The sequence below is a fragment of the Coptis chinensis genome, chromosome 1 (genome assembly GCF_015680905.1).
Source record: "Coptis chinensis isolate HL-2020 chromosome 1, ASM1568090v1, whole genome shotgun sequence".
NCBI classification, from domain to species: Eukaryota; Viridiplantae; Streptophyta; class Magnoliopsida; order Ranunculales; family Ranunculaceae; genus Coptis; species Coptis chinensis.
The window spans coordinates 11,277,566-11,387,800 of NC_141456.1; the positions used below are offsets into that span (position 1 = coordinate 11,277,566).

At 37.3% G+C, this 110,235-nt stretch overlaps 8 protein-coding genes, 1 long non-coding RNA gene and 1 pseudogene across 32 annotated transcripts; 4 read left to right on the forward strand and 6 right to left on the reverse strand.

The window, feature by feature from the left end:
• Window positions 1-1,567: 1,567 nt before the first annotated feature.
• LOC147522109 (cinnamoyl-CoA reductase 1-like) lies at window positions 1,568-2,967 on the reverse strand (annotated as a pseudogene).
• A 7,081-nt stretch (window positions 2,968-10,048) lies between these two features.
• On the reverse strand, window positions 10,049-15,873 carry LOC147522110 (uncharacterized). 20 transcript variants are annotated; one of them, XR_015212298.1, is made up of 9 exons: window positions 15,034-15,873; window positions 14,846-14,900; window positions 14,667-14,728; window positions 14,498-14,557; window positions 14,375-14,425; window positions 14,096-14,295; window positions 13,175-13,280; window positions 10,739-11,776; window positions 10,049-10,600 (listed from the first exon to the last, which is right to left on the reverse strand). XR_015212298.1 is itself a non-coding variant. In XM_086591157.1 (9 exons), exons 7-9 carry the CDS (start codon window positions 13,252-13,254, stop codon window positions 11,601-11,603), a joined length of 312 nt encoding a protein of 103 aa, XP_086447283.1. In that variant the 5' UTR covers window positions 13,255-13,280; window positions 14,035-14,298; window positions 14,375-14,425; window positions 14,498-14,557; window positions 14,667-14,728; window positions 14,846-14,900; window positions 15,034-15,873; the 3' UTR covers window positions 11,353-11,600. The 20 variants fall into 20 exon arrangements, 19 of the variants coding, with proteins under 19 accessions (XP_086447283.1, XP_086447268.1, XP_086447290.1 ...); XM_086591157.1 differs by lacking the exon at window positions 10,049-10,600 and adding an exon at window positions 12,708-12,763 and having other exon boundaries at window positions 11,353-11,776; window positions 14,035-14,298; XM_086591142.1 differs by lacking the exon at window positions 10,049-10,600 and adding an exon at window positions 12,708-12,763 and having other exon boundaries at window positions 11,353-11,776; window positions 14,035-14,298; window positions 14,667-14,731.
• A 6-nt stretch (window positions 15,874-15,879) lies between these two features.
• On the reverse strand, window positions 15,880-17,269 carry LOC147522111 (uncharacterized). Of its 2 annotated transcripts, none has more exons than XR_015212299.1 (4): window positions 17,065-17,269; window positions 16,749-16,845; window positions 16,191-16,284; window positions 15,880-16,073 (listed from the first exon to the last, which is right to left on the reverse strand). It is a non-coding gene; the product is annotated as an uncharacterized LOC147522111 (long non-coding RNA). The 2 variants fall into 2 exon arrangements; XR_015212300.1 differs by having other exon boundaries at window positions 16,749-16,975.
• Window positions 17,270-17,386: 117 nt separating this feature from the next.
• On the forward strand, window positions 17,387-39,411 carry LOC147522112 (NAC domain-containing protein 96-like). Of its 2 annotated transcripts, XR_015212303.1 has the most exons (6): window positions 17,387-17,494; window positions 17,574-17,614; window positions 17,778-17,990; window positions 27,999-28,240; window positions 28,373-28,765; window positions 39,379-39,411. XR_015212303.1 is itself a non-coding variant. In XM_086591187.1 (5 exons), exons 2-5 carry the CDS (start codon window positions 17,602-17,604, stop codon window positions 28,502-28,504), a joined length of 600 nt encoding a protein of 199 aa, XP_086447313.1. In that variant the 5' UTR covers window positions 17,387-17,494; window positions 17,574-17,601; the 3' UTR covers window positions 28,505-28,770. The 2 variants fall into 2 exon arrangements, 1 of the variants encoding a protein (XP_086447313.1); XM_086591187.1 differs by lacking the exon at window positions 39,379-39,411 and having other exon boundaries at window positions 28,373-28,770.
• Window positions 39,412-45,978: 6,567 nt separating this feature from the next.
• Window positions 45,979-50,072, forward strand: LOC147522113 (protein FAR1-RELATED SEQUENCE 5-like). 2 transcript variants are annotated; one of them, XM_086559752.1, is made up of 4 exons: window positions 45,979-46,571; window positions 46,991-47,084; window positions 48,449-48,565; window positions 48,658-50,072. In XM_086559752.1, the coding sequence occupies exons 3-4, from the start codon at window positions 48,563-48,565 to the stop codon at window positions 49,723-49,725; spliced, it is 1,071 nt and encodes a 356-aa protein (XP_086415878.1). In that variant the 5' UTR covers window positions 45,979-46,571; window positions 46,991-47,084; window positions 48,449-48,562; the 3' UTR covers window positions 49,726-50,072. The 2 variants fall into 2 exon arrangements, with proteins under 2 accessions (XP_086415878.1, XP_086415882.1); XM_086559756.1 differs by having other exon boundaries at window positions 45,979-46,178.
• A 4,435-nt stretch (window positions 50,073-54,507) lies between these two features.
• On the reverse strand, window positions 54,508-57,566 carry LOC147522114 (uncharacterized). The gene is made up of 5 exons (XM_086559762.1): window positions 57,301-57,566; window positions 56,540-57,208; window positions 56,295-56,465; window positions 55,802-56,203; window positions 54,508-55,676 (listed from the first exon to the last, which is right to left on the reverse strand). The coding sequence occupies exons 2-5, from the start codon at window positions 56,552-56,554 to the stop codon at window positions 55,404-55,406; spliced, it is 861 nt and encodes a 286-aa protein (XP_086415888.1). The 5' UTR covers window positions 56,555-57,208; window positions 57,301-57,566; the 3' UTR covers window positions 54,508-55,403.
• A 2,572-nt stretch (window positions 57,567-60,138) lies between these two features.
• On the forward strand, window positions 60,139-78,098 carry EMB2773 (PHD finger family protein). Its single transcript, XM_086591200.1, has 28 exons — window positions 60,139-60,552; window positions 61,437-61,546; window positions 63,722-63,858; window positions 63,942-64,041; window positions 64,133-64,389; window positions 65,112-65,219; window positions 65,364-65,475; window positions 65,868-65,964; window positions 66,083-66,269; window positions 66,361-66,780; window positions 66,903-67,432; window positions 67,509-67,719; window positions 67,860-67,910; window positions 68,039-68,197; window positions 68,284-68,451; window positions 68,619-68,918; window positions 69,005-69,157; window positions 70,079-70,248; window positions 71,570-71,678; window positions 73,577-73,738; window positions 73,820-73,924; window positions 74,002-74,235; window positions 74,375-74,508; window positions 74,582-74,860; window positions 74,951-75,251; window positions 75,357-75,449; window positions 75,570-75,695; window positions 77,660-78,098. Exons 1-28 carry the CDS (start codon window positions 60,284-60,286, stop codon window positions 77,888-77,890), a joined length of 5,313 nt encoding a protein of 1,770 aa, XP_086447326.1. The 5' UTR covers window positions 60,139-60,283; the 3' UTR covers window positions 77,891-78,098.
• Window positions 78,099-80,675: 2,577 nt separating this feature from the next.
• LOC147522116 (biotin carboxyl carrier protein of acetyl-CoA carboxylase 2, chloroplastic-like) lies at window positions 80,676-84,085 on the reverse strand. Its single transcript, XM_086591212.1, has 7 exons — window positions 83,608-84,085; window positions 83,225-83,278; window positions 82,974-83,137; window positions 82,571-82,880; window positions 82,368-82,439; window positions 81,174-81,239; window positions 80,676-80,990 (listed from the first exon to the last, which is right to left on the reverse strand). The coding sequence occupies exons 1-7, from the start codon at window positions 83,755-83,757 to the stop codon at window positions 80,967-80,969; spliced, it is 840 nt and encodes a 279-aa protein (XP_086447338.1). The 5' UTR covers window positions 83,758-84,085; the 3' UTR covers window positions 80,676-80,966.
• Window positions 84,086-85,392: 1,307 nt separating this feature from the next.
• On the forward strand, window positions 85,393-87,018 carry LOC147522117 (small ribosomal subunit protein eS19z-like). The gene is made up of 4 exons (XM_086591223.1): window positions 85,393-85,592; window positions 85,845-85,935; window positions 86,011-86,194; window positions 86,766-87,018. The coding sequence occupies exons 1-4, from the start codon at window positions 85,509-85,511 to the stop codon at window positions 86,842-86,844; spliced, it is 438 nt and encodes a 145-aa protein (XP_086447349.1). The 5' UTR covers window positions 85,393-85,508; the 3' UTR covers window positions 86,845-87,018.
• A 10,520-nt stretch (window positions 87,019-97,538) lies between these two features.
• On the reverse strand, window positions 97,539-100,909 carry LOC147522118 (microtubule-destabilizing protein 60-like). 2 transcript variants are annotated; one of them, XM_086591233.1, is made up of 7 exons: window positions 99,889-100,909; window positions 99,715-99,807; window positions 99,257-99,376; window positions 98,880-98,978; window positions 98,696-98,755; window positions 98,497-98,591; window positions 97,539-98,036 (listed from the first exon to the last, which is right to left on the reverse strand). In XM_086591233.1, the coding sequence occupies exons 1-7, from the start codon at window positions 100,744-100,746 to the stop codon at window positions 97,925-97,927; spliced, it is 1,437 nt and encodes a 478-aa protein (XP_086447359.1). In that variant the 5' UTR covers window positions 100,747-100,909; the 3' UTR covers window positions 97,539-97,924. The 2 variants fall into 2 exon arrangements, with proteins under 2 accessions (XP_086447359.1, XP_086447362.1); XM_086591236.1 differs by having other exon boundaries at window positions 97,971-98,107.
• Window positions 100,910-110,235: the final 9,326 nt, after the last annotated feature.

Genomic DNA, 110,235 nt, shown 5'->3' on the forward strand with positions numbered 1-110,235 from the left:
AACGGTATGGTCACACCGTCTGGACTGTGTCCAAAACGATGTGGCCATGTTGTTTGGCATATGGACTTAAAAAAACTTGCCGGTGTGTCCACACCGTTTGAATTTAGTCCCAAACGGCATGGCCACACCGTTTAGAATAGGTCCCAAACGGTGTGACCATGTCATTTGGGATTTGAACTTGGAAAAAACGATTTGTCTGTTTTTTTGCCACTTGAACGGTGTGGCTACACCGTTTGTAGTTAGTCTGAAACGACATAGCCACACCGTTTGGGACCTAGTGTGAATAGTATGCAGGCATCTCCAGCAACAGAAGATCTCAATAACTTTACTCAGGTGATAAACATTCCACAATCTGGATAGATCAATATGATCCTCTATTTTTTATTTCTTCCTTGATTATTACAGTTGTAACACTAATGATTGTCAAATTTGCAGAGTTACTACATGAATGATACACAACCTTTTTCACTTGTTTCTCCTACCCAGCTTCTAAAACATTTGCCATATTTTAATTCCAAATATTCAACTTGTAGGCCAATTAGAAGGCTAGCTTGAAACAGAAGATGGAAATGCTGGAACTGTTCTCTTTTCTGGAAATTCTACTCTTTGTATCGATTATCCAATTAAGATAATTTTTTGTCTTAATTAAAAGAACTCTTGAGTAACTAACTAATTACATACATATAATAGATGCTATGAACTAAGGATACAACTTTTAACACATTACTGAAAGGGAAGATGGTAGTACGCATATGCATATGCAACATTATATTGCTATGAACATTGCTTCGGATCACGCATATGCAACATTATATTGCCTCAATCAGCAGTAATTTTGTGAAAAGAACTTCAAACTTGATGATGAACAAAAATAGACACACAAAAAAACCAATACACCAACAATGAAGTAATGGACGGCTACCACTACATCAAAACAACTTTTTTGTGACGCCTAAACAAAATCAACATAGCACCAAATTCTCAATGTTTTATTAGCTAAATCAGATCTAAATGTTACATTTTCCATTCATTTCTAAAAACCCAAATATATCCTAAAAGTTCAATTTCATAAAAGTCCAAGCAATTCCAATGCTAAAAAGAAATGTTAATGAAGCTGGAGAATGTGTATACCCATATTAAACATGTTGGTTTAATTACAAAATATATATTTTAGAGAGAAAGAAGAAGACGCATACCTAGATTTAGAACGGTAGTGAGAAATGCTCCAAATGGATACACCATTATGTGTACTTCTTTTTCCAGTTCTAGCAAGCTCTACTTCTGTAATATAATATAACTGAGAGTACCTACCATGGCGAGAAGTTTGAGGATCACCTCCAACCAATTAACTATTATTCTTATGAACATTAAAAAATATGTACTTGATGCAGGAATTGTGCACGGTAAATTAACTTTGGATTTTGAGCAACTCGGATACTTGCATAGTGAGTTAGGATAGCCTATTTTATGCAAAATTTCCGGTCGACATATTGTTACCAAAGAAAACCTATGTCTAGTTAGAATGTGTTACAATTCCTACTTCAAGTCATGTATACATCGAAGTACATTACCTAGGAACCTTATATGCAGGGTAAAGTTCTGCGAGTTTAGCTGCAAAGTCACTCCAGTGGTTTATGACTTCGACACACAGGTGCCTTCCTTATGCCGATAAATTTTCATATAACAGAATTTGAGCAAGGGTTTTTGACATGAACAGGTCCAATGTAAAAATGCCCATACTCTTTGGTGGAACCTGTACCAGAAAGAAGTGATAAAAAACTAAACAATAATACCAGATACGATAGGCGGCGTTAATTCAGATAACTTGCAATTGGTTACTCTTAACGGTCTGGCCATTGCAATCACACGTAATAGATTAGAAGTTAGAAGTTAGAACTACAATACGCTACCTTCAAGAAGGCGAAGTAGCATTATCATGCTGGCATTAAGGAGTGGAGGAAGAATAGGTCCCAATACAAAGCCGAGATGGATGACTACCACATCCAAACATGTATCTTTGGCGAACTCCCATGCAACCTTCTTTGCTGTTGTTTTACCAACTAAATGGCATATCTATTCTTCATTTGTAGAAGGCAAAAGAAATCATATGTATTGATCTATTCAACTTGGCATGGTATTTTTTGTTTGATTCCTCCATATGGTTTAATATCAATCTTTTTTTTTTTTTTTTTTTTTTCAAGAGAATAATTGACTTTACCTCGTTCTGCTTGCAGTATTCGAGATCAGTACAACAATCTTCGCGTTTGGGAACATCAGCTGGTCAGTTGGGGCAAGGAATGATAGCAACTATGGATGAAGTCAGCACTACTCTAGCTCTTCACTCTACACTCCTTCGCCGCATTCAATACATTCGTAGTCCCTTTAATTGCAGGATCCAAAAGTTGCCTCTGGCATTAATTCAAGATCGAACGAAAAACTAATTAAACTGAGTAGAAGTTTAATTGACAACATATGCTAAGATAATCAGATTGTTTGGGAAATCGCACAATATGCACTTGCGAGATATATATGTATGCCAAATAATGTTTTTTAAGTTGTAAAAAAGTATCGAAGTTTAAAAGTTTCAAAAATCAGTGAAAATGTTCAATTTATAGTCATATTTTTTTTTATGGACCATATAATGCAGTCTTAAAAAATGACGACAGATAGCAGGCCTCCACGCAACGGTAAGGCTGGCCACATTGCGACTTATTACGCCTTAAATTTTGGCAAACCAAAACGGCATTTTGTACTACTAATATACTAACCTGGGGATCAGTGACCCGATCAATGGTATATGGAGAAGCGACGTGGAAAAAAAAGTTGATTGGTCCTGTTGCTCCTATTTCAATCCCATACTCCTCTCCAATTTTTTCATATAGCGAGTTACCTGAAAACACATTGTTCATTTCCCATGCCCACGTCCATTGGTTATCACTATCTTCTCATTGAAAATTTGGTAGCAGCTCCAACATCTGCACTATTGACCTCCTAATTATTAATTAATGCTCGAATATGAAGATTCCATGATACAATGTTGCCTTCACCATTCATAAAGTCCAAACTTTCTCCTCAACATTGCTTACAAATGCCGAAACCTGTTTGCAAGAGAAGTTTCAGCATACAATGCTTCCTGCCAGAACAGTTCGTCATACCATTTCCCTTCAACATTATCAGAAAAGTAACCGTTAGCTGGCATTGAGCTACCAACTTACCAGTAAAAATTATCCTACATTCTCCTTATGTATCATATTTATGCCTTTGGAAAGGTTTCTTAATGACTAACACAATCTTGCTTTCTGGTCACAGTATCTATCAGTTTGGCGCTTCTCTAGTGATACATATGTAGATTTTCAAGCCATTTGGTTGTTTCCACCTATTTTTGAAATTGCCCACGTAAGTTTGTTGAGGCCCCCACCTTTTCGGACGATGGAAAGTCTACAGGCGTATTGTGAGGTTTGACCAAGCAAAGTCGTAACAACTGGTAAGACTATCAAGTATCAACCAACACATTGTGAGATCTTAGGGCAAGTAATAACTTTACTTTGACTATTTATGCATTTGTATTTTGTGAAACTCATGAACAGTGTAAAAACAGCGTGGCCTGACCATTAAGGATGGAAAGTCAAAGAAGAGAGTCTGTTTGGAGTTCCTGCTAGCCAGTGGATTTAAGTTTTACGCTACTGAGCGACCTATGAAACAAAGGTATATATTGTACTTATTGCCCCATGCGAGTAGTTGTTGCAAACCCATTTCTTTTACGACTATTATCCTGTGGACATTCACAATGGATATTGGTTTTGGTTAATACACATCTGAAATTTATAAACTTCCATACATAAGCATGGATGCCAAGTCCGGACTCCAAATCGTCCAGATATTCTAAACTTGATATCCATGCTTACATATGGTGTTTCAGAAATCTCGTTCAAATTCAGGTACTCGTGATATTCATTATTAAACTAACCATTTATTCTTAACAAATCAAACTTAACAAACAAAAAACCTATGAGAAACGATCATGCAAATTCAACCATGCACGGAGGAGCTTTGTTGAATATCCAAAATTCAATCAGTAAATCAGTTTGTTTGATATACGTACATGAGCAAACAAAATTTCTCAAAGTAATTAATACATCAACCAACGCTCGCTTGAAATAGCAAAGAGAAAGTAAACCTCACCAACCTGTTAATTCGAGCATCAAGCCTGCACCCAAAAGGAGCCCGTAGCAGGATGGAAAAACTCGATATGTAGCAGATTGCTTTACGAAATCGTCCTATTTCAGTCTGGGAAATATAGCTATTACAAAAACAGCATATATAAAGATTGAAAAGATTAGAGAGATGAGAGACAAAATGGAAAGTTTTTCTTTTTTTTTTTTTTTTGGAATATCCGTGGGTTTTTTAGGCGGGTTTAGCTAACTTTCCATTATGAGTGGGAGACCTACTGCTATTATATACTACTAGTATGCGAACCGAGCTTTGCACCGAGCACACTTGGTATTTTAAGAAAATTCTGCTCAGTGATCATTCTAAGTTGATGGTTAATAGCTTCACGTATGTATAAGACCAAATCACTTATCTTCAAGTGAGCAATTATTATATACGCTACCCTGTCCCATGGTATATGTTTGGGCTGGAGGATTGAGATTTGATTCGGACTAAAGCTTCTTTTCCGTGGGACTATTGACCTGAAGTGTCACTACATAACACAGAATATCCCCCTAGTCATGCAATTTAAAAGATTGATTTAGATAGCTTAGAAGCTAGAAGGTTAAAGTAAATTCAGGATCCAACTGCAAACTTTAGGAAAAGCCCATTTTGCCTCAATGCAACACAACAATCCATTTTATTGTCAGATTTCTAAATGGATTTATAGATAATTGTCCGAAATAACTCGGTTCACAATCGTTTTAATAAGACAACGCTTTTTAATACCAAAAGGAATGATGTTCTAGTTTTATATATATATATATATATATATATATATATATATATATATATATATATATATATATATATATATATATATATATATTAAATTAGATGAGCCTCCCCTATGTAATTACAATTAGAATCCAAAGAAACCATGCTAATTATCAATCTCGAATGACGGGTTTCAAGACTTCAGGAAAAAAAAACCTCAGTGCCTAGCACGGTTTGCATACTTGTACACTACTATGACACTCATTCGCAAGGCATAAGCTCTAGTTGATCTCTATTGTGGCATTCCCATATGCTTCCTAATTCTTATATGTTTCCATATTCTCTATACCATTTCCTCTTTTTTCTTCCCACTCTCTCACCGGTCCCCTCTATAAGTAAACATCTTTTCCTGCTTAGGTTAGCTCTACTTCCTAGCTAGGTCGATCATCTATCTGGAATTCCATCTCTTGTTTGGTTTATGGTACCAGTTTCAGTTCCTTTGTTCAAATCAATATCTATGTCAGGCATCCCTTCCCAGTTGTCCTGTCCTGTTCAATCCGTTGTTCTTCTGTCTGAGGCAAAGGCGAACCCCTCAAACGAAAGTGCCCATAACAGAAGAGTCGCAACCCTCTCAGCCGCCCTCAACAAAAAAGAGAAGAAAAGTAATGATACGATGCTCGGGAAGTCAAGCAGCAACACTCAGAGCATGATGCACAGAGAAAAAGTAGAAGATAAGTATCCTTCCGCAACAATGGATAGAGAACAAATATGTGATAGACAAATCAAACAACATCTCTAGAATGGCTACAAATTGCCACTTTGAAAATAAACAAAACACAAAATTTCTAGAAATAAAAAATATCTGAGCACGATAAAAAACAAAGGTGTTCATTTCACTTAATTGAATCATCTGAGAAGCATACCACTCAATATTGTAGTTTCGTCCTAGATACAAGGTTTAAGTCTACCATATTTCCACTGCCAACATAGATTGTTCTCCGACTATTTTTTCAACTACTAACAATGCCCTGTTCTAATCCTTTTAAAATACATGCATCCCATAAAAAAATTGGTGTTAATCTTGCTTAGTCTATGGTCAGCACCATGCCCATCACTCTATGACCACAAAACGATTTCCTAAAACAGTCTATGGAATAGTTCTAACCCCAGAAAATGTTGGTTAAAGACACTATACTTTCGGCTTTGAGCGTGTGCCCCTTCCCGCACAGTGGAGCTAGTGACACTGCTTGCAGGAGCAATGCTATTATCTCCATTTCTTTCAGCTTCATAAGGCAATGGTGTTGCATACGTTTTCGGAGGTGGTTGGGCCTGCATTTGAGGATGAGTCATACCATAAGCAGTTGCACCCAAATCATTAAATTGCCTTCTGAAGAGTATAGTTCATTCAACCAATTGTAGGCCCGACTCAGTAAAGAATGGTTTTACTTTTAAAGCATAATGTAATGCCAAAGCTTAGTTCATTGCAAACTAAGCCTTGGCATTACGACTATGGTTGACATTTGATACTCCTTTACTCGGGGACATAAACACACTTGTTTGTACATCACTGTGGGGCTTTGTATGAAGAAAACAAAATAAGCAGAATTTAGTGAGTGGTTTATCTGTGGATATCTTCCTAGGAATTAGCATGCTTGAAACTTATTGTTTTATGTATACATTATTGTTCTCTTTTCTTTTCTTGCAGATCATTCTGAATTTGAATGGCTGATAGAAAAGTTGCAAGTTTTGCGCCGAGACGGACCAAAATTCTCGACAGAGACATGGAGTCAGTTGGTATATCTGGCGAGGCAAAGGACAACTCTCCTGAAACAAATGTAGGGCTTGTCATTGTTCCTGATTCTGTTTCTATATTCAAATACGGTATCGCAACATTAACATACTAATCACACATACTTCGAACATCACATCTCAGAATATTTAGAATTTAGAGTAACATATTTAGAATCTAAGTCTTACTTCCTAGTTAATATTGTGTTATATCAAGAATATGAGTCATTCTGTTGACAAATTCTAATCATACCTTATGTTGTATAGTAAATAATACACATCAAACTTTTATAATAATAATAAAAACAAAAACAAAAAAGGCAAAATTCTAACTTTATATGGCTCTTCCTCCAATCTATCCTTATTCGCAACAACCCACTCTTGATACTGCTTCAAAAAAAACTTTACACCTCTCAAGAATATATATAGAGACATTGAGGAATTTGGGTTTGATTTTGATTGCAAGAGAACATCAGTGTTTGATTTTGATTGCAAGACATAAAGGGTGTGGAGTTGGTCATTGAGGAATTGGTGTTTGATTTCGATTGCAAGAGAACATCAGTGTTTGATTACGATTGCAAGACATAAAGGAGAAATGGCTAAATAATAACAAAAGAAAAGGAGGAATGACTAAATAATAACAAAAAAGAGATTGCAATTTGCCTACTCCAGAGTTGAGGAGGCTTCCAAAAGGCCCGCCTATCATATAGTGTAGAGATTATATATACTAGTAAACGGGCACGTGCGTTGCACGTGCTAGGAAAGAAAAATTGGGGTGGATAAAATCAAAGAAATGAACGCCATGTAAATTAGAAAAGAAAATTAAAAAATTCAATGAGAAAAAAACACTTCAATACGCTAGTTGTATTTTTTGTTCGATTCGATTTTCGATGCTCTACCATGTTGTGAATATATATATTCAAAGAGGTATTTAACCGTCTATAATTTAGTCAATACATAATTATCAGTTCATTTCCTACAAACTAATTTTAAAAAAAATTGTTGGACTGGTATTAAAAACTCTAATATTGCTTGCAATAGACGGAACTTATGTATGTCAGAGGTGCCATGTTGAATAAAAAACTCAACAACAAAATCGGGTTGAAGAAAATCAAAGGAATGAACGCATATAAATTAGAATAGTAACATATTATTACATTTGTTTGAATGGATTATGTAAAATGTTTTAGATTAATAGAGACCGAGGTCTGACAAAAAACTTCAATAAGAAAAAACACTTCAATACGCTGTTCAATTCGATTTTTGCTGATCAGCCATGTTGCGAATAAATATATTCGAAGGGGTATTTAACCACCTGTAATTTAGTCAAAATATAATTATTAGTGCATATCATACAAACTAATTTACCAAAAAAAAGGCATTATGTTAATGAAGTTAACCTGTGTGTTGCTAGTTGTATAATTATCTTGTCGAGCATTTATATGTGATTGATGAACATTATTGGATTCATATGAGTGTACTACATGTAAGATATAAGAATATTATATCATGGTGTGCAACATACTTGTTATTCTACACTGGAGAATAAAATATATAAAAAAAAAATGCAAAAGAATAACCTGTTTTTTATCATTGTCTTCAAAATGATCTAGCTAATCCACCAGTTTTTTTTTTTTTTTTTTTTTTTTTTTTTTTTTGGGCTAAATAAGTAGGTAGCTTGGATAGAGAAAGAATTTGTAGCTAGCTAGCAAAAACAATATTTATTTATTTATTTATTTATTTAGAAACGATCATATTGGGAAACAATTAGAAAAAATGCATTGGACACTGTTAATATTTGTTCTATAGATCTATTAATTAGTCGGATATAATATGTGGAGTGAATTGAATGTGTAAATAATAGTTTTCAGGAAAATGGCTATGTGGCAAGATTACAATTTAAAAGCTTTCAATATAATGTGGATCTTATTTCATGTGTATGGAGATTAGGGGTGGGAATTTGGCCCTAACGACCCTAACCCTGACCGACCCGACCCTAAGCCCTATAAAGCCCTTACAACTAAAGCCCTCACAGAGTTTAGGGCAGGGCCGACCCGGCCCTAATGCCTTCTAAGGCAAAGTCAGGGCTAAGGTTCTGAAACATAGGCCCGACCCTAACTAAGCCCTAACCAAGCCCTAGTTATAATTTCACTATAAAATACACAACTAAAACTATCCAACTCCTTGTTACATATTTTCAATTAAAATAACACTGTCCTTTGTAATTTATCACTTACTGTATGGGTACTTCTAATAACTTGTCTTATATCATAAAAACTTGCATTGTAAACCTAATTGTTTCTATCTCACAACTCACGTACACCTCACAACTTCCCGTCTAACCTAGTCGCCAAGAACAATAATGAGCACTGGGCACTAGCCTAATGAAAAATAGGTTGACGTCAGTAAAAACTCATTCCATACTCTTATTTGTCTTTGTGTTCTTCAATGTTAAATGTAATTTTGGTGAGATTTGAGTACAAGAAATAACGGATTTATGTCAGTGAAAGCTCATTCCAAAATGTGTCTTGTGCATTTTAACTATAATTTTGAAATATAAATATGAGTCTCTATATACTTTAGTTTATTAGATTGTGGATATGCATTTTAAATTGTTGGACTTATCAAGAATTATTACTAGATTGGTTGTTATTCAAATTTCAAAGTGGTGGGACTTTGAGTTTGCAAATCTTTGAAATTTTTTTGTAATATAAATGAGTTTTAAAACTGATGCAATAAAAAGAAGAAAATATATAGGCCCGGTCCGACCCGGCCCTAAACTGTTAAAGATGGCTTAGGGTAGGGTCAGGGCTTGAAATTTAGACTTATGACCTGGCCCGACCCGGCCCTATGGAGACTTTAGGGCCGGGCCAGCCCGGCCCTAATAACTGAAAGGCTTTAAATGTTTAGGGCCGAGCTAGCCCGACCCGGCCCATTGCCCATCCCTAATGGAGATTGAATGATTCAAACGATGGAGTGGTGATTTTTTCAAACTATCTGTGTAGAGGCGACAAAAGGAAGAAATTATGGATGCTAGCTAGTTGCATAGATGAATTCTTACATTGGTTATTGGTCCCATTCTAGAAATGTTATTAGCACTCAACTCCACATGCAGAACTTTGAAAATGTTATTAACACAATGCAATGGAATGTTGGTTTTTGAGAGCCAAATTAAGTGTAATGATCGAGTATTTAGCATCAGGTGCAGAGTGCACGGTGAAAAAGTGTAGAAGAATTATAAGCGTGATCCATTGTGCATACATAGAAGGGAAAAACATTAGTGGTAAAAAACTACGTAGAAATAAACTAAGTAGAAGAGATTCATAATGTCATTTAGAGGGAAGATATACATATAGGGTTGGTAAGATGACCCAAAGTCATTGTTTGGTTGATATTCCATGAAACCTGTATTCAGATCCAAATGATAGGATTGAATGAAATGGAAGACCAAAATAATAAAAGATGAGTACATAACATGCATATGTGAAACGAGACAAAATTAATATATCAAAGCTAATTTGTTATCGTACACACGAAATGGATGAGCAAGATCAGTAAAGCCGAGGCAAATCCGGAAGAAATTGCATTCAGTCACCATACTGTAGAGTTCCATGCATTAATCGCTAGCTGCATTAAATCAGAAATCATGAAGTCACAATGAAATTCAGTATCATTGATTGATTAAGTAAACTCAGCATAAACAGTTTGAAAGAAAGGATATTAGACAATGAATTGGCAGTTTTGAATCAAGGTCCCAAGATGAGTAGCCACTAATACATTTGGTGAGTTATATCATAACAGGCTATTTAAAAAAGATGAAAAAAGTTGGATTGTATTCACAAATGTGAGGGTTGTGACTGATCATCCCCGACATTACACCCGAAATCTGTAAAAAAAAGAAAACCCATTAATGCAACACTACTATATTATTAGGCCCATTATTCTGTAAAAATTAAAAATTAAAGAAAACCCGAAATCGTAATACAATCATGTAAAAATCATTTCACTGTTTTTAAAGCGTTACCTGTAGGCAAATTATTGAAAGCCTCTATGTAAACAATATGTTTTGTATAACCCAGTGGCTCACTGTCAAAGTGATTGATCAAAATTTTAAGTCCATCATCAAACGACGTCCGTGATACAGCGAATATAATATGACTTCTAGCTAAGCAATTAGTGTATGTATACCGACAAATAATCAAAGTCGATGTACTTCCATTGGCCATTGCCCCATCCATGTAGTGTTTTGTACAGCTGATGGGTTGAGTTTGTTCGTCTCCAACTCTTTGTTTTCATTTGCTCTTAGCTATACTTCCTTATCTTCCCAAATCATCTAAGTGCCAGAATAGGTACTTTTTTGTTCTTGCAATTCGCCCTTCTGTTCATCCTCAGACGTTGTATGGTGTGATGGTCCTGCACTTCCGCACCTAAAGTATCTAGAGTCCAAGATAATGTCAGTCATAGTCATTCTATAGTCAATATTGGTACACCTAAAGTATTGACGTCTGCTGCCGCTTGCCTATCAAATGACCATCAATCTTTTGGTTTATTGATTCCTTGTACCTCGAAGAAATGACTGTGGACATGTATTTTTTTTTTGGAAGAGAGTAGGGGGTTATGGCTGACCCCAACCTGGCATTAGAATCTTAATTAAACCCTCTCATTCTTATCCTCCTCAATAATGTTCATGAGAGTTAAGGGGAGGTACAAAATAGTCAGTTACAAACTCATTTTCTTGAGCAGCAAGGAAGTCTGCTGCTCTGTTAGATTCCCTAAATACATGTAGAAAATTAACAGTTAAAATACTTCTCAAAATGGCTTTAATAGCGTGCGCAGCTAGTAAGTATGCACATTGCCAAGACGCCTTCTCCTAATCCTTCAGAATTCTAATAGCCCTCATTCAATCTGATGGCACTATGATTTTCTGCACCTGCAACATTTGACAACCTTTTAATCCGGCCTGCACATATAGCTCTCAGTTCTTGATATAAAACTGATCTTTGGCCACCACCTCCAGTGTACGCTAGTAGAACTTGCCCTTGATCATCTCTTATTACTACTCCTATAAATTGAAGTGTTAAAACTTGAAAAATAACTGTGGATATGTATGTTATCGCTAAGTAGCAAGTAATCAAACAAACGACTATGGACTATGGACATTGATACTTGATACTTTGATAGTACCGCTACAAACAGAATGGTCTTGTATTTCTAACTTAGTTTCTACCGACAATAATAAAATCCATCGAACGTTTGTTCCAATGTTAATTTACAACCAGATCTATACATTATTAAAAATATCAATGCCAGTTTTCAGTCAAACAATGCTACAAACCCTTTTGCTTAAATCAAGCTTTATCAATGCTTATTCACCACTCTTTAATTTTTTTCACACAGCAAAATGGCTTTGGGGTTCTTGAAAGCCTTATCCTTATTCTTTGTCTTACTCTTTACAAAGTTTATGGTGAACTTATAACAGCACTCCCAGACCAACCAAGCAATGTTTCATTCAAACAGTACTCTGGGTATACAGTAACTGATGCACAACATGGCCGAGCTTTGTTCTACCATTTCGCTGAAGCTGATCCAGTCGATCCTCTTATTCGTCCCCTCACCTTGTGGCTTAAAGGAGGTTGACTTCAACTATTACATTTTCATCTTGTTTGTGTGTGTGTGTGTGTGTGTGTGTGTGGGGGTAGTACATTTGTTAGAAGAGTATGTCCAAGACTCTGTTTCTCTCTTAGAAACTTAGACGCAAACTCCTTTGCTTCTTGAAGAATCTGCTCTTTAGGAAATAGAACTTGAGAAGCTCTGTATAAGCTTAACATTTCTGTAATTCCTTGGCTTGTTTGTCCAACGAAACAAAATAATTGACCGTCTCTCTCAAAATGTTGAAATCCATATGCAACAAATACAGAGAACTTAATCGTAATTGCACAAATCAAAATCAAGTATTATTCTCTAATACTTATGAAAACTGTTTGTCAACTTACTTGCATTAACATCATTAAACAGCACAATGTACAAAAGAAGCCTCTGACCTCTGAAGCTGCAATTGAACTCAAAAGCGAACTATGAATAGAAGTCATATTGATCTTGTTCAGCTTTCTGAATTTAGAAACGACCAGTCCTGGAACTGACGCATGAGATTATCGTACGATTTCCAATCAGCCAACTATCTATTCTCCACTTGCTAAGTGCATGTTTTCCAATGAATCATTATCCTCTTTGAATTTGAAATGCATCCTTTTTATTATGATTTCGAGGTTTGATCAACAACACTTCGAAGAAGGACCCATATTCCTGTCTGGTTAACTTACAATATTTTTCTATAATTCTTTTCTGGTTGGATGATCTAATAATTCACATAATTAACAGTATGTCCTCCCTATATGAATTATCTAACGTTAAATGAACATATTAGACAAAACAATTCGAGTGGAGCAGTGAAATTATGTACCTTCTAGTTAACAGCACATGCATTGTTCCCATTCTAATGTTCTGAAGAGGTAACCCACATATCATGCCTCTGCCCATCATTTACCTCAATTTTAATGGAACATTCCCTGCCACAATATTCAAAGTATAATGAGAATCACATTTATCCAAAAGCAAAAACGAAGAATCAATACTGATAGAATTGCAGATGGGAAAAGATATTCTACACATAGAAGTATGACTATTCATTTTGGGAAATATGTACATTGCAACAATATGTTGTTAAGAAAACTTTGAAAGGAACAATTTAACACTGTCGTTAATGAAAATTTTTATGTATGATAAAGAAAAATTAAAGGGAAAAAGTAATAAAAACTTTAGCCGTTATGCACATATAACGTAATTCCCATCTCAGACTCTTTTCTATCCTAAAAATATTAGAACTTCCTAGACCGTAAATCCGGCCAACAAATATTTGAGCATTTAATATATATATATAAAAGTGAATAACTCATACCTATTTCAAGTTTCTCTTTGTCAAATTAACCACAGACCTACATTAGGCACCTCATTATTCCATTTTTATTTCCTTTTAACCACAACAAATCTAGTCCTTGAAGATGTCCATCCAATGACATCTCACGCTTAATCCGTCCAAACGATGGAGAGACAACACTCTTATTGTCTTTCTCCGCAAAAAAAAAAAAAAAAAAAACAAAATTGATCCTATTATGCCAAATTAGGTGGCTTACACACCATATGATCTAGTTTATGACTAAGATATAAAAAAATGGACAAATCAAATGGAAAATGCACCATTTGCATACTTGTGTTGTTATCTTAAACTAAATGTACACACGAAACTCTGCAACTAAGTCCTACCTAGAAAATAGCATGTCGAACTTGTTCATACGACTGAGCTGTGTACATCATTGCGAGATACCTGATTTACTCCAACAGCACCAAATGGGCTCATATTCAGAGTAGAAGACCTGTAGCTGAGTGATGCTTGAGACCTCGGCAACATGCCATGTTTTGAAAAACCAGCCTCATGCATACTGTACAAACGGAGGTTGAAAACTGTGTACTGTAAGGCCCCAAGCTGAAACTCTGATTAGGTATAGTAGTAGGCATTTGACATGCCTGCTGCAATTTAAACAGTCCATTAATAACATGGCAAGTTGTAAACTCCGACTTAGAGATATAAGATAGAAGTAATTACCTTCCATAATTGCGGTCGTAGTCTGGGTCACTACGATCCTTTTCCCTGTCTCTGAGAATTGCAACATGTAAAACAGACTCAGAAGTATAGTATCAAAATTACCTCATTTAAATTTTCCCATACCAAATCAGGCTGGTTTATGAAACCTTGGTCAGTAGCAAGGAGATAAAGTTCTCCCTTGAACTGCAAGCAAAGTCATCATGTCAAAACCATATATATTTGTCAGGAAGAAAAGAAGAGAAAAAGAAGAATAAAGAAATCAACAATAGAAACTATAGCCAGTATAAGTAACCTTGAACATGGTGCTGAAATGATTGTTACGGAAGAAAACACAGAGCTCACGTTCCTTCAGACCTTCTAGTAAGCAAAATAATTTGAATAAGAAAAAGTTTGCCAAAAATCAAATTATTACCAGCCCAGTCAAACACATGGGAAAATCCCAGTACAGGAAGAAAAAGGACATTACAGTACCCATATATAGTTAGCTGGCTTGCATGGTTTTTGAAAAAAATTCTAATTACTTCTCCTGCAGCAGATTTTGGGAAAAAAAAAGAGAGAAATATCGGTGGTTAGAGAAAATATACGTCAAATTAGCCAAATTAGCCGCCAAAATTATGTACAGTTTACACTATCTTCATTGTTATCAAATAGAACCTTACCATTATGGTGAGTGACATCATTATTGGCATGAGACTCGTCTGTGCCTTTTCCAGCTTGTTCAGCCAAAATTACCTCTCCTTCATACATGGGCTCTCGATTCTGATAAGATAATAATCCTGATTCCTGAATGTAGTATCCGATCTTCTCCTTCATATATGGGCTCACTGCCATCAGGGCTTGAGGTGTCACTCTTGTGGACGTCCATGTGATCTCTCATTCCACCAGATAAATCAGAATCAGCATCTGTTGCAGATGTAGCAGAAAAAGCAGTTTTTTCACAATCGGGAGGGGGAGCATAATATCGTTGACTATGGAAATGAATGCCCGCTACTAATTCTTCCTCGGCTTCTGGTAAATCAAAAGGCGTCTGGGAGACAGAGTGAGAAATCAAGGCAGGTTCCAAACCAACTTGCAGAACACAACTGAGCGAGCAGCTGTCAGTGAGCCCTAAAAGATAGACGGATTTATTGGATTCGAAGTTCGGTTCGACTGAGCGAGTTGTCTTATCACTTTTCAGTCTGGCTCAAGCACGATTAGAGTTGAATCTTTTTGATGCTATTAGTTAGCGGCTAAACCCAGCTAATGCAGACTTAGGGGCAGTTGCTACTAAAATAGGTGTACCCAGAACGGGGTTCCGATCTCTAAATGGATCTGCTATAGCTACTCGATCTCGATCAAATGGCTTAGAATCTGTCTCTACATCTGGATCTGTAACAGGATATGGAACTCAATATCGACCTGAAACTGGAAGGGGTGCTCCATAGCTTCAACTGATACTGCTTCTAGCCTACATCGGCAATGGATCACGCCCATCATCATAAGGGCTTTTCCGTATGGGGTTGGCTAGGAGTTCTCACTTCAAGCGGATATTCGAGAAATACAGCTGGCCAGTCAAGTTCGTTCTAGGTTTAAAATAGTTTTCATTCAAATCTTCTTCTACATTTTTATCTTTCTCTGATTATCAATGAAAGTAGAGCTCAGAGCCTTAGAGTTCTCATGGCCCTCCACCTCCCCGGAAGCAGTGAATCAAATAGCTCGCCTGGAACAGCAAACATCCAGGCTCTTATTGGGGGAGAAGGGAAGGATTTTGTCTTAAATAGATTCTCCAACTTTAAGAAATTGTTTATTCATAAATCTATTGCAAGCCAAAGCCTACCTCACAAATTGAGAACCATCCCTCGCCAACAAAATTTAGCTTATCGACGTCACGTGGAATATTAAGCACACTCCTCAACTTCAAAGGTTCCATCCTGTAAATAGAAAAATGTAGAACCTATGCTTATACATATGAAGAGCTAAATACTCGGACCAAGTGAATCTGGTTCGACTTTAAATGTTAATGCCTGTAGGAAAGACCGAAAGAGCACAATCTTACAACTTAATATTGTTCTCTTCCCCCCTAATTTATAATTTTATTTGTAGTATACTATTATGTTGTCTGCTGATACAATAACCTTATTTAAAGACAGCGCCTCCTAATGCTCTTCAATTTCTTTATGTGAATAGTTCATGTACTCAAAATATATTAATGTGGCCTATGTTTTGTCTTTCAAAAGTCTTGAGCAATTATTTAGCAATCCACCTAAAATATTGTACAGTATTTTCCAATTATCACTCATCAGCTAGGCTTTAAAAGATTCCTTACTCGAGTTGTAATGGTCAACAGGTTCATTTTGTATTCTTCAAATACCAAAGAATGATCGAAGTGCATTACCTGAGCAAAACAGCCATTAAAAAGGTGATGACAGGAAGAGTATTTGCAGTCCCTGCGGCCAACGTTGCGGATGTGTAAACCAGTGCAAATGGTAATCCTAAATTTAGAAACACCAAAGTTGGATAGAGTTTAAAGTTTCTCTGCTTCATATTGGCTGAATACATTAAAGTTAGCAGAATAGAATAAAGAAAGCATGAACATCTTGCTACAGTGGTGGAGCTTTATCTCTATTGGACATTTAAAAAGAGAAAATACCATTGAAACAGTTTTACGTTAACACTAATCAAAGAGATTGCCAAGTAGCTTAATTACGTACCTTTCGAACATGAAGGCAAAAGGGACTAAAAAGATCGTTGCAAACGCTTGTCTATAGAACACAAATACAAAGCTGGTCATCCCTCCATCCAGTGCAACCATAGATACCATTTTGATGTATATGGTCGAGAAGCCAAGTAGGCAAAAAAAAATTTGTTGTGTGAATACCTTCAGCAGGAGGAGACGAAACCGCCGCAGATGTCTTCTTCGTTTTAAATTGCCCAACTTGTTGTTCGTTGAAATAAAAACAAACAAACGGCGGCTTTCCGTGTTTTTATCGGTTTTATTGAATGATTTATAAAAGTTTTTGGGTGAAACTTTTCCCTTTTTGATTTAAAAGATTTGTCTACAAAATAGAAAACGAGAACTAATAAACGGCGGCTACTTTCCCTTAATTTTTCTAACCTAAAACTATTCTGAAATCTCAGCAGGTAATTTTTTCTATTTCTATTGTCATGTTTAAGTGTTGAACACTTTCGATCGTATAATGTTTTTTTTTTTTTTTTGCAGGAGTCCATCACCAACGGAACTTTAAACCATGTCTAGACCAGGTAAAACTCTCTCGGCAATTTGGTACCTATTTTCTTCAATATATAGCCTTGTATTTCTGCATTGTAATATAATACTTAGGATATAAATCTTTCTTCACCCATCTAAACACTCATTAGCTCTTTTCTTTCTTTCTTTCTTTCTTAAACATGTCTTCATCATCAGCATCCATTTCCAATGTACGACGAAATCCTTATTATTCTATTCCACGTCCTAATGCTTCTGACTGGCTGATTCCAAGGGGAGTTCACTTTGCCCCGACCGAAGCTGAATTAGTGGGCCACTACCTTGCTCTAAAAAGTTGTGGTTCAGATCCTTCTTGTGAGATAATCAACGAGATGGATGTGTATAGTTACAATCCAGATGAACTTCCTATAGGTAAGTCAATCAAAAATTTTTTTTTTTTTTTTCTGGTATAGCATATTAGCATGCAATTGTATGCTCGATGTAGGTGTAATCTCTCAAACATGTAATCTTGTTTGTAACTCTTCTTGCTTGCATAGTCTTGAATTTTGTATTGTTGTCTCCCGAACCTATCACTTGATTGTGGACTTTTATACATTCCTCCTCAGATGTAAGCTTGTACAAAAAGTTTTTCCTTTTCTTGTCCTATTAAAACTTTTCGATGGCAATGTAGTTCTGTTTGCATCCATGCTTTCTTTGTTTATTGTACCGGCTTCAATTTATTGCCAAAATTTTCTGTTCCACTGTATTAGTCCTTTGTGATTCAGCTTCCTCATGAAGACATACATAGGATTACCCACTGCCTCACTTCCCCAAGTTCTTCAACTGTATTTAGCAAATATTTTTCTCTGTACCAAAAGTTAAAGAACTTGAATGATTTTTTCTTCTGGTTTCTCTGTATCATCGAGTGACTACCATGGGGGTGTGTGGTCTGAGATCGTGATTTAAAAACTCAAACATGATCTCCATATTCACCGTCCATTTGCATTTTCTCTCTATCCAGTTTGCCTAATCCGATCTTCATGTTTGTTGTTCCATGTGAATAGATTCCTTTAACATATCCTAACCTCAGATGTGGTTCAGAAAATCTGTAAATTATAAGACCTTACTTCTAATCCTCCTACTTTCTCTTCAGGTTTTAGAATTGAGTTGAAATCCCCATTCCAAGTTTCTATAACTAATAATGCTCCTCCATAACTCTCTTCTTGTGATCATCTCTGTGCTAGCATATACTACTGATATCACAAACTCCTCCCCAGTTATTGTAGCCATTTCCATAGTTATGTGTTGAGTATCCTTCTTTAAGACTGTTGTTGTACATACCCTAGGGTCCCCGCAAAACCATATGTTTCCCCCTTCACTGCCATTATAGTTGTCCTCTATATGCCATTGAGTGAAGGTTTTTGTGGCTACTTTCTCTCTATTTTTCTCCTTGACTCTTGTCTCTACCAATCCCATTATATTGATGTCATACTTCTCACCATATGTTTAACTTCAACTTGCTTAAACGCTCTATTAAAACCCCTCATATTCCAACAAGCAAAATTTATCATTAAAGAGGGTGAGGGTGTGTACTGGGACTAAGTTTAGTCCCATCTTTTCTGCTACCAGTAACTGTTTTAGCCCTCTCTGATGTTTCTCTGGTGTCTTTCGCTGGTATGGCATCTTTCTTTTGTGTACTCTCTTCTGTCTCTCCACTTGTTATGAATAAGTGCTTGAATCTATTGTCCCCATGTTGCAGCAGCTGAATCCTTTGCCTCACTTCTTCTGCAATTTCTGTATCCCCTTTTTGTGTTTCTGCTGTACTTGAGTCCTTACTGACTTCTATTATCCTCATACCTTGGCCTGTAGCCTCTTCCCCACCTGTTTCCTTTTCACTTGCAATGCTCCTGGGCTTGCAGCTATGTTTTTTGGTTGGGGACTCCCATCCTTCCTCATCATTAATGGTCTGCACCTCTTCTACTTCTAGTTCCTGTCTCTTTTCTTTTCCTATTGATTCTTTGCCTACTGCCTCTTTCAAAACACCTTCTTCCTTAGACTCTCTGTTAACATCTTCATGTTTTGTTTCTCTTTTCAACCAAACTTTGTTTCCCTCCATCTCAGACTTGGGTTTCTTCGGGCATGTTTGGTCAGTATATCCGAATACATTGCACATTCTGCAACATGGGGGCTTCCAGTTGTATTCGAATGACACCTTGTATGCACATCTTTGATCTAGGCTTACAGGAATGTCTGCTGGGTATGCACACTTTGATTCAATTTCTATGCAAAGTCTTGCATATGAGGTTCTGCCCATGCTCTCTGTGACTCGATCTGTGAACATCGGAACTCCTATTGCACTCCCCACTTGACTGAACCCATCTTTGTTCCACATTTCCATTGGCAATCCTTTGACCACAACCCATATCGGAATCATCTTCAATTCTCTTGTTTCTGCCTCCACAAACACAACAAATAGCTTGCTTGCTATATGAAATGATCCAATATCCAGGACTACCTTCCGATCATCTTCCTTCTCAAATTGGAATGAAAACATCGTGTCCCCATAAGGTTTCATCGTGAAGTTCTTTAGACGCCAAGTTCTACTAACTATTTCCTTTACATAGTTGTAGTTCAATCTCTTACCAACAAACGATCCAACCACCAAGTTTTCGAACTTCTTGTTAAAGGCAGTAAATTGTGTACTCTTTACGTGAATGATTGGTTTCCCATTAACTATGGTAGGTGGATAAAGCTCAGTTCTTCTCTTCCAGCAGCTGTCTTCCCAATCACTTCAGCCCATGTACTTCTAGTGTTTGAAGCCATCGTAGTCTTTTCAATATTCTCCTCGTGCTCGACAACAGCAGTAGAACTTCCTTCTGTGTTCACTGAGTTACCTTTCATGGCAGCAAAGTTTCCATCTTGTTTTGTCTTGCTCACCTCTTCTGCTGTAGTCGAAGCCTCTTTGTCACTCGCTGTTGCTTCATGATAGCATAATGCTATATCCAGTGCCTCATCCATAATTGGATCTCTTTCACTGGTTTCTGCCATATCAAGCTTTCTCCTGAATCTCTCCAAAGGTCCAGTTCCGTACTTCTTGAGAAACACAGACTTGACAAATTCCATATCCTCATCCTCATTTGTGGGTGTTTTACTCTCATCTTCCTCTCCTTCATTGCAAATCCTAGCTGGTGTGCTAGGGTTTACGGCTGCAGGAACCCTAAACTCACTTGTTTTTTGCATGTTTTTTCTGTTTTTCTTTTGTTAAAAGACTAAAATACCCCTAAGGCTTAAAATCGCCCCTTAGAAGTCCCCATTAACAAACTCTCAATCTCATTCTATATATTCTCATTTTCTAGTTGCAGAAAGCCTTTCTCGAGGAAATCCACCCTTTGAGAGGTTGGTAAGTCCCATCGACTCAAAAAGGTTAAGTAAGTTGTCTATCCGTCTGACACCTTTACATCATCGCCTTGCTCGCATCAGTATCAACATCAGATGAAGAAAATCTTCTTTCAACGAGGTAGGGTGGGACTGGTTAGAGCTTTGTGGTACCCATAGTCTGTCTAGTGTCGATGGAAATGTTACTTTGAGATATGTTTGGTAGAAAAATAGTTTTTGGGTTGTTTGCAGAGCAGGATATCCTTTGACTAGGAAAACTTTGGAAGAGTGCACTAGATTATCCCTTTTCCTTTCTATGGTAGGTCCAAAATACCAGTTTCTTTGGTAGAATGAGAACGAAATTGGAAAATTTTTAGTTGTCAGTATCTACTGTTGAGACCTCTTGAAATGCTCTTTCATGTGATTTCATTTGAAAAAATTCTTATGCATAGCTCTAGCCGTTGGGCGAGAGGTGCTTTCGTTCTGATGGTGCACGAGAGCACTTGAAGCGAAGACGACCAATGAGTGAAAGGCTTTCTTACTTACAAAAAAGTGGTTGACTTCAGATCAGCGAGTGCAGATGAGTTTTGACTGATCGACTAGGCACCACAAAGCAAGCATGAGGGAGAGCTCAAAGGATTGAACCAAGACAAAGGCTCTTGTTGATAGAGCAGCCTGGATATCACATTTTTCGGGCAGGAAGACTTTTAGATTTTTCGCTGCCCTTTTCCTCTGATTCTTCTGCTTTGTAGAGTATACGCAAATGGATGAGTGATCAGAAGTAACCCCTGGATTCATAAACCCTGCCTCATAATCTGCATATTCACCAATCCATTCTGCATTTACAAGAACCCTATCTAGCTTACAACTCATTCTGTCTTCCTGTCTATTGTTCCAAGTAAGATAGTTTCCTGTGTACTTCATATCAACAAGGCCTGGCATGGTTGCACAATGTAAAAAATCGGCAAAGTGTACTGGCCTTACCTCAGTGCTCCCTACTCTCTCTTGAGAGTCCATTATTGAGTTGAAATCCCCCAATCCAAGGCATTTGGATTTTGCAGGCCCAATCCATTATGCTATTCCACAACACCCTTCTTTCACTATTAGTGTTGCTACCATAGACAAAGGTTGCTATACATTTTTTACCATTTCTAAGCTCCACCTCCATAGTAATGCACTGCAACTCTTTCTTCAAAACAGTAACTATGCACTCATTTGCATCCCAACAAACCCAGATTTTACCTAGTTCACTGTAATCATAGTTCTCAATAACCTACCAGCCTGCACAACATCTATTTCTGATTCCCTGCATGTTTTCTTGTTGCACCCTTGTTTCTAATAACCCCATGAGCTTTATACTGTATTTTCTGATCAGATCCCTTACCTCCATGTACTTGAATTCCTTATTGTACCCTCTCATATTCCAGCATCCAACATTAACCATTTAGACTTTGGTGGTGGATTATAGTGATTGTACTTGGCAACCACTGCAGTAGGTTTTTTTGGATCCCCTCCACTTGTATTCTTTATCTGAATTCCTGGAATCTGTGATGTTTCTCTTCTGACCCCATTAGTTCCTTGCTTCTTTGGGCTACCATGCCACTCTCAACTGATTTCTTCCCTATTTCAAGACCCCTTTCAGTGCCTTGCTTCTCATTCTGTTCTGGAACTATCTGTTGCTTTTCATTCAAAGCATGGGACGAGGGTTTGCGGAAACGATAGCTCTCTCTATTTGTTGCAAATAAAAGTTCCCATGCACGCTATGCTAAACTGCGAAGACTGCGAGGGGAAAGATTGGCTATTAAGGCAGGAAGGAAGTCAGGTCTAAAAGCCTATTTTCTTTCTTCTCTAATAGCCTTTCCCGGAGCTGGAAGCAGCCCTACAATAGAGGCAAGGAGTCAAGTTGGAGCCAAACACAAGAGAGAGTCCTAGTTCATGCTATTCCGGGTAAGCAGGAGCGAAGTGTACTGAAGTATTGTACTATAAAGAATAATTAGATGAATTGTATAAATATTAAGATCCCCTTCTCTCATCCCTGTCTTCACTTCATGGTGAGTGGCGAGGTCTCCTAGTCCAATAGGGAGTAAAAAAAGGGGGCAAACAAAAGTATATAATGGCGGAGGAACGAAGTCCAAAAGGGGCACGGAGTGTACCAAAAAGAACTGCTTTGACGGGACTGGACCTCCATTCAAGGTAGCCTACCTAATTCTAGAATTTCTATAATAGAGTACTAGCTTCGGCTGGGGGACTAGGAAGGAGGCCAAGAAAGCCTTATGAATGAAATGCAAGGGCGAGCTAACAAGGTCTGGAGAAAGGAATCGATCGAATCGTTGCCTGGCAGGGATGGTGAAGACAGAGGCAAGTCCCATGGGAGCGGGAATCTACACCTCTTTTCCAAGTCATCGAGAGCGACCTTTCCTTCCTTCACGCGATAGCTAGCTGAGCTGAGGTCTCCATTGATTATTCACGATTCAATTGACTGATTGAGCAGACGATAGTGTTCGAAGGGTCTATAGATTCAAGAATACATGGAGTTAGCTGCCCTCACAGCCCATGTTTCAGCCTTTCCCCGATCTGAGGGCGGAGCGGCATGGGCGGTCGGAAGTAGATAAGAAAGAAAGTAATTATCCTGGGAGAAAGAGAAAAATAGAGTTATTTATCTAAAGGACGGAGAACTAAGGAAAGCACCTTACCCTTTCCAATACAATACCTACTGATAAAGAGGCTTAGCTCAAAGGCAGAAACTGGAAAGGAGATATATTGAATGAAATCGTGAACTGGAATCGATTAAAGGAAAGGGAATCGAAGTGATTACTTGCTACAGCAATGGTTGAAGGTACTGGGGCATAGACTATCTATTCTATACAATACGCTAACTCATAAGTTTGAAAAATCGCTGAGGGAAGCTATAGAGTATCTAGAGTTATCTATTCCATGTCTTTCCCAAACCCCCTAGCCCTATACCCTTAGTCAAGTAGGGGCCACTACTAATCAACCTGCACGCAGTTAAGGAACCTTAGGACCAGTAGGCTATTAAATCTTCCTTCTCCAACTCTGGTTAAAGTTTGTGTAACTTATTACCTACGGAGAAAAAGGAACTCCCGAGCAGAGGGAGGGCCGCCCGTCCTGTTACTCCTCTTCAAGATGTGAGCTCTTCAGGACTCGACTCGGTACAGCCAAGCGAGCCGCTTCTTTCAAAGATAGCTTTCTTCCTATCCCACGGCGATATCCCTTCAAGTTGTCTTTTATGTTCTGAACCAAAGCGGGTGGTTGATGACCAAAAACCAAGTGTTGAGCTGATAGGAATAGAAAAGAGCTTCTTTTGGGTCTCAAAGTGGATCCTCTTCTAGATTGGATTCGAATCTCAATTCGTCCAACTTATCCCATTGGCAGCTGACCGAGGTTCATCGATTTCAGGTTTATTTCCGCTAGACCTTGACTACCGAGGACTGATCCACGTCGTCCCACTTTAGGACTGATTTCACGTTATGATCCAGCTCTCTGTCGTTAGTTCGTTCCTACACCTCTTTTTCTATGTTGGGGGCTTATGCCTATTAAAAGGGGGACTGGCTAGGGGTGTGAAACGCAAATGTTCTTAAAATAAGATAGCCGGATCTTAACGAAGAGGATGCTTCTACAGGGAGATATGGAATAGTTTCCTAGTTCACCAGGATAGCCATAGAGGTCAAAGTGAAGGCTGCTGGTGAGGATGTTGTTAGCGACGAAGAACCATTGGCGTGTAGATCACGACTGGAGTCTTTCTTTCTGAGGTCCCATTCAAGCTTTCAAGAAAAAAGAAGAGAATGAGAAATACTTAGACTTGTAGATCAGGACAAAAAGAATGGATTAGATCCAGCCATCTTATCTATGTAGCCTTAAGGCAGGAGCTTTGGTGGATCCGATCCCCCCAAGCAAGGTGACCGAAGGGCTTTAGCAAGAGCTTTCCTGCTTTCTGAATCTGAACCGGAATCGGCGACCCTTGCAACTCACGCCCAATTCTCGATCCGTGCTTGTAGCCATTTTCCAGCAATGAGCCTAGCTACCATCATACAGTTCTCCGAAAGTCGTTGCTTCGGAAATACTAGATACCTCAGCTATGAAGGTGGTCGAGATGACCTCGAATGAATGGAATGAGTCGGGAGCTCGGTCGTTCTCTATGTCCACAAATGGGATTGACGGGTTATGAGAGATCAGTATATCATCCTCAGCATGAACTGTGACCAGATGATTCTTGACAACATATTTCACCTTCTGGTGGAGACTAGAAGGGACGGCCCTGGCTGGATGCACCCAAGGACGACCGAGCAGAAAGTTGTACACTGCTGGAATATCTAAGACCTGAAAGGTGATCTCAAATGTGTAAGGACACCCACTTCTACCGGCAAGTCAACCTCTCCCATGACTTCTCTCTTAGGTCCGTTGAATGCTCAGACAATCGTGTTAGAAGGGCGTATTGTAGCCCTATCCAATCCCAGTGTATGAAATGTGACCAGTGGCCATATGTTAAGTGCCAACCCGTTGTCGACTGGTACCTTGGCTAGCTCCTTGCACTTCACTGCCACATAGAGTGCCTTGTTATGTCCAATTCCCTCTGGAGGAATAAAAACATCTGTGAAGGTGATCGCGTTGCCAAAACATGACCTACCAAGTGCTTCAATTTCTCAAGAGTGATGTCTGACAACGGTACGTGTGCCTCATTCAAAGTTTTCAACAGAGCAGCCCTGTGCACCTCTGAAGCCATTAACCAAGGATGGAGATTTGTGTGTGCAAGCATGTGGTTCAACTGCTCGACAACATTGTACTCGCTCTTCTTAATGTGTTTCAGGAATCATGTGACTTGTTCATCAGTTACTTTCTATTTGGTAGGTCCCCTTTCTTTTCCTTTTCCCTTCTCTTTTGGACCAAGATCCTCTGGCTAAAGGCTTAGGTCAAGTCCTCATTAACTCGATTAGGCCGACTTACCCACCAGTAGGTTTCAGTTAGTGAGTTCTTATCTTCCTTCACTAGTCATAAGAATCTTGAGAGCGACCGGCCAAACCCCACCTAATTAGTCATGGCCTATGCTCGCAGGCTAGCATAGTTGAGTATTGCTGCAGCCCCCAGAAGGAAATGAAATCCACAAATCAGAGTTTCCATCGCCTTCACCAGCAAAATCCCTTACGTCACCAAAGAGTGATGAAGAAGCGGGGTTGATCTAAAGGGCAGTAGTTCCTCATTTTGAGTTATTAAGTTAGCGCGGTCACGCATGAGCAGCCTCCCTCATATCCTTATGTTGCGCTATGAATCATGGGCTATAATAAGGCCGGACAGACTCATCACTTAATATCTGGTGAATAGCACGAATGAATTCACCATTTCGAACTTTATACATTTCAGCCTATCTATCTAAATAAAGAACCCCCCATGCTCCTAATGTAGAGCTAGAACTACAGCTACCGTGGAATCCGCGATCACACAGGAGTACCTCACCTTAAAAAAAAAGCACCTCCTTGATCCTCGCCCTAAAGCCAACGTGGTGCTCTCCATTAGCTGCTCAAATCTTGTGCTCAATGAGGTCCCGGTACTTCTTCTTGGAGCTAGGCTAAAACTCGTCCACATCTCATGTCCGAACGATCATCTCCCGTTGTCCTTCCGGCTTGCTATCTCTTTATCTTGAATCCTTCGCGATGGAAATGCCCTCTTCTCCCAACCCGCAAGCACCCACTCCATAACAAAGCAAGCAGAGAACTAGAGATGGCGCTTAAGCCTAAAAATATACCCCTTGTGGGAGCTTTAATATTAATATATAGATAGATATATTGTATTGGTGTTGCAACATGAGTTGGCAAGTACCAGCATTTATGCTCAGTTAAATCTCAAGTAAACCATGTCCCATTTGTAAATTCAATATGGTTTACCTTCATACACAAAAGGTTCAAAACTACTTAGAGATGTGCATGTTAGGTTTTGCAAGCATATCTGCTACAAAATTAGCTTCCCTCCGTGAATGAGTCATAGTCCAGCTATCAAGTTTCCCTTTAACTGCTAGCGACCCAGGGCCGGCCCTAACTTCCAATAGGCCCTATGCAAGTTCTCTAAATATGGGTCTTTTTGTTTCTTTTTTTCATGGATTGGGCTTTTGTAATGGATTTCTATTGGTTTTTTAACACTATAGTAGCCTTTTGTAAGCAGAACGAGGCCCTTGTTTTTTTTTTTTTTTTTTGGGACTCTATGCAAGGGCTTAGACAGCATGGGCCCAGGACTGGCCCTCTAGCCACCTACTCTTTAGTTCCCACGGTATTGAGTTTTTACCAAAACTTATGACGGCCGCTTTTGAGTCGGTCTTCCACCCCTTAGTCACAGCTACCTATCACGGACCTAGACTTGACACTTGCTAGTTACCGCGATGGCACTTAGATTACTCCCAATATCACTGAAGTCATCCTCCCCAATGCCTTACAAGAATATAAATCCCCAAACTTACTAAGGAATTAGAATGAGCAACTAAGAGAATAATGAGAACAATAGAGAACACTAAGAGTATGGATGTAAACACGACACACTTGTATTATTAACGATTGGTTTACAAATGAGAACCCCCTGTTTTAAATATAAGTCAATTATTGTCATGCATTAAGCTACATAATTGGTATTGACACCAATTTTCCGGCTATAAACCGTATATAAGGAAAAAGGAAAGCATCATTTCAGTCCCTTGAAGGCAGCTCCCACGCCTGCTTGGCCTGGGTTACCTATAGAAGCCCCATCGGTATTGATCTTCACAATGTTTGCTGCCGGACGTAACCATCTGCACTCAGTACGTGTACATAATTGATATATTAGTTGGTGCCAATATTATTGATTCAATAGTACCAGAAAGTTCAAAAAAAAAATAGTGAATGTAAAAACAAGAGAATCATTATATGCGTGATCTAGTTTGTGCATATATAGTAAGATGAATTTGCAATTCCTAACCGGTGAACTTTGAACTATTTAACTTTCAGATGGACATTTTAGTATTTAGTGACCCTGTGATGCTTTTTACATGAATTGACTCTGTGGCTTATTGATAATATCTTTTTTCAGATGAATTTGTGCATGGCACGAGGAAGGAAGCATTCTTTTTCACTAAAATTCGTAGTAATAGTACTCGCTCTTCAAGTAAAGGCTTTTGGAAGGCCTGTGATGAAGAGAAGCAAATAGTACATAACAATGAAATTATTGGCTACAAGAAGATATTGGTTTTTTTCTGGGAAAACGGACAAAAATCTGATTACCGGATGCAAGAGTATAGTCTAAGCAGCGATGATTTCAACCTAGCAAACAATGTATGTACTCCTTGGCCAACTTGTTTCTTTTGTTACATTTGTAATTGATGCACTTCATACTATATTGTGTTCTGATTTTTTTTTTGGATAATGAAGAAATTCTTATATTTTCTTATTCTCTCATGGTGCCAGATTGAGCATCTTGTATTGTGCAGAGTTGAAATCAAGAATCACACGAGTACTTTGACAGAGGAAGGCCTAGTTCCCCCAGAAAGTGCAGTTGAACACTCAGACACCAACATGAATGAAGAGACACCAACATGAATGAAGAAACACGTACGTACAATTTGCAAATGACAACACCGTCTAGCCAAGGGAGCTCCTGATTTTCGTACTAGTAAAATCAATGCTAGCAAGCAGGAATTGTGGCTCAATATAAGGCCCACACACCAATTTATACAAATAATGAGGTTTTTATTTCCCAGTTATTTAGGTGGAACAATTTGTTGAGGATTCTAGCTCAGATTTCAATGTAATTTTTGTGTGTGTGCAAATACAAGGTCGTGACCCAAGAAAGAAATAAGGGTACCTGTAGGGGAGTAATATCCTCATAAGGTTATCATACACGCGTAGAGTATAAGGCGAGTTCTAAGACCGACCTGTGAGCAGTTCCCTTGTGAATACGCATGTGCGAAGCGAACTCAGGACATTGACATCTAAGACCGACCTGTGAGCAGTTCCTTTGTAAACACGCATGTGCGCAGCTTAAGCGAACTCGGGACATCGACCTCCAAGACCGATCTGTGAGTAGCTCCTTTCAGGTAGGTGGTATAAACAAAGATGGCTCGGTACGAACACATGGCCAAAGACGAGCGCCCGAATAAGGTCACCACCGGGGAGTAATCATTACCAAAATCTTATTGATCCTTCTCACTTCCAGAAATAAGGGCGACCGGCCAACTCCCAATCATCGACACCACGACTTATAATATAACTAGCCCAACACTCATTCCACGATCTCCACCTTACACGTGTACAAGAAACACCGCGTGTCTTCCTGGATTGACATTTTCTTAAGCCTATAAATACCACCTGTTTGAACTACCTCGGACCTGATTCCTCTCCCCCGAAAAGGAAAACCAAAAGAGGATCGTGTGGCGGGTTAAACTCCACAAGCGAACTCGGTCCTTCCAAAAGATCTCAACTCTCTTCCCTCATCCTACGCAATCATCAAGGAAAACCAAAACCCACTTTTACATTGGCGCCATCTGTGGTTTCGATTCCTTGAGAAATCACATTACCCTAATGTAAGGGAGTAATATCCTCATAAGGTTATCATACACGCGTAGAGCATAAGGCGACTTCCAAGACCGACCGACGTGGCGGTTCCCTTGTGAACACGCGTAATGCGGCGAACTTCGGGACATCGACCTCCAAGACCGACCTGTGAGCAGTTCCTTTGTGAACACGCATGTGCGCAGCTTAAGCGAACTCGGGACATCGACCTCCAAGACCGATCTGTGAGTAGCTCCTTTCAGGTAGGTGGTATAAACAAAGATGGCTCGGTACAAACACATGGCCAAAGACAAAACGCCGCGAATAAGGTCACCACCAGGAGTAATCATTACCAAAATCTTATTGATCCTTCTCACTTCCGGGAAATAAGGGCGACCGCGCCAACTCCCAATCAGCACACGACTTATAATATAACTAGCCCAACACTCATTCATGATCTCCACCTTACACGTGTACAAGAAACACATGTGTCTTCCGGATTGACATTTCCTTAAGCCTATAAATACCACCTGTTTGAACTACGTCAGACCTGATTCCTCTCTCCCCCAGAAAAGGAAAACCAAAAAGAGAATACGTAGGCAGTTCGCTCACAAGCAAACTCGGTCCTTCCAAAAAATCTCAACTCTCTTCCTTCATCCCACGCAATCATCAAGGAAAACCAAAACCCACATTTACATTGGCGCCGTCTGTGGTTTCGATTCCTTGAGAAATCACATTACCCTAACTCAACACTTTGCACTTCTCAAACCCACGAAGCATGGTCAGCCTCGAAGCTCAGGTTCAAAACATTGCCGAACAGCTGGGTGTAGGGGTGGGCAATGGGCCGGGTTGGGCTAGCCCAGCCCTAAACATTTAAAGCCCTTCAAATATTAGGGCCGGGTCGGCCCGGCCCTAAAGTCAATATAGGGCCGGGTCACAATTCTAAACCTCAAACCCTTACCCTACCCTAAGCCCTCTTTAAAGGCTTTAGGGCCGGGCCTATATATTTTCTTTTTTTTTACTACATCAGTTTTAAAACTCATTTATATTACAAAAATGTACAATAATCTACAAACTCAAAGTCCAACCAATCTAGTAATAATCTTATATAAGTCCAAAATTTTAAAATGCACATCCACAATCTAATGAACTGAAGTACATCGAGAGTTTGGAATTTGTTCTTCCTTGTACTCAAACCTCACTAAAATTACATTTTAAATTGAAATACATAGACAAATAATTATATTATCATTTTAAAGGAAGAAGTAATAGATATAAAGAAGAAACATAATAGTTTTGGTTAAGGGTCATGGAAGTTGTTAAACTATTTGTAATATCATAAATTATTTCTATAATAGATTCAAACAAATATAATATTACATTTCTTCTAATTTAAAAGTGATTCAAGCTTTGTATATGGAAATGAAAATATTGGCTTTTGAACAAGTGATGGAGAAAGATTTGAGATTACAAATGTCATTTTTCTGACAAAGGTTGTTTTTTTGTTTCTATGTTACAAATGTCTGCTCTGTATTTTGCTTTAATGGTGTGGAAGGAAATCTTTAGTTTTAGACTTGGCTTGGATGTGAATAAAAATATAATTTATAAGAAATAAGTGAGAAAAGAAATTGAGAATAATAAGTTATGAACTTTGACTTGATGATCAAAGGAATAAAGTCTTATTTTTATTAGGCTAGTGCTCATTGTTCTTCATGGTCGTTAAGTTGACAAGTTTTTGTTATATAAGACAAGTTATTGGAAGTACCCTTAGGTGTAAGTGATAAATTACAAAGGACAATGTTATTTTAATTGAAAATATTTAACAAAGAGTTCGACAATTATGGTATGTGTATTTATAGTGAAAGTGTGAAACAGGGCCGGTTAGGGCTTGGTTAGGGTCGGGCCTATGTTTTAGAATCTTATCCCTAGCCCTACCCTAGAAGGCATTAGGGCCGGCCCGGCCCGGCCCTAAACTTTGTGAAGGCTTTAGTTGTGAGGGCTTTATAGGGCTTAGGGTCGGGTCGGTCAGGGCCGGGTTAGGGTCGTTAGGGCCAAATTTCCACCCCTAGCTGGGTGTCACAAATGAAAGTATTTCCTTGCTTTCGAGCAAGAAAAATGCTACTTTATGAACCCAAGTCGATCGCGTGTCGGCGAAAACCCAGCCGACAATGTTCTTTGAAAACGGTATCAACGAGGTTAATCGCCAGATTAACGAATTGTCACATAGGATCGGCCAAAGTCGCGGTCGAAAAAGACGAACCCATATTGTTCGAGGAAGATGTTCAAGACATACCGCGCCTCCCGTTTGTGCGATGTTCTCGATAAAATCCTCTCCTCAAGATTTTATCCGACCCACGTTTTCCCATGTATGACGGCAAAGACTGTCCCGGTCAACACGTGGCTCGATACATTCGAGTTTGGCCCTACGGTTCTTACGAGTATGATTATCTTCACCGTCGATTATTTCCCGCCCGGTCTCCGAGGATGGCGCGCTTGATTGGTTTTTCTCTCGAGCCCCGATTCTATTAAAACTTTTGAGCGGCTTCTTCGACCGTTTGCTAGCCGATGCGTGCACAACAGGCGCTTAAGAAGCGGATCTTGATTCATTTGTTCGATTATCCTTCCAAGAAGATGAGACCATTCGCCCGCCATTCTTAGAGGCGGTTCAAAATTTGCTGCTTGTTGTGCATGGAAAGTGGATCTGAAAAGAATCTTTTGCCACACCGCATTTTCAAACGCTTTGTCGAGTCGTAATACCGACCTGTCGAGTCGCGATGAAGGAACGCCCGAAACGTTATCCGAATTGTATGCCCGGGTTGACAAGTATATCAAATTGCAAGAAAGTTTACAGTCCAGTGGTTTAGCCGAGAACCAAGAGGTCGCAGCGATCTCTGATCTTACACCGCATGCCAATCAGCGTTCCAGGTCGCGGGCACCAAAGACGGGCACCCGCCGTGATAACAACAGAGAATTCGCTGTCTTGACACGTTATCCTAGTTACATCCTCGACAAGATCTGGCGAGCCGCGTACTTCCGCCCAGACGTGAAGCAGCCAGCTGACCGCCCTGACAAGCCATATTGTGCTTTCCACATAGCCAAATGTCATGAAACGAATGCGTGCTGGGGGCTTAAGCACTATCTTCAAGACCTTGTCGAAGCGGGTCACATTAAACATTACACCAACATTCCTGACGGTGATTTGCGTCATAAGCTCATGGCTCACGGCGTGTAGACGGTCTCCACCTCGGCCGAGTCGCGTGAGTCGCCTCTCCCATCACCGTCATCATCAAGACTTCCAAGCTCGCCCCGTGAGGGCGTCCCCAAGAGCGTTCGTCATGAGCCTGAACAACAACTCCTCGGTCGGGATAACACTTCGCACCATTCACATGATTACTTTCCCGATGATTCGATCACCTCATCAAGAGAGAAAAGACGTCGTGTTGGCGCTCTTCATGAAGTATATCACTTTACCTCCCAAGCAGAACATGCTCCGCGTCACTCAGGCCGTCATTCAGGAGATATCATTTTCACAGAGGCCGACCTCAACAAGGTCTGCCTTCTTCACAATGATGCACTCGTCGTCCATGTCAAGATCAGCGACTGGACAGTGAAGCGTGTCTTGATCGACCCGGGGAGTTCCTGCGATATTTTATTTTACCACACTCTTCAAGAAATGACTTTACCCAAGTCAGTTCTGATAGACCCGATTGCCCCCTTTATGGTTTCAATGGTTCCAGAGCCGACCCAGTCGGTGATATTATTCTTCCAGTCTCAGTGGGTTCTAAAGAGGACAAAGTCAGCTGCAATACGCGCTTCAGCGTCCTGGACATCCAGTCGTCTTATAATGCCATATTAGGACGACGATGGATCCACCAAATGCAAGCTGTACCTTCGACGTTGCATCAAGTTCTCCGTTTTTCAGGCCCCAGAAGATTGATGGAGCTGAGAAGCAATTAGCTGGAAGCATATCAGTGTAACCAAATCTTGTCAGTAGGAAAGACCGACAGTACACCATTCCACACAAGTAGCGAACCCATCAGCTATACCATGGCCAAAGACCTAGTTGCAGAGGTCAGAGTCAACACATCCAAACAGCACGCTGGAGGCTCCAGTAAGAAAAGGAAGTCGTCCAACTACATTCCAGACGCCAATCCAGCCGTTCCCGTTCCAATGGATTCGCAGACACGTGTTACACCTCCAGCCTTCCTGCCGACAGTTACTCCAGCTCCTCTGGGTATGCCCACAGAAGCCATTCCAGTTCCTATCCTCGTCACGACCATTCGTCACAACAACTACATCCACCGATCTACTGGGATTACCCAGAAAATCCAGATCGGTGCTCATTACAAAAATTAACCAAGTATCGAACTGCCACTTTCGTGGAAACCTGTTCTTTGTAGGGAAAAGGCGAACTGCTCAGGCAAGCCTGAAAACACAGCTCTATTGTTAACTCTCGTATAAGAGAGGGAAATGTAAACAGAACTTACAATCCATGGCTGACAAAGCCAAATCAAGAACACCTTATCAAATCTCATTGATGACATGCTTATCTTAAGTGTCTTTGCTAGTCGGCGGTATGCGAAATGACCTCAGCATCACACGCATCTCATGCCCTCGTCCATCGCTCGCAATCATTTTCTTCAGCGCATCATACTTCTCGTCCAGAGCGGCATAGGCGATACAGGCTTCGGTATATGCCTTCTTCGCTTTACGGGTCACCTTCTGGGACTTCTTAGCATAAGCAGTCACCACAGCTAATTCCCTTTCTAACTCCGTCACGTCCGTCACTAACGCAGCATTCTCGGCCATCACGTTCTGGTACTTGGTAGTCATCACTTCTAGTTTTCTCTTGTCTGCCCCCCCCACGCAGCTCGCATACACCCTAGCTCGACGTGAGGGTTGTCATCCATCTCACTGGTTTGGACAACTTCCTTTAACTTATCATATCTTGCAAGAAACTGCACGAACGAAGTTAACGAATCAGTTTGCTTTGGTCACCGACATAACAGCCTAGTGTGTCGTGACCTTACCAAACAGGCAGCCATATCCATCGTCCCCAGCAACGTCTCCATATCCTCATCTTTCACCTCTGCCTTATCACCATCCAGTACGATCCCCTTCAGAACACTGGTCGCTATGGGCGCCGAGTGGAAGCTACAGTTTGAGCGTTTCACCATACGCTTCTTCCCAGTCTTCCCCATGTAGTAGAACTCGCTCCCCACATCACCACAAATAGCGGGGACGAACTCTCACCAATGGCCCATCAGGACCTTTGCCTCGGTCGCTACACTCCATGGCGTGACGATCTGTGTCGCCTAACCGCTGCGGCGACCTAAACACAATGCCGCCCGCTGCCGTCCGATACTCCTCCTGGTGGTTTATGACCCTTTGCCTCTACGCCGGTAGCTTTCCTCTTCCCGCGATCACCATGCACGTGAGGTTCAAACTCCATCCTCTCCATGATCAGCGGAAAAGTTTCCCTCATGTTGTCCTTTCCCCTCGCGTATGGATGACACATTGCCATGATAAAACCTAGGAAACAAACGTATTCTCACATGAGATACAGTTTTATCCCAAACTTTTCTCAACGAAAGAATACTCACGGAAGAGAATGAACATACCTGAATAAGCAGCAATGGAGGAAATGCCGCGACAAGCGAAAGCGAGCAAGATTACAGACTGAAGCTTTAGCACGAAGACAAGCAAATACTTGTTTGGGTATTCGATGAGCGGTTTTTATTCCATAGGAAACGCCTTTTCCTAAGCGCCTCATAATTACCTTGAGGCGTAAACGCCATCTGCACGCCATCATTATGTTCCTTGAACGCTCCAGTATCCCTCCACGTGTCGACGCGCGGGAACACCTTGCCGTTAAGCGACGCGAACAACAACACAATTCGACCTCCTTCACGAACCCGAATCCAACGATGCGGTGGCCTCGATCTGAGCAACACCTCACGGTGCAAGCAATGTAACAACAAGGCGCTCATGCAAGCTTTACCAAGCATAATGCGGGGAAGTCGTCAGCGCAATGTACCTACCACGCTTTGATCTCACCAATATACTCACACGTAACTATGCTCAAGCAAGCGATTCACACATAATAGGGGAACAACCAACAAAGCGTAGCATACACACAAACAACGACTGCGCTAGCTTTACGTAGCAAGTTAGTCGAGTTGCTTTGAGATTACTCGGAAATCCAACCCGACTAAACAATATTTGTCCTCACATGGCCCCCAAAACGAGAATGGGATACCGGGTCACTCCGCGATACTTGCACATACAAATAAAAAGGCGACGCCCGGGTTACCCTAGGAAACCCGGCTTTATTGTATCCGCGACTTATAAAGGCGACAACGATTATAACAAACTTACAACTCGTCATCTCTGGGCTCCATAATTAGTTCTACAGGCATCAGCGACTCATCAATCTCAACATCTCTCCCAGTCACCATCACAGAAACTCCATCCAAGTCTAAACTCATCAACCGCATCGGAGCGGCGGCGGACATCGGTTAGCGATAGCATAATCTCCGGCATGACCTCTGAGGCAGCAGGAGCGCCACTCATCACTCCCGGTACCTGTTCTACCCCGGTGTGAGATGTACAGCGTGCATGATCTGTCCTCAAAGCGTTGTAATCTGCCTCTAGTTCAACGAAATCTGCATCTAGAACGTCATAGGCTTTGGTAGCGTCCTGAGCAACCTTCTTGCAGTGTAAGGTATACTCGTTCAGCCTACCAATTTCCACAGTCGCTGCTAGGACGTTCTCTTCCGCTCCCTGTAGTTTTTGCCTCAAATCTTCAACCCGGTATCTTTCGGCATCTTGGCGGACTTCGGTAGCGATGAGCTTTCTTGATCTTCCGGTTCCTCGCGTTCCATCTTGAGGCTTCTGGGACATTTTTCAACTCGTCGACGACTTCACCATTGCTTCTCTATCGCCTCCATGGCTGGGCAATCTCTTTCAACTTCGAAACCCACTTACCGGTTGCAAAACACACGCGTGGTTAATCGCCCGCGAGAATAGCGGCGTGTATCTGGCGATTACATTAAACAAAGATCGACCGCGCATACCAAGCATTGCGCCAATCTCCATTCGCCTCGAGTTATCGACCAACCCTTTATCATCCGGCTCCTACGGTTGCCATCCGGTATTATCTGTTCTAACAAACAACCCGATATCTTACTCGATCGAAGCTTCTCTGATCCAGCTGCGCTTCCGCGGTTCGTGGTGCTCCATGCTCGTCCGAAAACACAAAGCGCCCTTCTAGCAAATGCGCAACCACAACCGCCTTCCCTTTCGCCTTGCGCGCGCCAGCTTTTCGCTTTTGCCACCGGATTGGATTCACGCCCGTCCGGTGCCGAGGCGGACCCCCAAAGTGGCCAAGTCCATGACACCTTTCGGTCGTGCTCCACTCTGGCCGAAACCATAGCCCCCAGGCGGACCACCATCGAACCGCCCCTGCTGGCTGGAGCTTTCCCCAAGAGCGGGCCGCGCTACTTTAGTCACTCGAACAGCGTCTTCCTCAGAGACATAGCGCGGCCTCTTCTCCGACCTGCTCCTCGCTCGAGGGTTGAAAACCACCGTTTCCAATTCCACAGGCGCGTTGATCGAACCCCTTCGGACGGGCTTCGATCCTCGACCGCGAGGCACCACCTCCTAGCGAATTAAGCCTCGTGCGCCATCGCGCCCGTTGCCTCTCCTCTCACGTTACCAAGTCACTCGTTCGCGCCTCCATCACCTTTTCCCTTGTTTGACCTCGAGCTCGATCTTTTTGCGCCTTCCTTTTTTCTCGGATCGCAGGTCCACCCTTTTCCACAAGAAGTGTGCAACTTCAGGCAGCTTCGCTTGCTTTTCTTCACGAGTCAACCGCGCGAACCTCTCTATCTCCCCATGATCAGTTCGCTTCTTCACAGAAAACTCTGCAATCAAAGTAAAACAAGGGCCTGTTAGAACGGCTATCAAACGTTAAAGTAAAAGCAACAATGAAAAACGTTCCTACCCAGGGATATGTTACAAATCCTAGTTAAGCAATATACACCCGTCCACGGTAATTACCAACTAGCAACAACGGCCTCTTGGTCCAGCCTCATTGCTTACTCCATCGATCCGCAGTAACGCAGCGTCGTCATGGTTTGCAAGCTAAAGTTGATTCCCGGATCGCCTTACCACATAGTGCTCCACTATGTCGGATACCCCCTATGTCATATTCCCCACTCGCGTTTAACGGATCAAACACCTTAAACAATCTCGGGTGTTACCAACGAACCGACAAGGAGACTTCCAACAATGGGCGAAGTCACATACCAATTCGAAACGGTATTTGCATATCGCTCTCGGTGGCCCTCACAGATTATTATTCCACCATTCGGTGGATTGTATTCCTCACTCTGAACATTTTCACTTTCGGTACGTGGTTCGTATATCTCCGTGTCGGGGACATTAATCCCATCTGTTGCCCTCGGTTTGGGGAGCGAGTCCGCAAGACGACGGTTTACACTTCTAAGGGGCACATCACTTGATGGCGACATCTCCCCTCGACCTAACGTTACTAGCCGCCACCTTCGACCTAGATCGGGTATTACCCTCATCTACCCTAGCTTCCTCATCCAACTTCGGCATCAACTCCGGCGCTACGCTTCTTCCTCCTCATACTCCTCCAACTTAACGATATCTCCCGAACTTTTTCTCGATCGAGTATCATCGAGTTAGACATTATAACGAGTCTTTTTATCAATTACGCCGCCGTAAACCCTACAACCTTACAATGACCTCACGTATTTAACAAATCGCGACTTCAACGAGAGGAATGCAAAGAAAATGGAAAGATAATAGCGGCCGAAGCACTCACGAGGAACCACAGCTTGCGTTTTGCGGAAGAAGCAAACACAAAATACCTTTTGTGATTCTCCCCCAAATTTGATTTTGTATAAACCGCCCGTTCGGTTACCAAGAAGTTATGATTACAGCTATGCTCTAGCCCACACCGTGTTCCAAGATCTTGTCTTTTCAGCGATTCAGGTATAACGCTACCGACCGCGTTTCTTCCTCAATTGCTATGATCATCCGCGTGCATATCATCCACCCGCCTTCCCTTTCCCGCCAAATTGTCAGGCCACATGATTCAAAAGTTGCACCATCCCAGTCGAATCGTCCACTCCAGATCGCTCATGCTCCACACGTTCTTCCATTTTTATTTTTCTCTCTCAACAGAACGTTTCCCGTAACATAAACACTCTACTGAGAGGGGGTTGTGTAGGGGAGTAATATCCTCATAAGGTTATCATACACGCCAGAGCATAAAGGCGACTTCAAGACCGACTGTGGCGGTTCCTTGTGAACACGCGCGTAATGCGAAGCGAACTTCGGGACATCGACCTCCAAGACCGACACGTGGCGGTTCCTTTGTGAACACGCATGTATGCAGCGGCTTAAGCGAACTTCGGGACATCGACCTCAAGACCGATCGTGAGTAGCTCCTTTCCGGTGGGTGGTATAAACAAAGATGGCTCGATGCGAAACACATGGCCAAAGGCGAGCGCCCGAATAAGGTCACCACCGGGGAGTAATCATTACCAAAATCTTATTGATCCTTCTCACTTCCGGAAATAAGGGCGACCCCGCCAACTCTCAATCGACACCACGACTTATAATATAACTAGCCCAACACTCATTCACGATCTCCACCTTACACGTACAAGAAACACCGCGTGTCTTCGGATTGACATTTCCTTAAGCCTATAAATACCACTGTTTGAACTACGTCCGGACCTGATTCCTCTCTCCCCCGAAAAAGGAAAACCAAAAAGAGGATCGTGAGGCGGTTAAGCTCCTGGCGAACTTCGGTCCTTCCAAAAGATCTCAACTCTCTTCCCTCATCCCACGCAATCATCAAGGTAAACCAAAACCCACATTTACAGTACCCAAGAAATAATGATGGATTTTTTTTAAGATGTTGGTTGGTGTTCTTTGTAATTTCATAAAATTAAGCAAGTAATGAAATACAAAAAGAAATAGCCAAAGCAAAAGATGGATAACATTGACTTGGCAAATAAAAGTAAAAATATATAACGCAAAGAGAAAAAAAAAAATACCGTGCAAAATGCAATGGTTCTGAAATCAACTCTGTACAATGTGTATACAATAAAAAGCACCATTAGGCTCCACTCACCACAAAATGCTAAGAGAAGGGCATAGACAACAAATCAACATAATTTCTAATTGTTACTATACATTTACCCGATCAGGTTTTTGCACTCAAAGTTGCAATGTTCTATTCTGCTCTTTAAAACAATGTAGCACAATTGTGTAATTTGTGTCTGTGTATGCTAAAAGAAGGTCATAGACAACAATCAACACAATTATAATTGTTACTGTAACTTTACCCGATCAGGTTTTTGCACTCAAAGATGCATTATTCCGCTCTTTAAAACAATGTAGCACAATTGTGTAATTTGCACGTGGGTCTGTTTAGATTGCAACGACCTATAATAGTATTTTATTTAAGAAACAAATATCGCTAAATTAACACCCATTGTAATGAGAAGACAGAGTACTGGCTTCCAACCTTGTACTTGGGGCAGGGAATCGGGTCGGGTATATCTGAATCCGACCCAACCCGATTACCGAATATATCGGATTCGGATGTATTTTCATATCCGTTTATTTATTCGAGTCGGGTTCGGATTCGGATATTATAAAACTATTTGGATTGGGATTCGGATATAGCATATCCGACTCGATCCCTACCCTACTTATACTTAGCAATCTCGGTCGAGGAACATTTTCAGCCTTATACTCAGTGCCGGCCCTGGAGACAATCCACATAGGCGGCTGGCTGGGGCCTTGACGGTTATGGACCAAAATAGGGCCCCCATTAGCCCGTCTTTGCCTAGATCCAAGTCATCCAACTATAGTCTATAACTCTATATCCCACTCAAAGCCTATTACAATTTTACTCAATATTTTTCAATGCTTTTAGGCCCAAAGCAGGTCCTCATGCCTAACCACGCCAAACCCATTAACTCTCTTGTCATGAGGTGTTGCTATATGATGTGTACATTAGTACATATAATATGTCACACGATTAACAAATGGGACCCTATAACACCCCGTGTTTTAGTTCTCTTATTTTAATAATAATAATAATAATGAATAATATATAAAATAATATAGGATAACTATCAGTTAAGGATAAAAGCCCGTAGATAAATGGATAAGGGTTGTCCTTGTTTTTCGGGGAGTCTTCGCACGTAGAGTTTTGGGAAAAAAACACAGCGAGGGTTTTAGAAAAAAAATGGGAGTCTGACTGAAGGAAGGAAAGGAAAGTTTTTTCCTGGTAGCTGGTTGATAATTGGAGAACGCTACAGGTGAGTAGCTATTTTGCTATTTCACCGAACTTATGGTTTTCTGTGTATTGATACTGTTCATTATCCGTGGTATTGGACTTCGTGCCATCTGTTTTATTAAACTTTATTGAATTTCGGATTTGAATTTAACTGTCGAAACTGTGTTAATTGGGTAAACTGTCAAAGCTTTGAAGAGCAAAGCTTCGAGGAGCGTCAATGGCGGCTCCTCTGTCCATTTGCGTGACTGTTAAACTGTTGTGTGGTGGGGTTAGTGGGATTACCATTGGTGGTGGTTGGAGAGTCGGGTGGGCTGTTGAAGCTGGGTAAAAGCTTGAACGGCTATTAATGGCAGCCAAGAAATCGCCAGTAACTTGTCATTGTTGGTTTTCGTTTTTTTTTATTGTTGATGATGGGGTTGAAGTGTTGTGGTATATTGGGTAGTGTAGAGATGAGGTCGAATGGAGTCTTTGGGAAGCTTGGTGGAAGCTCCCAGGACTTGTTAATGGCGTTACTGCCAGTGATACTGGGACTTGGGGTTTATGCGTTTTAACAATTGTTTGAACTATGTTTGGTTATTGGTTGGTTAGTGGTGGTTGAGAGTTGTGTGGGGCTGTCGATTGGAGCTTGGAACAAGCTTTAATGGTGGCCGAAACGATTTTAGATCTAGTTTTGGTGATGTTGGGAATGGACGATTTGGGTTTTTTGTTTTCTTTAATGTTGTTGGGTTTCTTGTAAGGATTAAAATCGGTGGGTTTGTGTAGGGTGGTGTGTGAAGGTTGTGGTGGCCGATTTTGGTGGTGGCTGGTGGAGTGAAGAAGATGAACAGTAATCCGATTTTGGGCTTGGGCCAAAAACATTAGTTTGGTTGGGCCGGTTTTTAGTTAAGTTGTTATGTGGGCCGAAATCTAATTTAAGTGGTTGGGCCCCTTTTCTATTTGTTTTGAAATTTATGGACCAGTTTAATTTAAAGTTTTGGGCGAACTTCGGTTGTGTTTTGGGCTTTTGTTAAAGTATAAGTTTTGGACCCGTTTCTAATATTGTTTGGGGCCAGTCCATTGGACTTAAAATAGATCTAATTGGGTATTTAAATGTTTAGACTTCCGGGTTCTAAGGTTTGGGTTTGGCCAGTTAGGTCCGAACCATGGCCTTAACCATGAGCCCATGAGTCATACACCTTTGACCTTAGTCATGAACCATGGCTATGACCCTGAACCGGTCGAACATGAAAACGACAGTTTGACTTCGACCATGATGGTTGACTTTGACCAGAGTTGACTTTGACCAGTTGACCCAATTTGACCTTTTAACTCGGATTATGATTTGGGTTATTAAGATAGGTCTAGGAATATTAGCATACTTGACTTTAGGCTAAGACCTCTATATATACGTGTGTATGTGTATTAACTACTATGTGATTTTCTTTGTATTTTTTATGATATGCAACGTTATGACACTAAGACATCCCTGAAATTAATAACGCGTAAATCAAAAATACAGGAATCAAGATACTCATTCGTTATCTTAAATGATATATAAAATAAAGTTCAATAATGCGTAAATAAATTTACCGCACTCTTTTAGAACTCCACGACTCAAGTTTTGGGATTGAGTTTTATGACTGTTGATGTCATATGTTAGGTGGGCATTTATTGAATGTGCCATAAATGGCCCGTTAGCGTTATATAGGGGTATTCATTGAATGTGCCATGAATGACCCGGGTATTCATTGAATGTGCCATGAATGACCAGATCGTTTGGACTGCCCTAGAGAGGAACTAAGGTATTCGCCTTGCGGGTTAGTGGTATAAATTTGATTATGTGAGTGTTTGGGTTTTCTTTTGAATACCTAATAAAATATCTACATATGATATATAGAAGTTCTAACTTTCTTTTGCAGGAGGGTAGGACTTAATAACATTTTGTCTTGGGGGCGGTCCTACCCTTTATCTGGCCGGTGGATATCGGTAAGTTTTAATTCAATGGTTTAGATATTAAAATGAGGTATTATAATGAGTTATATAATGGAAGTCTTGCTTGGGAAGAAATTATGCGGTTAAAATGACGGAACTACCTTGCCTTCCAAGTCGTGAATGATTGAGTTATGGGATAAAATAAAGTGATTGTTTTAATAATTAAAGTATGATAATGGTTATATGTGGTTAGTCTACTCATACCAAGAAATTCCATTTCTTCAACCCATGTTTGTTTTGTTTTGCAGCGTGGGTGTGTTCTTCAGGAACATAGGTGGAAGGCGGATGGAACCGCCAAGTGATTGGGATTCTCACTGGGCGAGTCTGGGAGTTTAGTTTATTAGGTATGATCTTTTTGGGAGGATGTAATAACGTAGGTTACATTTTCATATGACATGAAATACAATGTTGAAGACCTGTTATTCTTAAAGTTTGTTTATGTTTGTATTGGGATGGAAGAAAGTTTTTAATAAAGTGATAGTTGAGGAATTTGTTGTTAAGTTGATCCTGTTGTGATGTGGGTTTTAGGTTTTGACATGTGTTGTATCCCCCGTCATAGCCTGGGTTTTTAGACAATTGAACTAAGTGATGGTTGAGATATTTATATTTCAATTATTCATTTTTTTTTAATTGTTTAGAAATTCGGGCTGTGACAGACCCCATAACCAAGTTGAGCTTATAACATTGAGTAACTTACCCACAATACTTTTGTTCGTATTTCTAACTTTAAATTAAGTTTTATCTTGTTTAACCGTGCATAATAGACTACTATATCAATTTCTCCTTCAAATTGAGTCGTGTTTTTTTCGTTTACCTAGGCCACAATTTTGGAACTCACCTAGGCCCCCTCGAAACTTAGGGCCGCCCCTGCTTATACTGAGCAATCTCGATTGAGGAGCATTGACAAGGAGATCGAGATCAAAAGCTTAACTTGTTAGAAACACTTCTATACACCAACGTTCATTGTGCTAGGCTGTTAGCCCAAGGAGTGTGTGTCGGGGGGGTTTGTCTACGGGCGCTACTTTAGCAGTAGTAGTACCTAGCAGTCATAGTGCCACACAGATGCATGGCTCCTGGTTGCATAAAACACTAATGATGAGTTTATGACAATTGAGTTTGAAAAAATACACCACAGATGAGCTGCTACCACTCTTAAAAAGAGTTGTGCTCGATTAAGGCAGCTGTGTAGTAGTCCATATTATTGTTCAAAGAGGTTAGCGCAGCCACAAGCTCAATCCCTCTATAGTCCGAATCCACGTATATAGAATAATATATGTACGGGTTATCCCCTAAAATCATACTCTTAGTCCCCATTAAAAAAAAAATGTACTCTTAGTATTAGTATGTCTTCCAATAATAAATGTAGATCACCTATTTTCGATGAAGGGTGTTGAGATATAGAGTCACATGCAGTGTATTTGAATTTGAAGCAGTACACTCCAATTGATTGGTTTAGAGTTTGATCTAGAGAAAACTTAATGGAGTGTTCAGATTTATTGTTTAAACAAATGATGTCTTACTCTAATCACCTAGAGTGTAATCACCGCCTCAAAGTAACGTTTTCTCAACCTCTGCATCAATATTTTTTTATGTTGCTGAGTTTCGGGTTTTTGCTAGGTTTAGTTAGTGTTACCCCAGCCCCAGATGAGCCAATTAGGACTTTCCCCCACTAGATAGGCAATTAAATTAGGGTCTTCTTCTCCAAATACACAAAAAAAAAACACAGTCAACTCAAGTTGATTTTTTTTTTTTTTGTACTTGAGGGAGTTCCCCATCTAGCTAGTGAGGGAAAAACCTAATTGGCTAATCTAGTTGGGGATAATACTAGTTAACCCTTTTACTATCCTCATTCTTTTCATAATGAGTTTATGATCATTCCTCAATTTTCAACATCTTGGTTCATACATAAATGGTTTTCACGTTCAAGCATAGTACAAAATATCAGGATATGGATATTTATCGATATTTAATTTCTAGATATGTATCGTAGATATATCCCTCTTTTTGGGGATATTTGACATTGTTTCACATGCAAATATCGTTGATATATCTAAATATCGACAAATATCGTGGATATTTTTTGATATATCATGATACATTATTTATATTTATTTGAAATATAATGGTAAATATTAAATAAAATTGTTATATACACACAATATCGCAAAATATCCCCAAATATCACAAATATCTTTGAAATATCGTTGATATTTGCAGTCGTATATATCTCTGAACATATCGTGATATTTTTATATCTTTTTCTGAAATCTAGATAGATATCCCCAAATATCACGATATATCGGGATATTTTGTACTATGCGTTCACGTATAGAGAGAGAGAGTTAGTGGAGTTGGATAAAGTTAAAAAGAACAAAACAAAAATGACCGAATTCACCCCACTGAGATATGAAGAAAAAAACAAATTTGTTGAATATCTTGTTGAATATTTCAACTGCTTTTTCTTAGCTTTTCAATATCTCGATCGAATTCCCATATACTTTTGGTCTTTCTCACGCGGCTTTAATGATCATTTATCATATAAAATATATTATTATTGAGTACAAATTTATTTATTTATTTTTTAATCCGCAAACTAATAAGTAGTGACTATAACACAATATCACATCACAAAAGTAAATAGGCAAATATCTTACAATGAGTAACATTTTGTACGTTGACTTAACACAATCTCATCTCTATGACAAAAGTAATTAAACAAATATCTAATAGTGAATAACATTTTGTTGACTAAACACATTGATTGATTGTTATAAGAGGTGAGCTATAAATAGAGTGTTTTTTTTTATGGCCTTTTGATTATTGCAAATCAAACTAAGCAAAACAATATATATATTAAAATTGTTGGTGGTCACCTTTCAGATATTGTGTATACTCCGACAGGTTTTTCAACTACAAAGTTTTTAGAGGAAATTGAGATTTTTAAAAAGCACACCTCCTTCTTTGAGGAGTCATGCATGCCAACTTTTGGCTGCAAAATCAACACTTGCTGCACGCATGGATTATGCGGGAGGGGCTCTAGAGGGGTATGGTAGAGTATTGAGGGATGGCCTACAAAACATCCAACTCGTGTTAAATATTTTGGCCCTGCCTAGAACCGACCCAATATAATATTTCATTAACAAAAAGTCTATATAAACATTTCCATTTCACTGTCAATATCCAACAAAACAAGACAAACCTAAAAAAAACAAAATTATATTATTTCCCCTCACCCCTAATCAAGTTTATACTTGAAACCAAAACACATTCAATATCATATCATCAAAATAATAACTAATCAAGAAAACATGTTTGCCAAACATTCATTTGTTGAGTTTTGTCTTTTTGAAATCGTTGGAATCATACGAGATGATGAAGATGAAGGAGAAGTTGAAGATAGAGGTAATCGATTTTTTTCTCCGGAATTTTGTTTTATATCAATGTGATTATTAGAAAGAGATTTTGTTGATGGTGTAGGGTTTTGAGAAAAGAGACCTGTTAATTTTCAACATTAAGGGCATGCTTGTTAAATTTTCCCACTTGATGGGCAAAATATGTAATGGGAAAATATTTTTCTACTTAAAAATTTACCAACAAACTACCAAGCAGGAAAATCGAGTTTTGCCGCTGCTTGTTTCGTCAACAGGCAAATGTTGGCAAATGTCATTTGCCAGGTTTACCAGTGCTTGATATCATATCAAAAAAATTGTCATCGGCAAATTCGGCAAATAATTTTCTTCAACCCTAGTTGCAACTCCTTCGCTTCTCTCACTCACTCTCTCTCAAGATTTGAAGGTTAGCCACTCATCTCTCTCTCCCTCTCTCTTTAATTTTTTTTTTCATATATATCTATATTTCACACCATTTCATTTTATCCGTCAATCTTTTATTATTTAGGAATAGATACAAAATGGTAAGTTATCTCAACCGCGTCAATCATGATTCATGAAAAAACGCTTTAGTTGAGAGAAAACAATGATAAGATGAATAATAAATTGATTCATAAGGTAGTTAGTAAGTCATATGAATTGATTAGTAAGAATTTCATCACTTATATGACTCAGATTTCCTTGTAAACCAGGTACAGTAAGATTTTTGAATTCGGTTAGCGCTTTGCTTGATAAGTAGTAGGATTTATTTTATCTGTATAACTAGCTGGTGTGGATCAAAGAGGAATTTTGATTGTTCTTTTTACTGTTTAATTATGTTAACAGATTGGTGGAGAGATCTCAACGACACATTCTTTATTCTTTTTCTTATGATCGAGCTAATAGGAGTTGTCATCAACAAACAAACTCTTTCTACTAGGTGAGTTCAGTGATCATCTTCTTCTTCGTATTCGTTATGTGTATTTTAACTGTTAAACTGTTTGAATATCTTGGTAATGTTATTTAATACTTTACACACTTTTCTTTTTCCCATTTCTCACTTTTCTTCTGTGTGCTGTTCCTAGTGTACTTGATTTAGAATTGAAAAGTAGGTGTGAATTAGTGAGTTACATTGCCAATATGGGGCCTCGTAGAGTGGCAATATTCAATGTTAAGGACGGGTTAGGGGTGACAAACTTCGTATATATACATTGAAACCCTTTAATTTACTTTATTTCTTATTAAAATAATTTTTATAGCTGAACAATCCTAATGTATATACATCACACCTGTTCTCATCGGAGTGAGAACGATACAACATTTTTCAATTCCTCTCCCATCACACTTATAACAAAATTCAAGATGAATATCTCTCATCATTTCTATAATTGCATGTTACATGTTGATGTATGAAAATATCCGTTTGATGTTGGAAACACTATGATAAAATTAAATATGCCAAACACTACCATCCCGTGAAGGACTTTTTATTTTTTTTTAGGGAATTGTTATATACATACCCCATATATCTCAAGGCAAACCCCATTTTAGAAAATTTTAATACCGGATATGTCCCCAAATAATCTCTAAGGGAATACTCCACTTAAAAAGTGAAAACACCTAAAATTCAACTTTTGTCTTTTTACTAAAGTTTTGTCTTTTTACTCTCTCTCAAGAAACCTTCCTTAAACCCACACTTTTTTTTTCCACTCCTCTCATTTTCCAATCCAAAAAAATTTAACCCACACATCTCTTCTTTCTCTACACATATTCATCTTCCTTTTCAAATTCTTCCTTTTCAAATTCTTTTGTTCTATTTTTATTTACAACCCATATTTTTGTTTTTCATTTTTTTTTTATGACATTGAGTGAAATGGAATGGGCATATGATATTTTTAATGTAGAAAATGAACTATTTAATGAAGAGAAATTTCAATCAAGTGACCAAGACGAGGTAACTCCATACACAACTATTGTTCATAATGATTCCAATATCAATTTATTATGAGATCATTATGAGGACGACTTGTACCAAATGTGATTACAAAGTATTTATGCAAATTCAATCTATAAGGACGATCTCTTCCGTTTATGGTTGATTTTAATAGTGAGTATTGGGAAATGGGAATAGTCTTACGTTTGAGACGTCCCAGGCCAACTAACTTTCTAATACTCTGGTGCCCCAACTGGAGCGACCTATAAAGCATTAGACAGTCTAATTTGGTCGTCTCTTAGTTACTTTGATAGATATTTTTCTTGTGACAAATTTGTAGCTAACATTATAATTCACTGTAAATGTTATAGGATCCTCTATACAGTCACAATGAGGTACCAATTGATGCACTTCGGACTTCATAAAATTCAAATGCATCTTCGGAGGAGCACTACATAGATCAAACCGAACATTTTAACACCAACATGGTATGCATGGATGAATATACGTTTTGAAACTTACTTCTTTGATTTAATTCCTTCTTACCCATGGATTAATGAATACTTAAATTGATTTATAGGTATTTGATAGTCATCAAGATTTGATTGATTGGACACAACATAAAGGAAGTGAAGTGGGAGCTATTATCGTCATTGGGAAATCTCAAAATGCAATTGGTAGGAAGGCTCCTAGACTTATTTTGATATGTGAGCGTGGTGGTAAATTTCGATCTCATAAAAAGATAGAAGCAAACGAGAAGGTAGTGAGAAAGATTGGAACAAAAAAGATGAATTGTCCTTTTAAATTAAAAGCGTGTTTTGAACGTGGTAGTTTAGATAGATGGACACTAAGAGTTGATTGTGGTCGTCATAATCATGGGATGACAAAAACTATGGAAGGTCACTCTTATATGGGAAGGTTTAATAAGATGGAAATGATTCTTGTATCTGATATGAGTAGAGTTGGAGTCAAACCGAAAGAGGTCATGAATGATGTCAAAGCAAGAGATATATTAAACTCGTCCTCCATGAGACAAATGTATAACGCAAGACACAAAATTAGACTTGATGAAATGGAAAATATAACACAGTTGCAAGAGTTGGGTAGATTGTTAAGGGAAAATGGATATGTGGAGTACAGTAAACGTCGAGAAGGTAGCAATGAGGTTTGCGAATTGTTTTGGGCCCATCCGGGTTCGATCCAAATGGCTAAGACTTTTAACCAAAAATTTCTCATGGATTGTACGTATAGGACAAACAAGTATCATTTCAAGTTGTTAGAGATTGCAGTAGTGACATCGACCAATATGACTTTCACTGCATGTCATATGTTGATGGAAAAGGAAAAAGAGTATGACTACACTTGGGCATTGGAAAGGTTTCGAGAGATACTCATGCCTGAAGTTCTAGTGTTGATTATGACTGATAAGGAGCTAGCTTTGAAGAATGCAACCGATGTAGTCTTTCCAAATGCAAAGAAGCACTTGTGTCGATGGCACATTTCCCAATGTGTCTTGAAAATGGGAAAAAATATTCTCAATGACAAGCAAAACATAAATAAACTTTGTGTCATATGGACTAATGTGGTAAAGTCAAAGACACAAGAAGGTTTTTTTGAGAAAGTTTGCTTCTATAGAATTAGTTTTTAAAGACTATCCTGTGCTCATCCAATATTTGCGAAGAACATGATTGCCTTACAAAGAAGCATTTGTTGCTTACTGGATAGACCAACAAAAGCACTATGGAAACACTACGACGAATAAGGTGGAAGGATTGCATGCTTGACTGAAGTCGAACTTGAAGGGGACATGCAAACATGATTTTCTTGGAATGTGGAAATTGATCCATCCAATTATCAATATTGAGATGAGCGAAATTAGAGCCTCTTTTGAGAGGAGTTTAACTAGATTTCAGCACGAGCACAATGACAAATTTTTTAGTGAGCTCAGAGGATTTATTTCAAAGAGAGCTTTAGATTTGATTTTGGAAGAGATGAGACGTATAGATGTCATTGGGGTAGATGATAGCGTTTGTGACCACACTTTATGCATTTCACACGGGTTTGCCGTGGTGCGCATGAGCTAGTGATACTCAAACAAAAAGGGTGCAGAATACCTCTTTCTAAAATTGATGAATTTTGGAAAAAGTTGTTTATTGAACCGAGAGCCAGTGATCCCATTGGTGTTGATTACAAACCAGCTATGGATTTATTTATTCAACGACTAGGATTGACTTCTGAAGACCAACAGAGATCTATGATAAAGATGCTCATGGAACTTGTAACGCCTGAAAGTTTATCATTGGAGCCACCAAAGGAGGATGCTACACCAAAAGGTCGTCCTAAGGGCAGTACTAAGAAGAGGCCAGCAAAAGAAGAGTGGTCAACTACCCGAGATCCGTCATGGTTTAAGTACCCTCTGGATGCTCCACCCGTGACTCCACAATCCATAACGAAGCCCAAGGCCAAACCATTTGTTCCAAAGAGGAAGAAACAAAATTTTGATGTTGGTTGTTCCATTAATGAAATTGAACATCCTCCAAATGCTCCACCCGTGAGTCCACAATCTATAACGAAGCTCAAGGCCAAACCATATGTTTCAAAGAGGAAGAAACAAAATTTTTATGTTGGTTGCTCCATTAATGAAATTGAGCATCCTCCAGATGCTCCACCTGTGACTCCACAATCTATAACGAAGCCCAAGGCCAAACCATACGTTTCAAAGAGGAAGAAGAAACTGAGTTTTGATGTCAGTTGCTGCATTGCTCAATCTGGATATAAAATGTGTTTTCCGCGTGAATTGCTACAGTTTATTGTTGGTTTTGAAGACCCCGTCGGCGATGGAAATTGTGGTTTCAGGGCTCTCTGCTTGGCTTTGGGAAGAAAAGAAACCAACTAGTTTTGGATGAGACAAGAGTTATTAAGTGAGTTAATGTCAAATGAAGAATATTATGTGAGGATATTTTCCCAGGAAGCTGTTGATGGATTAAATAAAAGGATAAGGAAAAAGAATAGAACTTGTGCCAAGAGGAACAAATGGATGGATATGCCTATTACTGGGTATTTGTTTGCGTCGAGATTTGACGTTGTGCTTGTACAGTTATCTACATCATATTGTTATACCTTTCTCCCTATGAGATCCCCAGTGGATCTAAATAATGTTAATGTGTTTGGGATTGGGATTGGTTATGTTAATAGTAAGCATTACATTAAACTAGATTTGGAAGATGGTTGCCCAATTCCAAAAATAGTGTTGTTTTGGAAACAGAATAGTCTAGAAATAGCAAAAGGCTGGAAAATTCTAGTGAAAACCCGTGGAGGCATTCCAAGGGTTGAATGTTCAAGGGATTGCTCAAAGCGGAGGCTTTCAAAAGATATCCAATTTTTGTCGATTAGTGTAGTTGGGCAAATAGATGTTTGAAATATTTTATACTTTTACGATGATACATAAAAGAAACATTTTTTATGATGAAAAGTTTTTGTAAAGACTTTGATAGAATGGAATTGAGTTTCTTATATATTTTGGAACCAAACATTTTACATATTTTAATTTTGATGTTTCGACTTTCATTGTTTACATGTATTGGTCTGAAACATTTTGCCAGAATTTCAAATTAGTTAGAGTTTTAATTTTGATCAAAACTAACCTAAAAATAAAAGATGCATGTTCAAATTAGGCTAACTCTGTGTGCATTGGATGGTTGGACTGGACCGTCTTATAAAGATAGGAGATTGTGTTGGACCTGTATTAAAAACGGTTCATTGGAACCAACTTTAAAATAAAAGACGTTCAGATTAATTAGGCTAACTCCGTTTGCATTGGATGGTTGGATTGGAACGTCTTAGAAAGATAGGAAATTGTGTTGAACCTGTCTTAAGAACGGTTCATTGGAACCAACTTTAAAATAAAAGACGTTCATATTAGGCTAACTCATTTGCATTGGATGGTTGGACTAGACCGTCTTAGAAAGATAGGAGATTGTGTTGGATTTGTCTTAAGAACGGTTCATTGGAACCAACTTTAAAATAAAAGACGTTCGGATTAGGTTAACTCCGTTTGCATTGGATGGTTGGTTTGGACCGCCTTAGAAATATAGGAGATTGTGTTGGACCTGTCTTAAGAACGGTTCATTGAAACCAACTTTAAAATAAAAGATGTTCAGATTAGGCTAACTCCGTCTGCATTGGATGGTGGGACTGGACTAACCTATCTCGTTTTGGATAGCTGATCTAAACTGTTTAATTGGTCAAAATTTGTCAATTTTTAGTAATTCACTCAAATTTGGTTCCCAATGGCTAACAAAATCTTTATTTTAAGACAATAATTAAAAAAACATTACTAACTATTGTTTATACACCTAAATGTTACATATTCATTTTATGGTCTTCCCCACTACACTATATGAGTTCAGGGTTTAAGGTTTATGGACAAGGTTTTTGTACTTTACAGAGATGTGAATGAAATTAAATTTGAACAATATTTTTTTTTTCTTTAATTCAAAATTTATTATTGAATTTTGGCTCACAAAATTATTTTTGGAATTTAAATACACGACTCAATTTAGGGTTTTGGGTTTATAAACCGTTTAGTTGGTCAAAATTGGTCAATTTTTAGTAATTCACTCAAATTTGGTTCCCAGTGGCTAACAAAATCTTTATTTTAAGACAATAATTAAAAAAACATTATTAACTATTGCTTATACACCTAAATGTTACATATTCATTTTATGGTCTTCCCCACTACACTATATAAGTTTAGGGTTTAAGGTTTATGGGTAAGGTTTATAGAGATGTGAATGAAATTAAATTTGAATAATATATTTTTTTCCTTTAATTCAAAATTTATTATTGAATTTTGGCTCACAAAATTATTTTTGGAATTTAAATACACAACGATCAATTTAGGATTTTGGGTTTTGGGTTCAGAGCATATATAGTGAAGGAAAACTTTGATTCAAAATTTTTGGTCAATTGATTTGTAGTTTTTTTTTTTATTTTTTTCATATGAAGTCTTGATGTCTTGAATATGAAATTTAAATTTAAATTTCCCGCCCAAATTTTAAAATTTGAATTTGAATTTGAATTTGAATTTTAAAATTTAGTAAAATTTCGAACACAATATTTTGGTAATTTGGTTTGTATTATTCATTTCATGTTCGATACAATATGAAAACATGAATTGAATTGAAATTGGAGTTAGTGATAACACAAAACCAACTTGAAATTCAAAACACAAAATTGAAATTGAAATTTTTTGCCCAAAATTTCAAATTTCAAATTGGATTTTAAATTTCGGTGAAATCTCAAATCCCGCCCAAAATTTGAATTTGAATTTTGAAATCCGACCTTCAGTAAGTTGTACCAAAATATTTTGTCAAAATTTCAAACTTTCAAATGAAGAGAGATGTGTTGGTCATAATGGTTCAATTTAACTAACTTAAAAATAGTAAATGTTCACATTGGGCTCTATTCCCCCTTTTGTTAGTTGGAATGGACCGTCTTATACATAGACGAAATGTGTAGGTCCTACATTAGAAATTGTTTAATTTAACTAACTTATATAAACAAAGATGTTCCAGTTAGACTATCTCTTTATGCCTCTGTTGGTTGGATTGGACTGTCTTACACTTAGATTAGATTTTGTTGGCTAGCTTTGTTTGATTTAGTTGGTTGGACTGGACTGTCTTATACTTAGATTAGATTTTGCTAGTCCTACATTAAGATAGGTTTAAATAAACTAACTTAAAGTGAAAAGACGTTCGCACTAGGCTAGCTTTTCTGCTTTAGTTGGTTGGACTGAACTGTTTTACACTTAGATTAGATTTTGCTAGTCCTATATTAAGATCGGTTTAACTTATCTAACTTAAAGAGAAAAGACGTTCTAAAGCTAGCCTTTTCTATTTTAGTTGGTTGGACTGGACTGTCAAAAATCCTTATCTTTTCAGTTTATTAGGCAACCTCAGAGGCTGAGTGGCAATTTACTTACCAAAATTGCTTGGACTTCATTTTCAAACTATATTTTGAATGAATTTGAGAAGTGGTCTACTATCACCTTGTAGCTGGGTGATACATTTTTCAGCTTCAACTTGTGTGGATAAATATATTGTGTTTGCCAAATCTTTCCAAGATGTTATCACTAAAAAGAAAAGAAAAGAACAATTTAAGTTGCATTTCAAAAATAACCACTAGAATAGATAATCAAGTAAACCGCTCTTCTCAAATTCCACTTGCACTACTGACTGGCGATGAAATACTTTTGTTGATTTTTCTCTTTATCTTCCTTGTGTCATACTAATAAATTCTATAGAACTCAAGTGCAAGAAATTAAATAGTATGAACAGAAAGCTGAAGCTAACAAATGCCACTGACACAAAACTAAAGTACTAAACTGTTTTAACATCTTCGACATTGCCATGCAATGTTGCAATGTTGCTGATTAGAACAGATTCTCTACTTAGATCTCTAGTTTCACATTGGAACAATGACACTTATACATGCTACAAAATATCTATTTTTAACTAATATTTGAGTCTTACATCCTTGCACAACCCCATAATAAAATGTTATTACAGGGCAGAAACACCAAAAACTATGCTTTGTCCAATCATAGAAACAACATTAGTGTATAAACGACAAGCCCACTTGTGCAGAGTAGATTCCCATAATGCCTCCCAATCCAGAATGACTGGTTTCGACAACATTCAATTCCTCTGTCGTTGTCCGGTTTGGGATGTTCAGCTGGCCATATATTGAAAACTTTGTATCATCAGAAACACCGAAAGGGATGACTTAAAACTAATACTCTTGAATTTTGTAGCTACAGATGGTTAACCTTAAAGTCATATGCCAGACATATCTCAATCAATAATAAGAAAATGAAAACATCAAAAGCATCACAAAAGAGTCCACCCTGGAAGTAATGAAGAAATCAGTAAACAAGGCATACAACAGATACCACATCAAAAGAAAGAAAGAAAATCACTAAACAAGACTCGCAACAGAGACCACATCAAACTTGTTTGGCAATGAAGGCCACCAGATCCTTACTAAAAGTAATATGGTTTAACAAGAAAAACATAACATAGGTGAAAGTCATAACTAAAAATAACTGAACAAGATTACAACATATGCCACACTAACAAAATAGATAGGCCACCATCAGAATTTTCATTAAAAAGTGAAGTCTACAACAAAGATTAAAAGATGTAACAGATGAAAAAGAACCCCCATAGAAGTGATCACTCATTTGCCCACACCAGCCGGACCAACAAGAACCCCCTGAGCAGATTAACACCATCACTTCTTTCTCTTATGCCTCATTGCAAGTTGTCATTTTGTCAATTTTGTTGTGTCAATGTCCATGTTATCTCCACTATTTTCACCACCATCTCCACCATTATCTTGACCACCCCCACTATTTTCACCAACATCTCCACTATTTTCACCCCCACCTCCACTTTGTGAACTTTCTTGAATGATTTGGTTGAATTGGAGAATGTTGTATATCATCTTCTCACGTGCTAACATCCCATGAACATCTTGGGTTCCTCCTATGTCCAACGATTCTTTAAACAACTTTGTCGCTTCTGTTACAATAAGTTCCTATATATAAAGTAATTTGACAGTTAAATGCATATCACAAATATGACTAACATTAGATATATTATATTTTTTGAACATAATGAAATCGAATATGAGTAGGAATAAAAAATATATATACATCTTACCCAATTTACAGGTGAAAGTCTATGAACTTGTGAAAAGTGTTTCGGATTCCGTATACGATGATGGCTAATATTGTTGAACCAATCTATGTATCTATTAATGCAATCCGAGGAAGCCATAACACGTTCACCACGTTCAAACTTAGACAAAACATGATTATCCCCCGACGTCCACAATCGGGAAAAAGTGAAATGATTCACATTGTATCGCACATCTGTTTTTTTACTACCATATTTAGGTTGAATCGGCCTACTAGGAATCCTTTGAACATATCCAACTTGACGTAGAACTCGGTCAATATTGTAGCCTTCAGCTATATCAAGCACACACAATACGCCATTAAAAAAAGTAACGTCGTCTAATGGTCGGATGTCACAAACATCTTTGTAAGAGTCCCAATAAACCTAACACACAAAAATTCATAATTGTTATTCTCTTCCATCATTTTACAAACTAACAAATTATAATAAAAAAGTATTAAACTTATATCCTTACTTCTCTAGTTGATAATAAGTTTTTCTCCTCCCGAAGGTAGATCAAATAAGACATTGTGGCCATTGAAAGTGAGGGATATACCATCCACCGTCTCATACGAGGCATATCCCTTTTAAAGTCCATATTGATCATGTGAGAATTTTGAAGACGAAAGTGTTCATACACCCAAGCCTACAAAAGTATTTTGTGAACAAATCAAATTTTAAAAATGAGATAACTCCCTACAATAATAAAATATTACTTACTTCCAACAATGTCATACACCCGGCAACTTGTCTCCCATTTCGTTGAGATGTTTTTGTCAACTCCCTATATAAATAAGCCAACGCATCAACACCCCAAGCATACTTTGAAACATTGTCAACCTCCAACAACACCTGCAAGTAGGCAACGTGTACACCAACTCCCGACTTGTCATTGAAGATTGTATACCCCAAAACAAACAACAAATAAGCTCGAACATGACAATCAACAATTTCAGCCGTAGCATCTTTGGGCGTGTTAGAGAATGTCTTCCTTAACCACTTTAGAGTCACATGCCCCTTTTTCACTTTGGGTACATTTTCGGTCGTCAAACCAAGCCCTTGTATAAGCAATTATTCTGCTTTTCCTTTATCTAACAAATAGATTCTCTCCACTGGAAGACCTTTGATTGGAATCCCCAAAATTTGGCTGACATCATTAAGAGTAATAATGGTCATCTCGCAAAATGGGAGATGGAAAGTAGCTGTTTCTTGATGCCATCTCTCATAAAATGCTAAAATCACCACTGCATTGAAGTTCTTCCACGAATACAAGGCTAAGTTTAACAACCCAGTAGCTTCTAGCTTCTTTTGGAAAATATGTGGTTCTTCACTTATGTCACATTGCTCTAGTTTGACAGTATGGTGGTGCAGTTTTAGAATACCCCTTTCCTACAAAATTAAACAAGATTTTAATTTAATAAATAAATAAATAAATAACATGACTATAAAATGAATTAAACATATATGTAAAAAAAAAAAACCTTTCCAGCCCAAATCTTGCGAGCAATATGGTCCTTATAATCGACCAAAATTTTGCTATCTATAGGACCTCCGGAATATATTCCCAATTTAGACTCTTCATCGCTCTCGTTCTCATCAACTTGATGCAAATTTTCTTTTTGCCCATTAGAAACCTCTATCTCCTTATCATGTTCTTATTCGAACTCAACATTATCTATTTGCTGCAAATTTTCTTCTTCCCCATTAGAAACCTCTATCTCCTCATCATGTTCTTCTTCCAACTCAACATTCTCGTCTTTTTCAATATGGTCTTCTACAACTATTGTTTTTTTTTTCAGTTTTTCATGAGATTCGCTGAGATGCCGTTTAGGGGAACCCTAATTTTTTGAACTAGTATTACCCCCTACTAGATGAGCTAATTAGGATTTCCCCAACTAGATGGAGAAATTTTCCCTTTTTTTTTTATTGGGGGAGACCCTAACTATCCTTTAGTAAAATCCTTAATAGCTAATCTAGTAGTCAAAAAGATTTCAATTACAACTCAAACTTTATGATGCAAGATTTCAATTAAATGCAAACTTTTTTATGCAAGCCATGAAAAAAAAATCGATGATTTTTTTGTAAACTATATATTAACTATAAACACTCGGAGTCTCTCAATCAAAGACTATTATTAAATGACAAATGATACAACAATCCCAACATCCTCATAATCTTATCCAAAACTTCTAAGTAAACGTTTCTAAGAAAGCAACAAGTTAACAATGGACTTATGATAAAATGAAAGCAACTATATATAATATCAGCAAAGCTAAAATACATATACTTTCTATTTAATTTCAAGTATGACATTTCTATTTAATCCCTATTTAATGCCATACTTGAATACCCTAATTAATAGGAGAGATGACTCACATACTTCACTAATTAGGAGAATTTGATCTTTCTACTTGGTGTGCTTTTGGCAACCAAACATAAACATCTTAAAACAGATAAGGTATTATCACTAAGTAGAATAACACAATAGATCGAATGAAACCACAATATTGATGCATGCACAAACATTAGTTTCAATGAAGTGACCACTCACTCCACCAACGCACGTTCACACGCTGCAATTTATTTTTCCAAAACACCCCTCCACACTTTGTCTCTTCCCATTCCTCAACTCTCTCTCCTTTGGTGGTTTTCACATAAAATGGTAATTAGTAAAACATTAAAAAGCAAGAATGAAGAAGAAGTATGAGTTTGGGACAAGAAGTTGAAGTCATGAGCAAGCATTTGAAATGGTTTGTTGCCACTAATAAAAGTATTCAAAAAAAAAAAAAACAATATTAAAAAATAGAGTCAAGGGGAATGAAGAACCTTCTAAACCTCCTCAGAAGAAGTCATGAGTTTTTTATTCAAGATCCTAAATTCCTAATGCAAAAAAAACTATGCCAAATAACTAAGAAGAAAATAACCAAGGAAAAATTAAAAACACTTCTCAAACTAACAAAATTGCATCAAACACAAAATATCAAACAAATTTACATTCAATGACTTAAATAAAAGAAATGCATCACCATGTCATAATAACTATACCATCAATCATCAAAAAAGAAGTCCATAAAAATGCAAACTTGAAACACTAAACTCACTTAAAATCACCAAATGTAAACTCAAATTCAATAGAAACGACATAAAACATAATAAAACACATGAAAATAATAATGGGAAAAAAGTAGTTCATAAAAAAGTTAATTTTTTTACCAACAAAGTGAGCGTCAAAACGATGATTTTAACTAGAGAAGAAGAGTTAAAGGATAAATAAGTTACCTTAAACACGTTGAAACGATGTTAGCTTAAACACTTGGTTTTTATTTTATTTTAGAGGAGGAGGAGGAAAGAAACAGCCGAAGAAAATGAAAAGTGAAAAGTGAAAAGAAAAAAGAGAAAATAATGTTTTTTGTTTTTGGGTTAAGGCCAAGAAGGGTGTGCCCAACGACAATTTTAAGTTTGGGGCCTGATTGAGAAAAAATAGGGTATGCCTTGAGAGATCTAGTATCTGTATATAGTCTTTCCCTTTTTTTTAGGTGACTTTATAATTTTTGGAAGTTCATATCCTCATGTGTTTTTTCCTCTTGTTGAAAGATTTTATACTTTGTCTTATATTGTCGATCTTATCCAACACCTTTTTCTCGTACCATCTGTCATCAAATAAGATTCCAACCACTTTTTTCAAAGAAATCCGACTCTCAAACCGATATATATCGGTAAAACCGATATAAAGATTATATATCAATATATTCCAGGGTTTTGTTGATCGGCCATATATAACAATATATCATTATAACCCGAATATTATCACCAAAATAGGCCATCTCTAGTCATCAAATATACTGTCGATACCACCAGCATCAATTCTGCATAAACAATAGTTTTCATTCTGTCACGGTACCTAATCATATATATTTTATCATGTTGCCTCAAACTTAAATAGTCACCAAAATAAAAAAAAATACGTTGCTTCAAATGTTGAATTTCCATCTATAGTGACTAACCTCATAATTGCCACATCTAATATATTCCGATTACAACAAATAGTCTCAGTTTCTCAAATAATCATCTCTTTCCACTAAAACAAACGTTTGGCAGAATTAAGAGATGAAATTAACATCATAGTTTCACAACAAAATGATGATATATAAGTCGCATTTTAAACACAAAAGTTTACTAACCGGCTATCCCATACAAACCTTCCCACTGTAATTCCACTAACCCAACAAGGGTACTTCCGTCCAATTAAAAAAACCGAGACTGGTCTCCAATATCTGACTACAAATACCCCACTCCTCATTTCACTCATCTCTCTCCTCATTTCTTCTCCCGCTTCTTTCTCCCCAATTTTTTTTCTAGGGTTCAACTCTTTTTCAAATCTCTTCACTCTCAAAACCCTAATTTCACTATTCAAAACCCTAATTTCTCAGATTTCAATTTCAAATCAACAAACATTGATTACAAATGAGTTCAAGTAGTAGTAATCGAAGTGAAAAATCATGTCGGTTAACAAATACAGTTCATTCAGAAGTTGCTCCTTGTTTACCTTTGCCTTCTTTACCTGTTTTTTGTGGTTCAGTTGATCAGGATTTGAAATTGTTTGATAATGAATCGAGTATTAGTAATAATACTACTACTGCAACTACTTGTTTCCGTTCGATTGATCGGAGTGAAGTTGTTGTTCATGCTAGTAGAATTGCTCATCTTCTTAAAGACACCGATGTTTCTTACTTGTAAGTATTTAGGTTTTTGTACTGTGAATTTTTATGTTTAGAGTGAAGTAGTGATAATGTACGTAAATTTTGTTAGTTCTGTTTAGTTGTTTGAAATTTATGTGAGATTTACTAGATTTGAATTTTGTAATGTGTTTCATCATGATTATCTTGATGTAAGTAGTTATAAAGAACTATTATTAATGAGTTGGTAATTATTAGAGTGTGCTTGAGCAAATGTTATTAACTGAATGGAATGTTACACGTGTAGCTAAAATAGTTTCTTGTCATTATAGGATAAGTGCAGCGAATCATGTTGTTATCAATGTTATTAATTGCTTTGTTGTTTTGAGAGAAGCTGGTATAAATGAATGCTTAGACTTAAATTAAATATATAATGGGTGTTGTTATCTAAAACTAGATATTTCGTTATTAAGTAATATGCCAGAAATATCCTTGGACTATTATCAGCATCAGTTGGGGTTCTGTGTGCCATGGTTGAATTGGTTTTTCACGTCATCTCTATAATTTTTTTCTTTGTTTATTAGACGACAAAAGTATGGAAGATATAAGTAATCTCTACAGCGTGGACTGCCATGTTTGGGTCTGTTAATTCCTTCATAACAGTTCCCGTTGACTCCACCCTTACCATTTCTGATTTTTTGGCCATGCAAACCTTACATAGTTGGTTAGGTTTTGAACCTTGTCTCATATTCTCATTGGCATTTTTATAGAAACGAGATTAATTATTTAATTTTTCAAGTGTGTATTGTTGAGCTTGAATTAAATTCATTATTCCAGTGGATAGATGCTAAAACGGGAAGATAGAATCAGCAGAACCATAGCTGTAAATGTTAACTTTCATCGTTTTAAATGTTTATAGCTAATCAATGTGTTATGCGCAGGAAACTAAAAGATGCTGCATGTAATATCCCGCATAGCTTTGAACATTCTTCAACTCTTTTTAAAGAAGTTCTCAAATACAATTCTGAAGCATTTGAATACACCGTTCCAGGTAACAATAGTATTTATCTTTTTCACCTTCCTTCAATGTTTAATTGAATCTCGTATTACTGAAGAGTTAAACCGTTAACCCACTGAGTAGTGTTAGTTATCAGTATTTGGTACTGAAATGCACCCTTCTACATACTTTAGTAAGAAAAAAGAAGGAAAAAAAAAGAAAAGAAAAAGAGAACAGCAATGTAATATGCGAAGGGATGTTTCAGTAACGAAGAGCACTCACATTGTGGATAAGGTAAAGACAAACAATCATTTAGGCATAATACGTTTGTAGAAAAAGAGGAAAGAACAAATTGCTCATGTATAATGCCGGCTACATATAGATTCTTTCTGTGTGGTACTTTTCAAGCATAATGCTGGCAAAATATAGTTTCTGACCCAGGTCTTATGTATTTTTTGGTTACCAAGTAAAAGGGCTATGAGCCTACGAACTATAGATGCGTAACTACAATCGTGGGGGAAGAAATAAACTGGATCTGACAAGGAGTGGGTTGATCATGTATGAAGTTGCAAGAATGCTTTAGAACTTGTACTTTATGTACTTGAGTTTTATAAATGCGGATTTACAAATATTTAAATACAACTTCGGCCCAGTGCAAACCATGATATTATTGCAGTGATTGACTTGCCGTTTAACTTTCCATCAATGGACAAAAGCTCCTTTATTTTTATGATAATCTCCAATATGACTTATAAAGATAAATGGTGGTTCCAACCATACTTTCCAATAGATAGCGTATCAAATCCATTTTACATTTGGTATTATCTTAAAGTGCCATTAAAATCCTTTCACCAGCTAAAATGCCAGAATAACCCTTTGGCCATTAAGATAATACTCTTAACTTCTGATTGTAATGGGGTTGTTGTGATTGGATGCTGTAGTAGCCATTTTGCTTAATAGTTCTGAATTATGTTCAGTTCTTCTTGACATGTTCTTTTAAGAACCAATTAGAGTTTGATTGCGGTTTCAAGGATGAGGTGTTGATAGCCCTCTGGGTCCACTATCTGTGGGTTTAGGCGACTGATTAATAGTTTGGCATCAATATGGTTTCGTTTTGGAAAGTTTCTTTCTGGTCATAATTAACGTTAGGGAGATGGTTTGCGTCTAATAATACACTGATAGTGGCAACATCCTATTTGCTTCTTCTGTGAACTTCCGTTTTGAGTGAAGTTTCATTTGTGTTTTACAATATGCAACTTTTGTGATAATTCTGAAGTGACAATTCATGTAAATTTGAAAAGTTAACTCTTGATTAATGTTCTTTATGTGGAAGTTGGTTCAACTTACATTATCTTTTCTTTGGACCTTTGTTTTCATTTTCACTTTAGGCATATGTGGATGATGCCTAAACTTGTTTTAGAGTTTTTTTCGAGTCAGTTGCGATTTTTCTTTGGGGAAACAACTGTGGAGTATACTACCTTATGTTAGAGACGTTTGTGACTTGGCAAGGTATTGGGAAACCTTTCGACTGCTCTTCAAGGTCCTATTGAGGACGTCTCCTATTGATTTGCTGCAGGATTTAGAAAGATTCAGTACTCCTTTCATTTTTTTTTTTAGCGGGAGGAGATTACACTTGGAAGGGGTTGCTTTTATAGTTGATCATCTTTACCTAATTCAAGCATTTACTTTCAGAGTTGAGAAATGGGTATTTGTGTGTGTGTGGTGGGGTCAGGGGGGAGGGTAGAGAACATTCACAAACTGGAAGATTGAGATTCTGGATTGGGAGTGGCACCGCTCCAGGTGGTTCTGGTGAGTGGTGGCTAACAGTTGGGCGGTTTAAGCGGGGAATAACTAGGAGTGACTTTTAAGAATTAGTCCAGCATTTACTTTATTAAGGATTTACTAGTAGCTAAAATGTTATGTTATGATGTCTTGGGCATAAAGTGGTGGACTGCATTCTTCATCTGAATTGCTATTCAATATGAAAAGATCAATGACGCCACAAACTGCAACTTCTGTGTGCAAGAGGTTTGTGACCATTGGGATCCTTATCCTATTCTGTGTAGAATGATGCGGTGATGAAATTAATTCTCTCTGCCTGTTGTGCGTGTCTGTATGTATGCATACCTATGGCAATGGTTGGTTTTATTCTATTTTTTCTTTTTTCTGTTTTTTGAGGTATTTAATGACTATGTGCTTATTGTACACTGTGTTGTTTAAGTTTCTCAGGTTTTATCAAGGAACGAAGTTCTAATAGTGTTGTTTCTGAAAAAAAGCTCTATGAACAAAATGTACCAGTTACTACTCATGTTCAAAGAGAGTTGGGAGGAACTTCTTATCATCATTCAGGTGGAAACCTGGTTAAGGTAGGTAATCATTTCCCTCAAAGCGATGCATAATTCAAATTAGCTTCTTCCTCCTAAAGAAGAATTGTCAATCTGAATTGCAGAATGGGCAGGATTCTGGTTCTTCAAGAAAACCTAAAGTTAGGAAAAAAGAAAGTGAGGATGTTTCTATGCCTCCCAGGCCAGATCCTGTTGAAATTCAAAGTTAGTGTCAGTTTTATTTATATTTTGTCCTGCTATTTTCTGCTTTTTATTTCTTACTTTAAGAACTAAAAGGTTAAATTGGAAACTTTAGATGGCATTGTTGAATGCTTCTGCGAGGTGGTGGAGGAATTATGTAGCAGAGTGGAATGTCTCAATGAAGATCAGGATGAAGCAGATGCACAACCAATGTCATCTACTGATCTTAAAATGCTTGTCAGTGAAATAATGTCCATCCGTGCAAAAAAATTTATGCACTTGGTTCCTGTAGACATCCTTGTAAGGCTATTAAATGTCTTAGATCGTCAGATTCGTTTCGCTGAGTGTTTGTCCATCGATGACAATGAAAATGTAAGCTACATCCTTTCTTAGACAGTTTCTCCTTTTATTAATCAGACCCTAGGGTGTTCTGTTAAGACTTAAGAGTTCCTTTTGCTTTAGTAAATCCCTGAGTGTCTTGGTCCTTGGAAAACAAAAGTTACAAGTGTAAATGATAAACACTCGGGCCACTTTAATACCAGTTAAAATAGCTGTAGTTTTAATTAGTTTCTTTGGATCACGGACAGCATTGTCCATATTGTGTGCGGAGTGCCACACTATCAGGATACTTGTAGGCAAGTAGTCAGAAGGAGTTCATTTGAGAAGGTCCATCCCTCTCTTGTGAATACCCAATGCATGACCCAAAAGGCTAAAACAAAATGTGGGCCATAAGTTTCAGAGTTGTACTGCAGAAACACCACATTGTCAGGTGTTTCCTGTGCATCATTACTATCAAATACCTTTTTTTCATTCCTTCATTTAATTCTGAACTGGACCAAAAAAATGAGAAAGAAAAATAGGTTAATGATGCAGTTGGTTTAGTGGAGGGTTTATACATGAGACCCCGATACTTTAAAGAGTAAAGAGAGTGCAGTGCTGTGTCGGATGCTCCATTATTGTGTAAAATGGTGTGTCCTTGCGGTGTCGGAGCCGTATCACTCTTATCTGAGTATTATAATATAGTCCTAATTATTATGCAGATTGAAAACTTAAACAGTATATACATTGACAAGTTATGTGTTGTTTTTATTCAGTCTGATTCAGAAGTCGTGTCAATGGTCACTTCTGCATTGGAGTCCACCCATGCAGCTCTAGCAGTAATGACACACCATGACATGCCAAAGCAGCTATATAAGGAAGAGGTGTGTGCCACTTCCTTAGCTTCTTATTTGTTAGTTCAAATAATTTTCATTGTCTGATCTCCATATTTCCTCCTTCATCTTTCCTGTGATTTTCTGTTAACGAGGAAACTGCTGACAAATTAATTTGAATTCTTTCCATATCAGATCATTGATAGAATTCTGGACTTCTCGAGGCATCAGATCATGGATTGCATGTCAGCTTGTGATCCATCATATCGTGCTCTGCATAAACCTAGCGAAAATGGAGGGCTTGACGGTAAGCTTCATCTCTTGTACGTGGAAGATCGATTTTCATGTTGGCTTTTTTGGTTGTCATATACACTCCATTTCAAGAGATACTTTGATTTTATCTGCTCATTATCTCTCCCTCATAATTTTAACTCTCTTCAACTTTTGTTAGTTCACATGATTCAGCCTATAATTATTGCGTATGACCTTTTGTTACTTATCCTAACCAATATTGATGCTTATTCATCAATAACAAAAAGCAAAAGAATAATAAAATAAACAGTAAAAACATGCAAAATGTTTCTCTAGCTTGCGTTATTTACTTATTTATATCAACTCTCGTGCGAACGGATTTTATGTATTTTATTCGTATATTTTTTATTAGTATGAAGCTGATATCAGTATGCTTCTCATTTTCAGGTGAAGAAGATGAAGAAGCGGATGTTGAATTTGGTTCATCGAGCAAGAAGCGTCGTCGTTATAGGAGTTCTAAAGCAAAGAAGTCTACAGGGAACAAGTGTGCTTATCACTGATACCTTTCTTTCTAACTTTGTATGGTTTTCTGTGCAATGGTTAGCTCTTTAGCAGAACTAGAATGAAGTGTATTCTGATATAGTTTGTTTTTTCCAAAATAGGGTTCCCGATGCTGTGAATATTGTACTTCAGAAACTTTGCACGATACTTTGTCTTCTGAAAGATTTGCTGCTTATAGAACGCCTATCAGATAGTTGCATACTACAATTATTGAAGACCAGTTTTACGACTATCTTGGTTGATAACATCCAGATTTTGCAGCTGAAGGCCATCAGTTTAATATGCGGGGTAGTGCATATACATTTTCATTTTCTTGTTGGCATCCTATGCTTATGCCAGTTGTTAATGATTGTTTTTATTTGTTTGTAATTGGGTGCAGGTATTTTCTTCATACTCACAACATAGAGTTTTCGTGATAGATGAAACAGTTCAGCTTCTTTGGAAGCTACCAGTTTCGAAGCGTGCACTGAGAGCTTATTATCTACCTGATGAAGAGCAAAGGCAGGTTCAGATGATCACTGCTTTGCTGATTCAGTTGGTTCAATACAGCACAATTCTTCCTGAGACATTATCCGGTACTTCCATATTAGACATTCCAGTTGATGCTAGTTACCCAACCAAATGTAATGAAGCTGCTACAGAGGTATGCTGTCTTTTCTGGAAACACGTTCTTCAGCGGCTTACAGCTGTAAAAGCTCAGGATGCATCTGAAATGAAAATGCTTATTGAGAATCTTGTCACGGATTTGCTGACAACATTAAACTTGCCTGAATATCCTGCATCAGCTCATATTCTTGAGGTTATAAAACATGCTACAATCTTCTATTCCTTCTTTATTTGCTGCTGTTGTTGTTTGGGCGCGCGCGACCCGGGGCGGGGGGGATTGGATGCTTGTGGATGTTAATTACAATTTATTTGCAGGTTCTCTGTGTGATGCTACTGCAAAATGCTGGGTTGAAATCAAAAGACATTTCCACTCGTGCACTGGCGATTGACTTACTTGGAACTGTTGCCGCACGGTTGAAACATGATGCTGTCCTTTGCAAACAAGATAGATTTTGGACTTTGCAAGATTTGATTAGTGGAGATACTGCTGATCACAATTACCCAAAGGACATGTGCGCAGTTTGTCTTGATGCAAGGGGTGGCAAAATTTTATATATTTGCCATGGTTGTCAGAGAGCTTTCCATACAGATTGTATGGAAGTTGCAGAGCATGATGTTCCTACACGTGGCTCATTTTGCCAGTTTTGCCTCTGTAAGAAGCAGCTGATTGTTCTGCAATCATACTGCAAGTTGCAGCAAGCTGACGGGGGAAAGAATCACACCGTATCAGACAGCAATTCCGAAGCTTTAGAATCTGTTGCTAAAGTCGAAGTCGTTCAACAAATGCTTCTAAATTACTTGCAGGATGCTACATCTACTGATGATGCACATCTTTTTGTTCGCTGGTCCGTAAAAGTACTGGAACATCTTTTTGATAAGGTTTTGTGTCCGTCTTTACTGATGCTTCTTACTTACGTGCAGGTTTTATCTTTGCCTGTGGTACAAAGATGACCCAAAATCCCAAGAGAAGTTTATTTACTACCTTGCTAGGCTGAAGTCAAAAGCACTTATCCGGGACTTTGGAAGCATTTCTTCATTGATTACAAGGAATTCTGCCAAAAAGATTTCTTTAGCGTTGGGGCAAGATAATTCATTTTCAAGAGGATTTGATAAAATTCTTTTTGTGCTTCTGGTGAATATGATACAGTGCAGCTCTCTCTTATTTTTGAGATCAAACAATTACTTATTTTATGATAAAGTGCAGCTCTCTTATTTTTGAGATCAAACAATTACTTATTTTATTTTATTTGTTTTTTATTTATTTTTTTGCAGGCAAGTTTAAGGGAAAACTCTCCTATACTAAGGGCCAAAGCTTTACGTGCAGTAAGCACAAGTCCTTGTCTTTCCAGATATTTGGCTATAGTTTGGATAGTTTACTTTGCCTATAGGAGTCACGTTTCCCCTTCTTAGTGTATTTAGTTATTTATGTATAAATTTTGTTTTTCCAACAGGTTAGTATAATTGTAGAAGCAGATCCTGAGGTTTTATGTGAGAAGCGTGTCCAATCGGCTGTTGAAGGAAGATTTTGTGATTCTGCCATCTCTGTCCGGGAAGCTGCTTTGGAACTTGTCGGTAGGCATATTGCTTCACACCCTGACGTTGGTTTGAAGGTATTTAAAAGTTAACTTGTAATAGTTGTTCTGTGTCGGTATTTAGTTAGTTAACCTTATACTTTTTTCTTGCTGGCCAATTCTAGTATTTTGAGAAAGTTGCTGAGCGAGTAAAGGATACTGGTGTGAGTGTTCGCAAAAGAGCTATCAAGATCATCCGAGATATGTGCACATCTAATTCTAAATTTTCAGAACTCACTAGTGCTTGCCTTGAGATCATTTCTCGTGTCAGCGATGAAGAATCTTCTATTCAAGTATGCATTTGGATCTTGTGCTTTTTTCTTAGCGCTTAAGGATGCGTCTGTGTGTTTATTTTGTTATGTCTCGCAATTGTTATGGTACAAGGTACCATCTGCAGTTAGGTTTTGACATGGAAGCTAAGTTTAGCCTGATTATCTTTATCCATTTGTTTATTTTGCAGGATCTTGTCTGCAAAACATTTTATGAGTTTTGGTTTGAAGAACCTGCTGGAGCCCAGACTCAATTTGTTGGAGATGGTAGTTCTGTACCGTTGGAAGTGGCAAAGAAGACGGAGCAGGTTGTTGAGATGTTAAAAAAGATGCCAAACCATCAACTACTTGTCACTGTTATTAGACGCAACTTGGCACTTGATTTTTTCCCACAATCTGCAAAAGCTGTTGGAATCAATCCCGTGTTGGTTGCATCAGTACGTAAACGATGTGAATTAATGTGCAGATGCTTATTGGAAAGAATATTGCAGGTATGATTTGTGCAGAGTGATTTTTGTGGATTTAGTGATCTGGATTCATTTTCAGCATTAAATATTTGCAAGTAATTGTTTTTAAGGTAGAGGAAGCAGGTAATGAGGAGGTGGAGGGGCGTACCCTTCCTTATGTGCTGGTTATGCATGCATTTTGTACTGTGGATCCGACACTATGTGCACCAGCATCAGATCCAACCCAGTTTGTTGTTACGCTCCAGCCATACCTCAAGAACCAGGTCGGTTATTCTTTTGCTGTTTCTTTATTGCAGTCGTAAGATATCAAAATAGTCATACATTCGCCGATGCATGTCTTTTTTTACAGATGGATATATTACTGCTCTGTTGTATGTTTTAATTGTGAATTTGTGATTATGATTTTTTCTGTTGTGTGTTAACTCGGCATGCAAACCTGCTTGCACTAACCAACCATCCCAGGTACACCATCCACAGTGTGGTGTCTGGGTATTGGGTATTGAAACTCTTTAGACTTTATGCGGTATTCAATCTCTAGTTAGTGGATAAACTGTGGAGAGAGTGTAATGCTTGTTATCTTTTAATTACTATTTGCTTCAAAATTTGGTCTAGCTCTAGAGGGATTTGATATTGACTAGAGTGCCTGGGGTTTGTGTTGACTGCGAATGGATATTGATTTAAGAAGCCTTCTTGATACAAGAGTTGTCTGATATATTCAAAGTGTCCCTTTAAACCACATTTTGCTGGCATCTTTCTTTGTGAGTATCAGGTGGTCCCTTTAATCCACATACAGAAGCTGGTTGCCATGTTTAGAATTGGCAATCTTTTCTTGATTCTGTCTACCTTGGTTGCTTGGGTATGGGTAGGCTAGTCATTGTCTGACATGTTTACAAAGGTGTAGGATTCAGGGACTGGTCTCCAATGGAAGTTTCTTGCTGTAAATGCTTACACCATTTTGTTAGAAGTTCATAAGAGACCCTGGCACTTATTATAGCTTTTTTCATGTGGAATAATTGCTATAACCTCTATGTGTCATACAGTTTATGATATCCTAATGGATGATGCAGTTCGTGTAGCTGTATTATACATGTATTCTTCTTTGCGTTTTTGTTATTTTCCATCTAAAAACTCTCTTGATGTTATCCAGAAGGCTACTTAAAATGTTTATTTTCTGTTTAATGTAGATTGATAATCGAGCAGTGGCAAAATTTTTGGAGAGTATAATCTTTGTAATAAATGGTCTCTTACCCCTGCTTCGTAAGCTTCCACCAAGTGTTGTTGAAGAACTTGAACAGGACCTCAAGCACATGATTGTCCGACATTCTTTCTTGACTGTCGTTCATGCTTGCATTAAGTAAGTTGTTATTCTGAGTCACTTATATTGAACCTTTATTGTTTTGATCATTCCAGTTGTTCTTATGCTTCTGTTAAGTTTGGAATTTCAATGGCTCTGTTATTTGCTTTTTCTCTATTTGTCATTTGCTATTTGTTGTTTCGGCAGTTGTAATTCTCATTGCTATTCTATTCCACTAGTATTTTTTATTTTTCAGAATATATCTAGTGTTATAGTTAATCATATTCTTGGTGTTTTCAACATACGGAATGGTGTTTATACAATACATGTTAGTGAAGAGACAGCAAGGCACAGACCTTTGTCTTTATTACATAACATTCACCAGGATGAATAATTTTTTTGAGGAATTATCGAAGAAAAGAACAACTCAATCATAATTGAGAATACAAATACTATATCTGCCCTTTTGAGAACAGGCCAAAGAGAGGTAAATCAAAGACTGGCTGAGTTAGGTCCCAACTCCAAACGAGGTAAAAAACACAAATTAGTCACAAAAGATAAATGCCAAATTCTTAATTTCTCTCCATGTCAAAGGTCACAGTATCAACTTGTATCAGGATTTTGTTCAGAATGTTCAGTTGCAAGGACATGGTAGGGATTTGTGAATCTGGACGGTCCTCCGCATGTCCAGGATAGTAATGAGTTCTATCTGGAAGTTTCTAAGTGACAAGAATATTAGATGAATATCTTTCCTCTGATCATCTTTGAGTATTACATGGTAATATGGAACATGGACACATCATATTCTTAAAAACTCCGTGTCGGACATCGGAACTCGTGTTGGACGATTCCAAACTAGGTTTCTTCTATATCCTAAAAGTCTAAGAAATTAATTGATTAGCATAGTTACAACTTACAACTCCATGATATGCCATTTTTCATAGTTGTTTATTTGTAAGGAGGTGCTTTGTAATCTTAATCCCAAGAAGTAGTTCTGTAACTGAAGAATAGTACTAATCTTTTTAGTTATCTGTGTCCCTGTGTCCAACTTCATATAGGTCTCCATATTGGACACACGTATCCATATCTATGTGACTTAGCTAATAAGTGTGCATTGAATGGTGAGGATGTCCCACTTCATATAGGTCTCCATGTTGGACACATATCCATATCTATTTGACTTAGCTAATAAGTGTGCATTGAATGGTGAGAATGATTTTTAGCTGGGTACCTTCAAATGTCTATACTGGCGTTTCATTTTGATAATTTGATTGAGCTTTAATGCGTAGTTAAGTTTCATTATTTTCGTGCAGAAAGTGAAAAATAACTTACTTCTTGAATTTTGGAGTATCTGGGGCTGACTTTGTTTCTTTTCATTTAGGTGTCTTTGCTCACTTTGTAAAGTAGCAGGAAAGGGTGCAACTATAGTTGAGCATCTTGTTGAGTATTTCCTTAAACGCTTAGATGCCCTTGGATTTGACAACAAGCAGGTTTTTCCTCTATTCTACTTGATGCACATAGTATATGAAGTTTCTCTAATTTGCTTCATTGATCTTATCACTTGTAGAACGTTCCCATGCATGCTCGATTCAGATTTACTTAGATGTTACACATACTAATAGTTCTTGATAAAGGCTAGGCAACCATTTAAGATCAGATTGACGGTAGGATCAGAATATACACCCACTCCCTTCTGTTTCGTACTGGATGTGAAGGTATAATAAGTTTTGTACATTTTGAAATGACATTCTAGTCATTTTGGTTTGCATAGTACAAACATGATACTTTAGATGAAAACCTTTTAGACAACTTCATTATGTTACATCACAACTTCATTTTTTGGCTTCATGCTGTGTCATTATTACTAGAGAACATTGTAGAAGTTAGTAGTGAGAGCTCCCCACATTGACTCCGATTTTGTTGATGATTTATTTTGGAGAATTCTGTAAACTACAGCTGCCACGAGATGGTAACAAATAAACAATCCATAGCATCTACAAGATTGTTGTATACTTGCATCAAGGAAATAAATTTTAGATAGTCCTTCCAAATGAGCAACCCAAATCAATTCAAACTTATATTTTATAGGGAACAATTACTTTCCAGTGTGTTTGTAGAAATTTTGATAATTCAATATGTTTGCAAGATGCGGACTTATTATTATTTTTCTGCGTGGTAAAAGTTATTATCATTAATAAATAAGTAGTAGGCCGAGAAAGCCTGCAACATTACAATAGTAAAGCATACAACCAAATGGCTAAATTCCAATCACACCTATCCAAGCAGAAGATACCTTGTGACTTTTAGCAAGGCTTTTGGTCCTTTAGTTTTATTTTTGACTTTTGTTGTTTTTGCATATGAATAGTTGGTCCTTTGCCATTTTCGACAGCAAGGAAATTGGTAAAAAAAAGAACTGGGAGAAGTGTAGAAGTGTATATGGACCTTTACCAATCAGTGGTTATATCATTCAGAATCACATTCGATTGGAAGCGAGGGCAAAATCACACGATTAATAAACTTTTATGGAACTGAGTTGTTGCATTGTTGGGAAGCTTCTTAATTAGTATAATTCTCTGATTTATACGAATTCACAAGAAGCATTGGTTAGATTTCTGATGTAATAAGTGGTTCTGATCCGCATAAGCCAAAAAGTGTATCAATTCGAAGTACTGCCAGAATTGGTTATTTCGTGTGGTTTTCATGAAGATTTCTTTTGGTGGTTTTGTTTTGGTATGTTCAAGTACTGGATTAGATCCTCAGTCATAATAATATGAGAAAATAACAGTGGAAGAGCACAAATGGTGAGAGTGGTCTTATGAGATAGAGAACAAGAGTTCTCTGTAAAAAAAACATACAAATGAACAAGATGGTGGGGAAGAGAAAAGTGGAGAAAAACAACTAAAATTTTAAGAAAGTGAACTGGGGCCAACGTCATGATGTCATTTCTAGAGAGATTTAACTGATTTCTCTGTGTTAAATCTGATCCATTAGATTAGATTGATCTGACAGTTGAAAAATTGAGTAAGAGTTGAGTCAAGAAACCTGAAGTCTTCAGGACCGGACAAGGATATATGATTATTGTACATGGATATATCATGCGAACTGTATGTTCCTGTTGAAGGTCAAAAATCTTGTATTGTTTCTTCAATGAACACCAGCTCAGTGTGCTCGTGTGGAGTTTAAAACTGCAATTAATTAAGTTCTTCATAGTGAGACTCTTGAACCGCATGAACAGCAGTTGTGCCTGCTAAGACAGGCTCCAATGATTTCTTCCCCAAAAAACACCAAATACTTCAATTTTGCATGTAATAAATGCCCCAAAATGTGCTTTTTCTGGTTGATCTTGGTCGTTGTCGTAAACTTGAATCTTTTTAATTGTTGAATTCAGCTCATAGGACGGTCTCTTTTCTGTCTCGGGTTGCTCATCCGGTATGGAAAAGAGTTGATGACGACTTCTCATTACGCCAATGTACATGTTGCTAAGAGCCTCAAGTTGCTGACAAACTATCTCCGCTCTGAGGATTTTGGGATTAAAGTCCGGTCGTTGCAGGTGACCACCATTTTCTTCCTACATGTTGCTCAGAGTTGCAATCTAATCTGACTATAATTAATATGTAATTTATTTGTGCAGGCTTTGGGGTTTGTTTTAATTGCGAGGCCCGACTATATGTTGGAAGGAGATGTTGGGAAGATTTTAGAGGCAACTTTATCATCTAGTTCCGATGCACGACTTAAGGTACAAAGCATACTTGTGTGCGTAGCATCTTTCTCTATTTTCTCTATTCTAATTTTGTTTTTTCAACCTTCTATCAGTTGCAGTCCTTGCAAAACGTGTACGAATATCTTCTCGATGCGGAAAGCCAAATGGGTAAAGATAAGGTGGACAATAATGTTATTCAGGCTCCTGAAGAAGGTGGTCGTAGTGTGCCTGTTGCTGCAGGGGCAGGTGATACTAACATTTGCGGGGGTATAGTTCAGTTGTATTGGGATGGTATATTGGGAAGATGCTTGGACATGAATGAACAAGTTCGGCAGTCTGCCCTTAAGGTTAGTAAGTGATCTAAGTACTTGCATCTCTGAAAACCCGTATGAGAGATTGAGTTTTCCATGTAAGAACCCTCCGTTTTGTCTGATTTCTTCTTTACTGTGTATTGATTTCCAGTTTCTTACTTATCCACCCATGCAGATTGTGGAAGTTGTGTTACGTCAGGGTCTTGTGCATCCAATTACGTGTGTTCCATTTCTTATAGCCCTTGAAACGGATCCACATGAGGTTAACTCAAAGTTGGCGCATCATTTGCTTATGAACATGAATGAGAAGTACGCTCCTCAAAATGCCTTTGATGCTTTACTAATGTAAAACAAGTGATTTATATGCCTAAAAAATTTGCAGGTATCCTGCGTTTTTTGAGAGTCGTTTGGGTGATGGCTTGCAGCAGTCGTTTAGCTTCATGCAGTCAATGAATAGTAGGTCTCTTGGCTCCCAAGACAAATCACCTGGAATTATGAAGGCAAGATCTGATGGTAGTTCCTTCGCTCAAGCAAGGTTCGGAGTTTCTCGAATTTACAGGCTTATTCGAGGAAACCGTGTTTCAAGAAACAAATTCATGTCCTCCATTGTACGCAAATTCGATTCTGTGAGCTCAAACCTGGCTTCAATTCCCTTTCTGATGTGAGTGCTCCAGTCAATGTGCATTGCATGCTTCTTTTTGCATTCTTCTAAATATACAAGATATATTGCTTAATCTCTCTGGTTTTCCAGGTATTGTGCGGAGATTCTTGCTTCCCTCCCATTTTCATTGCCCGATGAACCGCTGTACTTAATATATGCTATAAATCGAGTGATACAAGTTAGGGCAGGGGCCCTGGAGGCAAATATGAAAGCGTTGACCTCCTCTTGCCTCAAATCGAATTTTCATATTCCTCATGAAAATGGATTGATTCAACAGGAATTGAGTCCACACCCTTTTCCCCACAATATGATGAGCAACGATGCAAACCTGGATTCTGTAATTGCAGCTGATTCTCATGGCCTCTCTAATGATGATCTGCAAAAAGTTAAGGTATGTTTCGTCTTCTCCTCATCCCTTACAGCTTGTTGGGTGTCTTTTTTTCTATCGAACACATACATGAAATTGTCTATATATTTGGTTTTTGTGCTCTTGCAGATTGATAGTCATGCTGCAATATCTTTGCAACTTCTCTTGAAGCTAAAGAGGCACTTAAAAATTGTTTTTGGCTTAAATGATGCCCGATGTCAGGTAGAGCTTATACTATTTTTTCAGTACAACTATGGTTTACCCTGTGGTGGAGTTCCATTGGTTTAGTTGTGCTCACGATACTGAATCTGGTCGAAACTTGTTGATTTATTTTTGGATCAGGCATTTTCTCCAAATGAACCCCAGAAACCAGGAGAGTTCCTGTCTAAGCAAAACATCCCCTTCAACATCAGTGAAACACCCATCAATATCCCTACCTCTTATAAAGAATTGGCTGAGAGATACCAGGTAATTTTATTGGTTGTTGTTGTTGTTTTTTTTTTTTTTTTTTCTTAATTCTATTTGCCTCCTAAATCACAGTAACTATATTATTGATATTGTTCATTATCTTAATACCATTATTTACTGTTTTTAACGTACATGGTCTTCAGGTCTAACCTTCTTTTTGTTTCTCGTTAAACTTGTTGGTTGGATATCCTGCTAAATAACTAATGTAGGAAAAACTCTATGTTATTAGAAGAGTACTATTAAAAGAATATTTGTATTAAATTGATCTTGAGGTTTAGATCTTTGAGAAGTTACCCCAACTGTGCTGACCAGCAACCCTAAGTGTATTGCATGTATGTACAAACGCTTTACAGAGTCTAAAAAGTCTGTGTAGACTGTAGTCGCACTGACATACTTGTCAGATGTACGACACATGTATGTCTTCTTCTTTTTCTTGAACAAGTTATAAGTGAGAAAACATTAGAGAGGTGAGGAAAATCTTATTCCTTCATCGAGTGAGATTTAGGAAAAGAGAGAAGAATGGCAATGGAAGGATATTACTCTAGACTTATATGTTGTAGGTTGCTGATGACCGAGTAGTTTTAGGGGTAATATAAAGATTTAGCTTTGATGTGGTGGTCTTGAAAACAAAATCAATCTAACACACCCGTGTCACATCTGAGTGCATTCTAAATGTCGTTTCAAACACTTGGTACCTGTGTGTAATGGGGATTCAAACTCGTGTCTATCATAATATAATATGATGCAAATTCTTATGATCATCAAATCCACAGAAAATCATTTACCTCGAGTTACGACTTACGATTGGCATGGTCCGTAATATTGATATCATCTGCTATATTAGACCTCTGATTTTTTTATACATATTAGTGATACAACAGGCCATTTTATTCTTTTGAAGGCAAAATATGGAAAACAGGTGGTATATAATTTGAAATCGATGTTGATTCCTGATTTTCCGATATATATGGCCATGGATCTTCGTATGTATTGGCATATTATCTGCCATGATAACTGGACTGAATTTTTTGTTTCAAAAAACAGAAAAATACGACTAAATGGTTTTGAAGGTTGTGTTTGTCTGATATCTATAGTAAGCGATGGACGTCGCCTACCATCATTACCATCCCTGCTTAAATCCCATTATTGACAAACAGAGTCGGCAGGACACCGGCGACAGCAATATGATATTGTAATATGTTCTTTGTGTATAAGAAAGACATTGGCGTAACTAGATATATAATAGATCTTCCTTTAAAAGAATATATTCTCTTTCTTTTTATAAAATAATAATAATATTTCCTCAGATCTGTTTCTTTTTAGCTAGATGTTTTTGTTTTTGGAAATAAATTGTAGATGTTGCTAAATGCAGTGTATACCATTATTACCATATAATCAAGGTATACACAATTTGAACATGATAGTGTCATGCTAGACATCATTCATTCTCTGCACAATCATGCTAACAAAATTAGGTTTTATGTATTCTTTGTATTGTAAGATTCATTGTTTAGTTGATCTGTATAATATTCTTGTAGATAAAGCTATTAATAAACCATAGACCTTGGTCATACCAATCTGGATTCATAGCCTTATTATTGCAGAAAACTTGAAAGTCAATTTGTTTGTATAGGGATAATTGGTAGAGACTACGCGTCGGTGCAGAACTCCTGATTGCTTTTTCCTAGAGTCTTCAGCATATGGAGTAAACAATCTGGATCTTAGCTTTTGTTATGTAAAACTGCAGTGCTTTGTGCTTATTACTTTGTGGGACTGCATGTCCACACATATCCATAGTAGTAATGAAGATTATTGTAGTATATGCTCACACATTAGAAAAGAGCATTCAAAAGGTTCCCAGTAGTACTTTATAAAAACCGACTGTGATGATCTATTCAGTTGATTCGCCTTACATTTCTTTCCCTTAGAGGAAATGCATATACCTTATACTCTTTGCTGCACAGGAATTTAAAGTTGCACTGAAGGAGGACACTGTTGACTACTCTCTTTACACTGCTAATATCAAGAGGAAACGTCCTACTCCCAGAAATTCTAGAAGTGGGAAATCTGGTCGGGAGATAAATGGTTATGATGAAGAGGATGATGATGATGATGAAGTGTGGACAGGTGAACACCGAAGGGTCAGTAACAGTGGCAGAAAAAGCAGTGGTAGTAGAGCAAGGCGGCGGTTGTAGCTGTAATTGTGAGTAACAACTAATCAGTGATGTGTACATTTTGTAAAAGTAGGAAAAGAAAAATAGGAAAGATAGAACTGGAATAGAAGAAGAGAGCCAATAAATGCTTGAGCTCTCCTTAGAGGGTACTTATGTTGCTAGTCTTTTGTATCTTCGTCACCATACTGTGCCCCCATTTTTTTTAAATGAAGATCTTGTTCATCTGTAAGAACCTTTTGGTACTGCTATCATTTTCAAGTTTCATAGGAGTTAGAACTAATTAAGTGATGTAACATATAAATACACAACTTGTTAGTCATTGAAATATTTTTACCCTTGTGTGCGTGCGTGTGGAAATGATCGAAAGGGTGCGAACAAAAATAAACAATCGTTTCAAACAGGGAAATAGTGATTGTTTTTAGTGGTTGGACTGAACATATAAAAGTGCAGTGGAAAGAAAAAATCTTCAAAAATATGTTGCGTGGCTGTCTTACTTAGTATATCTATGGGTTTCGATAACCGAACCAAACTGATAAAAAGTGATTTGGATTGGTAATTTGGTTTGCCCTCCACCACCGATCTGAAACCAAACGAAATTGATAATATATTTATTGGTTTCGGGTTTGCCCTCCACCAAACCGATATGAACCGAATTGATAATATGATATTTTAATAATATTTATATTTAATTTTATATATATATTTATTAATTTTGTAATTGAAATTAATTAATTTTATAGTTTTCAGTTCGGTTTTGGTTTGTAATATATTTTATTGGTTCGGTTTGATTTCAGATGAAATATAATATTATCGGTTTGGTGATCCATTGACAGCCCTACCCTTACTCTTGACCGGTATAACCATAAAAATTAAAAAGGAATGGAAGTGTGAATGACATTCGACACTGACCTATACTGAAATTGCAAATCCCGCATGTATCACTTCGGTTGGTAATGCGTTCTGGTGTGATGTCTCGACTGTTAACAACTTTCCAGCTCAGATGTACGGAGAAAGTCTAACCAAATTATCAGTTCTGAAATGACAGCATAATTCCAACTTGGGGCGTGTATTGGTAGGAGCATCTTCTAACTCGAAAATTTTATGGTACTACGAACACCGACTGCAGCAGCAGCTAGAAACGCCTCTTGGACTAGGATTCTCAGTTATTAACCTCATAACACCTCTCTAGTATTGAGGTTGCGGTACTTTTCCAAAAGAGCTTTATGATTGGAGGGACTAACTGCCTACACAAATGTGTACTTACCTAATTATCCTCTTAAACCCAGCCACCTGCATGATAATTTTGTTAGCTTTTAGTTAGGCCGCGGTATTGACACCCCATAAATGGGACTAGCACCCTTTTGGTAAAATGGTAGTGGAATAATGGTTATTTCACATGTCTCTTCTTCATATGGGTTTACCAACCCCCCGCACCCCACTTTTTTTTGTCCAAGTAGACACCCAAACTTTACATTTCTCATTCTCATCACACTTTTCCTCCATTCTTTTTCTTATCCTAGCGAAACCGAACTCCGGCCATTTTCAATTCCATAAAAATTTACTTCCTTTCAAATATGAGTGATGAAAATACCACGACAGTCAGATTCCCAACAGAACAAACTCACGACACAAGGGTGTCGCTAAAAGACAACACTGATGGCAATTAACTATCGTAGCTCATTTTTCACTCGAAAAGTGGGGTGAGGTGTTTTGGATGGCGGGGTGTATAGATAATGTCTCATTAAATGGAGGGGTACTAGTACCACGGATTTAGGCAAAGGGGTGCTAACTCCATTTTTTTGGGGTGTCAATACCGCGACTTTTTAGTTATGCTCTTAAAGTGTATACAAGTATGCAAACTTTGCTATGCATCGGTTTTTTTAAGTCTTGAAACTTGTCCCACGAGGTTGATAGTTAGTATGGTTTTTTTAGATTCTAATTGTAAATGGTAATTGTAATTATATAGGAGAGACTCATCTATTTAAAAAAAAAAAAAAAAATGAGAGATAATTATGTTATTTAAGTGATATTAGGGAGGTTTTTTTTAATTATCAATAATAAAATAGGGTTTGTTTTAATTTCAATGTGGGAAATGAGGGTAATTATTTAATTTAAGTGACATTAGAGAGATGTTTTTAAATTATTAATAAAAAAAAAAGACTTTATTCAAATTATATTAATAAAAGTGGGGTTTATTCTAAATTTAGTGAGGGAGGTATTTGTAAATTAAGTAAATAAAAAGATTTAAATTTGCATGCTTGAGAGCTTCCAAATGAGGAGGTAGAGAAGAGATGCCTTCCCGCAAATGAACTATAATTGCGGGGTAAATCATATAGTGTAGACTCATCCGGGGTGCGTGTGTATTCTGAGATGCCAAAGGCCCAAACGACCTCCGCAAACCGCAATGAACTATAATTGCAGTGGTTTTTGTTATGTTGTGTCTTATTGAACTGTTGAAATGAATAACGTTAACAGGCCATTGGGATTAACTAACTGAATGTAAAATACCGTGGAACCAAGGTTATTCGGTCATGGCAGAATGCAGAACCTTTTAGCTGGCCATGAGGCTCTACAATATGTTCAGAATGCTAATCATGTTAGTATATGCATCACTTGAAATGATGATTCGGATTTGATAACTGTTCGAAATGATTCTAAACTGTTTGAAATGGTTCTAAACTGTTGCAATAAGATAATGCCGTACAGCTTATCAATTTAATAGTTGACTTGGTATTTTAACAATCCGATAAGATCAATGTGCTTCAGTATTATAGACAGGTCATACAATCATGTGGTGCATCAGATATCCATGCATTAGGCTCGTAATAATCGTAGAAATAAGAAGCAAACTTCTGTGTGAGGGGCTACATTGTTTTTCTGATAAATAAGAGGGCTACATTGTTTGAACTTTCAAAATATTAAACTCAATACTACAGTGAAAAATGGACTGTTGAACTTGCTCAAAGACCTTCACTACAACAACTTCAAGACAGATTGAGAGAAATATAAATAATAGAGAACTCAAACAAACGAGACTGTCAAAATTAAACTTCAGAACTGCTATTTTCAACATGCTACAACACCACCACATTTTACTTCAGGGCTCAATAACAAACAGAGGCTGCAAAGAAAAGAAAAAAGAGAACTTCCGAATTCAGGCAATGGGAGAAGCAAAATGAGCATAAAATTATTTGTACACCGAAATTGTTCAGTGACCAATTTAAATTCAAACAATGTTGTAATGGTTGTTTAACTCCACACACACACACACAGAGAGAGAGAGAGAGAGAGAGAGAGAGAGTACCGTGTCAACGCTGACTGGCTTTCCATCCTCCAGGAGTACCTCAACTACGGTTCCTGACTGATCAGCCTGAAGTAAAAAAAGAAACAAAAGGTAGAGTTACACAACAAAGCCTGTGCATGACATGGTTTACAAATTTTAGGCAGAACCACCACTTGTTAAGCAGGAATTTGTTTGTTTTTCTGCAAACTTTAATAAAAATCGACCTTGAAGAATCTTAATTAAAATGTATGACGCAAATACTTTAACTGATAATCATCTTTTCTTCTCATTTCTCGTTTTGGTAAAAAGTGAGTTTCACCAAAAAGAATAAATAAGCCACAGGGAAGCCTACAAGAGAAAAACAAACCAAACTGAACAAAACCAAATACATCATATCACCCCAAAACTAGATATGACAGACAGCTTCAACCCGCCACAAAAATACTCAAAAGACTCCTAAAGTCCCTGAAAATCATAGACCACCAAAAGAAGGTCTAGACTGATAAGAACTCCTCCTTGGATACTGAAACTCTGCTCAATCCATATGCCCCAGATAATAGCAAAGGGGTAGGAAGCTCAAAAGCCAAATTACCTGATGAGGTGAAAGGACCACACCCATCCGTTGAACAACTTCACTGCCCGACTAGGAAACACCCAAGAAAAGTGAAATGCCAACCAAGTGTTCCAAGAAAAACGACACCACACAAGACAAAATTCAAAGATTTCCCACCCTTCCTACCTAACTGACAAAAATAACAACAATAACTGTCTTACGCTTCCTAAGGTCATCTATGGTAAAAATAAGCTCACAGAAGTGGACCATACGACTAAAGAGGGGGGGCAAAAAAACAAACGGTGTCGAACCTTTTACTCTTTCAATACACACCGCTAATCCTACAATAATTCGTATAAGACCTTTCGCCATAGCATTGTGCACCAAAAGAATTCTAGGAGTGCCACGAAATCTCGCACTCAGTATAACGGTCACGATGATCATTACTCTAATTTAGGTTCAATCATCCTAGAGATCAACAGATTGAGGGGATTAGAGTTTTCACTCAAAAAGAAATATGTATACCAACATCTATTTTACCTTTAGAAGAAGTTACAACTAACAATAAAATAAAGAACTATAGCTAATGTGTTGGCTTTTTCTGGGATGATCTCGTAAGTGTATGAAAGTAAGAATTTGTGTTGGACACACGAAAGACTTACTTCAATCTCATTCATCAGTTTCATGGCCTCAACGATGCAAACGACTTGGCCTTTCTGAATCTTATCTCCCACCTGAGTAAAGAGGAAGACAATAAGTGAAAATGAGAAGATAAGCACCCACAAGCTCAAGAACATAATCACATAGACATATAAAATTACTCCCTGTACGAACGAATATAGACTGCACAATGCAGCTAAGGTACCTTCACAAATGGTGGTTCCCCTGGTCCAGAACATCGATAAAATGTTCCCGCCATTGGGCACTTCAGAGGTGGATGTGATGACTTGGTTGACTTAGGAGGAGCAGGTAAGGCTGGAGGAGAAGGACGACTTGCTGTGGCAGGTGCTGGGGCAGGTGGCGGTTGAGATGGAAGCACATGTTGACCAGGGGGCTGCATCATATAGACAGGTGCTGCAGCTGGTGGTTGTGGCAAAGCTTCCTTTTTCCTTATTATGAGCTCACAGTTCAGTTGCTTTAGCTGCAACTCTGTAATATCTCTTGAATCCACAAGCCTTCCCAGAGAAAGTTGTATTAACTTCAAACAAAATAAAATATATATCTCTTTACACGTCAAAATATGAATCAAGACACGGATTTTTGCTTACTTGACAAGGTTCGAAACTTGAGTCATGAAGGCTGCGATGGCTGATGCATCTGGCACAGCATTCTTTACAGCAGGTTTCTCTTCTTGCTCATCTTTTTCCCCAGATGACGGAATATCGACCTTGCCTTTGGGTGCTGGAGCCGAATTGGAAATTTTCTCGACAACCTTGGGCGTATAAAAGTTCAATAGAAGCCACAATAGAAGACCAAAAGCAAGTGATGAAATGTTTTGAATTTGGGTATTTAAATTTACCTCTTTCAGCTGAGCCTGCACCTTCCAAATGGTGGACTTGACGGGGGCAGCACCCTACATAAAATGTACATTCATAATCACTTGCTAAAAATCAAATAAACGGTTCAAACTATTCGCTTTAAAACTAAATGATGCAAATTCACAACTAATATCCATTCAGGAGATCATTCCTTCTCCTTCTCTACAATTCGCAATTTAACTAAACATCTTTTGTGCCGTATATGTATTCACCCCACGATACTACTACAAGGAATGCTAATTTAATAACAAATCGGTAATAAACTAATCAAACAGAAATATTCTATCAATTTTGCACAAGTAATTTAAAATTCAAAAAAAAAAAATCGAAAATTTACAAGAGTAACAGTGAATAAAACAAGTACCTGGGATCTCAAAGAAGCGGGTAAAGAAGATCCAGCTAAAAAGGAAACATTCCGGGACTGAAACGAAACCTTGGTTGGTTGAAGTTGAGATCCGTTTAACAAAGCTGGTTTTGGAGACGGGACAGTAAATGAAGAAGAAGAAGAAGCCATTGAGAGAAGAAGAAGAAGAAGAATGAGGAAGTGGCTTTTTTTGTAGTAAACAAGTGGCGATGAAAACAAAGCCTCTTTCTTTCTTTTTTTGTTGTACTTGTGCGTGAGTGTGTTCACTTGTTCCCTTGTTTTGGTTTTTGAGTTCGATGAAAACAATGTTTTTAAGAGAAGCAGGAAAGAAATTATCGCCAGATATTGTTAGTTGTTTGTTTTTAGGTATCCCATAATATTACTTGTACACTAGGCATTGGCAGCCTCAACATTTTGGGTCCCACGTCTATCTTTTCTGGACGGACTTCAACTTCTCTCACCCCTTGGAATATTCATCAATCTTCACAGCACAAGGCTAGTTTGTTATTTCTAGCCATGTTGAACCCACATGGGTGGGCGCGATGGACCCGGAATGAAATAAAGGACGACGTTGAACTGATCGATAATATCCACAAGAGTTTGACATTGGTCCCTAAAGCCCATCCTTATCAATCTACTCTGCACTAATGAGTAATGTCGTAATGACTATCCGTAACTGGGCCTTGATGATGATATACAGCGACTACCCATTATAACGTGCGAAAAAATATGGCCATTAGCATTTACTGCTAGAGAGGTTTTCTATGGGAATCATATAATTCACACCAACTATAAATGTGGCCTTTTCATTCACATGCAGAAAGGTTATCTATCCAGAGTCCACACAGAAAAGTAAACCAAGTGAGAGTGGTGAGTAGGTGATGGTAGCAAAAAATGTAAAGGCCGGCCTTTCATCTGAACTGTACAAAAGCAAATATGAAGTTACTGAGATGTTGGTGCTCTTAACCATCACCTTTGACACGAGTGACCCAAATACCCCATCAAATAACTGAAATGAAAACATACCACCTAATTTTCTTGGCTTCTATTAACACCAACCAGCACAAAAAGGTAATGGTGACAGGAGTTGAGTCTGAAGAGAGTCCCTGCCAAAACAGAGTTTGTCACTGAACAAAGATTATTGATCCGATTCAGGGAGATTACTAATTCTCCAAAAGACAAAATCTGAAATAAAACATCAGCCCTTGGGCTATGATACTACATGTAAAAAAACAGGAGTTTGTGAAGAAAACCTCCCGTAAAGGGACGGTTTTCAGGTAGTACATTCCTGGCCCATTCACACTTGCAGAAAAAATGTTCATCAGACTCAATATCTTTCCATCAAAAGCTACAAGTATATTTATGTCTCCAAGCATGCTCACCAGTAGGGAGGCCCCCGATATAGGCTTTCCATATAAACTGTTAATTCTAAAAGGAACGTCAGTAATAATTCTTTGACGAACTTACTCAGAAAACAAACAATTCTCCTAGTCTATCAAGATTCCAAGACACGAACAATAGTGTCTAGGAGTTGATCCACTTTATGAAAATCAGTATTATGGTCCAAACTGACATGCTGACTAAGGTATGTTATGTTACTACCTGCTTGGCCCAAATGACCATTAGTCTAATTAGTAGCATCAGTAAAATGAGTAGAGCATAGAACACAATGTTGCAAAATTCACATTTTTTATGTTACTCAATATAACATGAATTATATCCAACAGACTAGACTAGTTCAAGTTTTAACAAGCTTCAACAACTTGAAGGGCACTAAAACACTCTCAATTGGACGGACGAGCCCATGATAATATGGTATTGGGCAGAAATCTAAATCACAACCCGGTCCATTAAACTAATATAAAAAAGCCCTAAAGAAAAAACCCTAAAGAAAAGAAGCAATGGAGACTGCGCGAACAGTAAAAGACGTTTCACCTCATGAGTTCGTCAAAGCTTATTCTTCTCACCTCAAGAGATCCGGCAAGGTATCTATCTATATACTCGAGTAGCTCTTTGAATGATTTTAATGTAAATATTATTCATTTTTCATCTTATGTTGACCCGAGAATGTTTGTGGCGGGTGGAGATTTGTTTGTATCTGTTGCATTCCTGTTTCCTTGTCACGAAAAGTATGATACCAGTCATTAAATGAGGACCTATTATTGTGATTTTGTAAACTTAGTTGAGAAGAAGGTTGGGTTTATATTTACTTTTGCCTTGTATTTATGTATTCCTAGATGGAGCTTCCTCAATGGACTGATATTGTGAAGACTGCAACTTTCAAGGAGCTTGCTCCATATGACCCAGATTGGTACTACATCAGAGCCGGTATACTAAATCTCTCCCTCTCTCTTTCTCTGTCTTTTATATATTATTGATGTTTTTTCTTGTCTCTTATTGCAGCTTCCATGGCCAGGAAAGTTTACTTGAGGCATGGAATTGGAGTCGGAGGATTCCGAAAGATCTATGGTGGACGCAAGAGGAATGGAAGCCGTCCACCACATTTCTGCAAGAGCAGCGGTGGGATTGCTCGTCACATCCTGCAAGAGCTTGAGAAGATGAAAATTGTTGATGTTGATCCTAAGGGGTGAGTTATTTCATCACACCTTCCTTTTATTTTTATTTTATTTTTTCTGTTTATTCAGGGTAAAAGGGAAAAGTATGTTAGGAAGGTTTCTCTTCACAAATTTGATGGGCCCTACATGGAATGTAGTTCCCTCAGATATACACTTCAAATTCAAGTGACTATGATCTTGACCTCGTTCTAAGGTAACAAAATCATTTAAGATCAAACTAAATTGTTTGAGATAAAGAGCTATCTTCATTGGTAAGGAGCTACTCCTGCATTAGGAAGCATTTACCGACTTGTAAACAAGGTTTGCGGTGGCTTTTTTAGAAACCAAGAGCCCATTTCTGTTGGGAGGATGGCTTGTACCTCTTTAACTCCTTGGCATTTGTGTAGGGGATTGCAGCTCGAATTTGCTGTTTTCCTTTTAATGGTCATGGTTTGGAATTCTAATGCATAAGACTTGGATGCATTCAAAGCAAAGTGTATATTTAAGTAGACATTCTATTCCGATTGAACCTTTTAGACTTTTAGCACTATTCAAAAAAAAAAAAAAAAACTAATATTGGTCATTGATTTTTTTTGGTAACAGTGGGAGGAGAATCACTTCTAGCGGACGTCGTGATCTTGACCAAGTTGCAGGGAGGATTGTTGTTGCTCCAGCTCCTTGAGCAATTCATCTCAGTTACTATCATCAAGAATGGTGTTTTAATAGTTTGAGTTTCAGATTTTATTGTTGAATGAAAATGTGAGTCTAGAAACTTGATTGCTTTCTCTTGTAGTAAACGCACTAGAAGAAATTGTTTTTTGGCTTGACATAATTGATTTAAAGTTTTGACATTTTATTTCCAGAGTAAGATCAATAATTCTAGCACTAGGGACAACATGAATGTGTATTTGTTTAATACTGACAATACTGTTGGATGTTTTTCCACTTTTATGCATGTAGTTTTAGATGTGGTCACCAACATCAACTAATCTGATCTTTATAGGTAATTGGGTACCTTGGTTTGAAGTTTGTTTTTACAAAGAAACAGTGCATCTACGTTGTCTCTTTTACTGATGATTAACTCTTATTTATGCTTGTTGATTTAGCTGATTCTGGTTTGGGGAAAGTCTGATCATAACCTTTGATTTCACTAGTTATACTCTGTCAAGGATTTGTGTTTGATAACTGCAATGTTTTGTTTATGGAAATCTCAACTTTTAAGGGTTAGTTTGCGTAGGAATCCTAGTATTTACACTCTACAAAAGAGGTACACCTCTCATTTGAGTTAGTGCTTGAATGTTCGTTGGGTAACTCTTAGGACTGTTATAGTTTCTTTTGTACTATTATAAACTCGTGATATTGACTCATTTGTTTTTCTCAAGTGTTTCTCATGGGCGAACCCTGGCTACTTATTGTTGGGTTTCCATTATGAGAAGACAATGTGTTCGTACCCCATATTTTGATAGTAGTGGTATGTATCACGCTTGTGCCCTGACCAATTACACCAAGTCCCCAACAAGCAAATCTGGGAGTGGTCTTATTTATTAACGGTCACGGACACCTCACGGATAGTCGTGCGCCGAAATGTACAGCCTATTTCAAATTCTTGAACGTTCTTTGCCTTCGCAAATCACAATACGAGGTGCCGATGGAATTATTTAAGCACATAGCACAAGAAGTGCTGAAAGTAATATAGTCCATGTGAATTTCCGACAAAATAATCTAGACAAAAGTCAACATCAAAATTTTACCAAGCAACTCTGTTGCCAAAACCGCTTTAATGGCCACTAAAGCCCAACTGACAGGTCCAAGCCTACGCAGTTTTTAGAAAATTGCGTGCTACTTCTATATAAACAGCTCTAAAGCTGCGGTTCAGCCACTTTTACCTCTTCTCACAATTATAAAACATTCTCCTTAGTTAAAAAAAAAAACAAAAACCTACTTAAACTCTTGAAATTTTATATGGATCTTTTTGAATCTTTCGACGGTAATGATTGACAGTACACACATGACATTGGCGATGGAGGAGAAGCACCCGAGAAAGTACAATACGGTAGGGAAGAAGACAGTGGGGGAGAAGAACCCGAGGATATCGCGCCGACTGATAGACATCCGTATGTACTGGACACTGGAGTATCAGATGAACGATTTCGATTTGCAATTTGCACCTGGAGAAGCACTTGATATGGAAATTGTGTCTTCTACACGTGATACAAAACACGTGTCGAGTGCAGTGGTTAATACTCAGGTAATTAATTAGTTTTGATTAAATATTTTGAATATTAATTAGTTGAGTTTGACCAATTAATTATTTATTTTATACGCATTATTTTTTTTCATAATATCACCATGTTATTGACTACCGAGTTAAATCGGCTTTACATAGTATTAGAGAGTGGTGGGAGGTTATTAAGAGTTTGGATGCGTTTGTACATATTAGAGATAGTATTTTGTATATACCTTTGGGTCTTTTAGCTAATGTAGATTATGAGAAGGCTGATTGGGCAATGGTCATAACTTTAGTAGAAAGATAGTGGAGTAGAACTCATACATTTCATTTTCCTTGTGCGGAGTTAGGGTTCACACCATTAGACTTCACTATGATTTCTGGGTTGAGTATCGGTATAGGCCAACCGATACCTTTTCATACAAATTATGATAATATGGATAGTATGCTTATGAGTTTTCCTCATTTGGGTGCGGATGCTTATGATTCTTCTGGTATTAAGCTATCTCATATTAAGACTACATATATGGACCCCCTCTTAGATCCTGATACACGGGCGGAGTTAACTTTGGTATTTCGATGTATATGTTAGGGCTTTTTTGATGTTTTTTATTAGGCATGTTCTGTTTACCAATGGTCATTCTACAGTACGACTAGGATATTATGTTTATGTATATGATTTGCATACTATGAGAGATTATGACTTGAGTAGCTTAGTATATGCCACATTGATAGCGGCGTTAGATAAAGCTTCACAAACATTCGGCAGTAGAAGTCCTCAGATTGCAGGATTCACAGGACTTTTAGAGATTTGGTTTTATGAGTACTTTCGAACTCTTTGTCCTAACATATACATGATTGTTGATGATACTGCCCTAGATTTGGTAGTTGGTCGGGCCTTTTTTTCGTAAACAATGAGGCCGATTAGAAATAATGTCCGTATGGCTTTTCGGATTGATATTAGATCATTGTCATCTATTGAGTGGAGACCTTGGCGTTTGTCTACTTGCTTTTGACGATCCAACATGCAAAGATGCTTGTGTGTTGTAACGTCCGCGAGTTGTTTTTGCCGCGTGGACCGCATGGTTTGATATGCTTTTTTGGAGGTAGATGACGGACGTTATGGAGTTTCATGTGCTCCCATGCGGATGTTAGTGATCTTGAAGTCGTGGGATAGAACTCAAGTTCATGAAGTTCATGTCGATGGTGGTCCTTGGCGGATCGTCTTCTTTTGTTGTTGAAGCCGGGCTAATTGTCGGTATTATAGATTGTAGAACTGTGTCTCCCTGGGTCCGTTATTGCCCCCTGTTGGTCGGGCTAGCAACTTCGAGTTTGTAGGCCTGGAAGGGATGAGACGTGAGCTACGTATTTCTCATCCGCCACAGCCTGTTTACAACCCACAATCTCTGAATGCATATTATCCAGCTCCTATGTCTGCCAGTAATCCTCAGATGTTTGCCGTGTGTGGACCTGATGGGGAGGCTACTTATATTTCCATTCCTGAGGTGCCTCGTGCTCGTTGTCATGAGTTAGAGCCGTAGATTGATCAGTATACCATGGTGAGTTTAGTTATTTTATTTTTCTTATTAATTATATATATAATATGTACTCACAATGTATTTTATTGGATTTTCAGGCTGAGATTCGGGAAAGATATAAGAACCAGATTTGTATGTTTGATGGGATGAGGACTGCCGTGTATCATTATAGCCAAAAAGGGAGGAGGCATATTCTCGGACATATCGGCAATCCTAACGTCGTGCGATGGCGAGACTTCGAAAAGCGTCACGAGGATATTCAACAGTGTCTGTAAACAACAACATCAGGGATATGAAGAACTTCAAGCTGAGGTAGTTAACCTTCGTGCAGACAGAGAAGATCTTGATTCTCAGGTTAGGAACTTAGAAGAGCAACTTAGGAATATCCAAATAGATAGAGGAGAGGGATCGAGTGGTAAATGACGTAAGAAGAGAGCTAAATAAATTTGATGTAATATGATAGGTTTTGGATCATTTTGGATATTATATGATTATATCATAATCATAGATTTTGGACTGCATAATCATAATCATAATCATAATCATAGGTTTTTAATTTCTTTAATTTTTTCGATTTTGAATCACAATTCTTAATTTCTTCAATTGCACAATTATTAATTTCTTAAATTCTATGCAAAACTCATAATTTTTCAAGTTCTATGCACCACAGTTCTAATTTTCATAAAAAGCGCACGCGGTTTTACCAACACCACGCCCATAGAAGCCCAAGCCCACGCGGTTTTGCCAAAACCGCGCCATAGAAGCCTATTTAGCATCCCAAGCCCACGCGGTGTTGGGAAAACCGCGTGAGTGATTTGATACAACATCAAACTTGGAACTAAATATTGGCCGATTTGGTGTTTGGTTTGGTGTTTTTTGTGTTTTCATCAATATGTAGCTCTCCTGAAATTGAAAAAACACCAAATTGTTGTTTGGTGTTTGGTGTTAGGTTGATATCACTCTTAAAGATGCTCTTTGTACCAAACGGGATTGAACCAAACGAAAAATTCAAATGAAATATAAACCCATCTACAATTTGCTACTTTCATATACTAGGAAAAACAGGGTGACGAATAGACAAGAACACAACTGATTAGATCCAAATTGTAAGTACGTTTATTCTGGGAGCTTGCTTGGTGTATTGCGTCCGTAACAAATTTTTGGTGTCTATAAAAAAAAAACTTTGGGTGATGATACCAGAGGTTGGAGCTTGAACCCAGCCAGCATCAAAGAATTACTGATCTTCATTTACAGGCTTGCCAATCAAATAAAGCTCCAGATGTTGTTGCTAGCCAGACAATCCCAATTATCAATAATGTCATATTATCACTTTCAGAGCTGCTTTGAATTCCTTCAGGCACTCAAGAGCCAATTTCAGTCTTGCCCGAGGAAACCTTTGCATGTTATTTATGTCTCTGTTATTCTTTTATGCTTGTTAAGTTTCCATTGTAATTAAGGAAAAAAGAATTAAAAGTTACAATGCTATGTGATTCAAGGGATTCTAAAAATTCCAAGAACCATAGAACCGATATCCAACACACATCTACTGATATTTATTAATGTATAAGTCAGGAGCATCAGAACATAAGATTGAAAAACAGTTACAATGTTCCGGCCATTTCGATTCCCCGTGAATGAATGAGAACGAATTAGTTAGATGAGTGAATGTAATAGGAACACTATATAAGGTGTATTGATTGTAATGAAAAAGCATATGAATGAAAACAAGATCATTATCAACTTCATCATGGTATCGGAGCCATGTGCCATACGGCCATGAAAGCTTCATGAAGGAAGCTCGAGATCGAGTCTCAAACATCAATTTCACTCATCTCACTCAACTCATTCACGATTTCAAGTTCATCAAAAGATAAGTTTACTTTGTTCATATTCAGTTTACTTTGTGATTAGTGATTCTTGAAATCAATTAAGTAAAGAGAACTTTGGTTGTTTTACGAGTGGAATTTGTATTAGTTGTTCATCGCTGAATCTTGATTTGTTCATTAGTGAATCTTGATTTGTTCATCGCTGATTAGTGATTCTTGAGTTGTTCATCGCTGAATCTTGATTTGTTCATCAATATGACTTCGATTTTTTAACTCCATCTTCAACACCATCTTCAACTCCAACGTCAAATCTGTTTCAAATCCAAAATATTGCAAATTTCGTCCATGTCAAACTCAGCAAAGACAATTACATGGTTTGGAAACAGTTATTCTTACCTGTTCTTTATAGTCACAATCTAATGAGATTTGTTGATGGAAGTAATCCTTGTCCATCTAAATATCTGGGAAACTCCTTCAGTATCAATCCAGCATATATTGAGTGGATGAAAACTGATCAAATGCTACTAATTTGGATCAATGCTACAATCTCTGAAGCTGTGTTACCGTATATTGTTGGTCTTTCGACAGCAAAGGATTTATGGTGTACTCTAGAACAAAGGTTTTCTGCTATCACTATTAGCCGTTCATCGGTTGAAAGACAAGTTACAAGCACTAAAGAAAGGAAATAAGTCTATGTCCGAATATTTGCAAGAAGCCAAACAAATTTCCGATGGTTTAGCTATTGGTGGAACTCTAGTATCTGACAGTGATATGGTGTATTACATATTGAGGGGTCTTTCAAGTGAATATAAGGCCTTCACCACATCTATCGAGTGAGCGGGGTCTAATCATATCACACGGTGATGAGTTACATAGTCTACTTTTGATGAAGAAATAATAGCGATGGAAGAAATGGATAAAGCCATGGCAATTTGAACCTACTACTCATGCATTCTCATCACCAAATCACAAAGCTCAAGCGGAAGAATCCAAATGTTTATCCTCGGGATAGTGGAACTACACATTCAAATGAAAATACTCGGTTTAATGGTTCCAACAGAGGCGAGGTCCTACAAGAGGACGAGGCGAGGTAGAGCATCATTCGGGGGAGGTTTTAATCAACAACAAGGATTCAATTTGAATCAACAGATTTTAATTCTTCCACAAGACCGTGGTGTCAAATCGTGGAAGTTTGGTCATATTGCCATCGATTGCTATAATAGGATGAATTACACCTACATTGGCAAGATTCCACCTTCTAAACTCTCTGTGGTTCTTTGGTACCTCCAATGATTCACATTATGCTTTGCATTTTTCTTCTACAAGGGATTCTAATGCTAAAGATACTCATTGGATAGTTTAGCTACTTAATCACATCATGAAACTACAAACATGACAAACTATTCTCCATATCATGGTGCTGATAGAGTGCAAGTTGGCAATGGGGAAGGTTTGCCTATTCTAAACACTGGTTCTTCTTCATTTAATACACATGATTCAAACTTTACTCTTAAAGATATACTTCATGTCCCAGATATTTCAACCAACTTATTATCAGTTAATAAATTTGCTATTGATAATAATTGCTCCATTGAATTTACTCCATGTAAATTTCTTGTGAAGGATCTCAATTCTGGGAAGATCCTTTTCCAAGGACCAACTAAAGGTGGTCTTTACCCTATCAGTCTTACATCATGTTCAAAGACCAATATCCAACCTACTGCTTTTCTAAGTGCTAAAGCTGATGCTTTACTTTGGCATGAGAGACTTGGTCATCCTGCTCAACAGACTCTCTCTAAAGTACTTTCTATTAACAAGCTAACCTTGCAAGGTTCTGCCAATCTCCACAGCTTTTGTCAAGCATGTCAGCTGGGAAAAAGTCACAAGTTACCTTTTATTTCGTCCTTATCTAGATCAAATGTACCTTTACAGTTACTTCATTTAGACCTATGGGGTCCAGCTCCTTTTGCATCTGTCACTGGTTGTAAATACTATGTCAGTATTGTGGATGATTGGTCTAGGTACTGTTGGATTTATCCCTTGGTCAATAAATCAGATTTTGCAAAAGTGTTTGTTGATTTTAAATTGTTTGTTGAGAAGCAATTGTCTCATTTTATTAGAGCTGTTAGAACAGATGGTGGTGGGGAGTTTACTAGCAATATTTTTGAAAATTTTCTAAAACAAAATGGTATTGGCCATTATTTTTCATGTGCATATACTCCTGAACAAAACGGAGTTGTAGAAAGGAAACACATTTAAGTAGGTAGAACTCTACTTGCCCATTCTCAAGTCCCTTTTCAATTCTGGGTTGAAGCCTTTAACACAGCAGTCTATGTAATAAACAGACTCTCTTCCATAAAGCTACAAAACAAATCACCTTTTCAACTTCTTTTTCACAGAATTCCACATTATTCCTTCCTTAAAGTTTTTGGTTGCACTGTTACCCTTTATACCGATAATAAGCTTCAATCAAAACCACTCCATGTGTCTTTCTGGGATATAGTCTTCAGTACAAAGGATATAGGTGTATGGATATAGCTACAAACAAGTTGTATATATCCAGACATGTGGTGTTTAATGAAAGAGAATTTCTGTTCATAAAACAAAATGTCATATCTCCATCTGTCCGGAACTCATAGTCCTTCAAACTCAAGCTACACTCCTATACAATTAAATCCTCCTTTCTTCTTAAATCACTCTGCATCATCTCAACCACTTTCTACTCACATGTCGAACCCCAACCTCAAACATTTGAACCATTTTCAGTTAGTACTGGACCCATCATCTCAAACTCAACAACTAGAACCTGTTTCATATCAACATCATCCCAAGCTCAAGTTCAAACCTCACAACCAACTTCAGTCTCAATGCCAACAATTTTCAGATTCAAGTACAAGTTCAAGATCCATCAAAGACGAAGTTCAGAATCCATTTCAAAGATTTATCGGGTTCACACAAGATCGAAGAGTGGTATTATTAAGCATAATCCAAGATATGCACATAATACCATTGTAACTAAGCATCCCTTACCTCGGGCATTGTTGTCAAAGGTTCAAGATCTCCTCAGTAACACCAACATGCTATTCCAAAGCAATGAAAGATCCAGGGTGGCGGCAAAGAATGGCATTAGAAATTAATGCCTTACATCAATACCGTACACGGGAGCTAGTTCCTTATGATTAGATCAATGAATCTAGTTGGAAATAAGTGGGTATTCAAGATTAAGTACAAGCCCACCGATTGATAGATAAGCTCAAAGCTAGGTTAGTGGCAAAAAGGATACCACCAAAAACGACTACACAAATTTTAGTCCGGTTGCCAAACCACGGGCTCGAGTTATTCTATGTCTTGCTTTTACAATATGATTGGAAAATTACTCGAGTTGGATGTAAACAATGCGTTTTTGCATGGAGATCTCAAAGAAGCAGGATATGTTGCAACCCCGACATTTGAAGATCCTACTAAACCTCATCATGTTTGTAAACTAAAGAAGTCACTCTATGGTCCCCCACCCGGATCTTGGTATGAGAAATTGTATCAAGCTCTCGCTTGCTCTTGGCTTCACAACTACCCATGCCGATTTTTCTCTGGTCGGACATTATAACAATACTATTACTATAGTACTTGTTTATGTGGATGACATCTTAGTCAAAAATTCAGCAGCTTTGTGCTTCAATCATCAAACAACTCCACATTTTCTATGAAAGATTTAGGTGAGTTGAGCTACTTTTTTCTTGATTCATAGAAGTAAAGATGCTATATTCATGTGTCGGACAAAGTATATTTATGATCTTTTAAAGAAAGCCAAGATGGAGAATGTCAAGCCTTGTTCTACACCTATCTCTACAACAAAAGGTGATTCCTCTACATCCGACTTCAAAAAAGTTCAGTCAATTTGGGGAGCATTACAAGATTTTTAGTATGGACTAGGCCAGACATTGCATTTTTTTCTCGAAGTCTTGCACATGCATCAACCAAAAGTAGCTCATTTAACAATGAAAAGAATATTAAGGTATTTAAAAGGTACTATTATTGAAGGTATCAAGTTCTCCAAAGGACCAACTCACAGTTCAGGCTTATAGTGACTCACGGTGGAAAGTCCAATTGATAGGAGATCAACAGGGTTTGCGGTATTTCTAGGATCAAATCCCATCTCATGGTCCTCCAAGAAGCAAATCACGCCAGATCCAATCCTGAATATAGATCAATCACACTATTGTATTGGCTATGCATCCTCTTAAGAGACTTAAGGTTTACACTCTCTAAACCTCCTTTCATCCGGTGTGACAACATCGGCATTGCCCTTTCTTCCAATCTGATTCCATGCTCGAACCAAACATGTTGGATTACCACTACATTAGAGAACTTGTCACTAGTAAGACTATTGATATAAACTATCTATGCACGAGGAAGATCAAATCGCAGATATCTTCACAAAAGCTTTATGTCTCAAGATTTCAAATGTTAAAGACCAAGCTTTTTATTCATGCACCTCCCTTCCATTCCATTAATGTAAAGTCGAATCGAAACATAAGATTGAAAAACAGTTACAATGCTATGTGATTCAAGGGATTAGATGAGTGAATGTAATAGGAACACTATATAAGGTGTATTGATTGTAATGAAAAAGCATATGAATGAAAACAAGATCACTATCAACTTCATCAATATTTACAAGGGTTAACTAGTATTACCCCCTACTAGATGAGCCAATTAGGATTTCCCCATCTAGTTGGGGTAAATCCTAATTGACTCTAGGGGTAATACTAAAAGATCCTATTTACAAATCTAAAACACATAAAAATAGGGTCCTACTTATAGATAAATGGCGCTCTCCCATCATACAAAAGCTGAGTACTGCAAAGTTCGCCTTTCCCATGTATGAGATAGTAGTATAGTAAGTTCTCTAGGGAGTTAGGGGTCTGTCTAATCTTGCCTCAGGGTTGTCTACTGCATAAAATCGAAACACGCCATCTGCTATCACTCTGAAATCATTACGTGTTCAATTGCATCTTGCACTCTGAGTCTTTATGTGGTCCGCTTGAAAGATGAAAAATCATTACGAAAAACAGGTGCATTTAGGATTGCCTGACTGTATGTAAGCGACTTCCCAGTAATTTTGCAACAAGACACTACAAAAACTGGTGCGTTCAGTATTTTATAAATGCTGTCTGATAAAATTTTCCTTTTTTCGTGACTTTTATTGAGGATTTTTTCTGGTGAAACTTTTACTGAAGATCTGAAATGTGAATCTAGACAGACCTTATACCCAGTAGTAATGGAGTCCAGGTAAGCATTTCAACAGAGCCTAATAATTTACATTACAGTGTGGTTACATAGTTACATTGGCCAGCTCTGCTTCCGGCCAGAATAGGCTGTCCCAAACTCACAATGGACAGTAAAGCTGTGTAAGCTGTAGACTCTTATCTTAGCAATAGCATGTGTTCTAAGATAGCACACCACTGTGTTACACGTATATGATCCAATTCAGATTGGTTGTTGAAGACGAATGCATCCACAAACCACACAGTCAACCTATCCATATAATTTTCGCGTCTCCAGTTTTCATATTGTTGTGTGCTTGTTGGCATGCTTCAGACAAAAGACCAACCCAATGTTAGGTGAGAGAGCTGTTTGAACCAAAAGGTGACATTGCAGCAGAGTTAAAATTTGGTTTGACAATTGTCGCAAAGTGGAACTGAGGAAAGTGGCACCGAAATGTTCAATGAGCACAATTAGGCAACAGTATAGAGGACAAAATCCTACAGAAACATCACACTAGATAGAACAGCTAGAAGTAAGCTTCATGGAAGGAGTTTATTTTGGTTCCCTACATTCCATCACACTGAATCTAACTAAAACCACTGGTACCTTCTAAACTTTGATGGATCATTTAAAAAAAAAAGTTCACTATGAACAAAGGAGATACAAATAGAAATAATTGAGTACTTGTATACAGATGACAAATAAACGAACTAACATTCTTCAATGACGAATGAAGAAACAAAATAGATTCTGAAAGTATTTTATTTATTGGTCTTCAATACAGGTAATATGAGTGGATGAAATTTCATCCATACGTTCATCCGCTCCCCTCTTCTTGATCTACAGTGCTGGAGGGTGTAGATATCGATCTTTTATCCTTTCCAATCATCCTTGCCTTCTCGATCTTCAGTGCTGGTCAGTATAGATACTAATGTCATTCCAGGACATGCACCTGATCTTCTTATGCTGGGGCATATGAAACTTAGGTTGTTTTGGAACAGTTGGATGCTTTACAGACCTTCAGAAGATGCAAAGACCAATTGATCCATCAGTATGGCGGCCATATATTTAAAATAACACTATCAGAACCTGGCAAACAAGAGTGCAGTGCCCTATTACAGATCTACCATGAGAAGGGTACCGAATGATTAGTCGTCAAAGCATTAAAGGATGAAAGTAATAATCCTTGATCATCTTATTCTAACACGAAATGTTTGCATTTGATTTTCAAAGTGGAAATCGTAAAAGGGAGAAAAAGAGAAAGAAAGATCGCTGATGAAGTAATTTCATTGCTAATATGCACTTTACTGATCAAGTCATTCCCCAGATCAGTTGTTAAAATGTTGAAGGATGAGTAAAATATCCCTCTTGTAATTTCAACACTACTTAAGCTTTCTAAACTCTTGGGTTTTCTACATAAAACTAAATAATGTCAAACAAGAAGCAGTATCATATAAAAACCTAAATTAGACCATTACCTTTGTGGAACAAAAGGTCTATCAAAATAAGGCATGGGCTGAGCTCTTGGAACAAGCTCCTTCCTCAATCTCCTTATCTCTTCCTCTTCTGCTAACTGCAAGAAGCCCAAGAGACAAATCACATATTTCGTAAACATTAACATATTGTGTGAACATTTTGCTATGACCATAAAAATTCATTTCTAGTCCAGACTCATACCTTCTGCTGCCTCTCTCTTTCCAATTTGTACTGCTCAATCAAACTCAATTTTTCAGTGACCTGAAAAAAAAATGTAATGGATGAACAATCAGCTTTTCTTAATGAAAGAAGCCAAAGGTTAGGTGCTGTGGAAATCCATAAAGATAATAGTAAAATAGCTATTAGATTAGCTATGTAAACTTACATAATGATCAAACTCTGCCCGCTCCACAGCCCTCATATCGCTGTGAAGCTTCAGGTCAAGCGGCCTCGTGATTTCTTTCACTGGAGGCTTTAGCAAGCACTGTTAAAGAGTATAAAAGAATGTCAGAAAACATAAACAGGAGTATATTCGTATTAAAATAGAACAAAGAAAATGAAGTAAAACCACAGCAATCAAACGCCGGTTATGTTGCTTGATGCTGACTAAAGAACAATAAACAGGTCTTGGACCAAGATGAAGCTTTGTTTTAAAATCTAGAGCAGATACTATCACCACTAAGATTCAGAAAGCAAAACAGAAAATCTGTGCAAATTTGGTCATTGACCTAAATGCCACACTTAATTTACGTCAATTCTAACCTCGGGTTCATCCGTTGTCCATGGGAGCCCTTGTGCAATTGGAATCCGTAATTTTTCCTCCTCCATAGACATTTCCTTTACTTTTTTCAGGAACTCCTCCTCCTTTGATCTCCCTCTTTGCTGCAACAAGAACCAATACATTACATAATTGCAGCCTAGAACATCCTTTCCAATAGTAAATCACATTCTTATCATAAAAAGTCCCTCTAATCAGACTGATTTCAGTAGTTGAAACAGTTAAGTACTGTTGTATAAGTGGAGCACTCGCAAACCTAGAGTCGAAAAAGAAAATGCATAGGACGTGTATGCAAGGGATGCACGTCAACCAAATCCAGCATAGTACTATTGTATGTCCAACAATGTATTTCCGACAAAACTGGTCTAATTCCTCTGCAGTAGGTTTTTATCTAAGCATAAACTATAACAAACTGTTTTAGGTAAGTTCTGATGATTCATACCTCAGTTCTCAGCTTAAATGGCTGTTGACGGGTGACTCTCAGCTGCATTTTCTTCCATTTCCGTCCACCAAATGTACCCGTGGAATCCGAACTCTAAGATCGCAGAAAATAAAACACATTACAAATGGGACTATATTTAAAACCAATAGGAAAGGAAACAAGAGTAAAGCTTACATTTCGCCTGCTCCTTCGCCCACCACCAGAAGTCCTACTTGAATCCAACGAAGATGAAACCCTTGAATCCATACCAAAATTATCCGAAGTAAAGAATAGCTGTGATGGACTAAATGAAGATAATGAGTCCCTTGAATCTGTAATCTTAGGTGGCTGCATTCCAGGCAATGGCAATCCCCACTTCAATCCCTTCTTATTTATGTTTTCTTCTTCTTCTTCATCGTCTTTCTCCATTGATTCCTTCTTACTGGGAATCGTACGCAGTCTCTCAAAGGCTTGAACCAAATACTTAACTCGCCCATCACCCTCTTCAGGAATACTTCTCCTCGCTTCTTCAAGCATCTTCTCTCTTCTTTTCTCAATCGTTGAACTTCCGGTTTCTTGTGGCACCTCATACTCTTCTGTATACCCATCATTGTAGTCAACCACATCAAGGGTTTCGACATTTTTGTTATCCCCATTCCTCCCTTCCTCTTGATTCTCAGCTATTTCACAGTTTTCTGACTCGTCGGCATTCTTCTCATGATCCAAACTAGTCCTATTCTTGAAAAAATCTTCTTGACTAGCCCTTAAATTTTGATAAGCAATACATGGACATTTGTTGACACCCTCTACTTTATTCTTACATTTGCAAGTAGCACCAGCACCATTCAATCCTGAATCTTCCACTCTTGGTTGTTTCTTCTTCGCCACAATAAACTTTCTCTCTCTAATCTTGCTCACTGATTTCTTCGACTTGGGTGTTTTGTTCATTGGGGAACTTCCTGATTTCTTCTTTGGAGTTGCATTCGCAAGATTGGGATTTGTATTCTCACCCATTTGAGATCTCTTGGCTTGTGATTCTTTCACTGGTGTCATTTTTCAACCAAAAACGATCAAATGAGTGCCTGGAAATAGGTTTTAGAGATTTGGGGATGTGGAATGGGAATGTGGTGTTTGAGATGAAAGAGAAAGTGGATTTTTATTGTTCTTCTGTTTTCTTGAAGAAGAAAGAGGAGAGGAGAAAAAGAACGTTGGAATTGCTATAGACGCTCTTGTAACGGCTAGTTTTCTTTAGAGGGTTTAATTTGAAATTTGGTTTGTTTACAGCCGTTGATTAGATGGTTTAACGGTGTTGATTTGATTTTGCTTTTATGGTAATGTAGATGCTAAACTGTCATCACTAATTACAAGCATTGGGCCTAATATTTAGCCTGTTATATATGGACCCCCTCTTTTTTTAAAGCCTTTACTCTAAGGAGGGTTATTTCTTTTTATTTTTTAGGAAAACCCTAGTTTGTACTGCATATTGAATGAACCACCCATACTTTGGAAACTCACACTTAACTACCCATTCCGTTTCTTATCTATTTTGACAACATCTATATTTAAATTAGGGTTAACTAGTATTACCCCCTAGATGAGCCCCTAAGTACACACAAAAAAAAAAGTCATTTTGAATTGACCGTGTTTTTTTTTTGTGTGTAATGGGAGAAATCCTAATTGGCCATCTAGTGAGAGAAATCCTAATTGGCTCATCTAGCCCTAAGACTAACTAACCCTTTAAATTATTGGTGATTCTGCCCCTTGTCTTTTTCAATCCACCCCTTTCTAATTTTTTAACAACAATTCCCATTTCTTGAATTCCAACAAAGTTGTTGTCCCTTCACTAAAACTCTACCAAATTATAAAAAATGGACTAAATCTATGCCAATTAATTATCATTGATTGAAAAATCAACTCATATGGACTAAATCTATGCCAATTAATCATCCATCCGTATGGGTCATTCTTGCTAATAATTCATATCCTAAGATCTAGTTAGTATTGTTTTTTGCCATGAAATTAAAAATATTTATGTGAAAACATATATACACTAATATTTTTTTTGCTATTTAAAAAACAACAAGAATTTTATTTTGTCCCTTCCATGAGATCCCTCTAGAGCCCAAACTTCCATTTCTCCGACCTGCTATTCCTCTTGCTTGGCCCTTCCTCTAAAGAGCCCTCACTCAATTTATTGCTAGCTCCGCCACGGCTAAACTATATTTTTAGTTTAATTTAAAAAAGTGAGTAAGTCTTTCTCTAATTCCTAATCAACTAATTATATTCCCCTATGTTGCACGGACACGGACGCGATGACTCGGTTATATCTCAAAAACAGTAGGACGCGGACACGACAAAGAACGCGAAAATTAATTAATATGTATAATTTTATTTTATATAAATTGAACATTAAAAACTAAATTAAATGTATCAACATTCATAATTTAAAACTATTAAAGATAAATAGTCACAAAATTAAGTTTAATATCTCCTAATCAAACTTTAAAAACATGTCATAAGTCTTAACAAAAAAAAAATGAAAAAATTGAGTTTTTTTAATATTATTTTGATTTATTTTTTATTTTTTTAGGTCAAATTCCGCGTTTTAACCATGTTAACCGCGTCTGACTGCGTCTTGACCCCGCGTCCGATTTAGTTGACTGCATCTTGACCATGTTGACCTCGTCCGACGCGCGTCCATGCCGCATCCGCGTCCGACGCGAACACAGCCTATTAGTAGGTGCGTCCGTGCTTTAGAGATCTTCCCTCTATCATCTTTTTCTTTGTCATTTCTCAAATTCTAAGGCTTAGGCCTTGGTGGAACAAACTGTTTAGAAAAGATATTTTCTAATCAAATCTGACTCTATTAGAAAAATATGGGGTATGAGTAACAGTGATTTGGTGTCATGTTTGTGTCCGTCGCGGGGGCATAATTGTTAATTCGTCACTTAAAAAAAATTCTACACATTTCTCGATTTTTCCTCTCGGTTTCTCTCGCTCCCGGTCTCCCCATTTCGCCTCTCTTCTCAAGCTTCGAGTCGCCCACCCTTTCTCTCTCGATCTCTCGGCTTATTCTCTGTTTTTTTAGTGGAATTGTGGTTTTTTCATGTGAATCTTGAAATAGAATTGGATAATTCAGAACTCTGATGCTCAACAGTGTGAGTCTCTTTATAAGGTTCTATTTCGTTTTATTTATACTTACTCATTAATTTACTTAAGTATGTAACTGTAACTAATATAATTGGAGCATTCTCTTGCCAATCATGGACAACGCTTAATAGAATTTGTAGTTTTGAAGTGGAATCTTAAATAATTGTATCGATGTAATTATACTTGGGCAGTGGTATTGCGTTTGTTTCACGAACACCCAGAACTCTGGCAAACAACACAGTGAATTTTTGAGTTATTTAAATTGTTCATTGTTTTGATGTTGTTAATAACTATTCGTAATTTTTCATTCTATTACCCATCCATTTGTTTTAAGTGTGTAGTTGGTTGTTTAATTATTTAATTGTTCAATTGTGTGTGTGTTTTTACTGTTCTAATTTCTAATTGTACGGATTCTATTGCCCACCGATTAATTCAAGATGTTGATCATGGACGACTCTTCCCTATTGGAGAGTGTTCTAATTTCTAATTGTATGTATTCGATCTCTTGCTCGATCACCAATTATTTCAAGACGTCGATCATGGATGATACTTCCCTACCGAACTCTACTATAGTTGATGATAGCAACGACATTTGTCGGGAACATCAATGGCGAGAAAGAAACTGACGCAATACATGTCTGAAGAACAGTGATTACATTCCTACCCCAGAGATACCTGCACCTACAGGTACAAGTATCTTATGAATTTGTATGATCAACATGCCTTATTCTCATTGATTTTTTTTTTGTCTAATCATTTATTATATTTCTAACAACTAAACAAAATCGTGATAGTGCTTCATCCAGTGTTGGGACAAGATCTAACTCTAAAATAAAAAAGACTATGTTGTGTTCATACCACAACTATGCAAGGGATTTTTTGGACACTTCTTACTTTGAACCCTTTCAAGTCCAAAATTTCAAGACGTGTTGTCACTGTGAAGCAAAATTATTTTCTTCTTAGACGAGCAATCTTTGTTGTCTTAATGGGTAGGTCAGTCTTCCTTTGCTAGCACCTCTAACCGATTTACTATGTTTATACACATCATAGTCAGCTGAGGGGATTCATTTTTTTTAAATGCCAATCTGATTCTCTGCATAAGTTTGACGCCTATGTATCAAATACTATGCGTAGATACTCCTGTTTTTCTTTTTACCCATGATGCCGCACTTCCTGTCTTCGGTGGACTATGGATATATGCCCAACTACAAAACATTTCCAAGGTAAGGAAATTATATCTACAAATCCATGTAATAGAAAATAATTCTCGGAGTATAAGAAACTTAAAAACGATTGCTAAAATTATGTTTATAATGAAAATTATTAATATGTGAAATTTATGTTTGCTCACCCAGAAAACAAAGAAATCACCTAAAGTGGAAGTTGACACTGGAACTACTTATGCCTCCATGCATGAATGGTTGTAGGTATAAGTTTTTGTATGCATGTGTCATGTGATGTAAAAAAGGACTTTTGGAGGCAACAAAATTTAATATCCTTATTTTGCAATGTAAACACTGATAATTCTTTTCTTCGGAATGATCATGGGATTGCATAAGCTCGAGCCTTTAGCAACGTCAAGCAAGTTGAAAAGGAAAAAGTAGTAATGTTTTTAGCTTAGAGGACCTACATGAAAGTTGCATAAATTTTTGTTGGTACTTTTGCAAATGCTCCGGTCTTTTTACGTCGTATTCTCTTTATTGATAAAACTAACACTATTGGGAGACAGAGCTAAATTAATTTTCTATAATCTTAAAATTATGTACTTTTCTCGATTGATTTCATATGCTTATAGAAACATCATAATGCAATTTCACATATGTTCGCAATTGTGGTTTTCAATTCACTACCCATAGATAGTTGGTAGCACCCGCAATAAATTTTTCAATAAGCCCCAGCAAGAATGTATGCAGCACAGACGCCAATTCTACTGTCTAAATTTTGTGTCGAAGATAAATGTAGAGTTTGTGTATGGAGTTGATAGAAAGTGGAATGGATATGGCCATTGTCCAAACAAGAGAAGTTTTGTTAGTTTGAACCATATATTAAATGATAGATTTTGTTGCAAGGTCCTAATCTAGATTTGTAATTTAGAACTTCATGTGTAATTTATTTTTGTTCCCTCCTAATATTTGAGGTTCAAGAGGGTAATTTATTTTTTTCTCACTTCTGATATGCAGTACAATCTTTGTGTGTGAAGTGTGCTTCTATTGAGTTCTTGTCCCCTACCTTAGTTAATTTCCTGAATTTAACAAGATTACTTTTTACTTTTATTGTTGTGGATGTATTGTTAAGACGTAATAAAGCAAGTTCCCAAAACAATTTTTTTTCCTCTCAAAATTTCCGACGTGTCAGTTACAGTACGTCACTCGCTGACTAAAATCCTTAGATATATATTATAGTTGTACCCTCTTGGCTCTATTTTTCAAAGCTTCACAAAGTCTCCAACTTTTTCTAAACTCTAATACTAATTACAAAAAAAAAAAAAAAAAAAATTCCAAATCTTTAGATATATATTATAGTTATACCCTCACCAATCTATTTTTTGGAGCACTCCAGAGATTCCAGTTTTTTCTAAACTCTATTACTAATTATGAAAAGTAGGATATAAATAAATAAACAATTTCATCTAGAGTTTCACAAAGTGTACAACTTTTCCTAAACAATATAGCTAATTACGGGAAAAAAAAAAAATTGCAAAAAACAATATTTTCAACTAAAAACGGTTTTCCTAAAACTCTTACGCCACAAAGAATAGTTTCCACACTAATCTCAGGCGAAGTTTAACATAACAAAGTTTATTTATAGAAAATGATAATGAAACTATAAAAGAACAAAGAAAAAATGAATTGAATTGCTTGAACATTTACTTTATGCATTCGTTAATCACACATATGACTGGGAAAAAGTGAAAAAAAAATAAACTAATAATAAAATAAGTAATAGTGTATACCAAAAACAAATAAAATTGTATTGTATGCACTATATATATGGGCCTAACAAATAAAGTTGAATCAATTTGAAGTGTAAAATTTAGTCATAGTTAAAGATTTCAAAAACCACAGGCCATAATAATTAATTACGACATATTCTAATTAAATTTATGAATTTTATAATTTCCAATTTTAGCGGAATAATGAGATTTAGTTAAAACGGACATTGGCTTAAATAAATTATATAACTATTGATTTAGTTAAAATAGACGTTGAGCTTAAATAAATTATATACCAAACCAAATCAAAACAAATTATATGTGGAAAATTAAATTATACAAAAAATAACATCACAAAATATATAATAGCAATTGAAAAAAAAAAACCAATAATAACAAATATTTTCAAATATATATAATACTGCATGAAACTAACATCAAATAACAATTAACGAGAAACAGAAAACTAGATGCAAATGCATCAAACTAACCTCAAATAATATTTAACGGGAAATTGGAAATTGGATGCACATGCAAACATTAAACTAATAAACTAATCTTAAAAATTAATTAATGGACAATCAGAATATTGATACAACTGCATTAAACTAACCTCAAAGAATAATTAACAGTAAATCAAAACTTGGATGCAAATACATCAAACTTACACCAACAAATAATTGTCGAGAAATCGGAAACTGGATGCAAATGCATTAAACTAACCCTCAGAGATTAAATTATCGGAAAATCGGAAACTGGATGCAACTGTATTGAACTAACCTAAACAAAATAATTAAATTGCAAAAAACAATATTTTCAACCAAAAACGATTTTCCTAAAACCCTTACGCCACAAAGAATAGTTTCCACACCAATCTTAGGTCAAGTTTAACATAACAAAGTTTCTTTCTATAAAATGATAATGAAACTATGAAAGAACAAAGGAAAAAATGAATTGAGTTGCTTGAACATTTACTTTATGCATTTGTTAACCACACATGTGACTGGGAAAAAAAGAAAAAAAAAAAAGTAAATTGATCATAAAATAAATAATAGTATACACCAAAAACAAATAAAATTGTATTGTATGCACTATATATATGGGACTAACAAATAAAGTTGAATCAATTTGAAGTGTAAAATTTAGTCATAGTTAAATATTTCAAAAACCACAGGCCACAGTCCACAATAATTACGACATATTCTAATTAAATTTATGAATTTTATAATTTTCAATTTTAACGGAATAACGAGATTTAGTTAAAACGGACGTTAGCTTAAATAAATTATATAACTATTGATTTAGTTAAAGTATATGTTGGGATTAAATAAATTATATACCAAACCAAACCAAAACAAATTACATGTGAAAAATTAAATTATACAAAAACTAACATCACAAAATATATAATACTAACTGGAACCCCCAAATAATAACAAATATTTTCAAATATATATAATAATGCATGAAACTAACATCAAAGAATAATTAACGAGAGACATAAACTAGATGCAAATGCATCGAACTAACATCAAATAATATTTAACGGGAAATCGGAAGTTGGATGCACATGCAAGCATTAAACTAATCTTAAAAATTAATTAATGGACAATCAGAATATTGATACAACTGCATTAAATTAACCTAAAAGAATAATTAACGGGAAATCAAAACTTGAATGCAAATATATCAAACTAACACCAACAAATAATTGTCGGGAAATCAGAAACTAGATGCAAATGCATTGAACTAACCCTCAGAGATTAAATTATCGGAAATCAAACCTGGATGTAATCAGATTGAACTAATCTATAAAAATAACTATAAATTGGAAACAGGATGCAAATGCGTGAAACTAATCTTTACAAATAATTAACGGGAAATCGGAAACCGGATGCAACTACACTAAACTAATTTCAAAAAATAAATTTAATGCAAATTCATTAAACTAATCTCAATAAATAATTAATGGAAAATCAGAAATTGGATGCAAATTCATTGAACTAACCTCAAACAATAATTAACGTGAAATCATAAACTAGATGCAAATACAACCTCATCAAATAATAAACGATAAATTGGAAATTGGCCGGATGCAAATGTATTAAACTAATCTCAAAAAATGATTAATGGGAAATCGGAAACTGGATGCAAATGCATTGAACTGAGCTCGAAGAATAATTAGCAGGAAATTGGAAATTGGATGCAAATGCATTAAACTACAGCAAAGAATAATTAACAAAAAATCAGAAACTGGATGCAAATGCATTGAACAAACCTCAAAATATAAATAATAGAAAATCAGAAACTGGATGCAAATGCATTGAACTAACCTCAAAATATAGTTGTGGTATATGTTGTGGGAATGTCTCGATAAGTATAGTTTTGCATTTAAAACGGTGTTTATATTATCTTTTTTCATATAATTGGGAACACCTTGCTATTCAAGTAACTTCAATATGAACTTCATCTTATTAGACAATTTCACAAAACTCCAATCAAACTTCTATTATTAAACAACAAATGAAGTTAAATGGTTTTATCAATGGTGAGTTATTTTTTTTAATAGAGAGTGTGTGAGGTTTTCATGTTATAAGAAATTTGGATGAGTGAGCAATATAATATCTATATATAATAGTTATGCATATATAGTTGCATATATTTTTTAGAATAATTAATATGACAGGACCCGTTCGTAGATAATCTTTGAAGATCCCACATAGTGAGTCAGGTATATAATTTAAAGAATAATTAACGGGAAATCGGGAACTGAATAATCTTTGATGATCTAATATATTAAATCAAGCATAATTTATTTTTATGTCATGTTTGCAAGGACAGTGCAGATGGATAAGTAGAAAATTGGTATTACACACCACATTGGATAATTAAAAGGAAATAAAAAACTGGATTCAAATACATTGAACTGAGCTCAAAGAGTAATTAACGGAAAATCGGAAACTTTATACAAATGCAATAAACTAAACTTAAAAAGTAATTAACTATAAATCGAAAACTGGATGCAACTGTATTAAACTAACGTCAGAAAGTAACTAATGGAAAATTAGAAATTGGATGCAAATCCTTGAAAAATATTTAACGGTAAATCGGAAACGGTATGCAAAAATGCATCAAACAAACCTCAAATAATAATTAACGATGAATCAAAAACTGGATGCAAATGCATTGAACTAACCTCAAAATATAATTAACAGGAAATCAAAAACCAAATGCAATTGCATTGAACTAACCTCATAGAATAATTGATTGAAATCGAAACTACATGCAAATACATTAAAATAACCTCAAAGAATAGTTAACGAAAAATCAGGAATCGGATGAAATTGCATCAAACTAATTAAAACCTCAAAGCATAAATAATCATAAATCATAAACTAGATGCAGATGTATTGAACTAACCTCAAAGAGTTATTAATGAAAAATCGAAAACTAGATGCAAATATAATAAACTAATCTAAAGACTAATTAACAAATATAGAAACATCAAAAAATGGGTGCAAATGCACTGAACTAACCTCAATGAATAATTAACGGGAAATCATAAATTTAATGCAACTGCATTGAACAAACCTCAAAAAATAATTAACGGGAAATCGAAAACTTGCTGCAAATGCATTAAACTAACCTCAAAAAACAATTAATGGGAAATCAGAAATTGGATGCAACTGCATTGAACTAACCTCAATGGATAATTAACGGAAAATCGAAAACTGGATGTAACTGCATTAAACTAAAATCATATATTAACTAACAGGCCGGGAAATCAGAATATCCTTGATGAATATTTAATGAAAAATCATAAACTGGATGCAAATGTATTTAAATAACCTTAAAAAATAGTTAATTAGAAATATAAAACCGGATGTAACTACATTGAACTACCCTCAAAGCATAAATAAAAATTGATTGGAAGCTAGATCGGATGTAACTTCAAAAATAATTAACGGAAATGTATGTAGATGTATTAAACTAACCTCAAAGAGTAATTAATGGAAAATTAGAACCTTGATGCAAATGCAATTAACTAATCTCAAAGAGTAATTAACGAAACATTGAAAACTAGATAGAACTGCACTGAATTAACTTTAATGAATAACTAACGGGAAATCGTAAACTTGGTGCAATTGCACTAAACTAACCTCAAATAATAATTAACGGGAAATCAGAAACTTGATACAACTACATTGAATTAACCTAAAAGAATAATTAATGGAAAATCAGAAACTATATCCAACTATATACATTAAACTAGCCTCAATTAACGGAAAATTGGAAACTTGATGCAAATGCATTAAACTAACCTCGAAACATAGTTGTATTATATATAGGGAGAATATAATATCTCGACAAGTATAGTTTTACATTTTAAGTAGAGTTTATTATAATTATTTTATTATGATTGGGAATGCCTTGCTATTTAAGTAACTTCAATATCATCT

Bases quoted from the DNA above. Each gene is read 5' to 3' on its own strand.
- LOC147522116 (XM_086591212.1), bottom strand. From the start codon at position 83,757: ATGGCTTCTTCTTCTTCTTCATTTACTGTCCCGTCTCCAAAACCAGCT. The intron at 81,240-82,367 runs GTAAGTCTTTCG...TTTTTACTTCAG, and splicing joins AACTGATGAATGAGATTGAA to GCTGATCAGTCAGGAACCGT. The intron at 80,991-81,173 runs GTACTCTCTCTC...TTTTCTTTGCAG, and splicing joins AGCCAGTCAGCGTTGACACG to CCTCTGTTTGTTATTGAGCC.
- LOC147522118 (XM_086591233.1), bottom strand. From the start codon at position 100,746: ATGACACCAGTGAAAGAATCACAAGCCAAGAGATCTCAAATGGGTGAG. The intron at 99,808-99,888 runs GTAAGCTTTACT...CTGCGATCTTAG, and splicing joins GGCGAAGGAGCAGGCGAAAT to AGTTCGGATTCCACGGGTAC. The intron at 98,756-98,879 runs GTAAGTTTACAT...TTTTTTTTTCAG, and splicing joins GGGCAGAGTTTGATCATTAT to GTCACTGAAAAATTGAGTTT.
- LOC147522114 (XM_086559762.1), bottom strand. The intron at 56,204-56,294 runs GTAAGGATATAA...TTTGTGTGTTAG, and splicing joins ACTTATTATCAACTAGAGAA to GTTTATTGGGACTCTTACAA. The intron at 55,677-55,801 runs GTAAGATGTATA...CTTTATATATAG, and splicing joins GACTTTCACCTGTAAATTGG to GAACTTATTGTAACAGAAGC.
- EMB2773 (XM_086591200.1), top strand. From the start codon at position 60,284: ATGAGTTCAAGTAGTAGTAATCGAAGTGAAAAATCATGTCGGTTAACA. The intron at 65,476-65,867 runs GTAAGCTTCATC...TCTCATTTTCAG, and splicing joins CGAAAATGGAGGGCTTGACG to GTGAAGAAGATGAAGAAGCG. The intron at 73,739-73,819 runs GTGACCACCATT...TTATTTGTGCAG, and splicing joins TTAAAGTCCGGTCGTTGCAG to GCTTTGGGGTTTGTTTTAAT.
- LOC147522110 (XM_086591053.1), bottom strand. From the start codon at position 15,205: ATGGCAGTGAGCCCATATATGAAGGAGAAGATCGGATACTACATTCAG. The intron at 14,732-15,033 runs GTAAGGTTCTAT...TTTGCTTACTAG, and splicing joins TGATGTCACTCACCATAATG to AAGGTCTGAAGGAACGTGAG. The intron at 14,558-14,666 runs GTTACTTATACT...CTTTGCTTGCAG, and splicing joins ATTTCAGCACCATGTTCAAG to TTCAAGGGAGAACTTTATCT.
- LOC147522117 (XM_086591223.1), top strand. From the start codon at position 85,509: ATGGAGACTGCGCGAACAGTAAAAGACGTTTCACCTCATGAGTTCGTC. The intron at 85,593-85,844 runs GTATCTATCTAT...ATGTATTCCTAG, and splicing joins ACCTCAAGAGATCCGGCAAG to ATGGAGCTTCCTCAATGGAC. The intron at 86,195-86,765 runs GTGAGTTATTTC...TTTTGGTAACAG, and splicing joins GTTGATGTTGATCCTAAGGG to TGGGAGGAGAATCACTTCTA.
- LOC147522112 (XM_086591187.1), top strand. The intron at 17,991-27,998 runs GTAAGTCAATCA...ATCTTTTTTCAG, and splicing joins TCCAGATGAACTTCCTATAG to ATGAATTTGTGCATGGCACG. The intron at 28,241-28,372 runs GTATGTACTCCT...TCATGGTGCCAG, and splicing joins ATTTCAACCTAGCAAACAAT to ATTGAGCATCTTGTATTGTG.